Source organism: Nerophis lumbriciformis, linkage group LG23, assembly GCF_033978685.3.
Source record: "Nerophis lumbriciformis linkage group LG23, RoL_Nlum_v2.1, whole genome shotgun sequence".
Classification (NCBI taxonomy): Eukaryota; Metazoa; Chordata; class Actinopteri; order Syngnathiformes; family Syngnathidae; genus Nerophis; species Nerophis lumbriciformis.
The window spans coordinates 2,955,032-3,099,210 of record NC_084570.2 but is presented as its reverse complement, the minus strand read 5'-3'; the positions used below and the strand labels follow the sequence as shown (position 1 = coordinate 3,099,210).

The window sequence follows — 144,179 nt, the reverse complement described above, 5'->3', positions numbered from 1 at the left end:
TACTATCAGCCCGTAGGCTGTTAGGTATAACCGACTAACCTGTTTGACGAGGATGAGCTGCATTATTAATTAAGGCAACAAGAAATATATTTATCTAGTGATTGTGGTACACGTTATAGTCACTACACTGCAAAAAGTCAGTGTTCAAAAACAAGAAAAAAAAATACAGAAATGAGGGGTATTTTATTGGAACTAAGCAAAATTATCTGCCAATAGAACAAGAAAATTTGGCTTGTCAAGACTTTCCAAAACAAGTAAAATTAGCTAACCTCAATGGACCCAAAAATACCTTAAAATAAGTATATTCTCACTAATAACAAGTGCACTTTTCTTGGTAGAAAAAAAAAAAAGACGTTTTTTGTCAATATGTTGAAAAATATTCTTAAATTAAGTAAACGCTAGTGCCATTTTCTTGACATAATGATATGCACTCGGCATTACATTTCTTGACACCAGTAAACTTATACTAAAAACTAATTTATTGCTCTTAATGGAAAGGCAACAAGGCAACCGCGTGTTACTCTCGGGGTCTACTAGCCGCTCAGGCAAATCATCCATCCATCCATTTTCTACCGCTTATTCCCTTTTTTTTGGGGTCGCGGGGGGCGCTGGAGCCTATCTCAGCTACAATCGGACGGAAGGCGGGGTACACCCTGGACAAGTCGCCACCTCATCGCAGGGCCAACACAGATAGACAGACAACATTCACACTCACATTCACACACTAGGGCCAATTTAGTGTTGCCAATCAACTTATCCCCAGGTGCATGTCTTTGGAGGTGGGAGGAAGCCGGAGTACCCGGAGGGAACCCACGCAGTCACGGGGAGAACATGCAAACTCCACACAGAAAGATCCCGAGCCCGGGATTGAACCCAAGACTACTCAGGACCTTCGTATTGTGAGGCAGATGCACTAACCCCTCTGCCACCGTGAAGCCTCAGGCAAATCATATGGTCTAAAAATGCATTTTTCCATGGATAACATGACATCATCGCGTCAAGTGCGTGCTCTTTCAGTCAATTAGTGCGCATATATACAGCCCGGCCCCCGGACAATTTTTTTAAATTGTAATTTTGAAGAATTTACCTGAATGTGCATGAACTAACAAAATTGTTATAAATGTCACATGTTAAATGTTTAAATATTAACTGTCAGTTTACTGTACTGTGCCAACAGTACTACTTTATGAGTACGTATTTTCTATTGTTTCATTGAAAATAAAACAGTAAAGTCCATCCGTTTTAATTATGAGACAAAATTGTGTCAAAGTCATGATTTTTTTTTTTTTCATGCTTGAAATAAGAAATTATTACTTTAAAAAAGTAGTTTTATACTTGTGAGTGTTGATGACACAGCTTTGCAACAGTTGATATTCTAGTTTCAAGCATGTTTTACTCAATATAGGTCATCAAATCTTAGCAACAAGATGTAATATCTTACTGCGATAATGTAGGACCAAAACCCTTAAGACAAGTAAAACACTCTCACATAAAATCTGCTTAGTGAGAAGAATTATTTTTATCAGACAGAAAATAAGCAAATATCACCCTTATTTGAGATATTTCATCTTACTTAGGTTTCAGTTTTTGCAGTGCACAAGGTCCAAATTGAAACCATTAAGGCTATGGAGGGGTCCAAGAAGGTCCCAAAAGAACCCAAGTGGTCCCTTCGATAAATAGCAGTGGTGGGCTGTCAGGTCCAGCAGAAAAGGCCTTGCTGGCCCCCTAACATAACCAGAAATCATTATAATAAATAAAGATAAAAGTAATTTTGGAAACACTTTAGTATGGGGAACATATTCACCATTAATTAGTTGCTTATTAACATGCAAATTAGTAACATAATGGATCTTAATTAGTCATTATTAAGTACTTATTAATGCCTTATTCTGCATGGCCTTATTATGCAACCAGTAAGCCATTAACTAAGAGTATTCCCTCAATACATAATCATAATACAAACCGTACCAGGGCGTCTAGTGAGGGGCATTTTGTACTCCCTCATCTCAGGAAGAATGCTTTGCGGAAATCTTTTATTTATAGATCTGTATCGCTCTGGAATAACCTGCCTCGAATTCCCACCTGCATTGAAAGTAAACAGGTTTTTAAAAAGAAAGTAATATTTTATCTGAGTCTTTAAATTAGTCTGCTTGTTGATGGTTTTGTTTGGTTTTGTATTGTGTAGTTATATTTGTGTAGTTATATTTATATGGTAATTATTATTCCGTGACTGATAATTGTTTGCTTGTTTTCTTATTTATGCTTGTATTTCTTTCTGTATTGTGTAGTTATAATTATATGCTTTTACTTGTATTTGTATTGAGTTTGTGGACCCCAGGAAGACTAGTGGGTTGTTGTGGCAACAAGCTAATGGGGATCCTTAATAAAACATTAAATCAAATAACCTCAGAATTATTGCTTATTAGTAACCCTAACCCTTATATGTTCCCCTAGTGTCCAAATAACTCTAAATGAAGTCTTTGTTACTTTAATAAGCAACCAATTAATGGTGAATATGTTCCCCATACTAAAGTGTTACAGTCATTTTTTATTTACTTTCCCTAAATATCTAAAAGTATTCATATACTCTTAATGTAATATTATGCTCCTTCCAATGCTGTTGGAGTTTTTTATCCAATCAGAATTCAGCTAGTTTATGTTGCCATGCTGTGCCAAAATCTGCCCGGGGCCTTCAGAATCAACAATGCGGGCGTTCGTGCAAGCCTATTTGTTTTATGCAATTCTTTTCATTTTGACAGTGCCGCGTAAGATATGTTTTAATTGCTGATGCGGGTTTATTGAATGTTAAATGTGCCGAAAAAAAGACCCTTTTGTACACTGTTGAGGGTGTTCACTGCGCAGTAGAGTGCAAATGTGTTTCTGTATCGTATCTCCAGTCGTGTCTATGTGGTGACATAAATTACGGTATTTTGAGAGGTGAAGTCGGACTAAGTAGGACATCACTGAAGGCCTAGGTGAGAAGCGCATTGCCCGCCACTGATAAATGGGGTTCCCCAAAAAGGACTGCACCCGTACTCTTGCAACATTTTTAGGTACTTTGTGACTGTGAGTATTTACAGGGGGAATGGGGTACTTTTTTGGGGTACTTTGGGACCTTCCGGTCTGTTCGTCCTTTCCTGAGTCCATTGACTTTTTCCCAGTAAAAGCTGTATAGTCTCCAATTTCTTTTCAGTTCCAGTTTCAGTTTATTTGGAACATGCATACAATACAGTGTAATGCATCACACATTTCCAGTTGTTCCAGCACGTCCGAAAAGGAGTAGAAAGAAGCTGATCTTTTTAAATCCTACCCATTTTCATACCATCGCAATTTCATCCCATTTCTTTCTTCTTTGTAACAGAACAGTGAGTAAATAAATAAAAAATAAATACTATACCATAGTAAGTAAACAAATATTAAATACATAAATAATATGTATCTAAAAAACAAACAAAACAAAAAAAATAAAAATAAAAAAAGGGGTCAAGATGTTCATTATAATTCTTGTTCTGTGTAATTTGTGAACACTTGTAATTTGAACAGTCTCTTTAAGTGAATCATATTGTTGGATTTCTTCGGTTAATTTGTTCCGTAATTTAATTCCACATGCGGATGTGCTAAAGGTTTTAAGTGTTGTACGAGCATACAGATGTTTTAAACTAGATTTTCCTCTCAGGTTATATTTCTCCTATTTTGTTGAGAATAATTGTTGTACATTCTTGGGTAGCAGGTTAAAGTTTGCTTTGTACATCATTTTAGCTGTTTGCAAATGCTTAAATTAAAACGAAAATGTTCAGATTTGCAATTAAAACAAATCTCCTGTTATTTGGGTGCAATCTACGTACGCTCATCAACACCCGTAGTAAATACTTTGAAATACAGTAAATTGTCTTTCTTTGCCTCTGACCATTTCACCCTCATTCCTCTAATTGCAGCTATAATCCTGTGGGATTAGGGGGCTGCACTGGGGCCCGTGTGGGGTCTGTGTGACAGGTTCACATTCCATTCCCTTTATTCAAGTTTGAGACCGTCAACAACCCAGACCCCATTTACTGCACGTTTAATACTCAGATAAGGAATATAATGCTGCGACACAAAGGGCATAATCTATAAAAATGTGCGTGTAAACTGGAAAACAAAGACAACGTAATTTATTTAGTGTGTTTGCACATTTGCCTTATGAAGATGCCATGTAATCATTTAGCGTCGACAATGTGATTTAGTGTTTTGCGTCTATATTAGATTAGGAACGTCCAAACTGGCACAGTCGCGCACAAACGGCAGCGGCATTGGGGCGAGAAGAACGATTGCATTTTTTGTGTGTCTTAGGCTGTCTACACTAAGATGGATAACCCCTTAAAGGGGAACATTATCACAATTTCAGAAGGGTTAAAACCATTAAAAATCAGTTCCCAGTGGCTTATTTTATTTTTCGAAGTTTTTTTTCAAAATTTTCAAAATTTCAAGAATATATGTAGCTTTATTCAGTATTCAAGTACAAAACCCAAAACCAGTGAAGTTGGCATGTTGTGTTAATGGTCAATAAAAACAGAATACAATGATTTGCAAATCCTTTTCAACTTATATTCAATTGAATAGACTGCAAAGACAAGATATTTAATGTTCAAACTGACTTTGTGCATTCACGCACAGCATAAAACGTTTGGTGGACAAAATGAGACTTAAAGGGGAACATTATCACAATTTCAGAAGGGTTAAAATTATTACAAATGAGCTCCCAGTGGCTTATTTTATTTTTCGAAGTTTTTTTTCAAAATTTTACCCATCACGCAATATCCCTAAAAAAAGCTTCAAAGTGCCTGATTTTAACCATCGTTATATACACCCGTCCATTTTCCTGTGACGTCACATAGTGATGCCAACACAAACAAACATGGCGGATAGAACAGCAAGGTATAACGACATTAGCTCGGATTCAGACTCGGATTTCAGCGGCTTAAGCGATTCAACAGATTACGAATGTATTGAAACGGATGGTTGTAGTGTGGAGGCAGGTAGCGAAAACGAAATTGAAGAAGAAACTGAAGCTATTGAGCCATATCGGTTTGAACCGTATGCAAGCGAAACCGACGAAAATGACACTACAGCCAGCGACACGGGAGAAAGCGAGGACGAATTCGGCGATCGCCTTCTAACCAACGATTGGTATGTGTTTGTTTGGCATTAAAGGAAACTAACAACTATGAACTAGGTTTACAGCATATGAAATACATTTGGCAACAACATGCACTTTGAGAGTGCAGACAGCCCAATTTTCATCAATTAATATATTCTGTAGACATACCCTCATCCGCTCTCTTTTCCTGAAAGCTGATCTGTCCAGTTTTGGAGTTGATGTCAGCAGGCCAGGGAAGCTAGGGTCGATATTCTTCTCTTGATCATCTTCGGTGGCATAAGGGACGGTGTGAGCCAAGACATCCAGGGGGTTTAGCTCGCTCGTCTGCGGGAACAAACTGCCGCCATTGCTTGCCGTGCTACCGAGGTCCTTTGTCCCTGAATTGCTCACACACTCCGGCAGATTCAATGGGGGTCTGGCGGCAGAATTCTTTGACTTTATCGTTGGAAATGCATCTGCTTTGAGTGTCGCAGGATATCCACACATTCTTGCCATCTCTGTCGTAGCATAGCTTTCGTCGGTAAAGTGTGCGGAACAAACGTCCAATTTCTTGCCACTTTGGCATCTTTGGGCCACTGGTGCAACTTGAATCCGTCCCTGTTCGTGTTGTTACACCCTCCGACAACACACCGACGAGGCATGATGTCTCCAAGGTACGGAAAACAGTCGAAAAAACGGAAAATAACAAAGCTGATTTGACTCGGTGTTTGAGAAAATGGCGGATTGCTTCCCGTTGTGACGTCATCGCTCCGAGAGCGAATAATAGAAAGGCGTTTAATTCGCCAAAATTCCCCCATTTAGAGTTCGGAAATCGGTTAAAAAAAAAAAAGGTCTTTTTTCTGCAACATCAAGGTATATATTGACGCTTACATAGGTCTGGTGATAATGTTCCCCTTTAAACGAATAAATATTTAGCCTAAACCCCGTTTCAGCCACACTAAACTATTGTTTAGGTTCCCCTCCTCTGACAATTTGTTTACACGGGTAAGTGCGCCGTCTATTTCTTGAATCTCCGGCTCTTAGCTTTGTATGGATTAATTGATCGTTTACAAACTTGAGTTCAGAGAGGAAGTGATGCCAGAAAGACCACGCCTCACACAGGAAGTGACATCAGAAAGAAGGTGCCACAGCCAGCTTCATAATAAAGCGGTTTCGTAGCTCGGAGCTAACCACTGGAAATATGGAGGCGAGTCATCCAGACATGACCGTGTTTCTCCTTCTTCTACATGTACAGACGCTTGTGGAAATCACACATGAATACCTTAAGAGAAAGTGATTGCAGCTATTCGGGATACAACACATCTCAGACGGCAAGAGAACTTTCCAATGTCCAGGTCAGCTTTGATTCTAGACTGTATCAGTTATTGTCCGCCATGTATGTCGCGGACTCAACGTCTAGGTCCAGAGTATATAAAGTAACCAATAAGGAATGGACAATGAAGGTGAAGGCAAAAGAGTGAGGAGTGTCCTGACCAGATATCTAGATCCCTAGATTGATTGATGTAAAATGTTCTTTATCACATTGTTTATGTGTCTAATAAAGATTTGATTAATTTATGATGGCTCAGGTCGAACCTTGGATTCAGGAGGAACAGTGTGGTTTTCGTCCTGGTCGTGGGACTGTGGACCAGCTCTATACTCTCGGCAGGGTCCTTGAGGGTGCATGGGAGTTTGCCCAACCAGTCTACATGTGCTTTGTGGACTTGGAGAAGGCATTCGACCGTGTACCCCGGGAAGTCCTGTGGGGAGTGCTCAGAGAGTATGGGGTAACGGACTGTCTTATTGTGGCAGTTCGCTCCCTGTATGATCAATGTCAGAGCTTGGTCCGCATTGCCGGCAGTAAGTCGGACCCGTTTCCTGTGAGGGTTGGTCTCCGCCAGGGCTGCCCTTTGTCACCGATTCTGTTCATAACCTTTATGGACAGAATTTCTAGGCGCAGTCAGGGCTTTGAGGGTATCTGGTTTTGGTGGCTGCAGGATTAGGTCTCTGCTTTTTGCAGATGATGTGGTCCTGATGGCTTCATCTGGCCAAGATCTTCAGCTCTCACTGGATCGGTTCGCAGCCGAGTGTGAAGTGACTGGGATGGGAATCAGCACCTCCAAGTCCGAATCCATGGTTCTCGCCCGGAAAAGGGTGGAGTGCCATCTCCGGGTTGGGGAGGAGATCTTGCCCCAAGTGGAGGAGTTCAAGTACCTCGGTGTCTTGTTCACGAGTGAGGGAAGAGTGGATGGTGAGATCGACAGGCGGATCGGTGCGGCGTCTTCAGTAATGCGGACGCTGTATCGATCCGTTGTGGTAAAGAAGGAGCTGAGCTGGAAGGCAAAGCTTTCGATTTACCGGTCGATCTACGTTCCCATCCTCACCTATGGTCATGAGTTTTGGGTCATGACCGAAAGGACAAGATCACGGGTACAAGCGGCCGAAAATGAGTTTCCTCCGCCGGGTGGCGGGGCTCTCCCTTAGAGATAGGGTGAGAAGCTCTGTCATCCGGGGGGAGCTCAAAGTAAAGCCGCTGCTCTTCCACATCGAGAGGAGCCAGATGAGGTGGTTCGGGCATCTGGTCAGGATGTCACCCGAACGCCTCCCTAGGGAGGTGTTTAGGGCACGTCCGACCGGTAGGAGGCCACGGGGAAGACCCAGGACACATTGGGAAGACTATATATCCCGGCTGGCCTGGGAACGCCTCGGGATCCCCCGGGAAGAGCTGGACGAAGTGGCTGGGGAGAGGGAAGTCTGGGCTTCCCTGCTTAGGCTGCTGCCCCCGCGACCCGACCTCGGATAAGCGGAAGAAGATGGATGGATGGATGGATGGATGATGGCTCAGGTGTGATTCACTACAATAGGGCCCCACAGCACACTGGATTCCAGTTAATTGAAATACCACAACACTGGATATTGTTCAGATAAGTTACATTTAATTTAAGAACTTGCACACAAAGCAACACCGGAGGGGACTATGACATGCGTATTTTCCGCGCATGCATACTAGGTCGCGTTGCACCGGCGGACAGAGGGGGGGGGGCGGGGTCTTAAACGACCATTGCGTGTGTGTGGACAAGGATAAGGTTAGGTGGTATTTACCCTGGATAACCTTAGCCGACATAGTGTAGAAGGGGGCCTAAATTATCGCAGCACACCATTGCTCCCAGAGCGACGAGTGCTTCTAAAGCCCGGAAAAAAGGTCCCGCAGAATATAGTTGAGTGCTGCTGCATGTTCAGCAACATAGCAAAATGCCACAAGTTGGAGAATGATGTCATGGATGCACAGTTATTGAGTTTCTCTATGTTGAAGGCTGTGTAATACACGCAAAATCCACATTCAAAGAGTGCGGTCTAACACCACAGTGTGTGTTGTACAGTTCATATACATGTTTACATTCAGAATAATGGATGTGAAGCTTCGCTTAGTTTTTAGATCGGTATCAACGCCAGATAATTCTATTATTTGATATGATTCATCCTTTTTCATTTGCACTTTTCCAGAATAAAATTGACCTTTCCCCAGGTCTGCTCCGACGATCTCAGTTTTGAGTCTACGTCTGGACTTTTGACCGTGACACCGTTACATGCATTACAGTTCTCCTTGCACTTTTCTATTTGATGCAAAAAAAACTGCCCAAAACCCTGCAATTTCCTAATTGATTCAACTGCCGTGCCAAAACATTTACAACTCTGATGCAGCCTTCAGCCAAATACACATTCCGTTATTGCTCAGCCCCACACAAACACACTGTTCGGGAATTTAGAGCAGACATGCGAGAATATCTTTTGAAAGGAATTTTTGGCCACAAGATGGTTCTCACATAGACTACGTTTACACTGCAGGCCGTATATATATATATATATATATATATATATATATATATATATATATATATATATATATATATATATATATATATATATGTATGTGTGGGAAAAAAATCACAAGACTATTTCATCTCTACAGGCCTGTTTCATGAGGGGGGGTACCCTCAATCGTCAGGAGATTTTAATGGGAGCATTCGCATACCATGGTTTATATAGGGCACAGAGTGGGTGGGTACAGGCTGGCCTAGGGGCGTGGTGATTGGCTCATGTGTTACCTAGGAGGTGTTTCCGTCTATGGCGGCATGTTGTTACAATTTCGCTGCGCTTGTTGAGGGATGACAGGTCTGGACGGTAAATAATAAACAGTTTCTCTTTCAAGCATAGGTTGCATCTTTTATTACCACTATTGTAAGGTGTGCTGGATGCAAGAATTTGCCATGTTATTGAATATTCAACATTATTGTCTTTGAGGTCCCAAATGTGTTTGCTGAGTTCTGTGGTATTTCGCAGGTTTTTGTTCCTGAAAGTCTTAATAAGGTTATCCAAAAAATAGTGCTCGATACCGTAGTAGAGCGCAATATATGTATGTGTGGGAAAAAAAATCACACGACTACTTCATCTCTACAGGCCTGTTTCATGAGGGGTTGCCTCAATCATCAGGAGATTTTAATGGGAGCATTCACATACCATGGTTTATATGGGGCACAGAGTGGGTGGGTACACCCTAAGAAAAGTATTCAACAAGAACAACATTAAATTGAGCTACAGCTGTATGAACAATATACGACAAATTATCTCAAACCACAACAAAACAATTGCAAATGAGCCGTCGGCCCCCGGACAGAGCGACCCCAAAACCAACAAAGGCTGCAACTGCCGCAAGAAACCTGATTGCCCTCTCAACGGTGGGTGCTTACAAACATCAGTTGTTTACCAATCTAAGGTAACACGCAAGGACATTAACACATCCGACATATGTAGGATTAACCGAGGGAGAGTTTAAAACCAGATGGAACAATCACAAGGCTTCTTTCAGGAACCAAAACCTGCGGAACACCACAGAACTCAGCAAACACATTTGGGACCTCAAAGACAATAATGTTGAATATTCAATAACATGGCAAATTCTTGCATCCAGCACACCTTACAATAGTGGTAATAAAAGATGCAACCTATGCTTGAAAGAGAAACTGTTTATTATTTATCGTCCAGACCTGTCATCCCTCAACAAGCGCAGCGAAATTGTATCAGCATGCCGCCACAGACGGAAACACCTCCTAGGTAACACATGAGCCAATCACCACGCCCCTACGCCAGCCTGTACCCACCCACTCTGTGCCCTATATAAACCATGGTATGTGAATGCTCCCATTAAAATCTCCTGATGATTGAGGCAACCCCTCATGAAACAGGCCTGTAGAGATGAAGTAGTCTTGTGATTTTTTCCCCCACACATACATATATATATATATATATATATATATATATATATATATATATATATATATATATATATATATATATAAAATAAAATAAATATATATATATATAGCTAGAATTCACTGAAATTCAAGTATTTCTTTTATTTATATGTATATATATATATATATATATATATATAAAATAAATATATATATATATAGCTAGAATTCACTGAAAGTCAAGTATTTCTTATATATATATATATATATATATATATATATATAAATATATATATACATATATGAAATACTTGACTTTCAGTGAAGTCAAGTATTTCTTATATGTGTATATATATATATATATATATATATATATATATATATATATATATATATATATATATATATATATATATATATATATATATATATATATAATATATATATACATATATGAAATACTTGACTTGGTGAATTCTAGCTGTAAATATACTCCTCCCCTCTTGGCCACGCCTCCAACCACGCCTCCGCCCTCAAGGTTGGCAAGTATGCAATATGTTGAAAAATATTCTTAAATGAAGTAAATGCTAGTGCCATTATCTTGACATAATGATATGCGCTCGGCATCATGATTTTGTTTGTCATGCTTGAAGTATCAAAATTATTACTTTAAAAAAGTAGTTTTATACTTGCGAGTGTTGCTGACACAGCTTTGCAACAGTTGATATTCTAGTTTCAAGCATGTTTTTACTCAATATAGGTCATCAAATCTCAGCAACAAGCTGTAATATCTGACTGAGATCATTAAGACCAAAACCCTTAAAACAAGTAAAACACTCTAACATAAAATCTGCTTAGTGAGAAGAATGATCTTATCAGACAGAAAATAAGCAAATATCACCCTTATTTCAGATATTTAATTGTACTTAGATTTCAGTTTTTGCAGTGTAATTGTAACACAATGGAAGTGCCTTTGTATTCAGAACAAAGGCCCCGCCTGTTCGTAAGAACCACGCATTACAGCAACATTGTGATTTTGATTGAGAGTCTCGAGTGTACTATGCAAAATCGTTGACAATATTTCCCGGAGGAGGAGGTACAATTGCCGTTGTTATTTCAGCTCATGAGGCAAAGTTTTGCAGTTGCACTGAAAACTTCAAACGCCATTCCATTGTGTGCCATGTAACTGTGTAACAGTGGGGCTAATCTGGTATGATCACACACTTATAGTCAATCAGTGTCCAGGCTCTATCACATAGTTGTAAAACAAAGTAACCACGGTTTGAATATTAAACGTTCTAAAAAGGCCCACAGCTTTACTCGGTCCAAAGTTGAAAAGAGTTCTGCAGCAGAACGAAACCTTTTTCACTTCCACGATTCCCATCATTTACAACAAATAAACTTGCAAAGGGCACATTTCACATGGTAGCTGGCATGGAACCTCTGCGTGGAAGTCTTTTGTTTGGGGTTAAACAAGCGCCACATCCGTTAGTTTCCTCCCAGCGTCATCAGCCCAGTGAAAAAAAAACTAAGCAAAGCCAAAAAAATGATTTTGCTTATTGGAGTGAGAGGGAAAACTAAGTGTAAGAAGCCTGCAACAACAGACTTTTGGTTAGCATCCCAAAAAGCGCTTTGAGAGTTTTTTTTAAACGACACCACAAACCACGGTCAGCACTAAGTTCTATTGTTTTGCAATGAGATGCTGTTAGACCAGGGGTGTCAAAACCTACGGACAGGTTTTATCCGGCCTGTGTGATGAGTTTGCCAAATATAAAAATTAGCTGTTTTTGAACGAAAGAAACTGCTGTTCCAAATGTGTCCACTGGATGTCACAATAGCAATTCTGTTAGGCAAGCAAACGGTTTATACTGGGGGCCAAGCATTGATTGATTGATTGATTGATTGATTGATTGAAGCTTTTATTAGTAGATTGCGTACATATTCCGTACAATTGACCACTAAATGGTAACACCCGAAGAAGTTTTTCAACTTGTTTAAGTCGGTGTCCACGTAATCAATTCATGGTACACAGTAAAGGGTGACTCTGGCTCCTTCTCCTTGAACCACATGAAACTTAAAACCTGCCGTTTTATGGGTTCTGCTTCGAACTCATCGTCATTTGGCACCGTGTTTGCCCCAAAATCCATCCATCCATCCATCCATTTTCTACCGCTTATTTCCTTCGGGGTAGCAGGTGGCGCTGGAGCCTATCTCAGCTACAATTGGGCGGAAGGCAGGGGTACACCCTGGACAAGTCCCCACCTCATCGCAGGGCCAACACAGATAGATAGACAACATTCACACTCTAGGGCCAATTTAGTGTTGCCAATCAACCTATCCCCAGGTGCATGTCTTTGGAGGTGGAAGGAAGCCGGAGTATCCGGAGGGAACCCACGCAGTCATGGGGAGGACATGCAAACTCCACACAGAAAGATCCCGAGCGCAGGATCGAACCCAGGACCTTCATATGTCTCTTGTCAAACACGAGAAAACGTAACCCTTTTGAATAGTTTTTACCTCTGTTTCTTACGGTTCAATGAGTTAGCACCGGATTGATACGTGGACATGACCAAGGAGGTATTTGATACCTAGAAGAGTTTACATGTTGTGTTTTTTGGTCAATCCCAGAAAGACTGTGACTTAAAGCTTAATACTGGCTTTGTTGATAGACTGAGACCAAGTCTAAACTCATTGTTAAACCTTTTGAATAGTTTTTAACCTGTGTTTCTTACGGTTGTTGAGTTAGCACCGGATTGATACAAGGACATGACCAAGGAGGTATTTGATACCTAGAAGAGTTTACATGTTGTGTTTTTTGGTCAATCCCAGAAAGGCTGTGATTTAAAGTTTAATCCTGGCTTTGTAGATGGACTGAGACCAAGTCTAAACTCATAGTTAAACCCTTTTGAATAGTTTTTACCTCTGTGTCTTACGGTTTGTTGAGTTAGCACCGGATTGATACGTGGACATGACCAAGGAGGTATTCGATACCGAGAAGAGTTTACATGTTGTACTTTTTGTTCAGTCCCAGAAAGACTGTGATTTAAAGTTTAATCCTGGCTTTGTAGACAGACTGAGACCAAGTCTAAACTCATTGTTAACCCTTTTGAATAGTTTTTAACCTCTGTTTCCTACGGTTTGTTGAGTTAGCACCGGATTGATACGTGGACATGACCAAGGAGGTATTTGATACCTAGAAGAGTTTACATGTTGTGTTTTTTGGTCAATCTCAGAAAGACTGTTATTTAAAGTTTAATCCTGGCTTTGTAGATAGACTGAGACCAAGTCTAAACTCATTGTTAAACCTTTTGAATAGTTTTTACCTCTGTTTCTTATGGTTCGTTGAGTTAGCACCGGATTGATACGCGGACATGACCAAGGAGGTTTTTGATACCGAGAAGAGTTTACATATTGTACTTTTTGTCCAATCCCAGAAAGACTGTGATTTTAAGTTTAATCCTAGCTTTGTAGATAGACTGAGACCAAGTCTAAACTCATTGTTAAACCCTTTTGAATAGTTTTTACCTCTGTTTCTTACGGTTTGTTGAGTTAGCACCGGATTGATACGTGGACATGACCAAGGAGGTATTTGATACCTAGAAGAGTTTACATGTTGTGTTTTTTGATCAATCCCAGAAAGACTGTGATTTAAAGTTTAATCCTGGCTTTGTAGACAGACTGAGACCAAGACAAACTGATTGTGTTTTAGAAGCTGCATCAATTTCCTCAGAATTTTCAACAAACTTGAAGTTGTCGTGTCCAGAGGATTATTTGTGATTCGTACGTTTTCAGAATGTGGCCAAAGTAAAACAAAGAAAACGACCTGGAGTTGTCTGTTTTTCAGTTATCATGCCATGATTTTACCGTTCCGACCCACTAGATTTTCCTTCATGCGGCCCCTGAGCTAAAATGACTTTGACACCCCTCTGTTAGACGATTTAGAGCTTAGATTTAGCGAAAATGACTCTAGCCGTCCTGGAAACGGAGGTGCCTCTCTGAGGGATTGTTCCCCGTATCATTTACCTACATGGCCTTTTTGGTGCATTTGTGTCGTTCTAGAGCACAGAAGGTACAACTCAGCATACCCTAAAGGCTTTAACTCGTTGTACAGCAAAAACTGTGAGGCCCCTCCACTCACACGCCCTGCATAGTCTGGTGACTGTAAACAGTTAGAAGTTTACTACAAACACATCCAGCTACCAACCTCCCCCCCCCCCCCGACACCCGACATGCTGACAGCCAACAAGGGCAACCCTTCCTCCTCCGCTTGTTTCGCCCAACAGGAAGAGAGCTTCTCGGTTTCATAAAGGACTCCAGGGTCACTTCTACCTTCCCGCTAAGATGACTGAGGCTCACACAGCCACCTTTGTTTGCATGGCTTAACAATCCGCATCCACCTGTGTGTGTGTAAGTTCTTGTATTTCTATCCTTCTTGAGACATCAACAAGGAAAAGTACCTTGGGGACGACGTGGCGCAGTTGGGAGAGTGGCCGTTCCAGCGACCTGATGGTTCCCGGTTCGATCCCCAGCTTCTACCAACCTCGTCACGTCCGTCGTGTCCTTGAGTAAGACACTTCACCATTGATCCTGATGGGTCGTGGTTAGGGCCCCGCATGGCAGCTCCCGCCATCAGTGTGTGAATGGGTGAATGTGGAAATAGTGTCAAAGCGCTTTGAGTACCTTGAAGGTAGAGAAGCGCTATACAAGTATAACCCATTTACCATTTACCTTCCGTGTGAAGACCGGTGAACAAGTTAGGAGCGAAATCATGGTCCCAATGAGGGTCTCATTTGCACCCCTGGTGGTGAAATCTATCAAAAAAAAGGATTTTTCAAATTGACTGTGTGTCGGTTTTAAAAGTGCTCCCCCTCTGGTCAACATATGAAATAACAAGTGTGTGTAAGAAATTTAAATGTGCCCCCTTTGGCCAAAATTAATTAAAAAAAATAAATAAATATGTATATAGAGACATACTGTAATAACTTGAAGTAAATAATGAAGATTAAAAACCAATTGCAAACAAAAAAATAAATAACTAAAAGCAGTCTTTTTCTCACAATGTGTCGACTTCTTTCTTATAAAATTGGGAACAATTTCTCATATTCTTTCTGTTTTTGTAATATTGCAATATTTTCTCCTAAAATTATTACTTTTTTATGTAAAATTATTATTTTTAATGCAAAATGGTGACAATTGTCATACAAAATTCTGACTTATCACAATATTGCCAATTTTTTTGTTGTTCTTGTAAAATAGTGAAATTTTTTGAGTAAAATTATGACTTTTGTCATAGTTTTGCCAAGTAAAATTCCGATTATTATTTATAATATTGCCAAAATGTTAAAAGTTTTCTTATAAAATTGTGACTTTTGTCGAGTAAAATGACTTTTTTCATAAAATTGCCAACATTTTAAGCTTTTCTTGTAAAATTGCGACTGTTATTGAGTACAATTCCAACTTTTAATAATATTGCACAAATAGTTAGTTTTTCTTGTGACATTTTGACTTGCGTTGAGTAAAATGACAACTTTAATATAATACTGCCAAAATTCTAAGTTCTTCTTTTGAAATTCCAACTAATTTTTCACAACAACATTTTTTATATTTGCATCGTATGTATATATTATTAATGTTGTAAATACAAATCTTTATATATCTAGAAAGGGTGGTCCTAAAGATGTAGGCATTATTCGGAGGTCTCAAGAAGGTAACACATACAAGAATGTGTTTGTGTGTGTGTGTCTGTTCTTGTATTTCATACCGTCTTGAGACATCAACAAGGAAAAGTACCTTCCATATGAGGACCGGTGAATAAGTTAGGTCCGAAATCATGGTCCTAATACGGAAAACCATTGCATCTAATAGCCAAATACTAGAGTCCGTGAACATTGCTCCAAAGTCAGGATTTTTTGTTTATTTAATGTGCATACAAAAGTAAACATTGACATGTGCAAAGGCAAAGACTGCATCTAAAGAAGGACTTCCCTTATCATCCCCGAAAAAACCCGCCAAGTGAACAGCTGATTTTACGACTTCGGGTGCTGACGGAAGACAACCCGCATCCCATATGTGACCATAGTATAAACAAATACACTACGGTACTAAGACCATAGTCTAACAGTTAGCTTCTACAGCTGGGTTGCCCAAAGTGTGGTCCGTGACTCGTTTGTCATCGGCCTTAATTAAGCACATTACAAAAAACAACAAATAGAGATCTCATTTGCACCCCTGGTGGTGAAATCTATCAAAATTAGGGTGGTCCCAAAAAGGAGGGTTTTTTTCAAATGTGTCGGTTTTAAATGTGCTCCCCTCTCTGGTCAACATATGAAATAACAAGTGTGTGTAAGAAATTTAAATGTGCCCCCTTTGGCCAAAATTAATTTAAAAAAATAAATAAATATGTATATAGAGACATACTGTAATAACTTGAAGTAAATAATGAAGATTAAAAACCAATTGCAAACAAAAAAATAAATAACTAAAAGCAGTCTTTTTCTCACAATGTGTCGACTTCTTTCTTATAAAATTGGGAACGATTTCTCATATTCTTTCTGTTTCTGTAATATTGCAATATTTTCTCCTAAAATTATTACTTTTTTATGTAAAATTATTATTTTTAATGCAAAATGGTGACAATTGTCATACAAAATTCTGACTTATCACAATATTGCCAATTTTGTTGTTGTTCTTGTAAAATAGTGACATTTTTTGAGTAAAATTATGACTTTTGTCATAGTTTTGCCAAGTAAAATTCCGATTATTATTTATAATATTGCCAAAATGTTAAAAGTTTTCTTATAAAATTGTGACTTTTGTCGAGTAAAATGACTTTTTTCATAAAATTGCCAACATTTTAAGCTTTTCTTGTAAAATTGCGACTGTTATTGAGTAAAATTCCAACTTTTAATAATATTGCACAAATAGTTAGTTTTTCTTGTGAAATTTTGACTTGCGTTGAGTAAAATGACAACTTTAATATAATACTGCCAAAATTCTAAGTTCTTCTTTTGAAATTCCAACTAATTTTTCACAACAACATTTTTTATATTTGCATCGTATGTATATATTATTAATGTTGTAAATACAAATCTTTATATATCTAGAAAGGGTGGTCCTAAAGATGTAGGCATTATTCGGAGGTCTCAAGAAGGTAACACATACAAGAATGTGTTTGTGTGTGTGTGTGTGTTCTTGTATTTCTTACCGTCTTGAGACATCAACAAGGAAAAGTACCTTCCATATGAGGACCGGTGAATAAGTTAGGTCCGAAATCATGGTCCTAATACGGAAAACCATTGCATCTAATAGCCAAATACTAGAGTCTGTGAACATTGCTCCAAAGTCAGGATTTTTTGTTTATTTAATGTGCATACAAAAGTAAACATTGACATGTGCAAAGGCAAAGACTGCATCTAAAGAAGGACTTCCCTTATCATCCCCGAAAAAACCCGCCAAGTGAACAGCTGATTTTACGACTTCCGGTGCTGACGTAAGACAACCCGCATCCCATATGTGACCATAGTATAAACAAATACACTACGGTACTAAGACCATAGTCTAACAGTTAGCTTCTACAGCTGGGTTGCCCAAAGTGTGGTCCGTGACTCGTTTGTCATCGGCCTTAATTAAGCACATTACAAAAAACAACAAATAGAGATCTCATTTGCACCCCTGGTGGTGAAATCTATCAAAATTAGGGTGGTCCCAAAAAGGAGGGTTTTTTCAAATGTGTCGGTTTTAAATGTGCTCCCCTCTCTGGTCAACATATGAAATAACAAGTGTGTTTGAAAATGTTAAGTACTCCCCCTCTGTTCAACATATGAAATAACAAGTGTGTTTGAAAATGTTAAGTACTCCCCCTCTGGTCAACATATGTAATAACAAGTGTGTGTAAGAAATTCAAATGTGCCCCCTTTGGCCAAAATTATAAAAAAAAAAATACATATGTATATGGAGACATACTGTAATAATTTGAAGTAAATGATGAAGATTAAAAACCAATTACAAACAAAAAATTTAAAAAAAATTACTAAAAGCTTACCTCTTTATGTTTGCATAGTATGTATATATTATTAATGTTGTAAATACAAATTTTTATATACCTAGAAAGTGTGGTCCTAAAGAGGTAGGCATTTTTCGGAGGTCTCAAGAAGGAAACAAATACAATAATTTGTGTGTGTGTGTGTGTGTGTGGACAGCACTTTCAAGGACGTTTCCAGGGCACAGCGTGGCTCAGTCATTCATTAAAGCGCTCTCTGTAGCTTTATGGCTTCCTGCTTGCCGAAACCCTCCACTTCCTGTACAAACTTCCTGCTCGAGCAACAGCTGAACTTTAGGTACAAACACAGATCTCAAGACTAAACCTGATCTCTACTTACTACGATGAGAACAAACTGTGAGATATCATTGGGGGAGAGGAAGTCCAAGGTTCTCCACATCCTCCAGCTAATCTATCACAATCACTACTAGAGATATTCTAGCAATTTGCCTTTTTCTGAATCTGGTATTTACAAAGGTCACACAAGCTCGGCCTTCAACGCATTATCTTAGCTTGGGAATGACACTTCAGTCTGACCTCTGACACCTGAGATCAGAGAGTGAAAGTGGTCTTCAACCAACTTTGTCATTGCGGTGCTTTAGTTCAACAGACTTTTACCTTCTCCCAACTTTGTCCGCCCAAATTTTGGTGTTTAACTTCAGGGCAGAACGAGGCCCAACTTATCGAACCGTAGACTTAAGGAGCAAGCGAAGGGCAAGTTTCTCTTCCGCAGGCCGCCATTAAGTCCCCACCCCCGTTGCTACCCCTCACCTGTTGGGTTTCAACATTTACAACCGACCCCGCGACGCACTCGCTCCACCCTTCAAACTCCTCCGCCTCTCCCTGCAGGTGGGTATAAAGGTATGCTAATGTGAGACGGCCTATCTTCTCTGCTCTGGCAAGAGAGTAAGGACGTAGGGCTCGCAGAGCAAGAGAGAGAGAGAGTGGGTGAGAGAGAGAGCAAGAGGCGGAGTAGGAAGGTTGAAGTTAAAAGACAATTGGATTGACTGTTCTCAGACTTGCGTTGCAACCATGGGGCTGGGAGTAAGTAGTGGAACTTGTTGCTCACTCACTTTCAATGCTTAATTTTGATTAAGATTAAGTTTTGCCTGCTTGCTTTCCGTGCGGTAGTTGTGGTGCGGGTCTGTCAAAAAAGTGTTTCCTGACTTCATTCCTGGCAATAATTAACTCCGTCTGACAGCACGTTCGAGTAGCAAAGAGGAAGCGGCTTCTCACATGTGTCTCAACGTCTCCTCCTTATCTCTTCGATCCAGAGAGGGAAAAATGAGTACGAGCTGGCGCCAACGACCGATGGCGACAGCAAGAAAAGCAAGAAGGCCAAGGAGAAAAAGAACATGGACGATCTGAAGAAAGAAGTGGATCTGGTGAGTACTTGGCAGGGGAAGGCGTGAAATACGGCGACCTTACTTAAACCGGCGTGATGACCGTTTTCTGCCATTGGTCGCCGTCATGACCCCGACAAACACTTCGCCTTGACCTCACGGCGTGGTCACATGAATGGAGGCTGTTGTGTACACCCTCTCTTTCACAAGAGCTTTTTAAACCGATGCAAGCACTTTCACGTGTTAATAGTTCCAGGCTGTTAAGTATTTCAGATCTTTTGAAGGGAGCGGAAATAGCCATTAGCAGAGGCTTTCAACTCACACATGTCTAATTTGCAGCGTAGACATAGTTTATCTGTCGGCTTTCAAAATGAAGTTCGCGTTCAGCTATTCAGTGTCGCACGAAAGTATTTTGAAATGTCTTGCGTGAAAAATTAGTCACAGCCCTTTGCAATTTCTGTTGGTGTCAGCGTTTTTTTTTTGTGGCAGACCGTGGTCATTTGTCAAGGTCACGAGACAGAAGCTCACCATCAGGAAAACAAACGTAAATATAACCATTTTCCAATTTGCACCATACCAAAAAGGAGGCGCTGGCCAAGGTTACGTGTTTGTGGGGAAATAAAAGGCAAGTTTGAACTTTTTCCCCGGATACTTCAATGTCCTTGACAAGGTCAGGTCACGATGTTCGGGAAAGACAGCAACTTAGTTCAAGACTAAAATTCTTGGTAACACTTTAGTACGGGGAACATATTCGCCATTAATTAGTTGCTTATTAAAGTAACAAAGACTTAATTTAGAGTTATTTGGACACTAGGGCGGGGGTCGGCAACCCGCGGCTCCGGAGCCGCATGCAGCTCTTTGATCACTCTGATGCGGCTCAGCAGTTTACTTGCTGAACCCCCCAATTTTCCCGAGAGACTTCCGGATTTCAGTGCCTCTCGCAGAAAACTCCCGGGATTAGCATTCACCGGCTTTCACTCTTACAGTTATAATAAGGGCGTGCCATGAAGGTACAACATTTGGCGCCCTCTACAATATGTATTAACAGAGTGCCAGCCCAACACTTGTTATACAATATACATCTTCTGCTTGCACACATACGTGACAGCAAGGCATACTTGGTCAACAGCCACACAGGCTACACTGACGGTGCTCATATAAAACAACTTTAACACTCTTACTAATAATGCGCCACACTTTGAACCAAAATCAAAGAAGAATGACAAACACATTTCGGGAGAACATCCGCACCTTAACACAACATAAACACAACAGAACAAACACCCAGAATCCCATGCAGCCCTGACTCTTTCGGGCTACATTATACACCCCTGCTACCACCAACCCCCCCCCTGTGCGTCGGTTGAGGTGGGCGGGGTTTGGTAGCGGGGGTGTATAATGTATCCCGGAAGAGTTAGGGCTGCATGGGATTCTGGGTATTTGTCCTGTTGTGTTTATGTTGTGTTACGGTGCAGATGTTCTCCCGAAATTTGTTTGTCATTCTTGTTTGGTGTGGGTTCACAGTGTGGCGCATTATTAGTAAGAGTGTTAAAAGTTTTTGTTTTTTTTATACCACCACCGTCAGTGTGAGCTGTGTGGTTGTTGACCAAGTATGCCTTGCTGTCACCTACGTGAGCAAAGCGGAAGCCCCATACAATGTGTGGCTGATCAGGCACGCTGACTGTAGTGGGTGCTATATGCTGTACCATCACGGCACGCACCAGCTTTCAAATTCCACATAAAGGTGTGGGCAGCGTGTCTGAGACCCCTGATTATACATAGCAAAAATAAAACTTCTAATGCAGTGTTACTTCATTTAATATTTCAAAAACTTTTTGCGGCTCCCATTGTTTTCTATAATTTGTGAAACTGGTCAAAATGGCTCTTTGACTGGTAAAAGTTGCCGACCCCTGCACTAGGGGAACATAAAAGGGTTAGGGTTACTAATAAGCAATAATTCTGAGGTTATTGAGGGAAGATTCTTAGTTAATGGCTTACTGGTTGTATAATAAGGCCATGCAGAATAAGGCATTAATACATACTTATTGTTAATATGTTACTAATTTGCATGTTAATTAATGGTGAATATGTGTTCCCCATACTAAAGTGTTACCAAATTCTTTAATGAAAAAATATTCTTTAGTGACAAGTCACACAGATAAATACTGGTAGCAAAATATTATTATTATTTGTTTAATTAGGTTGTTATTTCTTCGGTCAGTGGTCAACGAAATAAACAAACAGTTTTACACAAACAAACAGTTGTACATTCATAAATTAAAAATGTTGTAGACCGAAAGGGTTTTGGCTGAAGTTGAACACTCATTGCGCCGAACACTATAAACAATGTCAAATACAAGATGAGCTTCCAAAAATACACAACATATTATAAATACACTTTGTACACAACATAAACACTGTTCAATTATATATGTGAAATATCCTTGTACACGTGTTAAACCTTTGCACCAATTATATACTATATACCAGGGGTCGGCAACCCGCGGCTCTAGAGCCGCATGCGGCTCTTTAGCGCCGCCCTAGTGGCTCTCTGGAGCTTTTTCAAAAATGTATGAAAAATGGAAAAAGTTTAGGGGAAAAAAATATATTTTTTGTTTTAATATGGTTTCTGTAGGAGGACAAACATGACACAAACCTCCCTAATTGTTATAAAGCACACTGTTTATATTAAACATGCTTCACTGATTCGAGTATTTGGCGAGCGCCGTTTTGTCCTACTAATTTTGGCAGTCCTTGAACTCACCTTAGTTTGTGTACATGTATATCTTTCTGCGACTTTCTAGGACGTGTTTTATGCCACTTCTTTTTCTGTCTCATGTTGTCCACCAAACTTTTAACGTTGTGCATGAATCCACAAAGGTGAGTTTTGTTGATTTTATTAACTTGTGTGGAGTGCTAATCAGACATATTTGGTCAGTGCATGACTGCGAGCTAATCGATGCTAACATGCTATTTAGGCTAGCTATATGTACATATTGCATCATTATGCCTCATTTGTAGCTATATTTCAGCTCATTTAGTTTCCTTTAAGTCATATTAATTCAATTTATATCTCATGACACACTATCCGTATGTAATATGGCTTTTAATTTTTTGGGGCTCGAACATTTGTTTTTGTATTTTTGGTCCAATAAGGCTCTTTCAACATTTTGGGTTGCCGACCCCTGCTATATACAAACACTTCCATTATTATTTATATCCCACATTTAGTTTGTAATTCACATTGATCATAGTATTAACTACTGTGTCGATTCAAGAGTGATATATTTCTTCAAGACATTGGTCTTAAAGTGTTTTTTTAAATGTGTGAATGGAACTGGAACATTTTAAGGAATAATACTTGAGGATGTTTCAAAACTTCCCATGTCAGAGGGTCTGCCTCAATAGTGGCACGGAAGGTTGACAAATGTGGGTGAAATATTAATGATTATGAGACAAAGTGTGTCTTAACTCGAACTCAAAGTCCTATCGCCACTGAAGGACGTAGCCGTAGCATAACAGTCATACTGGAAACACCTTGATTCCTTACTATTAGTTACTAAAGCCCCTGTAGGTCGGAATGGTTAAGTAATAAACCCTGCAACGATATACTATTGAGAACAGTGAGAATTTGATTTGTAGAACAAGAAAAACTTACAGTCGACATTCTCTTTTCAAAAGCTGGTCTATGAAAGTTTAATGTTGCTTCACGAAGAGGCAAAGAAACGATAGCCGAATTAGTCAAACAGTAGTCGCTCTGTTAATAATTATTTCATCATCTCATGAACTACATCTTGAAGTGTCAAAGTCCTGCTGGGGAAAATCAAGATGGTTTCTGTGGCGACAAGAATATTTCCTTCACCAGGTTGAGGCATAATGCTTATCAATGTTTGAATAAAATAGTTTTTTAAAAGTCCTTAATCTTTTGTTGCTTATCTGGAACGAAAAGTTTGTTATTTCCCGTCCCGCATGGCCTCGTTTACATGTGGCTCACTTTTTATTCCAAACTCATTGTCAGTCATTGGTTATGTTTATTTAGCTAAACAAATACCTGAAGCAGCAGAGCGACAACGTTGGCTTGCCTCTTGGTAAAAGTCAAGCAAACGAGCTGTCTTTCAGCACAGGAAACAGTCTTTGGGGGGGCCGCCGATTCGCTCGGGCAGCCGATAGCATTTTCTGGCACCCGTAGACCACGTCGCTTACAGTCTCGCCCACGCGTTACACTTTTTAATCAGCAGCAGACACTCTTACTCAAAAGTCTGCTTGGACTAATCTTTTGTATTGCATTGTGTATATCCATAATTCCCTCAACACACGACATTATTTTGCCCTGTCATCGAGTTCCCTCTGAAGGACATTAGAGGATGTTTTTTTTTTAATCTCCCAAATAGATCATGAATACAAAAAAATAATCCCTCCTGTCTTTTCATCTATAGGATGATCACAAGCTCACCTTGGATGAACTTCACAGGAAGTACGGAACCGACCTCACTAGGGTGAGTACAGTGAAATGTCTGCTTTTGCAAAGGCAACAATGTTCCTTTTTGACTGACACTTTTAGTGAGGCATTCATTTAACAATGTTTATTATTGTGCTTGTAGTTTGCAGCGGTACAGAACTCAAACTGAGATATTTCTAATCAGGCCGATTAATGTTCAGTCGCGAAATAAAGTAATAAACAAAGTGTGTTTCGGGTATGGCATGAATCAGTAATGCAACAGTCCGTGTCCATTCCAACTAAGAAAAATTGTTGATTAGTAAGATGTGCCTAATGTTGTGGTAAGTGATACATGGAGCAAAATTTGCGGACGATACCGTGCTCCTAAGCCTTCTACACAAGGATACGGACCCCTCTGTGTACCAAGACGAGATAGACCTATTTATTAGGTGGTGTGATACCAACCATCTTATTCTAAATGTGACCAAGACACAGGAAATGGTTTTGGATCCGAGGAAAGTGACTGACCATGAGCCAGTGGTCATCAAAAATCAGGAAATCACCCAGGTATCCTCATATAAATATTTAGGGGTTCATATTGATAATCTTCTCTGCTGGAAGACACATATTGACAAAGTGTGCAATAGACTGCAACAGAGGCTATATTTTTTGCGAAGATTAAGATTGTACGGCGTAAGCAGCCACATCATGATGATTTTCTACCGTGCCATTGTAGAGAGCATCATTAGATACGGGATCACCTCATGGTTTGGCAACCTAACCGTTAAGCTAAAAAGCAAACTGGCCGGCATGCATAAAACGGCAATGAAAATCGTAGGGAGGAAAGAATATGAGGCTATACAGAGCATCTATGAGCAGGCAGTTAGGAAAAAAGCTAAAAAAATTATTTCCAACTCACAACACCCACTCTTCCCTGAATATGGAACCATGCCATCAGGGAGAAGACTCCGGGTCCCACTATGCAAATCTAACCGCCTTAAATTATCATTTGTCCCAGCCTCCATTAAGCTGACCAACAATGTGCAATAGAATGTTAATACATAGGTTAGCACTTTTTTAGCACATAGTACTTTAGCACATAGCATTTTAGAACTAAGCACTTTAGCACACAGCACTTTATCCATGAGCTCTAGTGCAATGCACACTGGTACTTTATCTTTATCTCCATACTGTAGATGTTATGCCTACATCAAAGTGCCACCTATGTCTATCAAGCTCCATGTTCTGATGTTTAAATGTTAGTTGTATGGTTGTGGTTGTGTCTGTGCTTGTGTTTTTGTTCTGTTGTTTTTGGGTATGTTAAGAAAGCAATGATGCACTGTGCCCACGACAAATTTCCCCGCGGGGACAATAAAGTTGAACCTTGAACCTTGATTGTGGTCGTGATAGATTTCATACGATATCGACTTGTAAAATCAAAGCTATTTGCACAGTTTGTCACTTCTGTCATTCATATATCATTTAGATCCTTTGATTAATGTTTTCAACTGATCAGTTTATGTATGATGGCGAAGACATCCTCAGTATGAGGGCGACCCGGCTGAGGACACATGAGATCGAGTTACAATGCACAATACAGCCTCACACACATGGAGAGCTCGACTGATGCTGATTATCTTCCGAAACCTGATCTGCCTTAGTTTGGCCCTAAACAAAGTCTTCATTCTCATTGACTGTGTCAACTCCTGTAGTTTTTTTTACTCCGTGAGAATGTGTGACCTTGACTTTGTTCGAGTACATAGTGTTCACTGAAAACTCAGATACAAAGTCTTCTTTGCCTTTATCGCACATTTTATTTTGCAGCCACAGCAACTTATCATTTTTAATTTCAATCAACTTTGAATCATCCAGGTCTTAAAGAGCTGCTTCTCTCCAAAGTACTCACCCGTGTATTTCATTCCTGTGTAGGGTCTGACCGCCACCAGAGCAAAGGAGGTGCTGGCCCGTGATGGCCCGAATGCTCTCACCCCTCCACCCACTACACCTGAGTGGGTCAAGTTCTGCAGACAGGTAAACTTGATTTCCATTGCATTCAATAATGAAATAATGAATAATGTTCATTTTGAGGCCTAAATGTCTCCTTTCCAGCTTTTTGGCGGTTTCTCCATGCTTCTCTGGATTGGCGCCGTCCTCTGCTTCATCGCATACGGGATCCAGGCTTCCTATGAAGACGAACCCGCTAATGATAATGTAAGGCAGCATTTGCGAGTGTGTAATGGGCAGTGATGTTCAACACGTGTGTTAATCAGTCTTGTTCTTTTAGTTGTACCTTGGCGTTGTGCTCTCTGCTGTTGTCATCATCACTGGTTGCTTCTCCTATTACCAAGAGGCCAAGAGCTCCAAAATCATGGAGTCATTCAAAAACCTGGTCCCACAGGTAAGCTTCTGCAAAACCAAGCATGCAATGAGGCAACAAAGACTCTAAATATTATGTATGTCACTCATTATTCTATAGCAAGCTTTGGTTATTCGTGACGGAGAGAAGAACAGCATTAACGCTGAGGACGTGGTGGCTGGAGACCTGGTGGAGGTGAAAGGTGGTGACAGGATCCCTGCTGATCTGCGAATCATCTCCGCCCATGGGTGCAAGGTCATTTCCTCAGAAATCATCTCATTAAAACAAGCATATGTTTGGACTACTAATTTTCCTTCTTTGTATTGTTTGTGTTTTCGTGGTTTTCACCTTGCAGGTGGACAACTCCTCTTTGACGGGTGAATCCGAGCCACAGACCCGTACTCCAGATTTCTCCAATGACAACCCACTGGAGACCAGGAATATTGCTTTCTTCTCTACCAACTGTGTTGAAGGTATTCATTTAAAAAAAAAAAAAATCAATTATTACCTTCTTAATTTATAATCACAAGTGAAAAACTTTTCTAGGCACAGCCAGAGGAATCGTCATCAACACCGGAGACCGCACTGTCATGGGTCGCATCGCCACACTGGCTTCCAGTTTGGAAGGCGGAAAAACTCCCATTGCCGTTGAGATTGAGCACTTTATCCACATCATCACTGGTGTGGCTGTATTCCTTGGCGTGTCTTTCTTCATTCTCTCCCTTATACTTGGGTATGGGTGGCTTGAGGCAGTCATCTTCCTTATTGGAATCATTGTTGCCAACGTTCCAGAGGGTCTACTGGCAACCGTCACTGTGAGCTTTGCTGTTCAGTTCTTAATTAAAAACACTCTCTTGATTGCCACCATAACACTGGATGTCTCCAGGTGTGTCTGACTCTGACTGCCAAGCGTATGGCCAAGAAGAACTGTTTAGTAAAGAACCTGGAAGCCGTTGAGACGCTGGGGTCCACATCCACCATCTGTTCAGATAAGACCGGCACCTTGACCCAAAATAGGATGACAGTGGCGCACATGTGGTTCGACAACCAGATTCACGAGGCTGACACCACTGAGAACCAGAGCGGCACATCCTTTGACAGGAGCTCTGATACCTGGTCTGCCCTATCCAGAATTGCTGGACTCTGTAACCGAGCTGTCTTCCTGGCCGAGCAAGGCAACATTCCTATTCTGAAGGTAACAACTTCTAAAGAAATCTTGAGATGATCAGGCACTGAACGTTTTTATCTATTTCTCATCTATTTAACTGCAACAAAAGTCTGTGAATAATTGACCACTGGTACAAGATAGCAACACGCTTTGTTGTATGTCATGTGTTATTCATAGAGTGAAAAGGCGTATGTCCCTGACCCATTCATAATTCAGTAACATTAAGAGGTGCAATGACTTTCTTTGGAAGTAAAAGAGTAAAAATAATTAAAATGGAGAACTCAATCAACAAACATTTATGAAAGGCTCTCTATATCAACAATTTTTAGATCCTCTACAGCCTCTATTTCTTGGCAGATAATGTGGACCAATGAGCAAACTATATCCCTGAGGCGTTCTTAAGTGAGTACACTGATTTCCTGACTTCCAATTGACAGAGGGACGTAGCCGGTGATGCTTCTGAGGCTGCCCTGCTCAAATGTATCGAGTTGTGCTGTGGATCTGTCAAGGGCATACGAGAAAAATATTCCAAGCTTGCTGAAATACCCTTCAACTCTACTAACAAGTACCAGGTAAACAGCAAAAACACTCAAAGACAAACTGCTCACTTATGCTCTCTTGTGTTCAAATTATTCATAACTCCACAATTGGGCATATTTCTTATTTTGCCGGCCAATAATGCCCATCAACAAGGCAAAGGAGACTCGATAATTTCTAAACACCGCAGTAGTAGAGATTAATTTGCCTGACTTCAACAAGCATGTGTTTTGTTGTCAGCTTTCCGTCCATAAAAACTCAACCCCAGGAGAGACCAAGCATCTGCTGGTCATGAAAGGTGCTCCTGAGAGGATTTTGGACCGCTGCTCCACCATCATGTTGCAGGGCAAAGAACAGCCGCTGGATGAGGAACTGAAAGATGCTTTTCAAAACGCCTATGTTGAGCTTGGAGGACTTGGAGAGAGAGTTCTGGGTAAGCACTTGTTAAATCCTCATTTGTTGTCTGGGAATGACTGTAGACATAAGCTCAGTTACCCTCTGCTTACTGTATCATCAAGTGGTGACAACATTCTCAGTAAAGTTATTGTAAGTGCTATGAAACAAGGGCTGTATAGCTCTTGAAACTAAGTGAGCCCCTGACCTCACTTAAAACCCACGGCTCGGTGAAATGTTCTGTTTTTAACCAAATACTGACAAGATGGCAGCACAAAGACTAAAGAAGCACATAAATAATACTTTGTGTGGAGATTGTATGTTCTCATGAATGTTCAATAAATAATTTTAATGTAGGAGCATACCTGAGCTCTGTGATTGATTGCCTGGATGAATAGGAAATGTCTAAATGATTAGCACTTCTGTAGGTTTCTGCCATTTCAACCTGCCCGATGACCAGTTCCCAGAGGGCTTTGCATTCGACACCGAAGAGGTGAACTTTCCCACAGAGAAGTTGTGCTTCGTCGGCCTCATGTCCATGATTGATCCTCCTCGTGCGGCCGTGCCAGATGCTGTTGGCAAATGCAGAAGCGCTGGAATCAAGGTCAAATTAAACCTGAGACTTCATAAGTAAAATATGTCTATTTTCAGTCAGTCTGTAATTGTTTTCCCTTGTTCTCTTTTCATAGGTTATTATGGTAACTGGTGATCATCCAATCACAGCCAAGGCAATCGCCAAGGGTGTAGGCATCATCTCAGAGGGCAACGAGACAGTTGAAGACATTGCGGCTCGCCTGAATGTTCCAGTGTCAGAGGTCAATCCTAGGTTTGTACAAACCTCAAACCTTGTGGCTGAGGTGTTGGCTTTAAATACTAATAAAATAGCTTTGAATTACACAGTCAGTCAAAAACCCAATCAGCTAAAAGGCGACAACCCCCTGATTCAGCCCAGACAAATACATCTAAACTGTCATAAACACGTTCATCACTCGGCTGTGCCTCCAGAATTTATGACTAGATTGTGTGCAAAATATTATGTGATCCTACAGTATTGCAAGATAAAACATTGCAACTTCCTCTGAAAGGTCTGCTAAGTGACAAATTGCCAGCATTTAAAAGATTGCTCCTATATACATCAGTCAGTCAGTCAGCTGTATGTGGCATAGACTAGTTCCTCTTCTTATTTTCATATTTTACACAATGTTGATTATCATTGTTGGACAAAAACAGTGTTTTGTGGTTTTCCCATTCGCCATAGTGCTGAAAGGTTCCATAATATCTATTTTAACTTCAAACCATGGTGATTTTAAATTGTGCTTGTTTTCTTCTTTCCGTTATTATTTGTTTTGATTCCACTGACAACATTGAGAGGATATGTTTTTTATTGACCGTCCAGCTTTGCACTACACCAAAAAAAATACAGCACAGTTGAGATTGAACGAATGGCCGCTCTGCAGTCTCACCCTCAGTCTGCTATGCTTTCCTCTTCAGGGACGCAAAGGCCTGTGTGGTCCACGGTGGCGAGCTGAAGGAGATGACCACCGAGCATCTTGACGATATTCTGAAGTACCACACTGAAATTGTCTTCGCCAGAACCTCGCCGCAGCAGAAACTAATCATTGTGGAGGGCTGCCAGCGACAGGTATGAAATTCTGAGTTTTGCACCACACATCGCTTCTCTTCCAGATATACTGCGAGCTCAACATTTTGCTGACTCTTAAAAGGGAGCCATTGTTGCTGTGACTGGTGATGGCGTCAACGACTCTCCAGCTCTGAAGAAAGCTGACATTGGTGTCGCCATGGGAATTGCTGGATCTGATGTCTCTAAGCAAGCGGCGGACATGATTCTGCTGGATGACAACTTTGCTTCCATTGTTACAGGAGTGGAAGAAGGTAACTTAAAGCTTTTAAACTGCACATTTGATTTGACTTGTCCCTGATTAATATATTTACATGTATAACATTGTGTAGGTCGTCTGATCTTTGACAACTTGAAGAAGTCCATCGCTTACACTCTGACCAGTAACATCCCTGAGATTTCACCCTTCCTCCTCTTCATCATCGCCAACATCCCCCTGCCCCTGGGAACCGTCACCATCCTCTGTATCGACCTGGGAACTGACATGGTGGGTTGATGATATTATGTCCACTTTAATGGCATTTTTTAATGCCTCGAGATCTGCGCACAAATAAGTGCCCATGGCCTTGTGGTTAGAGTGTTCGCCCTGAGATGGGTAGGTTGTGAGTTCAAACCCCGGCCGAGTCATACCAAAGACTATAAAAATGAGACCCATTACCTCCCTGCTTGGTACTCAGCATCAAGGGTTGGAATTGGGGGTTAAATCACCAAAATTATTCCAGAGCACGGCCACCGCAGACATAGTCTTCCCAACGTGTCCTGGGTCTTCCCCGTGGCCTCCTACCGGTGGGACGTGCCCTAAACACCTCCCTAGGGAGGCGTTAGTGTGGCATCCTAACCAGATGCCCGAACCACCTCATCTGGCTCCTCTCGATGTGGAGGAGCAGCGGCTTTACTTTGAGCTCCTCCTGGATGGCAGAGCTTCTCACCCTATCTCTAAGGGAGAGTCCCGCCACCCGACGGAGGAAACTCATTTCGGCCGCTTGTACCCGTGATCTTGTCCTTTCAGTCATAACCCAAAGCTCATGAGCATGGGTGAGGAGGAGATCGACCGGTAAATTAAGAGCTTTGCCCTCCGGCTCAGCTCCTTCTTCACCACAACGGATCGATACAGTGTGTGACTATCAGTGGTACTTTAAAGGGGAACATTATCACCAGACCTATGTAAGCGTCAATATATACCTTGATGTTGCAAAAAAAAAAAAACATATATTTTTTTAACCGATTTCATAGCTCTAAATGGGTGAATTTTGGCGAATTAAACGCCTTTCTAATATTCGCTCTCGGGTTGTGACGTCACATCAGGAAGCAATCCGCCATTTTCTCAAACACCGAGTCAAATCAGCTCTGTTATTTTCCGTTTTTTCGACTGTTTTCCGTACCTTGGAGACATCATGCCTCGTCGGTGTGTTGTCGGAGGGTGTAACAACACGAACAGGGACGGATTCAAGTTGCACCAGTGGCCCAAAGATGCGAAAGTGGCAAGAAATTGGACGTTTGTTCCGCACACTTTACCGACGAAAGCTATGCTACGACAGAGATGGCAAGAATGTGTGGATATCCTGCGACACTCAAAGCAGATGCATTTCCAACGATAAAGTCTTAAAGAAATCTGCCGCCAGACCACCATTGAATCTGCCGGAGTGTGTGAGCAATTCAGGGACAAAGGACCTCGGTAGCACGGCAAGCAATGGCGGCAGTTTGTTCCCGCAGACGAGCGAGCTAAACACCCCTGGATGTCTTGGCTCACACCGTCCCGAAGATGATCAAGAGAAGAATATCGACCCTAGCTTCCCTGGCCTGCACTCTCAAAGTGCATGTTGTTGCCAAATGTATTTCATATGCTGTAAACCTAGTTCATAGTTGTTAGTTTCCTTTAATGCCAAACAAACACATACCAATCGTTGGTCAGAAGGCGATCGCCGAATTTGTCCTCGCTTTCTCCCGTGTCGCTGGCTGTCGTGTCGTTTTCGTCGGTTTCACTTGCATACGGTTCAAACCGATATGGCTCAATAGCTTCAGTTTCTTCTTCAATTTCGTTTTTGCTACCTGCCTCCACACTACAACCATCCGTTTCAATACATGTGTAATCTGTTGAATCGCTTAAGCCGCTGAAATACGAGTCTGAATCCGAGCTAATGTCGCTATAGCTTGCTGTTCTATGCGCCATGTTTGTTTGTGTTGGCTTCACTATGTGATGTCACAGGAAAATGGACGGATGGTTAAAATCAGGCACTTTTAAGCTTTTTTTAGGGATATTGCGTGATGGGTAAAATTTTTGGGCTTCACGGTGGCAGAGGGGTTAGTGCATCTGCCTCACAATACGAAGGTCCTGAGTAGTCTTGGGTTCAATCCCGGGCTCGGGATCTTTCTGTGTGGAGTTTGCATGTTCTCCCCGTGACTGCGTGGGTTCCCTCCGGGTACTCCGGCTTCCTCCCACCTCCAAAGACATGCACCTGGGGATAAGTTGATTGGCAACACTAAATTGGCCCTAGTGTGTGAATGTGAGTGTGAATGTTGTCTGTCTATCTGTGTTGGCCCTGCGATGAGGTGGCGACTTGTCCAGGGTGTACCCCGCCTTCCGCCCGATTGTAGCTGAGATAGGCTCCAGCGCCCCCCGCGACCCCAAAGGGAATAAGCGGTAGAAAATGGATGGATGGATGGGTAAAATTTTGAAAAAAACTTCAAAAAATATAATAAGCCACTGGGAACTGATTTTTAATGGTTTTAACCCTTCTGAAATTGTGATAATGTTCCCCTTTAACTAACTTTGTTTGGGATCTCCCAGGTCCCTGCCATTTCCCTGGCTTACGAAGCTGCTGAAAGTGACATCATGAAGAGACAGCCCAGAAACCCCAAAACGGACAAGCTGGTGAACGAAAGGCTTATCAGCATCGCCTATGGGCAGATTGGTAACTTTACTTCAGAACATAAACTCAAATCTTTCCACTTCCTGATGGCTTTTCAGTGTTTTCTTTTGTGTTCCAAACTTCTTTGCTTTGATCCTCCTCCTCAGGTATGATGCAGGCCACAGCGGGCTTCTTTGCATACTTTGTAATACTGGCAGAAAACGGCTTTCTGCCCATGGACCTGATCGGAATTCGAGTGCACTGGGATGACAGACATGTGAATGACCTGGAGGACAGCTATGGGCAGCAGTGGGTCAGTAATTCTCACAAGCATTGAATCCAGAGCATGAAATTGCAGATGTGGTAGGGAAAGTGTAAAGACCATTGTGTTTTTTTTTTTTTTTAACAATTCAGACATACGAACGCAGAAAAATTGTTGAGTTCACCTGCCACACAGCCTTCTTTGCCAGTATTGTCATCGTGCAGTGGGCTGATCTGATCATCTGCAAGACAAGGAGGAACTCCATCCTGCAGCAGGGAATGAGGTATGATCATTTTTTCTTTTTTCAAAGAGACTCTATTATGCAAAACCAATTTTTTTTAACCTGATGGTAACTGCTTATGCGTATGTAGGTTCTGCATAAATCCCGAATATTTGAAATCAAACCGTGGAGGCATTGCAGGCATACTTGCCAACCCTCCCGATTTTCCCGGGAGACTCCCGAATTTCAGTGCCCTTCCCGAAAATCTCCAGGGGCAACCATTCCCCCGAATTTCCCCCGATTTCCACCCGGGCAACAGTACAATAGTTTAACACATTATTATGCCTAATTTTGTTGGATGCATTAAACAATGTAACAAGGTTTTCCAAAATAAATCAACTCAAGTTATGGAAAAAAATTGCCAACATGGCACTGCCATATTTATTATTGAAGTCACAAAGTGCATTATTTTTTTGTAACATGCCTCAAAACAGCAGCTTGGAATTTGGGACATGCTCTCCCTGAGAGAGCATGAGGAGGTTAAGGTGGGCGGGGTTTTTGGGTAGGGGGTATATTGTAGCGTCCTGGAAGAGTTAGTGCTGCAAGGGATTCTGGGTATTTGTTCTGTTGTGTTTATGTTGTGTTACGGTGCGGATGTTCTCCCGAAACGTGTTTGTCATTCTTGTTTGGTGTGGGTTCACAATGTGGCGCATATTTGTAACAGTGTTAAAGTTGTTTATACGACCACCCTCAGTGTGACCTGTATGGCTGTTGACCAAGTATGCTTGCATTCACTTGTGTGTGTGAAAAGCCGTAGATATTATGTGATTGGGCCGGCACGTAAAGGCAGTGCCTTTAAGGTTTATTGGCGCTCTGTACTTCTCCCTACGTCCGTGTACCACAGCCGCGTTTTAAAAAGTCATACATTTTTACTTCTTGAAACCGATACCGATAATTTTGAAACAGATACCGATAATTTCCGATATTACATTTTAAAGCATTTATCGGCCGATATTATCGGACATCCCTAATAATAACCAATGTAAATTTTGACCAAAGAACAACCATTACATGTTATGTAGACCACAAGGAAGTGTAGAAAGAAAAAAAATGATAATGTGACCCCTACAATGTCCAAATAAAGTGTTTCCACCTCGCTGTGATGTCACAACGTCGCCAGAATATAAAAGCCTTGCGAGCAGACATCCAAACCTGTGTGCAAGCTGACGCCCAAATGCATGAACATCATGATTTGATTCTTTTAAATTGTTTAACACCAGTAGCCAACAGTATAACAACATTTAGGAGTCAGAAAAGACAGACATCATCATAGATCCCCTTTAAAAAATATCACAAGCATTAGTTGATTTTATTAAAATAAATCATTTTACGATTGAATTGACTCTAAATAACAACTTTAGAGCTAACCATGTTCATCGTTTTCCTCCACAGAAACCGCATCCTTATCTTTGGACTCTTTGAGGAGACCGCCCTGGCTGCCTTCCTGTCATACTGCCCTGGCATGGACGTCGCCCTCAGAATGTACCCCCTCAAGTGAGTAAATACACACACTTAAGCTCAATGTACCAATATCACGCTGCAAAAACTGACATCGAAGTAAGATTAAATATCTCAAATAAGGGTGATATTTGCTTATTTTCTGTCTGATAAGATAATTCTTCTCACTAAGCAGCTTTTATGTTAGAGTGTTTTACTTGTTTTAAGGGTTTTGGTCCTAAATGATCTCAGTAAGATATTACAGCTTGTTGCTGAGATTTGATGACCTATATTGAGTAAAACATGCTTGAAACTAGAATATCAACTGTTGCAAAGCTGTGTCATCAACACTCACAAGTATAAAACTACTTTTTTAAAGTAATCATTTCTTATTTCAAGCATGAAAAAAAAATGAATAATTTGACACAATTGTGTCTCATAATTAAAACAGATGACAGCCAAATGGACTTTGCAGTTTTATTGTCAATGAAACAATAGAAAATACGTACTCATATAGTAGTACAGTTGGCACAGTACAATAAACTGACAGTTAATATTTAAACGTTTAACAATTCAAACAATTTTGAACAGAAATACTTCATGCACATTCAGATGAATTCTTCAAAATTACAATAAAAAAATTTTTCGGCCGGGGGCCGGGCTGTATACCGTATATGCGCTAGAGATGCGCGGTTTGCGGACACAACCGCGGAGTCCGCGGATTATCCGCGGATCGGGCGGATGAAATTAAAAACAATAAGATTTTATCCGCTCGCGGGTCGGGTCGGGCGGATTAATTAGATTTTTTTTTTATTTTTATTTTTTTTTTGCGGGTGGCAGTTAAACCAATTCGGAAATATATATACATAGTTAAATGTTGTTACCCACATACGAAAAACGAGCAGGCACCTGCTGCATATGCCACAACAGAAGAAAAAAAAAGAAAAGAGATGGACACTTTTACGGAGCGGAGAAGGGACGCCTCGCCGGGGTCCGGGACCGAGGCCCCTTCCCCCGAGAGGGCCCCACCGGGAGCCGTAGCTGAGGCGATCCGCGAGAAGGGCCCGACGCACGTCCAGGGTCACTACCGCGCCCACCGCACCGACACCCCGCCTCGTCCGCTTTCGCAGTGCGCTCACGAAAGGGGTGGGGCTCACCCTGGTTGATATAGAGAGCAGGACGGTGGCCATGGAATTTCATTTAAGGTTTGTGATAAACCATCAAACTCATTCGTTAAAAGGACTCTATAGTAATATAAAGCAAATTTTTCTGGACATTATCATGCAAGAAAAGTTTATTTTTGGGATCGCGATCACCGCGTAATGATTTTTAAAGGTTGCATTACATTATTAACTGTCCCATGTGATCAGCCAGTGCGATTGGAAGTCCATGCTCAATTATTGCCTCCGTAAATAAAACTTCGGCATTTATCACATCCAAAGAATCTGTTTGGGCGACGAAAAACGTTGAAAGTTTTCCACTTGTATCGCTAGCAACGGCATTAGACTTGTGTTTTTTTGTCCCAACGTGGTCTTTTACATCGCTAATTCCTCCGTGTCCGATCGAAAAATCTTGTCTGCACAAGGTGCAATTCGCGTAGTTTTCACCCTTTTTTTTTTTTTTTTAATTAATATTAGATATATAACAACGGGCGGATGGCGGGCGGGTGCAGTTCTGATCAAACGTTACATCGGGTGGATGGCGGATGGTTGACGACTTTCTGACGCGGTTGCGGATGAAATAAATTGCCTATCCGCGCATCTCTAATATGCGCGCTAAATGACTGAAAGAGCACGAACTTGGCGCGATGATGTCATGTTATCCATGGAAAAATGCATTTTTAGACCATTGACTGAGCGGCTAGGAGACCCCGAGAGTACACTGCAAAAAGTCAAAAACAAGAAAAAAAGAATACAAAAATAAGAGGTATTTTATTTGAACTAAGCAAAATTATCTGCCAATAGAACAAGAAAATTTGGCTTATCAAGACTTTCCAAAACAAGTAAAATTAGCTAACTTCATTGAACCCAAAAATACCTTAAAATAAGTATATTCTCACTAATAACAAGTGCACTTTTCTTGGTAGAAAAAAAAAATTAGACCTTTTTGCTCAATTTGTTGAAAAATATTCTTAAATTAAGTAAACGCCAGTGCCATTATCTTGACATAATGATATGCGCTCGGCATTACATTTCTTGAAACCAGCAAACTTATACTAAAAACTAATTTATTGTTCTTAATGGAAAGGCAACAAGGCAACCGCTTGTTACTCTCGGGGTCTCTTAGCCACTCAGGCAAATCATATTGTCTAAAAATGCATTTTTCCATGGATAACATGACATCATCGCGCCAAGTGCGTGCTCTTTCAGTCAATTAGTGCGCATATATACAGCCCGGCCAAAAAAATGTTTTATTGTAATTTTGAATAATTTATCTGAATGTGCATGAACTATTTCTGTTCAAAATTGTTTGAAATGTTAAATGTTTAAATATTAACTGTCCGTTTACTGTGCTGTGCCAACTGTACTACTACGTGTACGTGTTTTCTATTGTTTCATTGAAAATAAAACTGCAAAGTCCATTTGGCTGTCATCTGTTTTAATTATGAGACACAATTGTGTCAAAGTCATGATTTTTTTTTTTTCATGCTTGAAGTAAGAAATGATTACTTTAAAAAAGTAGTTTTATACTTGTGAGTGTTGATGACACAGCTTTGCAACAGTTGATATTCTAGTTTCAAGCATGTTTTACTCAATATAGGTCATCAAATCTCAGCAACAAGCTGTAATATCTTACTGAGATCATTTAGGACCAAAACCCTTAAAACAAGTAAAACACTCTAACATAAAATCTGCTTAGTGAGAAGAATTATGATATCAGACAGAAAATAAGCAAATATCACCCTTATTTGAGATATTTCATCTTACTTAGATTTCAGTTTTTGCAGTGTGCACATTCAGATAAATTCTTCAAAATTACAATAAAAAAAACATTTGGCCGGGGGCCGGGCTGTATATATTAGTTAAGTTAAGGCACACTAATTGACTGAAAGAGCACGCACTTGGCGCGATGATGTCATGTTATCGATGGAAAAATGCATCTTTAGACAATATGATTTGCCTGAGCGGCTAGGAGACCCCGAGAGTAACAATCGGTTGCCTTGTTGCCTTTCCATTAAGAACAATAAATTAGTTTTTAGTATAAGTTTGCTGGTTTCAAGAAATGTAATGCCGAGCGCATATCATTATGTCAAGATAATGGCACTAGCATTTACTTCATTTAAGAATATTTTTCAACATATTGAGCAGAAAGGTCTCATTTTTTTTTCTACCAAGAAAAGTACACTTGTTATTAGTGAGAATATACTTATTTTAAGGCACTGGTTCTTAATCTGGGTTCGATCGAACCCTAGGGGTTCGGCGAGGCGGCCTCAGGGGTTCGACGGAGCCTCCGCCGCGGAGGTCAAGACATACCCGACTCATCGTGTAAATAAAAACTTCTATCGCCGTATTATGGATACCCCAAAACAATGTTCCCTCTATAATCAAATGACAGCAGTCATTTCCATGAAGATTATTTTCTAATATAAGAGTTTTGGCCCACTTAGAATGACAACAACAAAATATATTGTTTTTCATGAGCTGTGTACTAGGTGGGGGATCCTGCTTTGGAAATAATTTGTACCCCTTTTAGATATCGCATTTAGTTCCCACTAAAACATTCACATGTTGCACAATGAGATGTAAACATGGGATCATGTGTACATTCCTTTAACTTTCTCTTTGTAAAATATATCTTTATTAGTCCATCCATCCATTTTCTACCGCTTGTCCCTTTTGGGGTCACGGGGGGGTGCTGGAGCCTATCTCAGCTGCATTCGGGCGGAAGGCGGAGTACACCCTGGATAAGGCGCCACCTCATCACATAACTTTATTAGTATTTATTTAATATAATAACATCATTTCATGATTAATATTTACAAATTAAGATTAAATTAAGAAAAAACGTTTTATTTTTCACTAAAGAAGGGTTCGGTGAATGTGCATATGAAACTGGTGGGGTTCGGTACCTCCAACAAGGTTAAGAACCACAGTTTTAAGGTATTTTTGAGTTCATTGAGGTTAGCTAATTTTACTTGTTTTGGAAAGTCTTGACAAGCCGAAATTTCTTGTTCTATTGGCAGATCATTTTGCTTAGTTCAAATAAAATATCCCTAATTTTTATTATTTTTTTTCTTGTTTTTGAACACTGACTTTTTGCGGTGTTCATCGTATTGTCGGGTCTTGTTCACGGGAGAGGATGGTGTAGTTGACAGATTGGTACAGAGTTCGTCCGTTTATTTATGTGTTTCCGACCTTCCACTGAATTTAAAGTAGAGGTACATATTGATGTTTTCCTTTTCCAGGACCACAAGGTACATGTGCAATATGCTAGTGTGGAGTTTGCATGTGTTTTGTTATTTTTACGGACACTCTCGGCTTCCTTCCACGTTCCAAAATATCCAATTTCGATTAATTGAAGACTCTCCATTTTAATTGGTGTGGATGTGAGTGTGAATGGTTGTTTGTCCTGGCTGACGACCAGTCTCAGGTATACCCAACCTCTCAGAGGCCCGAAGGCATAGAACATGATTAGAAATGGGTCAGCTTTCTTGTGATATGATATGTGATATTTCCACATCCGAGAGAAAGTGAGAAGTACAAAACCCAAAACCAGTGAAGTTGTCACGTTGTGTAAATCGTAGATAAAAAGAGAATACAATGATTTGCAAATCCTTTTCAACCTATATTCAATTGAATAGACTGCAAAGACAAAATACTTAACGTTCGAACTGGAAAAAGTTATTTTTTTCAAATGTTAGCTCATTTGGAATTTCATGCTTGCAACGAGTTTCAAAAAAGCTGGCACAAGTGGCATAAAAGACTGATAAAGTTGAGGAATGCTCATCAAACACTTATTTGGAACATCCCACAGGTGAACATGCTAATTGGGAACAGGTGGGTGCCATGATTGGGTATAAAAGCAGCTTCCATGAAATGCTCAGTCATTCACAAACAAGGATGGGGGCGAGGATCACCACTTTTGTGAACAAATTGTTGAACACTTTAAGAACAACATTTCTCAACGAGCTATTGCAAGGAATTTAGAGATTTCACCATCTACAATTTGTAATATCATCAAAAAGTTCAGAGAATGTGGAGAAATCACTGCACGTAAGCGATGATATTACAGACCTTCGATCCCTGAGGTGGTACTGCCATCAAAATGTGACATCAGTGTGTAAAGGATATCACCACAAGGGCTTTGGAACACTTTAGAATACCTCTGTCAGTAACTACAGTTGGTCGCTACATCTGTAAGTGCAAGTTAAAACTCTACGACGCAAAGCGAAAGCCATTTATCAACAACACCCAGAAACGCCGCCGGCTCCGCTGGGCCCGAGCTCATCTAAGATGGACTGATGCAAAGTGTAAAATTGTTCTGTGGTCTGACGAGTCCACATTTCCAAATTGTTTTTGGAAACTGTGGACGTTGTGTCCTCCGGAACAAAGAGGAAAATAATTGTTAAAGGCGCAAAGTTCAAAAGCAAGCATCTATTTTTTGATTGATTGAAACTTTTATTAGTAGATTGCACAGTACAGTACATATTCCGTACAATTGACCACTAAATGGTAACACCCGAATAAGTTTTTCAACTTGTTTTAAGTTGGGGTCCACGTTAATCAATTCATGGTAAAATGCTAAGTTCCCTGACCGGGAATCGAACCCGGGCCACGGCGGTGAGAGCGCCAAAACCTAACCACTAGACCACCAGGTGATGGTATGGAGGTGTACTAGTGCCCAAGGCATGGGTAACTTACACATCTGTGAAGGCACCATTAATGCTGAAAGGTACATACGGTTTTTGGAGCAATCCAAGCAACGTTATCATGGACGCCCCTGCTTATTTCAGCAAGACAATGCCAAGCCACGTGTTGCATCAACGTGGCTTCAGAGTAAAAGAGTGCGGGTACTAGACTGGCCTGCCTGTAGTCAGACCTGTCTCCCATTGAAAATGTGGAGCCTAAAATACCACAACGGAGACCCCCGGACTGTTGAACAACTTAAGCTGTACATCAAGCAAGAATTTGAAATAATTCTACCTGAGAAGCTTAAAAAATTGGTGTCCTTAGTTCCTAAATGTTTGTTGTTAAAAGGAAAGGCCATGTAACACAGTGGTAAAAATGCCCCTGTGCCAATTTTTTTTGCAATGTGTTGCTGCCATTAAATTCTAAGTTAATGATTATTTGCAAAACAAAAAACAAGTTTCTCAGTTCGAACATTAAATATCTTGTCTTTGCGGTCTATTCAATTGAATATGAGTTGAAAAGGATGTGCAAATCATTGTATTATGTTTTTATTTACAAATTACACAACGTGCCAACTTAACCGGTTTGGGGTTTCGTAGAAGACCATTTCCTAAGACCATTTCAGAAAAGCACCTAACTCCTGTGTTTGTGTCCGTCCCTTCAGACCATACTGGTGGTTATGTGCCTTCCCATACTCACTGCTCATCTTCCTCTACGACGAGGCCAGAAGATACATCCTCAGACGCAACCCAGGCGGTAAGACACTTTTCCCATGTGCTTTTTTCCCCCATGTACCATCACAGTTCAATGACGCCAATGCAAGGAAATCAGCTCGCAGGCTGGCAGCGAGATCTTTAGACGTTTGTTTAATGCCACAGAACATGCTGGTGTGGTCCATTTAGGTATATGTGGAACGCTTGCTTGCAATACTGTGCAGCTTCTAACTATCGTGGGATCACACTCCTCAGCCTTCCCGGTAAGGTCTATTCAGGTGTACTGGAGAGGAGGCTACGCCGGATAGTCGAACCTCGGATTCAGGAGGAACAGTGTGGTTTTCGTCCTGGTCGTGGAACTGTGGACCAGCTCTATACTCTCGGCAGGGTCCTTGAGGGTGCATGGGAGTTTGCCCAACCAGTCTACATGTGCTTTGCGGACTTGGAGAAGGCATTCGACCGTGTCCCTCGTGAAGTCCTGTGGGGAGTGCTCAGAGAGTATGGGGTATCGGACTGTCTGATTGTGGCGGTCCGCTCCCTGTATGATCAGTGTCAGAGCTTGCTCCGCATTACGGGCAGTAAGTCGGACCCGTTTCCAGTGAGGGTTGGACTCCGCCAAGGCTGCCCTTTGTCACCGATTCTGTTCATAACTTTTATGGACAGAATTTCTAGGCGCAGTCAAGGCGTTGAGGGGATCCGGTTTGGTGGCTGCAGGATTAGGTCTCTGCTTTTTGCAGATGATGTGGTCCTGATGGCTTCATCTGGCAAGGATCTTCAGCTCTCATTGGATCGGTTCGCAGCCGAGTGTGAAGCGACTGGGATGAGAATCAGCACCTCCACGTCCGAGTCCATGGTTCTCGTCCGGAAAAGGGTGGAGTGCCATCTCCGGGTTGCGGAGGAGACCCTGCCCCAAGTGGAGGAGTTCAAGTACCTCGGAGTCTTGTTCACGAGTGAGGGAAGAGTGGATCGTGAGATCGACAGGCGGATCGGTGCGGCGTCTTCAGTAATGCGGACGCTGTAACGATCTATTGTGGTGAAGAAGGAGCTGAGCCGGAAGGCAAAGCTCTCAATTTACCGGTCGATCTACGTTCCCATCCTCACCTATGGTCATGAGCTTTAGGTTATGACCGAAAAGACAAGATCACCAGTACAAGTGGCCGAAATGAGTTTCCTCCGCCGGGTGGCGGGGCTCTCCCTTAGAGATAGGGTGAGAAGCTCTGCCATCCGGGGGGAGCTCAAAGTAGAGCCGCTGCTCCTCCACATGGACATGAGCCAGATGAGGTGGTTCGGGCATCTGGTCAGGATGCCACCCGAACGCCTCCCTAGGGAGGTATTTAGGGCACGTCCGACCGGCAGGAGGCCACGGGGAAGACCCAGGACACGTTGGGAAGACTATGTCTCCCGGCTGGCCTGGGAACGCCTCGGGATCCCCCGGGAAGAGCTGGACGAAGTGGCTGGGGAGAGGGAAATCCAGGCTTCCCTGCTTAGGCTGCTGCCCCCGCGACCCCACTTCGGATAGGCGGAGGAAGATGGATGGATGGACTGTGCAGCTTTGTGCACTTCCTCTTGGCTGGAGTTACATCATCCAAGCTTCATAGTAAAAAAGACAGGCAGGCTTCGGTTTGAAACATTAAGAGGATGTGCACAACGTTTTACCGCTCAGTGCCACGGTTCGGATCAGCCAGCTGTGGGCAGATGGTGTGGCCTTGTGGGATTTGAACTCTCAACTCTGCTATTGTTATTGTTTAATTCCACCGACATCACTCCGCTTGATTATGCAGCTTCGTTTCCACTGTGAATTTAGTTTAGATTAATTGATGGGTAAATGATATCACACAGTTAGGGATGGCCCGATACAACTTTTTTTCTGGATTGATGCTGATACTGTAACAGTCTATCAAACAATACTGATTATCCAATTATACCAACATTTTTTTTACTCAATCAATCAATCAATCAATGTTTCTTTATATAGCCCTAAATCACAAGTGTCTCAAAGGGCTGCACAAGCCACAACGACATCATTTTCCTTGCCCACATAAGGGCAAGGAAAAACTCACAACCCCAATGGGACGTCGATGTGATGTGTGCTCGGGATGGTCTCCTGCTGGCCCCACTATGGACTGGACTCTCACTATTATGTTAGATCCACTATGGACTGGACTCTCACTATTATGTTAGATCCACTATGGACTGGACTCTCACTATTATGTTAGATCCACTATGGACTGGACTTTCACAATATTATGTCAGACCCACTCGACGTCCATTGCATCCGGTCTCCCCTAGAGGGGGTGGGGGGTCACCCACATATGCGGTCCTCTCCATGGTTTCTCATAGTCATTCACGTCGACGTCACACTGGGTTGTGAGTTTTTCCTTGCCCTTATGTGGGCTCTGTACCGCGGACGTCGTTGTGGCTTGTGCAGCCCTTTGCGACACTTGTGATTTAGGGCTATATAAATAAACATTGATTGATTGATTGATGTGAATGACTATGAGAAACCTTGGAGAGGACCGCATATGTGGGTGACCCCCCCTCTAGGGGAGACCAGATGCAATGGACGTCGAGTGGGTATGACATAATATTGTGAAAGTCCAGTCCATAGTGGATCTAACATAATAGTGAGAGTCCAGTCCATAGTGGATCTAACATAATAGTGAGAGTCCAGTCCATAGTGGCTCTAACATAATAGTGAGAGTCCAGTCCATAGTGGATCTAACATAATAGTGAGAGTCCAGTCCATAGTGGATCTAACATAATAGTGAGAGTCCAGTCCATAGTGGGGACAACACTACTACTGTGTATACCATCATTTTGGTACCAGTACCAAAATTATTTTGATACTTTTCAGTACTTTTCGGTACTTTCCTAAGTAAAGGGCCCCACAAAAAATTGCATTATCGACTTTATTTTAACAAACAAATCCTAAGGTACATTAAACATATGTTTCTTATTGCTAGTTTGTCCTTAAATAAAATAGTTAACATACAAGACAACTTGTCTTTTAGTAGTAAACAAACAAAGACTCCTAATTAGTCTGCTGACATATGCAGTAACATATTGTGTCATGTATCATTGTTTTGTCAAAATTATTAAGGACAAGTGGTAGAAAATAAATTATTAATCTACTTGTTCATTTACTGTTAATATCTGCTTACTTTCTCTTTTAACATGTTCTATCTACACTTCCGTTAAAGTGTATTAGTCACTTATTCTTCTGTTGTTTGGATACTTTACATTAGTTTTGGATCATACCACAAATCTGGGTATCAATCTGATACCAAGTCGTTACAGGATCATACATCGGTCATATTCAAAGTCCTCATGTGTCCAGGGACATAATTCCTGAGTTTATAAACATAATTTTTTTTTAAATCGAAAGAAGATGTTGTGATGCCAAAAAATATCGACGTAATCATAGTAGTATCGACTAGATACGCTACTGTACTTGGTATCATTACAGTGGATGTTAGGTGTAGATCCACCAATGGCGTTTGTTTACATTTTGACGCCGTTGAGCTACGGTGTGTAGGGAAGCATGTTTAGTTAGTCCTCGTCCTGCAGTGATAATGTACTTGAAAGAAACTTACTTAATTTGTCGCCATGGAGGCGGACTGGTACCTTTCAGAGGCAGTATAGTACCGAATATAATTCATTAGTATCGCAGTATGACACTAATACCGGTATACCGTACAACCCTACTCTGTACTTTGTTTCATACACTGGTACCTCGGTTTTGGTAATCTGTTCAAAATTACAAATACGGAATTATTCAGAAATCAAGCAAATCCAATTAATCCAGAACCCCAAAATATTACCACAAAACACATTTTTATAGATATATGTAGTTCTACATGCATCGCGTGGACATCGGGGGCAGTACCTCTGGATTGGCAGACCGGGGTGGTGGTTCCTCTCTTTAAAAAGGGGAACCGGAGGGTGTGTTCTAACTATCGTGGGATCACACTCCTCAGCCTTCCCGGTAAGGTCTATTCAGGTGTACTGGAGAGGAGGCTACGCCGGATAGTCGAACCTCGGATTCAGGAGAAACAGTGTGGTTTTCGTCCTGGTCGTGGAACTGTGGACCAGCTCTATACTCTCGGCAGGGTCCTTGAGGGTGCATGGGAGTTTGCCCAACCAGTCTACATGTGCTTTGTGGACTTGGAGAAGGCATTCGACCGTGTCCCTCGGGAAGTCCTGTGGGGAGTGCTCAGAGAGTATGGGGTTTCGGACTGTCTGATTGTGGCGGTCCGCTCCCTGTATGATCAGTGTCAGAGCTTGGTTCGCATTGCCGGCAGTAAGTCGGACACGTTTCCGGTGAGGGTTGGACTCCGCCAAGGCTGCCCTTTGTCACCGATTCTGTTCATAACTTTTATGGACAGAATTTCTAGGCGCAGTCAAGGCGTTGAGGGGATCCGGTTTGGTGGCTGCAGGATTAGGTCTCTGCTTTTTGCAGATGATTTGGTCCTGATGGCTTCATCTGGCCAGGATCTTCAGCTCTCACTGGATCGGTTCGCAGCTGAGTGTGAAGCGACTGGGATGAGAATCAGCACCTCCAAGTCCGAGTCCATGGTTCTCGCCCGGAAAAGGGTGGAGTGCCATCTCCGGGTTGGGGAGGAGATCTTGCCCCAAGTGGAGGAGTTCAAGTACCTCGGAGTCTTGTTCACGAGTGAGGGAAGAGTGGATCGTGAGATCGACAGGCGGATCGGTGCGGCGTCTTCAGTAATGCGGACGCTGTATCGATCCGTTGTGGTGAAGAAGGAGCTGAGCCGGAAGGCAAAGCTCTCAATTTACCGGTCGATCTACGTTCCCATCCTCACCTATGGTCATGAGCTTTGGGTTATGACCGAAAGGACAAGATCACGGGTACAAGCGGCCGAAATGAGTTTCCTCCGCCGGGTGGCGGGGCTCTCCCTTAGAGATAGGGTGAGAAGCTCTGTCATCCGGGGGGAGCTCAAAGTAAAGCCGCTGCTCCTCCACATGGAGAGGAGCCAGATGAGGTGGTTCGGGCATCTGGTCAGGATGCCACCCGAGCGCCTCCCTAAGGAGGTGTTTAGGGCATGTCCGACCGGTAGGAGGCCACGAGGAAGACCCAGGACACGTTGGGAAGACTATGTCTCCCGGCTGGCCTGGGAACGCCTCGGGATCCCCCGGGAGGAGCTGGACGAAGTGGCTGGGGAGAGGGAAGTCTGGGCTTCCCTGCTTAGGCTGCTGCCCCCGCGACCCGACCTCGGATAAGCGGAAGAAGATGGATGGATGGATGGATACATGCATAATATAAATATAAGTGACAAATAAAAAGGATAAGTGAACATTTAACATAAATTTGACCTTGATTAGTGTTAGAACCTTCGAACTTTGCTGGTTATTTCTGGAATTCAACAGTGTTTCTCACCTTCTTTATCAAAGTGGCAGGTCTTTGACCTCATGGTGGCTTATTTCACAATCATACTCCCTTAAAAAAAAAAAAACGCAAAAAGTTGATGGAAATGTTTAACCATTGGAAATGCGTGTTACATTGTATAAACAATAAAATAAAAATATGTTACAACCGGGCAGTAATAGTCTGTTCCTCTGAAGTTCTATTAAAATGTGCCATATTAACATGATTCACGTTGCACAGTAATTTAAATGCACATAGCTTTTATTAGCATTTTTGATTGATCACAATACACCTTTCAAAGTTTGAAAATAAAATTAAATGAGGGAAAACTTTGTGCACAAGGTTAAAAATCCGAGTCCTAAAACCTATAAGGCCTGTAACTCAAAGACATTTAAAAAAAATAGTGATGACTCGACATTCAAATAATAGCATATCGTCTTGAAAATGTACGATGGCATACAAACGTAATCACTTCAGCATGAGAGGCGGATTGTTTTTCAGAACGTTGATTATTTCAGCGTCAGCATTTCAGTCAGTGTGCTCACCTTTTGACGGAGAATAATGGAGGCTATGCTGAGGAGACTCTCGCTCTCTACACCTGTTGAAGTTGCACAGAGGAATCTTCCAAAACAAGCAAAGGCTGGAACCGCTTACCCTTTTTTTTTATTAGCACTCGATGTGGTGACCATAGATTATTTTTTGCATAATCTTAAACGTGACAATGTGTAAAATAATGTTGAAGTTTCCAATGCTGATGTCGACTTTTTTTTGTCTTTGCACATAAAATGCTATATATATATATATATATATATATATATATATACACGTTATGTCAGGAAAAAACACAGAGGCTATTTCATTCCTACTGTCATGTCTGTGTGATCATGTTTTGTTTTAGTAATGTTCGGTTTAAATTTTGGACTTTTTGTGCACTTTTGTTTTGTCACCATAGCAACCATTAGTTTCACCTGTCACGTCACACACCTGTTCCACGTTTGGACTCATTGTGCACTCTTGTCACCATAGCAACCATTAGTTTTCACCTGTCACGTCACGCACCTGTTTCACGTTTCGAGTCACGCACCTGCTTTCACTAATCTTGTCCATAGTATTTAAGTTCATTCATTTTCTGTTGTTCGTTCTGACGACATCTGTCATGACTCTGGCAAAAAAGTCCTTTGGTGGTGGCTGATAGACAATGTTAACAGAATTTAAAAAAAAATCTTGGTCTCTGACGTCATCACCAGTGGGTGGGGTGACGTCATGATAAGGCGGCGGCGTGATGTCGTCAGCAAAAAAGTTTTCCCGCAGATGACATCACGCCGCCGCCTTATCATGACGTCACCCCACCCACTGGTGATGACGTCAGAGACCAAGATTTTTTTTTAAATTCTGTTAACATTGTCTATCAGCCACCACCAAAGGACTTTTTTGCCAGAGTCATGACAGATGTCGTCAGAACGAACAACAAAAAATGAATGAACTTAAATACTATGGACAAGATTAGTGAAAGCAGGTGCGTGACTCGAAACGTGAAACAGGTGCGTGACGTGACAGGTGAAAACTAATGGTTGCTATGGTGACAAGAGTGCACAATGAGTCCAAACGTGGAACAGGTGCGTGACGTGACAGGTGAAACTAATGGTTGCTATGGTGACAAAACAAAAGTGCACAAAAAGTCCAAAATTTAAACCGAACATTACTAAAACAAAACATGATCACACAGACATGACACCTACAAGCCAAGCCTGTAGGGATGAAATCCCTACAGAGATCCCCTAAAGAGCAGGGAAACCTGCAAAACAGGCTTGTAGGGATGATGTGTTTTTTCCTGACATAACGTTTATTCTGCCTCGACTATATATATATATATATATATATATATATATATATATATATATATATATATATATATACAGTACAGGCCAAAAGTTAGGACACACCTTCTCATTTCAATGTGTTTTCTTTATTTTCATGACTATTTACCTTGTAGATTGTCACTAAATGCATCATTGTGTTAGATGTAAATATAAACGGAATACAATGATTTGCAAATCATTTTCAAGCCATATTCAGTTGAATATGCTACAAAGACAACATATTTGATGTTCAAACTGATAAACATTTTTTTTTTTTTTTGCAAATAATCATTAACTTTAGAATTTGATGCCAGCAACACGTGACAAAGAAGTTGGGAAAGGTGGCAATAAATACTGATAAAGTTGAGGAATGCTCATCAAACACTTATTTGGAACATCCCACAGGTGAACAGGCAAATCGGGAACAGGTGGGTGCCATGATTGGGTATAAAAGTAGATTCCATGAAATGCTCAGTTATTCACAAACAAGGATGGGGCGAGGGTCACCCCTTTGTCAACAAATGCGTGAGCAAATTGTTGAACAGTTTAAGAAAAACCTTTCTCAACCAGCTATTGCAAGGTATTTAGGGATTTCACCATCTACGGTCCGTAATATCATCAAAGGGTTCAGAGAATCTGGAGAAATCACTGCATGTAAGCAGCTAAGCCCGTGACCTTCGATCCCTCAGGCTGTACTGCGTCAACAAGCGACATCAGTGTGTAAAGGATATCATCACATGGGCTCAGGAACACTTCAGAAACCCACTGTCAGTAACTACAGTTGGTCGCTACATCTGTAAGTGCAAGTTAAAACTCTCCTATGCAAGGCGAAAACCGTTTATCAACAACACCCGGAAACGCCGTTGGCTTCGCTGGGCCTGAGCTCATCTAAGATGGACTGATACAAAGTGGAAAAGTGTTCTGTGGTCTGACGAGTCCACATTTCAAATTGTTTTTGGAAACTGTGGGCGTCGTGTCCTCCGGACCAAAGAGGAAAAGAACCATCCGGATTGTTATAGGCGCAAAGTTGAAAAGCCAGCATCTGTGATGGTATGGGGGTGTATTAGTGCCCAAGACATGGGTAACTTACACATCTGTGAAGGCGCCTTTAATGCTGAAAGGTACATACAGCTTTTGGAGCAACATATGTTGCCATCCAAGCAACGTTACCATGGACGCCCCTGCTTATTTCAGCAAGACAATGCCAAGCCACGTGTTACATCAACGTGGCTTCATAGTAAAAGAGTGCGGGTACTAGACTGGCCTGCCTGTAGTCCAGACATGTCTCCCATTGAAAATGTGTGGCGCATTATGAAGCCTAAAATACCACAACGGAGACCCCCGGACTGTTGAACAACTTAAGCTGTACATCAAGCAAGAATGGGAAATCATTCCACCTGAGAAGCTTAAAAAATGTGTCGCCTCAGTTCCCAAACGTTTACTGAGTGTTGTTAAAAGGAAAGGCCATGTAACACAGTGGTGAACATGCCCTTTCCCAACTACTCTGGCACGTGTTGCAGCCATGAAATTCGAAGTTAATTATTATTTGCAAAAAAAAAAAGAAGTTTATCAGTTTGAACATCAAATATGTTGTCTTTGTAGTGCATTCAACTGAATATGGGTTGAAAAGGATTTGCAAATCATTGTATTCCGTTTATATTTACATCTAACGCAATTTTCCAACTCATATGGAAACGGGGTTTGTAAAACAAAGTAGATGCAGGAAATATCACTCAAAGGAAGACATACAATTGCTACAGGAAAATACCAAAAAAAAAGAGAAAAAGCCACCAAAATAGGAGCGCAATACAAGAACTAAAACCCTACACAGGAAAACACCAAAAAACTCCAAATAAGTCACGGCGTGATGTGACAGGTGGTGACAGTACACCTACTTTGAGACAAGAGCTATATTGATGCATGCTTGGTTATGGTTTGAATTTATATCCAACAATTGCGACAATGACTTTTTACTATGTATTATTATGTTTTCTGCTGGTGGCGTGCGTGCCTCTGCATTTTTTCAATGAAGAAAAAAATGTTCCAAAAAGGTTGAACAACACTGGATTGGACCAAAGAAGGTTTTCCTCCCTCGACCTCTAGGATGATTTAATTACCTCAATAGCATCCACAAGACAGATGCCGCATCCTGCGCGTCACAGCAGGACTAATCTTTTAATAACTGTCACAGCAACAGTGGTCTCACTCATGCTGTGTGTTTTTTTTTGTTTTTTTAAGGGGAATCCATATAAAAGTCCCTCCGGCAAAAGTCGCTAATTGTGTCTCCTTTGATTTCCAGGTTGGGTGGAGAGAGAGACGTACTACTGAGTGGCAAATGGACATTATTTACTGCCATGTTACAAACTAGTCTGAGGCGCCACTCGGACGGCAAAATCACGGATGAATTAAACATCGTTGATATACATGTCAATAAAAGCATCACCCAACTATTATATAAAACAAGGCTGTTTGCGACTGATTTTTGTCCGCATTCCTTCATTCAATCAATCAATCAATCAATGTTTATTTATATAGCCCTAAATCACAAGTGTCTCAAAGGGCTGCACAAGCCACAACGACATCCTCGGTACAAAGCCCACATACGGGCAAGGAAAAACTCACCCCAGTGGGACGTCGATGTGAATGACTATGAGAAACCTTGGAGAGGACCGCATATGTGGGTAACCCCCCCCCCTCTAGGGGAGACCGAAAGCAATGGATGTCGAGTGGGTCTGACATAATATTGTGAGAGTCCAGTCCATAGTGGATCCAACATAATAGTAAGAGTCCAGTCCATAGTGGGGCCAGCAGGACACCATCCCGAGCGGAGACGGGTCAGCAGCGCAGAGATGTTCCCAACCGATATACAGGCGAGCGGTCCACCCCGGGTCCCGACTCTGGACAGCCAGCACTTCATCCATGGCCACCGGACCTGTGCCCCCCCCCCCCCCCCCCTCAAGGAAAAGGGGAGCAGAGGAGAAAAGAAAAGAAACGGCAGATCAACTGGTCTAACAGGGGGGCTATTTAAAGGCTAGAGTATACAAATGAGTTTTAAGATGGGACTTAAATGCTTCTACTGAGGTAGCATCTCTAATTGTTACCGGGAGGGCATTCCATAGTACTGGAGCCCGAATAGAAAACGCTCTATAGCCCGCAGACTTTTTTTGGGCTCTGGGAATCACTAATAAGCCGGAGTTCTTTGAACGCAGATTTCTTGCCGGGACATATGGTACAATGCAATCGACAAGATAGGACGGAGCTAGACCGTGTAGTATTTTATACGTAAGTAGTAAAACCTTAAAGTCACATCTTAAGTGCACAGGAAGCCAGTGCAGGTGAGCCAGTATAGGCGTAATATGATCAAACTTTCTTGTTCTTGTCAAAAGTCTAGCAGCCGCATTTTGTACCAACTGTAATTTTTTAATGCTAGACATAGGGAGACCCGAAAATAATACGTTACAGTAATCGAGACGAGACGTAACGAACGCATGAATAATGATCTCAGCGTCGCTAGTGGATAAAATAGAACGAATTTTAGCGATATTACGGAGATGAAAGAAGGCCGTTTTAGTAACACTCTTAATGTGTGACTCAAAGGAGAGAGTTGGGTGGAAGATAATACCCAGATTCTTTACTGATTCGCCTTGTGTAATTGTTTGGTTGTCAAATGTTAAGGTGGTATTATTAAATAAATGTCGGTGTTTAGCAGGACCGATAATCAGCATTTCCGTTTTCTTGGCGTTGAGTTGCAAGAAGTTAGCGGACATCCATTGTTTAATTTCATTAAGACACGCCTCCAGCTGACTACAATCCGGCGTGTTGGTCAGCTTTAGGGGCATGTAGAGTTGGCTGTCATCAGCATAACAATGAAAGCTAACACCGTATTTGCGTATGATGTCGCCTAGCGGCAGCATGTAAATACTAAAGAGTGCAGGGCCAAGAACCGAACCCTGAGGAACTCCGCACGTTACCTTAACATAGTCCGAGGTCACATTTTTATGGGAGACGCATTGCATCCTGTCAGTAAGATAAGAGTTAAACCACGACAAAGCTAAGTCTGACATACCAATACGTGTTTTGATACGCTCTAATAAAATATTATGATCGACGGTATCGAAAGCATTGTTGCTGGGGTGGAGTTTAGACTTTGAGGTGGTATTAAAGGGGAGCATTATCACAATTTCAGAAGGGTTACAACCATTAAAAATCAGTTCCCAGTGGCTTATTATATTTTTCGAAGTTTTTTTCAAAATTTTACCCATCACGCAATATCCCTAAAAAAAGCTTCGAAGTGCCTGATTTTAACCACCCGTCCATTTTCCTGTGACGTCACATAGTGAAGCCAACACAAACAAACATGGCGGAAAGAACAGCAAGCTATAGCGACATTAGCTCGGATTCAGACTCGGATTTCAGCAGTTTAAGCGATTCAACAGATTACGCATGTATTGAAACGGATGGTTGTAGTGTGGAGGCAGGTAGCGAAAACCAAATTAAAGAAGAAACTGAAGCTATTGAGCCATATCGGTTTGAACCGTATGCAAGCGAAACCGACGAAAACGACACGACAGCCAGCGACACGGGAGAAAGCGAGGACGAATTCGGCGATCGCCTTCTAACCAACGATTGGTATGTGTTTGTTTGGCATTAAAGGAAACTAACAACTATGAACTAGGTCAGGGGTCGGCAACCCAAAATGTTGAAAGAGCCATATTGGACCAAAAATACAAAAACAAATCTGTCTGGAGCCGCAAAAAAATTAAAAGCCATATTACATACAGATAGTGTGTCATGAGATATACATTGAATTAAGAGGACTTAAAGGAAACTAAATGAGTTCAAATATAGCTACAAATGAGGCATAATGATGCAATATGTACATACAGCTAGCCTAAATAGCATGTTAGCATCGATTAGCTTGCAGTCATGCAGTGACCAAATATGTCTGATTAGCACTCCACACAAGTCAATAACACCAACAAAACTCACCTTTGTGGATTCATGCACAACGTTAAGTTTGGTAGACAAAATGAGACAGAAAAAGAAGTGGCATAAAACACGTCCTAGAAAGTCGGAGAAAGTTATACATGTAAACAAACTAAGGTGAGTTCAAGGACCGCCAAAATTAGTAGGACAAAACGGCGCTCGCCAAATACCCGAATCAGTGAAGCATGTTTAATATAAACAGTGTTCTTTATAACAATTAGGAAGGTTTGTGTCCTCCTACAGAAACTATATTAACACAAAAAAATTTTTTTTTCCCCCTCAACTTTTTCCATTTTTTCATACATTTTTTGAAAAAGCTGTAGAGAGCCACTAGGGCGGCGCTAAAGAGCTTCTAGGATTGGTTTGTTTATGAAGCTTGATGTGGTTTCTGTTATTTTGGGAGAGTTCATTGACAATCATGATTTAATCAATTTAATTATAGTACTCGGTAAAAGGTTTATTTTTAAGGCCAAAAACAGATATTCACTTAGTATTACTTTCTTTAAAACATTTATTCAGTATTTTTTAACTTTAGAAAGTTACATGGTTGAAAACGATAATGATGCCAAAAAACATAAAAAAAGATGGGAAGTCCTCAAAGGGTTATGTTGAAAGTGTAATTATTTATAGATTATATGCTATCTGTTGTTGTATTCCCTAACTTTTAGTGACCTGAACATAAGCTGGACTGTAAATACTTTTTTTTGTTTTTGTTTTTAAAATGTAATTTTGTTTATAGATTATATGCAATCTGTTGTGTTCCAAAATTTTCTGTTTTTTTTTTTGTTTGTTTGTTTTCTTAGTGTACATGAATGAAGGTGTGTGTTGCTGGACCCGACTTGGACATTATCTGGACTGGACCTGGTTTAAAAAAAAAAAAAAAAAACTTTAAACAAAGCTAATTTCATTTACAGCCAGGTCTGGTGAAGATAAGGTCCTTTCTTTCTTTTTTTATTTATTTATTTTATTTTTATTTTTTTATAGATAGGATAAATAAATATTTTCTTGGATAAAGAGGAAAGTAAACAATATAAAAATAATTACATAAGGGAGAAAAGGGAAAGAAAAAATAGTAATTAAATGAAAATGTTAGTGGACCAGCAGCTGGACAAAAGTATTGGGACACTTACGACGAAAACTGGACAAAAGTATTGGGACACTTGGGACTACCACTGGACAAAAGTATTGGGACACTTAGGACGAAAACTGGACAAAAGTATTGGGACACTTATGACGAAAACTGGACAAAAGTATTGAGACACTTACACTGGACAAAAGTATTGGGACACTTAGGACTACAACTTGACAAAAGTATTGGGACACTTACGACGAAAACTGGACAAAAGTATTGGGACACTTGGGACTACAACTTGACAAAAGTATTGGGACACTTATGACTACCACTGGACCAGCAGCACAAACAATCAAGTGTGCTTCAGGGACTGTGTTGTGTCCCTTGCAGAAGTGTTGTCCATGTTGTGGGAACCAGAATATTGTTGGCAGAAAGAAACAACCCCTTTTGTGTGAGTGGGTGTGTGTGAGTGTGAATAGGGGAGGGAGGGTTTTTTTTTTTCTGGGTTGATGCACTAGTTGAAAGTGTATCGTGTGTTTTTTTCTATGTTGATTTAATAAAAAAAAAGAAAAAAAAAGAAAAGAAAAAAAGAGCTTCTAGAGCCGCGGATTGCCGACCCCTGAACTAGGTTTACAGCATATGAAATACATTTGGCAACAACATGCACTTTGAGAGTGCAGACAGCCCAATTTTCATCAATTAATATATTCTGTAGACATACCCTCATCCGCTCTCTTTTCCTGAAAGCTGATCTGTCCAGATTTGGAGTTGATGTCAGCAGGCCAGGGAAGCTAGGGTCGATATTCTTCTCTTGATCATCTTCGGTGGCATAAGGGACGGTGTGAACCAAGACATCCAGGGGGTTTAGCTCGCTCGTCTGCGGGAACAAACTGCCGCCATTGCTTGCCGTGCTACCGAGGTCCTTTGTCCCTGAATTGCTCACACACTCCGGCAGATCCAATGGGGGTCTGGCGGCAGATTTCTTTGACTTTATCGTTGGAAATGCATCTGCTTTGAGTGTCGCAGGATATCCACACATTCTTGCCATCTCTGTCGTAGCATAGCTTTCGTCGGGAAAGTGTGCGGAACAAACGTCCAATTTCTTGCCACTTTCACATCTTTGGGCCACTGGTGCAACTTGAATCCGTCCCTGTTGGTGTTGTTACACCCTCCGACAACACACCGACGAGGCATGATGTCTCCAAGGTACGGAAAACAGTCGAAAAAACGGGAAATAACAGAGCTGATTTGACTCGGTGTTTGAGAAAATGGCGGATTGCTTCCCGATGCGACGTCACATTGTGACGTCATCGCTCCGAGAGCGAATAATGGAAAGGCGTTTAATTCGCCAAAATTCACCCATTTGGAGTTCGGAAATCGGTTAAAAAAATATATGGTCTTTTTTCTGCAACATGAAGGTATACAGGTAAAAGCCAGTAAATTAGAATATTTTGAAAAACTTGATTTATTTCAGTAATTGCATTCAAAAGGTGTAACTTGTACATTATATTTATTCATTGCACACAGACTGATGCATTCAAATGTTTATTTCATTTAATTTTGATGATTTGAAGTGGCAACAAATGAAAATCCAAAATTCCGTGTGTCACAAAATTAGAATATTACTTAAGGCTAATACAAAAAAGGGATTTTTAGAAATGTTGGCCAACTGAAAAGTATGAAAATGAAAAATATGAGCATGTACAATACTCAATACTTGGTTGGAGCTTCTTTTGCCTCAATTACTGCGTTAATGCGGCGTGGCATGGAGTCGATGAGTTTCTGGCACTGCTCAGGTGTTATGAGAGCCCAGGTTGCTCTGATAGTGGCCTTCAACTCTTCTCCGTTTTTGGGTCTGGCATTCTGCATCTTCCTTTTCACAATACCCCACAGATTTTCTATGGGGCTAAGGTCAGGGGAGTTGGCGGGCCAATTTAGAACAGAAATACCATGGTCCGTAAACCAGGCACGGGTAGATTTTGCGCTGTGTGCAGGCGCCAAGTCCTGTTGGAACTTGAAATCTCCATCTCCATAGAGCAGGTCAGCAGCAGGAAGCATGAAGTGCTCTAAAACTTGCTGGTAGACGGCTGCGTTGACCCTGGATCTCAGGAAACAGAGTGGACCGACACCAGCAGATGGCATGGCACCCCAAACCATCACTGATGGTGGAAACTTTACACTAGACTTCAGGCAACGTGGATCCTGTGCCTCTCCTGTCTTCCTCCAGACTCTGGGACCTCCATTTCCAAAGGAAATGCAAAATTTGCATGGTTGGGTGATGGTTTGGGGTGCCATGTCATCTGCTGGTGTCGGTCCACTCTGTTTCCTGAGATCCAGGGTCAACGCAGCCGTCTACCAGCAAGTTTTAGAGCACTTCATGCTTCCTGCTGCTGACCTGCTCTATGGAGATGGAGATTTCAAGTTCCAACAGGACTTGGCGCCTGCACACAGCGCAAAATCTACCCGTGCCTGGTTTACGGACCATGGTATTTCTGTTCTAAATTGGCCCGCCAACTCCCCTGACCTTAGCCCCATAGAAAATCTGTGGGGTATTGTGAAAAGGAAGATGCAGAATGCCAGACCCAAAAACGCAGAAGAGTTGAAGGCCACTATCAGAGCAACCTGGGCTCTCATAACACCTGAGCAGTGCCAGAAACTCATCGACTCCATGCCACGCCGCATTAACGCAGTAATTGAGGCAAAAGGAGCTCCAACCAAGTATTGAGTATTGTACATGCTCATATTTTTCATTTTCATACTTTTCAGTTGGCCAACATTTCTAAAAATCCCTTTTTTGTATTAGCCTTAAGTAATATTCTAATTTTGTGACACACGGAATTTTGGATTTTCATTTGTTGCCACTTCAAATCATCAAAATTAAATGAAATAAACATTTGAATGCATCAGTCTGTGTGCAATGAATAAATATAATGTACAAGTTACACCTTTTGAATGCAATTACTGAAATAAATCAAGTTTTTCAAAATATTCTAATTTACTGGCTTTTACCTGTATATTGACGCTTACATAGGTCTGGTGATGATGTTCCCCTTTAAGAGTCAGCGGTTATGCACCAGTGAGTCACGTCTGGTCAACAAGCAGTGGGATTATCCGCCTCAGCTGCTCCTAAAAATTTGGTCCTGGAGTTGTGCGCTGAATGAACGGAGAGTAAAGGCTAAGTTAAGTGAGCAAAAAAAAGATCAAATGAGTCTGTTAGTGCATTAATCATCCCATCTGCTAATCGTGTCAGCGTTATCTCCAACAAGCAGAAAGACCGGGCTTTGCAGACGTGATGTGTGTGTGTCTATTATCTCAAAGGCCAGTGTTTGCAAAGGGGTTACCCTTTTAGAGCACTGACGCAAGGAGGCCCTCAGTGAAAATTAACTCTTTTGCTCTCTGCATGTTTACCTCGGTCGTCATTGAGGCCCATCACCCCTCTTTGTGGCGCTATGATAGACCAGGTTCACACTCTTATCATTGACACACCGCTACCGTGTATAAATTCACCAAACCACACTGCAAAAACTGATTAAATATCTCAAATAAGGGTGATATTTGCTTATTTTCTGTCGGATTAAGAGAATTCTTCTCACTAAGCAGATTTTATGTTAGAGTGTTTTACTTGTTTTAAGGGTTTTGGTCCTAAATGATCTCAGTAAGATATTACAGCTTGTTGTATTGGGACACTTAGGACGAAAACTGGACAAAAGTATTGGGACACTTATGACTACCACTGGACAAAAGTATTGGGACACTTACGACGAAAACTGGACAAAAGTATTGGGACACTTACGACGAAAACTGGACAAAAGTATTGGGACACTTAGGATTACCACTAGACAAAAGTATTGGGACACTTAGGACGAAAACTGGACAAAAGTATTGGGACACTTACACTGGACAAAAGTATTGAGACACTTACACTGGACAAAAGTAATGGGACACTTAAACTGGACAAAAGTATTGGGACACTTACACTGGACAAAAGTATTGGGACACTTAGGACTACAACTTGACAAAAGTATTGGGACACTTAGGACGAAAACTGGACAAAAGTATTGGAACACTTACACTGGACAAAAGTATTGAGACACTTACACTGGACAAAAGTAATGGGACACTTAAACTGGACAAAAGTATTGGGACACTTACACTGGACAAAAGTATTGGGACACTTAGGACTACAACTTGACAAAAGTATTGGGACACTTAGGACTACTACTGGACACAAGTATTGGGACACTTAGGACGAAAACTGGACAAAAGTATTGGGACACTTGGGACTACAACTTGACAAAAGTACTGGGACACTTACACTGGACAAAAGTATTGGGACACTTAGGACGAAAACTGGACAAAAGTATTGGGACACTTACGACGAAAACTGGACAAAAGTATTGGGACACTTAGGATTACCACTAGACAAAAGTATTGGGACACTTAGGACGAAAACTGGACAAAAGTATTGGGACACTTACACTGGACAAAAGTATTGAGACACTTACACTGGACAAAAGTAATGAGACACTTAAACTGGACAAAAGTATTGGGACACTTACACTGGACAAAAGTATTGGGACACTTAGGACTACAACTTGACAAAAGTATTGGGACACTTAGGACGAAAACTGGACAAAAGTATTGGGACACTTACACTGGACAAAAGTATTGAGACACTTACACTGGACAAAAGTAATGGGACACTTAAACTGGACAAAAGTATTGGGACACTTACACTGGACAAAAGTATTGGGACACTTAGGACTACAACTTGACAAAAGTATTGGGACACTTAGGACTACTACTGGACACAAGTATTGGGACACTTAGGACGAAAACTGGACAAAAGTATTGGGACACTTGGGACTACAACTTGACAAAAGTACTGGGACACTTACACTGGACAAAAGTATTGGGACACTTAGGACGAAAACTGGACAAAAGTATTGGGACACTTACACTGGACAAAAGTAATGGGACACTTAGGATTACCACTAGACAAAAGTATTGGGACACTTAGGACGAAAACTGGACAAAAGTATTGGGACACTTACACTGGACAAAAGTATTGAGACACTTACACTGGACAAAAGTAATGGGACACTTAAACTGGACAAAAGTATTGGGACACTTACACTGGACAAAAGTATTGGGACACTTAGGACTACAACTTGACAAAAGTATTGGGACACTTAGGACTACCACTGGACACAAGTATTGGGACACTTAGGACGAAAACTGGACAAAAGTATTGGGACACTTGGGACTACAACTTGACAAAAGTACTGGGACACTTACACTGGACAAAAGTATTGAGACACTTACACTGGACAAAAGTATTGGGACACTTAGGACTACAACTTGACAAAAGTATTGGGACACTTACGATGAAAACTGGACAAAAGTATTGGGACACTTGGGACTACAACTTGACAAAAGTATTGGGACACTTATGACTACCCCTGGACAAAAGTATTGGGACACTTAGGACGAAAACTGGACAAAAGTATTGGGACACTTACGACAAAAACTGGACAAAAGTATTGGGACACTTGGGACTACAACTTGAGAAAAGTATTGAGACACTTACACTGGACAAAGTATTGAGACACTTACACTGGACAAAAGTAATGGGACACTTACACTGGACAAAAGTATTGGGACACTTAGGACTACAACTTGACAAAAGTATTGGGACACTTATGACTACCACTGAACAAAAGTATTGGGACACTTCGGACTAAACGTAGACACAAGTATTGGGATACTTAGGACTTCCACTTGACAAAAGTATTGGGACACTTACACTGGACAAAAGTATTGGGACACTAAGGACTACACCTTGACAAAAGTATTGGGACACTTAGGACTAAAACTGGATACATGTTTTGGACACTTAGGACTACCACTGGACAAAAGTATTGGGACACTTACACTGGACAAAAGTATTGGGACACTTGGGACTATAACTTGACAAAAGTATTGGGACACTTCACACTAAAAGTAGACAAAAGTATTGGGACACTTAGGACTACCACTGGACAAAAGTATTGGACACTTACACTGGACAAAAGTATTGGGACACTTTGGACTACAACTGGACAAAAGTATTGGGACACTTCGGACTACCACTAGACAAAAGTATTGGGACACTTCGGACTACCACTAGACAAAAGTATTGGGACACTTAGGACTAAAACTGGACAAAAGTATTGGGACACTTAGGCCTACCACTGGACAAAAGTATTGGGACACCTACACTGGACAAAAGTATTGGGACACTTACATTGGACAAAAGTATTGAGACACTTACACTAGACAAAAGTAATGGGACACTTACACTGGACAAAAGTATTGGGACACTTAGGACTACAACTTGACAAAAGTATTGGGACACTTATGACTACCACTGAACAAAGGTATTGGGAGACTTCGGACTAAACGTAGACACAAGTATTGGGATACTTAGGACTTCCACTTGACAAAAGTATTGGGACACTTACACTGGACAAAAGTATTGGGACACTTAGGACTACACCTTGACAAAAGTATTGGGACACTTAGGACTAAAACTGGATAAAAGTTTTGGACACTTAGGACTACCACTGGACAAAAGTATTGGGACACTTAGGACTACCACTGGACAAACGTATTGGGACACTTACACTGGACAAAAGTATTGGGACACTTGGGACTATAACTTGACAAAAGTATTGGGACACTTCGCACTAAAAGTAGACAAAAGTATTGGGACACTTAGGACTACCACTGGACAAAAGTATTGGACACTTACACTGGACAAAAGTATTGGGACACTTTGGACTACAACTGGACAAAAGTATTGGGACACTTCGGACTACAACTAGACAAAAGTATTGGGACACTTCGGACTACCACTAGACAAAAGTATTGGGACACTTCGGACTACCACTAGACAAAAGTATTGGGACACTTAGGACTAAAACTGGACAAAAGTATTGGGACACTTAGGCCTACCACTGGACACGAGTATTGGGACACCTACACTGGACAAAAGTATTGGGACACTTAGGACTACAACTTGACAAAAGTATTGGGACATTTATGGCTAAAACTGGACACAAGAATTGGGACACTTAGGACTAGCACCTGCCAAATACGCGGGCCCGACCAACGCTGCTTGCAGCTTTAATTTGTTTCTTGTTTTTGAACACTGACTTTTTGCAGTGCAGGGCTCCATTCACCCCAGAGTATTATTTTATTTTCCTATGTTCAAACACAAGCGTTATCGTTTAAACCAGGGGTGTCAAACTCATTTTAGCTCAGGGGCCGCTTGGAGGATAATCTATTCCCAAGTGGGCCGGAATGGTAAAATTGTGGCATGATAACTTAAAAACTAAAGACAACTCCAGGTTGTTTTCTTTGTTTTACTTTGGCCAATAATAGAACAAGCACATTCTGAAAACGTACAAATAATCCTCTGGACAAAAACACTTGAAGTTTGTTGAAAATTCAGAGGAAATTGATGCAGCTTCTAAAACACAATGACCTTAGACTTGGTCTACAAAGCCAGGATTAAACTTTTAATCACAATCTTTCTGGGATTGACCAAGAAACACAACATGTAAAATGTGTCCTCTGCATTTGACCCATACCCTTGTTCACCCTCTGGGAGGTGAGGGGATTTAACCCCCAATTCTAACCCTTGATGCTGAGTGCCAACAGGGAGGTAATGGGTCCCATTTTTATAGTCTTTGGCATGACTCGGCCGGGGTTAGAACTCACAACCTATCGATCTCAGGGCGGACACTCTAACCACTAGGCCACTGAGTAGTCGTGGATAAATTGGACTGATATAGTGCATCGACAAGTATTTAGTTATTTTTATTGTATTGTTTTCCTTCATTTTGGACACTTATTGTGTCAGTTTGTAAATACTAAGTTGGTGAAAAACAACGCCATTGACTCTGGTGGGAGAAAAAAACGAGCAAAAATTCAGGGTCCATAGCACCAACGATCCCAGCAGGTACAAAACATTAAAACAACATTGGTCCTGACGTTGAGCAACTCAAACATAACGTTGAAACCACATGCTTTTTGACGACGTTCAACCCTTGGGTAATGTTCATATTGTTGTTACTCAGCCAGCGTTTGTGGGTCTGATGGACCCGTTGCATTTTGTGGATTTTAATGCCTCACAATCAAACACTTCTATGTTAAAATACTGAACAGATGTTTATTGGGATAAGGTAAACATCTGTTCAGTATTTTAACATAAAAGTGTTTGATTGTGAGGCATTAAAAGCCACAAAATGCAACGGGTCCATCAGACCCACAAACACTGGCTGAGTAACAACAATATGAACGTTGCACGGAAAATTTCTCTGCCAGTTTCTGCATCCCACAGGGATTCTTCTTTTGTGTTTCTGCACCTGCGGTTCCCACACAAGGTTGCAACATTGTTTGTCAACACTGTCTGCTCTCATTTTCTCGCACATTTGACCCTCTGATGTTCTGTGTACCTACACTCTGTCCTCCTCCTGTTTAGGCCTGCCGTGTGTGTGTGTGTGTGTGTGTGTGTGTGTGTGTGTGTGTGTGTGTGTGTGTGTGTGTGTGTGTGTGTGTTACACAGAACATCAATTTCCACACTTCTATTAGCCCCGAGTCCAGTACATCTTATATGTAATAGAAATGTGTAGGGGGGGGGGTGTATGGTGTGTGGTCATTAAATATGTATTCTGATATATGTTCTTCACAGAAAATGAGCCAAAGTCAGTGAGTCTCAGTTTGAAAAATGTATTAATCGTATCATTTTTCTTTTAATAAAAAATGAAAACGGGTCCCACAGACCCGAACACCACACAAGGGTTAATCAATGCTGGGTTCTGCCTAGTGTTATGATCCGCTGCCCGGATCATATTTTTGTTTACGTTTTCGATGTACTTGTGTTTTTTGTTAGTTTTGGACTCCTTGAGTGCCTGTTTGTACACCTGAGTTTGTTGCCATGGCTGCTTATTGTTTTCACCTGCCGCGTGTGTTCCCGACGCGCACCTGTTGGTCATCACTGACATTATTATTTAAGCCTGCCTTCCCTGTCATTCTGTCTTGCTTCCTAGTTTGCTTTTTGCAACAGTAGACGACTTTTGTTCTTGCTCTGTACCTGCTAGCTTCCACGCTAGGCTCTGTTACTCGCTAGCTCCCACGCTAGCCACCTTTAGTTTTTACCTTATGTGCTATGAGCACCCTTTTCTTTGTTCCTTCTGATTCATTCCGTAAATAAATCATTTTTTTACCTTCACGCTGTGTCCGAAGTCCGTTGCATCCTGAGAGACGAAAACCCCGCATCACCATGCGACCCGGTCGTCACACCTAGGGCTGCAACAACTAATCGATTAAATCGATTGAAATCGATTATAAAAATAGTTGCCGATTAATTTAATAATAATAATAATAATAATAACTGGGATTTATATAGCGCTTTTCTAAGTACCCAAAGTCGCTTTACATGTAGAACCCATCAATCATTCACACCTGGTGGTGGTAAGCTACTTTCATAGCCACAGCTGCTACGACCACCACCTATCATTCATCATTCAATTCACCGGTGTGAGTGGCACCGGGGGCAAAGGGTGAAGTGTCCCGCCCAAGGACACAACGGCAGCGATTTTTTGGATGGTAAGAGGCGGGGAGCGAACCTGCAACCCTCATTTAGTCATAGATTCGTTGGATCTATGCTATGCGCAGAGGCAACTTTTTTATTTATTTATTTATTTTTTTTGAATAAACCTTTATTTATAAACTGCAACATATACAAACAGCTGAGAAACAATAATCAAAATAATTATGGTACCAGTATGGTGCCAGTATGCTGTTTTTTTCCCAATAAAATACTGTAAAGGATAGAAATGTAGTTTGTCTCTTTTATCCGATTATTAATCGATTAATCGAAGTAATAATCGACAGAATAATCGATTATCAAATTTGTTGTTGGTTGCAGCCCTAGTTCTGCCATTGATTTGACCATTGAAATTTGGTCGTTTAACAACAAAAAACGTGGATCCAACCTTGTCTCAATTTACAAACACAGCTATTTTGCAACAGTGTTTCAAAGCCAGTTTTCAAGGACATGCATGCATGATCAACGTTGCATCAATGTCCTGCGCCTGCTTGGGACTATATCAAACTTTTGAGTGTACTTGAAGAGCCAAGTGTTTTCTGAAGTGACGCCTGGTGAAAAAGTCCGAAAACCCCTGCGATAAATAATCATTGCAATCTGAAGTCGATGTCAGACTATCCCCGGAAGCAACACTTTAGCCACCCGATATGAGACGGGGGGAAGGATGCAACAAATGGATGTGTTATTAATGGCTGCGAGCAGGGGCGTCACTAGCTTTTAAGGACAGGGGGGGGCTTTGCCCCCAGGAGATGCACAGGATGCGAGCGAATGTTACGCACGAGCACAAAACTTCACAAATGGCTAACAAAGACTTAGAAATTATTCATTATTATTATTATTTTTAAAAAATGCACGGGACGAAATGAAATGCTCCCCGGGACGATGGCTTTTAACCATATATTTTCTTTTTCTTTTTATGTATTTATTCATTTTACATTTTATATTAAATGTCTTGGTTTTTCCTCCCTCTCAAAATCCTATTAAATGTTTAACAAGCCATCCTATAATAATAAAACAGCTATTAATGTAACAATACAACAAAACAAATATATTTAATGATGTTTTTTTCATTATTTTAACAATAGGCTTATGTATATTACTTTATATAGATTCTACAAGAAACACAACACTTAAAAAATAAATGATTTACAATTGCACACACAAGGTTTCGTGCAGCTTCACTCATTGTAAAGGAAGATAATGTGCTTCTTACACCTGCAGGACCGCAAGCAAGGTCGCAGAGAAAATGCCGGCTGGAATTTGAGTGATGTGGGCATTTTCTATATGAACAAGTGGAATGGATTGGATACCGACGCACGAAAGGGGCTCTCTACCTTACGCTACGAAGTGAGGGGAAACTGAGTGAATAATAACAGGTTATATGATTATTTATTTAAACTCATATTTGGGCCACTTTATAATGAATATGTCGGCATTTATTTGTAAAAAAAAACAAAAAAACACCAAATTATTTAGGGGGGCTTAAGAATATTTTAGGGGGGATTGAGCCCCCCTAAAATAGGCCTAACAACGCCAATGGCTGCGAGTGTGTTTTCGGCTGAGAGAGAGAAGAGAAGCCAGAGAGAGAGAAGAAGGCTGACATTATCATGCCTACACCCTCCCCGTTCGCAAGCCCCTGAACGTGCCTGTTGCTATGGAAACCCACTTGAGAGCCCCCTTCGCTCTCTCGCTCTCTTTCTCTCTCTCCAACATCTAAATAAAATCTGTGCTATTTATAGAGCAAAACTGACAACACGCAAGCGACACGCGTGCTCGCCAATGCAAAACAACACATCAACGCACGTACGCACGCGGCGCATCCATCTGTGCGCCTCGTCCACCCGGGGTCGCGTTTGGTGACGCAAGGTCTTTTTCCGCGTTATCTCGGCAAACGCCTGCATTGCTCCCCGAGTCCGTGATAAGATCTATTAGCATACACTAGAGAGCAGGAGGGTCAACCTTCCCAGAACCTGTAGCAAGTTAGGGAACAACTAACCTGTCACGTGTTGCATTGGCAGCTTGCAACCTCCAGCCTTGCATCTCCGCGGGGGCGTCCGTGCTCTTTGCGTCCTGGGGTGCGGCAAAGCAACAGCTCTGCGCTATTTGAGGCACAGAAATGTTGAAGGAAAAAAAAACAATGAGCAGGGACTCCACTTTTGTGGGCCCCATAGCTAGGAGGGGCCTATTTTGTGTCATTCCACTTTTTGGACGCAAAACAGACCATTGGTCATCAATGTGTGAATTGGAATATGTCAGGCCGGGTGAGGTGTGGATGAATCGGTGTATGTGGGTGATGACTTCAAACATACACTATATTGCCAAATGTATTTGGCCACCTGCCATGACTCACATATGACGTGCCATCCCATTCCTAAGCCATAGGGTTCAATATGATGTCGGTTCACCTTTTAGCAGCTATTACAGCTTCAACTCTTCTGGGAAGGCTGTCCACAAGGTTGCGGAGTGTGTTTATAGGAATTTTCCACCACTCTTCCAAAAGGGCATTGGTGAGGCCACACACTGATGTTGGTCGAGAAGGCCTGGCTCTCAGTTTCCGTTCTAATTCATCCCAAATTCAGGTCAGGACTCTGTGCAGGCCAGTCAAGTGTATTCATTAATTCAAATTATATTCTATAAATGGTGAATGTTCATATTCACCTTGGAGAAAGCAAACCATCAGGTTTGAGTAAACAGTGGATTTTCAGTTTGAGCACACACTAAGATTAGGTCAATCAATCGATCGATGTTTATTTATATAGCCCTAAATCACGAGTGTCTCAAAGGGCTGCATAAGCCACAAACGACATCCTCGGTTCAGAGCCCACATAAGGGCAAGGAAAAACTCACAACCCAGTGGGACGTCGATGTGAATGACTATGAGAAACCTTGGAGAGGACCGCAGATGTGCCTCTAGGGGAGACCGGATGCAATGGACGTCGAGTGGGTCTGACATAATATTGTGAAAGTCCAGTCCATAGTGGATCTAACATAATAGTGAGAGTCCAGTCCATAGTGGGGCCAGCAGGAGACCATACCGAGCGGAGACGGGTCAGCAGCGCAGAGATGTCCCCAACCGATGCACAGGCGAGCGGTCCACCCCGGGTCTTGACTCTGGACAGCCAGCACTTCATCCATGGCCACCGGACCTGTGTCCCCCCCTCCACAAGGGACAGGGGGGCAGAGGAGAAAAGAAAAATGGCAGATCAACTGGTCTAAAAAGGGGGTCTATTTAAATTCTAGAGCAGGGGTCGGCGAGCCGCATGCGGCTCTTTGATCAGTCTGATGCGGCTCAGCCGCATACTTGCCGACCCCCTCGCCCGATTTTCCCGGGAGACTTCCGGATTTCAGTGCCTCCTACAGGAGATTAATATTCTCCGATTTTCACCCTTACATTAATAATAAGAGCGTGCCATGATGGTGCAGCATTTAGCGCCCTCTACAATCTGTATAAACAGCGTGCCAACCCAGCCTCTTGTTATATGCATCTTCTGCTTGCACACGTAAGTGACAGCAAGGCATACTTGGTCAACAGCCACACAGGTTACACTGACGGTGGCCATTTAAAACAACTTCAACACTCTTACTAATAAAGTGCCACACTTTGAACCAAAACCAAACAAGAATGACAAACACATTCCGGGAGAACATCTGCACCGTAACACAACATAAACACAACAGAACAAATACCCAGAATCCCATGCAGCCCTGACTCTTCCCGGCCACATTATACACCCCTGCTACCACCAAACCCCGCCCCCACCCCAACCCTGCTCCCTCACACATCAACCCCCCCCTCTGTGCGTCGTTTGAGGTGAAGAGTTAGGGCTGCATGGGATTCTGGGTATTTGTTCTGTTGTGTTTATGTTGTGTTACGGTGCGGATGTTCTCCCGAAATGTGTTTGTCATTCTTGTTTGATGTGGGTTCACAGTGTGGCGCATTATTAGTAAGAGTGTTAAAGTTTTTTATACAGCCACCGTCAGTGTAACCTGTGTGGTTGTTGAGCAAGTATGCTAATAATGTGCCACACTTTGAACCAAAACCAAACAAGAATGACAAACATATTCCAGGAGAACATCTGCACCGTAACACAACATAAACACAACAGAACAAATACCCAGAATCCCATGCAGCCCTGACTCTTCCCGGCTACATTATACACCCCTGCTACCACCAAACCCCGCTCCCACCCCAACCCTGCTCCCTCACACATCAACCCCCCCTCTGTGCGTCGGTTGAGGTGAAGAGTTAGGGCTGCATGGGATTCTGGGTATTTGTTCTGTTGTGTTTATGTTGTGTTACGGTGCGGGTGTTCTCCCGAAATGTGTTTGTCATTCTTGTTTGATGTGGGTTCACAGTGTGGCGCATTATTAGTAAGAGTGTTAAAGTTTTTTATACAGCCACCGTCAGTGTAACCTGTGTGGTTGTTGAGCAAGTATGCCTTGCTGTCACTTACGTGTGCAAGCAGAAGCCCCATACAACGTGTGGCTGGGCCGGCACGCTGATTTTAGTGGGCGCCAAATGCTGTACCATCACGGCAAGTTCGAGAGAACAGTTGCCTTGACAATCATAGTCTGCGGGAAAAATCGGGAGGGTTGACAAGTATGACGCTGTCACGCGCCATTCATATAAAACCCGCGGGCCGCACTAGCATTAAATTTTCATATTAAGGTGTGGGCCGTGTGTCTGAGACTCTTGGTTTATACATAGCACAAAGCAAGAAAAAAAACTTTGTATGCAGTGTTATTTCATTTTAAATTTCAAAATAATTTTGTGGCTCCCATTGTTTTCTTTAATTTGTGAAACTGGTCAAAATGGCTCTTTGACTGGTAAAAGTTGCCGACCCCTGGGCAGAGAGTATACAAATGAGTTTTAAGATGGGACTTAAATGCTTCTACTGAGGTAGCATCTCTAACTGTTACCGGGAGGGCATTCCATAGTACTGGAGCCCGAATAGAAAACGCTCTATAGCCCGCAGACTTTTTTTGGGCTCTGGGAATCACTAATAAGCCGGAGTTCTTTGAATGCAGATTTCTTGCCGGGACATTTGGTACAATACAATCGGCAAGATAGGACCGTGTAATATTTTATACGTAAGTAGTAAAACCTTAAAGTCACACCTTAAGTGCACAGGAAGCCAGTGCAGGTGAGTCAGTATAGGCGTAATATGACATACTTGCCAACCTTGAGACCTCCGATTTCGGGAGGTGAGGGGTGGGGGTGGGGGGGCGTGGTCGGGGTGGGGCGGGGCTAAGAGGGGAGGAGTATATTTACAGCTAGAATTCACCAAGTATTTCATACATAAGAAATACTTGACTTTCAGTGAATTCTAGCTGTATGTATATTTATTTTATTATATATATATATATATATATATATATATATATATATATATATATATATATATATATATATATATATATATATATAAATACTTGAATTTCAGTGTTCATTTATGTACACATATACACACACATAACACTCATCTACTCATTGTTGAGTTAAGGGTTGAATTGTCCATCCTTGTTCTATTCTCTGTCACTATTTTTCGAACCATGCTGAACACACTTTCACAGGTACCCAGAAAGGTTTCGAGTACCACCAAAAAAACGGAATCTCTGAACACAGTATAAAAATCTGTGTTAAAGGTGTTTGTATAATAAGCATGTTATTTTTTTACAAATGAGGGTTAAGAGTTCAGTACTAAAAAAAAAAAAAAAAGAATGTGGCTTAAGTACAGTTTTTTAATTGAGCTGCTGCATTTTTTGGTTGGGTTGTTTATTTATTTTGAGTAATTTCTATACATTTCTAAAAGGGGAATAATGTAATAGAGTTATCTATGTTTGTCTGTTGCCATCTCCTGGTGAATGTTGGCTATAGCGTACTGGGGTTACTTTTTGGTTGGCCAAACGATTTACTTGGTGTTGCGCACCTGACGTCACTCAGGTCCGCATGGAGCTGGAGGGGGCGTGGCTTCCAGCTCCGCCTGAATTTCGGGAGATTTTCGGGAAAAAATTTGTCCCGGGAGGTTTTCGGGAGAGGCGCTGAATTTCGGGAGTCTCCCGGAAAATCCGGGAGGGTTGGCAAGTATGTAATATGATCAAACTTTCTTGTTCTTGTCAAAAGTCTAAGGTCCCTTAGTTTGATATCCGCAGGTGGATTGGATCACTTCTCGTAGGAAAGAGGCCCTAATTGGGACTTCGGAATGCAAAAGTGATAACCATATCCTTGAAAGGAGACTACCTGTCTAGCTCAAAACGCCAACCTTTAAGTTTTGACTTAAAGCAGTTGTTTTCCAGACACCTACACACGAACATCTCCTTTTATGGTCAGGTGGTGCTGTTTAGACTTAGCGCACACCCAGACAGTGAAAGGAGGACTATATAAACTGATGATTTGGCTTCTCCGAGGAAGGAGTCCTCCATATTTGACCTGACCTCCTCCCAGGAACTGCAGTCCTGTGTAAATGACGCTCGCTTGTAATAAAACAACTTTTGGTTCAATGTCCGGACGAGGATGACGAGACCAGAAATACACTTCATAGGCCTGGCTCTCAGTCTTTGTTCTAATTCATCCCAAAGGTGTTCTATCGGGTTCAGGTCAGGACTCTGTGCAGGCCAGTCAAGTTCATCCGCACCCAGACTTTGTCACCCGTGTCTTTATGGACCTTGCTTTGTGCACTGGTGCACAGTCCTGTTGGAAGAGGAAGGGGCCTGCTCCAAACTGTTCCCACAAGGTTGGGAGCATGGAATTGTCCAAAAATGTTTTGGTATCCTGGAGCATTCAAAGTTCCTTTCACTGGAACAAAGGGGCCTTAGACTTAGACTTAGACATAGAAAATCTTTATTGTCCCCGAGGGGCAATTTGGTTTGCAGCAGTAGTCATTAAAAAACAAGGTTCAACAGTAAAAAGAGGTACAACAGTAAAAAACGAGGTACAACAGTAAAAACGAGGTACAACAGTAAAAAGAGGTACAACAGTAAAAAACGAGGTGCAACAGTAAAAACGAGGTACAACAGTAAAAACAAGGTACAACAGTACAACAAGGTACAAATACATAAAAACCAGACAACATACAAACCATCATGAAAGCATTGAGCTAAAAACTAAAAACATTTGTAAAACAATACAAACTAATCATCACACGTCGCTTCCCACTAAAGTGACTTCATAGCAGCTAAGCTTGTTTAAGAAGCTCATTTATAAAGGCAACAGCTGAGGGAACAAAGGATCTTATATCTGTTGTTTTTGGCCTTTCAATTAGTCGGGGCGTACCTGCATCCTGAGGGCAAGAGTCTAAACTCGCCTAGCCCAACTCCTGAGAAACAACCCCACACCATAATTCCTCCTCCACCAAATTTCACACTCGACACAATGCGGTCCTAAATGTACCGTTCTCCTGGCAACCTCCAAACCCAGACTCCTCCATGGGACGGTATAGCTCGGTTGGTAGAGTGGCCGTGCCAGCAACTTGAGGGTTCCAGGTTCGATCCCCGCTTCCGCCATCCTCGTCACTGCCGTTGTGTCCTTGGGCAAGACACTTTACCCACCTGCTCCCAGTGCCACCCACACTGGTTTAAATGCAACTTAGATATTGGGTTTCACTATGTAAAGCGCTTTTGAGTCACTGGAGAAAAAGCGCTATATAAATATAATTCACTTCTCTTCACTTCCATCAGATAGAAAAGCGTGATTCATCACTACAGAGAAGGCGTCTCCACTGCTCTAGAGTGCAGTGGCGATGTGCTTTACACCAGTGGTCCCCAACCTTTTTGTAGCTGCGGACCGGTCAACGCTTGAAAATTTGTCCCACGGACCAGGGGGGTATTTTTATTTTTTATTTTTTCATAAAGAAATACAATCAGGTGTGCTTACGGACTGTATCCCTGCAGATTGTATTGATCTATATTGATATATAATGTATATATTTTGTTTTTTATGTCGATTTAATAAAAAAGAAGAAAAAAAAAAAAAAAAAAATTATATATATATATATATATATATATATATATATTTTTTTTAATATATATATATATATATATATATATATATATATATATATTTTTTTTTTTAAGAAATTAAAAACATAAAAAAATAAAATATTATATATCTATATATATATATATATATATATATATATTTATATATATATATATATATATATATATATATAATTTTTATTTTAAATTTTTTTTTATTTCTTCTTTTTTATTAAATTGACATAAAAAACAAAATATATACATTATATATCAATATAGATTAATACAGTCTGCAGGGATACAGTCCGTAAGCACACCTGATTGTATTTCTTTATGAAAAAATAAAAATAGCCCCCTGGTCAGTGGGACAAAAAAAAAAAATTATATATATATATATATATATACTTTTTTTTTTTTTTTTTTTTTTTTTTGCAGCATATATATATATATATATATATATATATAAAATTATATATATAAAAATTATATATATATATATATATATATATATATATATATATATATATATATATACTTTTTATATATTTGTTGTAACATTATGTTTTGTCGTAATGTCTTGTTTCGTCGTAATATTTTATATATTTTTATATATTTTTATACATTTTTATAATTTTTTTATTTTTATTTTTTTTATTTCTTGTGCGGCCCGGTGGTTGGGGACTACTGCTTTACACCACTGCATCCGACGTTTTGCATTGGACTTGGTGACGTATGGCTTAGATGCAGCTGCTCGGCCATGGAAACCCGTTCCTTGGAGCTCTCTGCGTACTGTACGTGGGCTGATTGGAAGGTCACGTGAAGTTTGGAGCTCTGTAGCAACTGACTGTGCAGAAAGTCGGCGACCTCCTTGCACTTTGCCTACCACGTGGTGGCTTGAGTTGCTGTTGTTCCCGAACTCTTGCATTTTCTTATAATAAAGCCGAGAGTTGACTTTGGAATATTTATGAGCGTGGACATTTCGCGACTGGATTTGTTGCACAGGTGGCATCCTATGACAGTTGCACGCTGGAAATCACTGAGAGCGGCCCATTCCTTCACAAATGTTTGTAGAAACAGTCTCCATGCTTGATTTCAGGGCCGGCCCTTGGCATAGGCCATATAGGCAAATGCTAAGGGCGCCGTCCATCAGGGGGCGCCACGCCAGTGCCACAAATGTTGGAGAAAAAAAAAAAAAAAAAAGTTGGTAGTATTATTTCTAAATACAAAAAATAATCCCACGTTAATTAAAATGCAAAGTAAAGCCTATTTAATAGAAATATTATTATTTGTTACACCCCCCCCCCCCCCCCCCCCCCGCACGGTGCGCCCCCTCCCTTCCCGTATCATGACTCTTTTTGGACGTCACCACATCAAAAAAATCAACACAAGATGTCAAAACGGCCAAAACTGTCAGGTGCCCAGGGAAGAAAAAAGAGAAAAGAAGAGGAGGAGAAACGAGAAAAGACAGAGGTAGCAGGTAGGTAACGTTAGCCTACATGAAATTATTTGTCTGTTACAGAATGTGATAGTAACCTGGCTTTTTAGCATTAAGCTAATATTAGCTTAATGCTAAAAGCAAATGTTACATGATTCGGCAATTGCTAATCAATAAATAGCTAGTTCTGTTTTAACGTCGGGTTAATATTGTGGAGGGGGCTAAATTGTTATGGAAAATAATAATGTAACGTTAGGTAATTACAGTTGATCCCACCTTACATTCCTCAGGGACATTTGCATTAGATCTTTTAAGCAGGTGTTTTTATTTACATTGTTATTGCCTTCTGGTTAGCTAATGTTTGCCCTGCAGGTAATAGTCACTTTTCCACCCCTTTATATATTAGGTATAGTTTTAAGTTAAAAAAAAAGGTCAAAGACAAAGCTATTCGGTTTCTTGTGAGTATATACACTTCACTGCCGATGTGGGGGGGGGCGCCACCTAAAATCTTGCCTAGGGCGCCAGATTGGTTAGGGCCGGGCCTGCTTGATTTGATACACCAAGTGATTAGGACACCTGATTTTGACCATTTGGATGGGTGGCCAAATACTTTTGGCAATATAGTGTATTTGTGTGTGCAAATTAGTCATTCTTTGAATATTGTTGCCACTTCAGATGATTTCATTCCATTCCTAACGAGGTGTCTGTTCCTGTGTTGCAAAGGCAAGCCACAAAAAGACATGGGTAAAGGGGTGAGAGAGAGAGAGAGAGAGAGAGAGAGCGAGAGAGCAAATGAGAACGCCCCGCCCTCAACCGTGGGGTTGCCATGGCGACTTGCGTGACGTCACAATGGAAGGAACGCCGTCTATAAGTAATGGAGGGTCTGCCGCGGCTGGGCGAGCTCGCGTAAAGAGGGCCGACACGTGCTGAAAGCTTTTGGGGGGCAGGATTTTCTCTCAAATTCCAAAATAAAAAAATAAAAAAGTTGCGGATTTTTTTTTAGTCCATTTTTAATGTTTTTTTAATCAACTTTGATTTTTGAGGTGCACTTCTGCGTGTCAATTTCCAGAAAAAAAAACAAGCGTCGTCTCATCAGCCATGGGGAGAGGAGTGAGTACAGCATCTTACATTTCTTCCATTAAACGCGTCGGGGTAAACAAGTGGTTGATAAAAATATGTCGTCATGGAACAACCTGTTGATGTTGGCTCAAGTGCGACTAGACTTATTTTTGTTTTTCTTTTTCGTGTCAACACACTTCCGTGTTCCCAAAGCCTCGCGGCGTGTTCGCATCTTACAGTAAGTCACTCCTGTTGCATAACGGGGTGCTGCTGCATAATGCTGTCTGTGTTTATATCTTTTTATAATGGTGGCTTTTTTTTTGTGTTGCACCATTTTTGGGGGCACTTTTTTAGTGCAGCTGTGGTTCTAGGTGGGAGGGATGTGTTAAGCAGAAGTCCAACCCATTCATTGAACAACTGTAATGTCTGCACCACTTCTGAGGAGATACTTTTTTTGCAGCTGCACCTCAATGCTTTTTTTAATGACGTCACCTGATTTAAAATGCCAGTTTTGATTGAAAATCGAGCTTTTTCCTATAAATTGCAATGATATATTTCACTGGCATTCAGTGATCTCAAGACTTCAATGATTACCTCTCAAAATACCATAATTGATGTCACCCGCATGATCATTGCTGGAGAAATACTATACAGGAACACATTTACGCCCCACTGGGCATTGAAACACATCAACAGTGTACAAAACGGGTTATTTTCTGGCGTATTCCAAAAAAATCGGTAACACTAGTATGGGGAACACATCCATCCATCCATCCATTTTCTACCACTTATTCCCTTCGGGGTCGCAGGGGGCGCTGGAGCCTATCTCAGCTACAATCGGGCGGGAGGCGGGGTACACCCTGGACAAGTCGCCACCTCATCGCAGGGCCAACACAGATAGACAGACAACATTCACACTCACATTCATGTTCACCATTAATTAGTTGCTTATTAAAATGCAAATTAGTAACATCTATCCACCCATCCATCCATTTTCTACCGCTTGTCCCTTTTTTGGGGTCGGGGGGGTGTGCTGGAGCCTATCTCAGTTGCATTCGGGCGGAAGGCGGGGTCATACTTGCCAACCTTGAGACCTCCGAATTCGGGTTGAGGTGGAGGGGGAGCGGGGTTGAGATGGGGGAGGGGGGGGAGGTTTGGTGGTAGCGGGGGGTATATATTGTAGCGTCCCGGAAGAGTTACGGCTGCTGGGTATTTGTTCTGTTGTGTTTATGTTGTTATGTTCTCCCGTAATGTGTTTGTCATTCTTGTTTGGTGTGGGTTCACAGTGTGGCGCATATTTGTGACAGTGTTAAAAGTTGTTTACACGCCCACCCTCAGTGTGACCTGTATGGCTGTAGATCAAGTATGCCTTGCATTCACTTATGTGTGTGTAAAAGCCGCATATGTATCGATCAATCAATCAATCAATGTTTATTTATATAGCCCTAAATCACAAGTGTCTCAAAGGGCTGCACAAGCCGCAACGACATCCTCGGTATAGAGCCCACATAAGGGCAAGGAAAAACTCACCCCAGTGGGACGTCGATGTGAATGACTATGAGAAACCTGTTAGTATGGAGAAAAAGCGGACGTGACGACAGGTTGTAGAGGACGCTAAGGGCAGTGTCTTAAAGGCACGCCTATCTCAGTTGCATTCGGGCGGAAGGCGGGGTCATACTTGCCAACCTTGAGACCTCCGAATTCGGGTTGAGGTGGAGGGGGAGCGGGGTTGAGATGGGGGAGGGGGGGAGGTTTGGTGGTAGCGGGGGGGTCTATATTGTAGCGTCCCGGAAGAGTTACGGCTGCAAGGGGTTCTGGGTATTTGTTCTGTTGTGTTTATGTTGTTATGTTCTCCCGTAATGTGTTTGTCATTCTTGTTTGGTGTGGGTTCACAGTGTGGCGCATATTTGTGACAGTGTTAAAAGTTGTTTACACGCCCACCCTCAGTGTGACCTGTATGGCCGTAGATCAAGTATGCCTTGCATTCACTTATGTGTGTGTAAAAGCCGCATATGTATCGATCAATCAATCAATCAATGTTTATTTATATAGCCCTAAATCACAAGTGTCTCAAAGGGCTGCACAAGCCGCAACGACATCCTCGGTATAGAGCCCACACAAGGGCAAGGAAAAACTCACCCCAGTGGGACGTCGATGTGAATGACTATGAGAAACCTGTTAGTATGGAGAAAAAGCGGACGTGACGACAGGTTGTAGAGGACGCTAAGGGCAGTGTCTTAAAGGCACGCTCCCAATATTGTTGTCCGGGTGGATATCGGGAGAAATTCGGGAGAATGGTTGCCCCGGGAGATTTTCGGGAGGGGCACTGAAATTCGGGAGTCTCCCGGGAAAATCGGGAGGGTTGGCAAGTATGGGCGGAGTACACCCTGGACAAGTCGCCACCTCATCATATTGGCCCTTAATTACCGTATTTTTCGGACTATAAGTCGCAGTTTTTTTCATAGTTTTGCCGGGGGTGCGACTTATACTCAGGAGCGACTTATGTGTGAAATTATTAACACATTACCGTAAAATATCAAATATTATTTAGCTCATTCACGTAAGAGACTAGACGTATATCAGCAATCGTCACACACACGTCAACCAATAAAAATTTGACGGGGGCGGGTCATGGCAGAAGTGCATTGTGGAAAAAAAAGATGCTACCTGCTACTACTTCCGTACCTATGAAAATTGATCATTTCAACATTGGCGGTAACTTATGAAAATAATAATTGGAACTGCAACTGACGATGACGTAAGCGACGTACGGATAGAAGAGGAAGCGGCGCATTGTCTACCTTTGGAGATGGAGTTGTTTAGAAGCGACACCGAGGAAGTAGATTTCATGGGATTTAGCGATTAGGAGTGACAGATTGTTTGGTAAACGTACAGCATGTTCTATATGTTGTAGTTACCGTATTTTTCGGAGTATAAGTCGCACCGGAGTATAAGTCGCACCTGCCGAAAATGCATAATAAAGAAGGAAAAAAACATATATAAGTCGCAAACTATGAAAAAAACTGCGACTTATAGTCCGAAAAATACGGTATTTGAATGACTCTTACCATAATATTTTACGTTAACATGCCAGGCACGTTCTCAGTTGGTTATTTATGCCTCATATAACGTACACTTATTCAGCCTGTTGTTCACTATTCTTTATTTATTTCAAATTGCCTTTCAAATGTCTATTCTTGGTGTTGGATTTTATCAAATACATTTCCCCAAAAAATGCGACTTATATATGTTTTTTTCCTTCTTTATTATGGATTTTTGTCCGGTGCGACTTATACTCCGGAGCGACTTATAGTCCGAAAAATACGGTACTTATTAATGCCTTATTCTGCATGGCCTTAGTATACAACCAGTAAGCCATTAACTACGAGTTTTCCCTCAATAACCTCAGAATTATTGCTTATTAGTAACCCTAACCCTTTTATGTTCCCCTAGTGTCCAAATAACTCTAAATTGAGTCTTTGTTACTTTAATAAGCAACTAACTAATGGTGAATATGTGCCCCATACTAAAGTGTTTCCAAAAAAATCAATTGAAACGTAAATAATATCGTCAATTTTCTCTTACTTCTGGTCAATAAAGTTTGATACAAAGTCCACACTTCTCAAATATATATTTACTGCCCTGACCACATGATAGCGGCAAATATACATGTAACAATGTTAATTAAATGACATAACACACTTTTAACAACAAGAGTTTACAACTTCTAGTCCAGCTACTGTCAACATCTTGTGATCTGATTGGCTATCGCAACTGTCTTTCAACTGTACTTCTTCTCAAATTCATCCGCTAACGATCCCGGTAAGTATCCAATTACAGGACGCGTACATGTCACGTTCAACGTGACGCCATCTCGAAGGCCTTACTGACAACAACTCGTGATCTGATTGGCTATGGCATCTGTCTATCAACCGTATGTCTCCGTTCACTATTGATTCTGAAGGCGTCTGGCAGATTCGGTACAGCATGGCAACATAAGATAACTGAATTCTGATTGGATACAAACTAAAACTAAAAACACCACACTGGAACGAGATTAATATGACATGAAGAGAATATGAATACTTAATTGTATAATTGTATTTTTAATTATGATCTGGTTATGTTAGGTCAGCAGAGAAGACCTTGCTGGCCCTGATGGCACACCACTGTATATTCATGAGCCTGTCTGCTTATATTTGTCCCCAAAAACTGTTTGTGATGAAGTTGCTGAGCGAAGTGTCAGTGGCTGCCACACCCCACCATGTTGCACCACAAAACATCAATATGGATTCAGCCTACAGCCCAGGGGACATGAAGACGAAGACGTGGAGCAGTTTGGCTCTTTTGAGCCCTCCTTTTGTCTCGCTCCGCGATGCCCCTGCAAATCTGTAGTCGCTCTGCATCTCGGCCAATAGCCGCTGCTATTTTTCTTTCCTCCCATAGCTGGCGGAAAAGCATGCCCTGCCCCCATCTACGTCCCCACAGAGCTTCTTCTCTTCGCTCCTCTCAAATAGCCACACTTGGAAGTGGATGATCGCCGCCACACAGCTCTCCTGGCGTGAGAAGGCGGGTGGTCAGAGCCAGAGGATTGTTGTTTCTAGGCTCTTTCTTCATACTGGAGAAGATAATACTCTCCCTGGCCTTTTTGTCTGTTCCCCACATCTGTCTTGAGTTGCAATAAACAGGTATAAAAAGTGAGCGGAGAAGGAAAAACGGGGAGGGTGGTGATGTAAGGCGACTGCCAGTTGCCGCATTGCCGCCGCCGACCTTTCCAGCAACGTTTGGGTAGGATTGTCCTTTTAAGAACCATCAGATAGCAGCCTCTCTGAATTCTTAATCATGGAGCTCAACAGTTGATTTGGACACAAGTGTCAGAAAGGTAACAATGAATGGACAAAAATATCCCCCCACAAAATGCTTAGGAATGAGAGAACATGTCGAAAAAATATGCATGGTTAATTAATGGTAGACTATCATAGCATTCCTCAGACAGCTAAACCCCCTGGGCATGTAACCGCTACGATCCGGCGATTGAAATACCCCTTTTTTTTTCCAAAGGTAAAAAGCTGCCTTTACAAGGGTTTACTGCAATAAGACAGCATCGACTACAACTACAGGCTGTTTCTGCGTCACATTCTGTCACCTAAATGTCTCAGTGCAATTAAAATGTGCTTTTCAGTTGAGATAGTTTTAAAATCAGCAAAACAATGAGCATTGACAAGTCTCTTGCAATGAAACGTAAACAGGATTAGACATGTTTATGCTTCCAAATTTGTGGGAACCTTTTTGGGTGACAGACAAAGGCTGTAAATAAATTAAATCAGTCTGGTGTTGTAAGAACTAGGGATGTCCCGATCCGATATTTGGATCGGATCGGCCGCCGATATTTGCCATAAAATGCGTATCGGCAAGGCATGGGAAAATGCCGATCCAGATCCAGTTTAAAAAAAACTCCGGTCCGTGTTTTCCAACGCACAGATTTAAATAATACATTCCACTTTTCTGCTGCTCCCTATTTCCGTTCCGCATTTTCCAGCACACCTTCAACACATCCACAGGTCTATGGATTCTCACGCAGTTGCTTTTAGCTGCTGGCATTGCACTACAGGCTCTTCCCACTCCTTCTTCTGTCTCCTTCTCACAGACAGCAAGCACAACTTCTTACACACGTCATACGTCACATACGTATACGTCCTCTCCCAGCAGAAAGGTAGCAGCATGGCTAACGTTAGCTGTGATGCTAGCGCAGCCGCTAAGGTGCGCGCCTGCTCAAACGTCCTCTGCGCACGGCAAATCTATGCCACGCACAAAATCAAATAAAAAAATAAGCGCATAATTTTCGACACACGGACACGACAGAGAAAACAGTTTTCGTCATCATTGTTCAGTCTGTCGAGACGCTTATCTCCGTTCGGTGCCACACGCCCACACCATCAAAATGCCGAGGCAAAAATGTCCACATCAACACCATATGAAAAAAATAGTGATTTTTTTAGTTGTGATTTCCTTCTCTGCATGAAAGTTTAAAAGTAGCATATATTAATGCAGTATGAAGAAGAATGTTTTAATGTAGACATGCAAGCCTTGAAAGAACATTTTGAAAATCAAGACTACATTTCCTGCAAATGGGTGCATTTCTACCCTATATTTTAACTTTAGAAATATTCTCATATCAAACTCTTTTGGCTGTCTTTTTGACACTTACATCAGGTGCCCCCCTCCACACCCTGGATTATAAATAATTCAATGTGATTATCTTGTGTGATGACTGTATTATGATGATAGTATATATCTGATAGTATATATCTGTATCATGAATCAATTTAAGTGGACCCCGACTTAAACAAGTTGAAAAACTTATTCGGGTGTTACCATTTAGTGGTCATTTGTACGGAATATGTACTTCACTGTGCAACCTACTAATAAAAGTTTCAATCAATCAATCAAAACACATACAATAATCATACTGCTGTGAATATATGCATCAAGTGTTCATTCAAGGCTAAGGCAAAATATCGAGATATATATTGTGTATCGCAATATGGCCTTAAAATATCGCAATATTAAAAAAAGGCCATATCTCCCAGCCCTAGTTTCAATGATGCCATTTCTGTTTGTCATGTATAATTTTGTCTATTTTGTGTTTATCCTTGAATAAACAGGTCAGTTTCTTGTTACCAACCATTGTGTATTATTCAAACTCCCCTAATTCAGCTGGCTAGTTGTTATCAAGAGTACTAAAACCCTTTTCAACATGATTCTGACAACTAAGTAGGCTAAATAACTTTAAACTTTAATACATGCTCGGATAGGCCAGTATCGGTCAGTATCGGTATCGGTCAGTATCGGAATCGGATCGGAAGTGCAAAAACAATATCGGTATCGGATCGGAAGTGCAAAAACCTGGATCGGGACATCCCTAGTAAGAACCATAAAGCCCTGACTTCAAACGTGTCAAACAGAATGAAAGCGATTACAGCACAGATTGTGAGCATACTTAATTGACCCCTGACATCCAAAGCCAAAAAAAATCTTGTAGAAAGGATTTCCAGGAGAGTAAGCTATTGAACAGCCTATGTGGAAACAACACTGGCCTTGATTGATGTTTTGGTTCTGTTCTAATCATGCCGTCCCACCTTTTGGAGCTCCAGTTTGTCAAAAAAAAGTTGGATGGTAGATCTGACCAAAGCTATTTTAACATGAATATGGATTTTTTTAAAAGCGCCATATTATGCAAAACCAACTTTTCTTACTTATTGTTACCTGTTTTGTGTAGTTGGGATCTGCATAAATCCTAAAATTTGAAATCAAACCATGGAGGCATTGTAAAGATGCCTATCATCATACTTCCTCCAAACAAGCTGTTTGGAATTTGGCCAATTTGTGATTTTTTTCTCAGCTGTGACGTCAGCGGATGTATCCATATATGGTAAACATTTACCCGAAGAGCCATTGTAGCCCGATGTTGTCATTAAGTTCCTATTTTTTCTATCCTCTTGTCGTGGTGCAGACTGCCTCGCAAATGCACATGCATCCTCCGCTGTTGCTATTTCTAAGACAAAGTATCATATAGTTTGAACTTATATCTGTCCATATACTCAAACTACAACATGGCTGGCGGGGAGAAGACACAGTCAAAAGTGGAGGCATGTAAATAAGACCGCCCACAAAATGGCACATCATGAAGATGGTTATAAAGACAGTCTGTAAAACAATGCAACATTTTGACCAAAGGACCACCCTTACATGTTATGTAGACTACGAGGAAAAAAACAAAACCACATAATATATTTTTGGCCCCATAAAAATTGAGCCGTTGAAAAACTCTTGCCAAAATGGAGAGTTTCAAAAACTCCAGCTTAGCGTGTCTGTGGATGGGTAAAACTGAGCATTTTGGTTTGTTGTCTAACAACAAAACAGGAAGTAATTGACTTACGAGTGTTGGTTTAAAGGGGAACATTATCACAATTTCAGAAGGGTTAAAACCATTAAAAATCAGTTCCCAGTGGCTTATTTTATTTTTCGAAGTTTTTTTCAAAATTTTACCCATCACGCAATATCCCTAAAAAAAGCTTCAAAGTGCCTGATTTTAACCATCGTTATATACACCCGTCCATTTTCCTGTGACGTCACATAGTGAAGCCAACACAAACAAACATGGCGCATAGAACAGCAAGCTATAGCGACATTAGCTCGGATTCAGACTCGGATTTCAGCGGCTTAAGCGATTCAACAGATTACGCATGTATTGAAACGGATGGTTGTAGTGTGGAGGCAGGTAGCGAAAACGAAATTGAAGAAGAAACTGAAGCTATTGAGCCATATCGGTTTGAACCGTATGCAAGCGAAACCGACGAAACCGACGAAAACGACACGACAGCCAGCGACACGGGAGAAAGCGAGGACAAATTCGGCGATCGCCTTCTAACCAACGATTGGTATGTGTTTGTTTGGCATTAAAGGAAACTGACAACTATGAACTAGGTTTACAGCAAATGAAATACATTTGGCAACAACATGCACTTTGAGAGTGCAGACAGCCCAATTTTTATCAATTAATATATTCTGTAGACATACCCTCATCTGCGCTCTTTTCCTGAAAGCTGATCCGTCCAGTTTTGGAGTTGATGTCAGCAGGCCAGGGAAGCTAGGGTCGATATTCTTCTCTTGATCATCTTCGGTGGCATAAGGGACGGTGTGAGCCAAGACATCCAGGGGGTTTAGCTCGCTCGTCTGCGGGAACAAACTGCCGCCATTGCTTGCCGTGCTACCGAGGTCCTTTGTCCCTGAATTGCTCACACACTCCGGCAGATTCAATGGGGGTCTGGCGGCAGATTTCTTTGACTTTATCATTGGAAATGCATCTGCTTTGAGTGTCGCAGGATATCCACACATTCTTGCCATCTCTGTCGTAGCATAGCTTTCGTCGGTAAAGTGTGTGGAACAAACGTCCAATTTCTTGCCACTTTCGCATCTTTGGGCCACTGGTGCAACTTGAATCCGTCCCTGTTCGTGTTGTTACACCCTCCGACAACACACCGACGAGGCATGATGTCTCCAAGGTACGGAAAACTGTCGAAAAAACGGAAAATAACAGAGCTGATTTGACTCGGTGTTTGAGAAAATGGCGGATTGCTTCCCGATGTGACGTCACAACGTGACGTCATCGCTCCGAGAGCGAATATTAGAAAGGCGTTTAATTCGTCAAAATTCACCTATTTAGAGTTCGGAAATCGGTTAAAAAAATATATGGTCTTTTTTCTGCAACATCAAGGTATATATTGACGCTTACATAGGTCTGGTGATAATGTTCCCCTTTAATTGCATGCAGTGGTCGACAGCGGTAGGTAAAGTTGGGGATTTTTCAACAACTCACAATTCCAATTTCTGGGGTAAATAATCATTTCTTGATTCAACACAATTCTCAATTCAAATCGATTCTCGCAATAATTTTTGGTACAAAAATATAAAACGTTTTCTAAACGGTTATGGATGCTCCTCTTGGTTGCTAGTGCATGACAATTCTTAAATTATGAATCGATTTAGAATAAGAATTGCGATTCGGATGTCAATCCTTTTCTTCTTCTGAGCACCCCTATTGGATGGGGGTGCGTGTGCTTTTCAATTCGCACGGGTGTTTCAAACAACAATTGATCAGGCATGTCTGTGAACAGTCAACACTTCGATTCGGAGGAGTCTAGTTCTACTATCATCCTCGCAATCGAGTTGTCTGATATTGAGACCCTCACGACGTTTACATCTTCTATATAGTCAAATTATTTCTTCTTGCCGCTGTGCCAGAGCCAATGTCGAGCCTGGCGAGGCCGATACGAGGACCTCACTAAACTATCCAATCGCAATCTTGTTTATCTGAGTGTTTTAGCATTTTTGAGGTAGGAAAAGCGATACATTATATCTGTTTATTTCCGGATCCCAGTAGCTAACATTCATGTAGTATACATGCAATGGATCGCCGACTATGGGCAGAATCTAACAAATTGGATTCAACTCTCAGAAATAATTCTAAAGTGAAAAATGGGTAGTCAAAATTGGATCTCGAAATGATCATTCACACGTTCGTTTCGTCTCGCATTGACTATTGCAATTCTCTTTTCACTCTCTTCAACAAGTCAACGCTAATGAAACTTCAGACTGTACAAAATGCGTTTGCCAGACTTTCGACCGGTGCACCCAGAACAGCCCATATCACCCCCGTTTTATCCAGTCTTCATTGGCTTCCAGTCAAATTCCGCATTGAGTTTAAGGTTTTTAGTCCTGATTTTCTGGGCGTTGCATGGTGGGGCCCCCCAGTACATCACTGACTTGCTATGCCCCTACTCTTCAGGGGCGCAGCCTCCGGTCTTCAGACCAGGGTCTTCTCAAGATCCCCAAAATGTGTTTTAAAACCCGTGGAGACCTGGCATTCCAGGCTATAGCTCCCAGACTCTAGAACAATTTGCACCAGTCCCTCCGTGATCTTGACTGTGTTGAAACTTTTTAGAAACATTTCAAAACTTCTCTTTTTAGTAAAGCTTTTAGCTAATGCACCTTTTAACTATCATTTTGAATCCACTTTGTATCCTTTTTATGATGTTACCCCTGTTTTTTTAAATTGAATTGTTTTACTTCACCTATGTTTTGTACAGTCCTTTGTGATTTTATCTGTGAAAAGCGCTTTATAAATAAAATGTACTTACTTACTTACTTACTTCAACAATTCTATATGTAAGGTATGTTTCTTATGTTGCATGAAAGGGTGTGGTGATTATAAGGATAATGTACATGCCATTGTTTGTGTATTACAGTGTTTTTCAACCATTGTGTACCGTGAGATATTGTCTGGCGTGCCGTGGGAGATGATGTCATTTCACCTAATTGGGTGAAAAGTTTTTTTGCAAACTAGTAATTATAATCCGCAAATATTGTGCCGTTATTGAGTGTCTGTGCTGTCTAGAGCTCGGCAGAGTAACCGTGTAATACTCTTCCATATCAGTAGGTGGCAGCAGTTGCTTTGTGGATGTCAGGAACATAGTTTGTCGTGATCATAATATGCAGATGACAGCGGGAGGCAGGGTGCAGGTAAAAAGGAATCTAATGCTTAAACCAAAGATAAACAAAAGGCGAGTGTTGCTAAAGAAAAGGCATTGAAGCTTAGGGATGGCTATGAAAAATGAAACTAAAACTGAACTGGCTGCAAAGTAAACAAAAACAGAATGCTGGACGACAGCAAAGACTTACAGCGTGTGGCGCGGCAGACGGCGTCCACAAAGTACATCCCGACATGACATGACAATCAACAAAATAGGAGCGCAAGACAAGAACTAAAACACTACACACAGGAAAACATAAAAAAACTCAAAATAAGTCACGGCGTGATGTGACAGGTCGTGACAGTACACTTATTTTGAAACAAGCTGTAGTGAAGCATGGTTGGTTATGGTTTGAATTTATATCCAACAATTGCGAGAAGACTTTTGCTGCTGAGTTGAATTGTTTTATGTTTTCTGCTAGTGGTGTGCCTTGGGATTTTTTTCAATGAAACAAATGTGCCTTGGCTCAAAAAAGGTTGAAAAACACTGCTGTATTATATCGCAATATTTATAAAGAGAGCCAGTGAATTTCATACCTGCCAACTACTCCGGTTTTCCCGTAATTAGTACGGTTTTCATCAACCTATTCCGGGTTACGGTTGCAGTGATAAAAAATACGGTTTTTCATTCATTAAAAAAAGATATTTTTTAAAAAGTTTTATTCACGAAATCGCGTAACAACAATGACAATCGACACTGCTTCCCGTAACTTCCTATCGAGCCATTCCGAATGCCATGCGCGAGGCTATTTATAGCACCGCTGCCAAGCACGAGGCACCAGTTGCCATTGTTTCCAAACAAGCGAACGATCATGGAATCAGCCGGAGAAAAATCGCAAACGAGTCTTAAACCGAAAAGAAAACTGCAGTCATTCCGTGAAGAATATTCAAAAGCCTATCCGGGAATAATTATCCGTTCCAAAAAGGGTGAAAACTACGCGAATTGCACCTTGTGCAGACAAGATTTTTCGATCGGACACGGAGGAATTAGCGATGTAAAAGATCACGTTGGGACAAAAAAACACAAGTCTAATGCCGTTGCTAGCGATACAAGTGGAAAACTTTCAACGTTTTTCGGATTTTAGCCACAAAAAGGTAATGACACCAATGTTATCTATTGGAATTGATTAGTACTGTTATACTGTTAAAAGTGTTTATACTATTTATGCTTTCAAGTCCAAGTTGAAGAAATCTTGTTAAATGTTGACAGCATAACTACCAAAATACAGAAGTATGTCCTTAATATTTTTGCAGTGCTATTTCTGTTGAAAAGTTCAAATGATTACATTAGAGATGTGATGTGCCACTTTTCAAGTGTCTGATGGCTTAAATTAATTTTCATTAATTTTTCATATTTTGAATTCTTTTGAAAGGCTTACAAAAAAACTACATTTGAATTGTAATTCCATGCTATTGACAGGACTATTAATTTTAATGAAGTTAGCTTACCATGTTTACAGTATGATAATTGTGATAGAAATGTGAATTTTAGGCACAGAATATTTTTTTACAATTGAACAAGGCAGTAGATTATACAAGCTTGGACAGAAAGTTAATAATGACACCAATTTTTTTTTTTAATGGAATGGTTTAGTACTGTTTTACCATTTGTTTACTGTAAAAAGTGTTTATACTGTTTATACTTTCAATTACCGTATTTTCCGCACTATAAGGCGCACCTAAAAACCACAAATTTTCTCAAAAGCTGACAGTGCGCCTTATAACCCGGTGCGCTTTATATATGGATAAATATTAAGATTAATTTTCATAAAGTTTAGGTCTCGCAACTACGGTAAACAGCCGCCATCTTTTTTCCCCGTAGAAGAAGCGCGCGGTGCATGCTGGGATATGTGACGTTTCATTTCCATTTGTGTGTTTATGTAAAGACCCCAAAATGGCTCCTATTAAGTGTGTTGTCTGTCTAATTATAAATAATGCAGACGAGGCGTGTTAACTGAGTTCTCAACGTTTACTCACAGCGTGCTCATAACCACATTCTAACTCCCAGCATACAACAACGCTTCTCAGGGCTACCGCGCATGCTCGTAACTATCGTTGCATGCTGGGTAGTGTAGTTGTTATATTTGCTAGCTCATAACAGCACATTGAGAGACACGCTTACGCGCTTAATTCAATACTCGCCGTCATTCCGGGTGGATTGACAAAAGACCTCCAGCCGCTAGATATTGGTGTCAACAGGGCATTCGAAGCTAGACTGCTAACTGCGTGGGAACAATGGAAGACAGAAGGCGAACACACCTTCACTAAGACGAGGAGGCAGCGCCAGACGACGCCAACATCTGCCAGTGGATCGTAAATTTGCCCAACTTTTCACTTCGGACACCGAAGACGAAGGATTTACGAATGAAGAATAACTTCAGAAAGTGAGCGCTATGTTTATTTTGTGTGTTGTGACATTAACGTTCGAGCAACATTATGTTGCTATTGCTCTGCACTATTTTGAATTTTACTATGTTTGTGATTGCACATTTGCGTACATTTTGGGAGTGAACAGAGTTGTTAGAACGCTGGTTTTTAATATATTATTAAAGTTTGACTGACCTATCTGACTGTTTTTTTGACATTCCCTTTAGCGCAGCGTAGGCGCGGCTTATAGTCCGGGGCGGCTTATTGGTGGACAAAGTTATGAAATATGCCATTCATTGAAGGTGCGGCTAATAATCCGGTGCGCCTTATAGTGCGGAAAATACGGTAACAAATTGAAGTCTTGTGAAAGGTTGACAGGATAACTGGCATTAACTGTCAAAATAATTTCAAACTATTGATGTTAGCTTACAGAATAAACATGTCAATCAACCCGTATGATTTTTGCTGTAATATTTTTGTTTTGAAAAGTCACTGTGACTGATAGAAAAGTGATGGTTTTAGCAACATTTTAACCTGTCTGAATGCTAATAATCATTTTGCGTCGGGGGGCGAAGCCTGAACCCCCCACCAGGACTTTGTCCTGGACCTACCGGGGTCTGTGGCCCCTGGACCCTGGCTACGAGGTTTTTCTGATTTCAAAAGTTGGCAGGTATGGAATTTGTTTTTATGTGGGCAGACATTTTTTAACATCACTTGTGTGGGGAGAGGGTTTTTTTTTTTCCATCAACGGAGTGGGTTAAATGTTCGTTTTTGAAAATATGTGTTCGCGTGGACATGACGCAAATCCCAAGACACGATTGGGCCCTGTTTGTTGTTTTTTTCCACTGACTGAGTATGTCAGCCACGGGCCACATGTTTTCTCAGCCAAAAGGGGGACTACACCTTCACATCCATTCTTTACACTTTGTTTCCCTCTCTGTTCCTACCTGGTTCCCCTCCCACTTCTTTCCGGGGATTTTACCTTCCTTCCGCCTCGCGGGAGTTTTTGTCTGATGGTGGCCCTCATTTGTGACACGACACACTTTTTCCCCAGCCCTGCTCAGACCTGGTTTCTCTCTCAAGCAAGCTGCTGCCTCCCGTTTCAGCGCTTTACCCAAGTTAGCCCGAACCAGACCGTGATGATGCAATCCATTTGATGCCCAGAAGGTGTGGCCAAGGCTAAGAAAAGTGAAAGAGAGCGGAAGAAAGGGTCTCTTATTTATTTGCTTCATTCATTCTGACGCTGGCGTCCCGTTTCACGGTGCTGTAGAGGAAATGCCGGCTAAGAGAAAGCCGATTTTTGACCTAAAGTCCACGTGGTAGCTCCTCCTCCATTCCTCCACATGCTTTTCACATTAAGTGTCGCTGTTTTGAAGGCCCGGTTGTGTAAATCTCATTCCCATGAAGCGAGCTGCCCCTACAACAACAAAAGCCATTGATTCATTTGGCGCCTTTTGTTCTTGATTCGGAGTACTGAAAGTTGCACGGGACGTGACGCGAGTGTTAAAACTCCACACACTTTTCTTTCCCCCATTAGACAGAAACTTGATGGCTGAGGGGAAGTGGAAGAAGGGGGTGGGGGGGAGGGGTTAAAACATGTGACAGGACTGTTCATTCACATATCTCTAGAGGCGTGGCTTTGGTCGCCGATAGCAACCGGGCACAGTCCCAGGAGTGTGTGTGCGTGCCTGCATTGTCCGGCACAGCTGAATGAGCAGCTTGTATATCTGACACTAACCAGGTCTGTCCATAGGAATTTTTGCCAGTAAAGTGCTTTAAAACATGCACATGTTTGACCAAATTCTCCTTTCTGATACTTTTCTTTGTACAAAAGTATCATCAACTTTGTTTGGCATTTAAAAAAAAAACTGTTCAACTAGCTAGATTGCTCTCAACCAGCAGTGTCCAAGGTGCGGCCTTAGGGTACCGTATTTTCCGCACTATAAGGCGCACCGGATTATTAGCCGCACCTTCAATGAATTACATATTTCATAACTTTGTCCACCAATAAACCGCCCCGGATTATAAGCCGCGCCTACGCTGCGCTAAAGGGAATGTCAAAAAAACAGTCAGATAGTTCAGTCAAACTTTAATAATATATTGAAAACCAGCGTTCTAACAACTCTGTCCCAAAATGTACGCAAATGTGCAATCACAAACATAGTAAAATTCAAAATGGTGTAGAGCAATAGCAACATAATGTTGCTCGAACGTTAATGTCACAACACACAAAATAAACGTAGCGCTCACCTTCTGAAGTTATTCTTCATTCGTAAATCCTTCGAATTCTTCGTCTTCGGTGTCCGAATTGAAAAGTTGCGCAAGCGTGGGATCCAAAATGGCCGGTTCCGTCTCGTCGAAGTCATCGGAGTCAGTGTCGCTGTTGTTGTCCAGTAGTTCTGTGAATCCTGCCTTCCGGAAAGCTCGGACCACAGTTGTGACCGAAATATCTGCCCAGGCATTTACGATCCACTGGCAAATGTTGGCGTATGTCGTCCGGCGCTGTCTGCCCGTCTTAGTGAAGGTGTGTTCGCCTTCGGAGCTGTGTGAAAAAAGCCACCCGGCCTCTTCGCGTAAACTTACCTTAACCACTCGCTCATCTTTTCTTCATCCATCCATCCCTTCGAGTTAGCTTTTATGATGACGCCGGCTGGAAAGGTCTCTTTTGGCAAGGTCTTCCTTTTGAATATCATCATGGGTGGAAGTTAGCATGGCAAGCTAGAACCACAGTGAAGGATGACTTCTCATTCCCTGTGGTGCGAATATTCACCGTACGTGCTCCCGTTCCACAGTGCGGTTCACAGGAATATCAGTTGCTGTGAAATACGGTAGTAATCCGTGTGCGGATGGAGAGATTGCGTCTTTTTATGAACCGGATCCTTGTCGCTTAGTAGGAGCCATTTTGTGGTCTTTACAGATGTAAACAGGAAATGAAACGTACGGTGATATCCGCGCGTTTTTTCTTCTTCTTCCGGGGGCGGGTGGTAGCTTACAGTAGAAGAAGAAGCGCTTCCTGTTCTATGGGGGCGGGTGCTTTCCTTGGCGGTTGCTTGCGTAGAAGAAGAAGCGCTTCCTGTTCTACCGGGAAAAAAGATGGCGGCTGTTTACCGAAGTTGCGAGATCGAAACTTTATGAAAATGAATCGTAATAAAGCGCACCGGGTTATAAGGCGCACTGTCAGCTTTTGAGAAAATTTGTGGTTTTTAGGTGCGCCTTATAGTGCGGAAAATACGGTAATTTGTAGGGATGTTTCCGATAATATCGAACTGCCGATATTATCGGCCGATAAATGCTTTAAAATGTAATCTCGGAAATTATCGGTATCTGTTTCAAAATTATCGGTATTGGTTTCAAAAAGTGGCCAGGATCTTCAGCTCTCACTGGATCGGTTCGCAGCCGAGTGTGAAGCGACTGGGATGAGAATCAGCACCTCCAAGTCCGAGTCCATGGTTCTCGCCCGGAAAAGGGTGGAGTGCCATCTCCGGGTTGGGGAGGAGATCTTGCCCCAAGTGGAGGAGTTCAAGTACCTCGGAGTCTTGTTCACGAGTGAGGGAAGAGTGGATCGTGAGATCGACAGCCGGATCGGTGCGGCGTCTTCAGTAAAGCGGACGCTGTATCGATCCGTTGTGGTGAAGAAGGAGCTGAGCCGGAAGGCAAAGCTCTCAATTTACCGGTCGATCTACGTTCCCATCCTCACCTATGGTCATGAGCTTTGGGTTATGACCGAAAGGACAAGATCACGGGTACAAGAGGCCGAAATGAGTTTCCTCCGCCGGGTGGCGGGGCTCTCCCTTAGAGATAGGGTGAGAAGCTCTGCCATCCGGGGGGAGCTCAAAGTAAAGCCGCTGCTCCTCCACATCGAGAGGAGCCAGATGAGGTGGTTCGGGCATCTGGTCAGGATGCCACCCACCCGAACGCCTCCCTAGGGAGGTGTTTAGGGCACGTCCGACCGGTAGGAGGCCGCGGGGAAGACCCAGGACACGTTGGGAAGACTATGTCTCCCGGCTGGCCTGGGAACGCCTCGGGGTCCCACAGGAAGAGCTGGACGAAGTGGCTGGGGAGAGGGAAGTCTGGGCTTCCCTGCTTAGGCTGCTGCCCCCGCGACCCGACCTCGGATAAGCGGAAGAAGATGGATGGATGGATGGATGGGTTTCAAAAAGTAAAATTTATGACTTTTTAAAACGCCGCTGTGTACACGGACGTAGGAAGAAGTACAGAGCGCCAATAAACCTTGAAGGCACTGCCTTTACGTGCCGGCCCAATCACATACTATCTACGGCTCTTCACACTCACAAGCGAATGCAATGCATACTTGATCAACAGTCATACAGGTCACACAGAGGGTGGCCGTATAAACAACTTTAATACTGTTACAAATATGCACCACACTGTGAACCCACACCAAACAAGAATGACAAACACATTTCATAATAAACACAACAGAACAAATACCCAGAACCCCTTGCAGCACTAACTCTTCCGGGACGCTACAATATACACCCCCGCCACCCAAAACCCCGCCCCCCCAACCCCGCCCACCTCAACCTCTTAATGCTCTCTCAGAGAGAGCATGTCCCAAATTCCAAGCTGCGGTTTTGAGGCATGTTAAAAAAAATAATGCACTTTGTGACTTCAATAATAAATAAGGCAGTGCCATGTTGCCATTTTTTTTCCATAACTTGAGTTGAAGTTGTTCTCTTATTTTGGAGAACCTTGTTACATTGTTTAATGCATCCAGCGGGGAATCAGAACAAAATTAGGCAATGTGTTAATTCCACAACTGTATATATTTGTATCGGTTGATATCGGTATTGGTAATTAAGAGTTGGACAATATCGGGATATCGGCAAAAAAGCCATTATCGGACATCTCTAGTAATTTGTGGTCTGCAGCGTAGTTTTTTTTTCTTCTTCTTGGCCTGCGGCACACTCTAAAAAAAAAATATAGTAAACCAAGAAATGATGAAAAAATGCAAAAAAGATGAGAAAAAGTGTTGGTACTAATAACTATTAATAATGGTTTTGTCATCTATAACTAGGGCTGGGAGATATGGCTGAAAACTATCACAATATATGTTTTTCATATTGATCGATATCGATAATTATTCATACTTTTATGACTTATTTAAGCCTGGCAATAAATACAATACAACAATTTCTAACTTACCAAGGGTGCTATTTATCAGTGGAGTAGTGTCGTCCCGATAGCAATATTTTGGTACAGCTCTTGATTAGGGTTGCAACAACTAATCGATTAAAATCGATTATAAAAATAGTTGGCGATTAATTTAGTCATCGATTCGTTGGATCTATGATATGCGCATGCGCAGATGCTTTTTTTTAATTTATTTAATTTAATTTAAAAATTTTTTTAAATTTTTTATAATCCTTTATTTATAAACTGCAACATTTACAAACAGCTGAGAAACAACCAAAATAAGTATGGTGCCAGTATGCTGTTTTTCTCCAATAAAATACTGGAAAGGATAGAAATGTAGTTTGTCTCTTTTATCCGATTATTAATCGATTAATCGAAGTAATAATCGACAGATTAATCGATTATCAAATTAGTTGTTAGTTGCAGCCCTACTCTTGACACTTTTCTGTACTTTTCTAAATAAAGGGGACCATAAAAAATTGCATTATTGGCTTTATTTTAACAAAAAATCTTACGGTACATTAAACTTATGTTTCTTATTGCAAGTTTGTCCTTAAATAAAATAGTGAACATACAAGACAACTTAGCAAATAAGCAAACAAAGGCTCCTAATTTAGCTGCTGTCCAGGGACATATTTCCTGAGTTAATAAACATAATATACATTTAAAAAAAACAAAAGAAGATGTCGTGATGCCAAAAAATATCGACGTAATCATAGTAGTATCGACTAGATACGCTACTGTACTTGTTATCATTTCCGTGGATGTTAGGTGTAGATCCACCAATGGCGTTTACATTTTGACGCCGGTGAGCTACGGTGTGTAGTGAAACATGTTTAGTTATTCCTCGTCCTGCATACTTGAAAGAAACTTACTTTATTTTCCGCCATGGATGCGAGGATTAGTGGTTTGGAAGTAGCTACAACATTGCCGACTGGGGCTGGATTTTAGCCGCTAGCGAGCTAGCCATGTCTTAAAGCATCTCTTCCGGTGGGCGTTTTAGTGTTATAACTTCACCTTTATCGTTAGTTTTTAAGCCAAAATGCGTCTGTCTCCACAGTGTCTGATTGTAAGTACTCCGTGATTGTGCACTGCGGGACGTGCTCGACGTGACGACGACAGGGGCGCAGTTTGGAGTGGTGGACCGGTACTTTTCAGAGGCGGTATAGTACCGAAAATGATTTATTAGTATCGCAGCACTATCCTAATACCGGTATACCGTACAACCCTAGTGAAGAGGGTGTCTGGTAGCCAGGTAGAATGAGGGCAGGTAAGGTAATATAATAAAGTAGATTTGAAGGTAGTTGCAGATTTGAGACACTAGATGGCAGTAGTGTATGTTATTGAACACTGCACAGAATAGTTTGGGAAGCTACTCATTAAACAGACACATTGGAAGTGTCAGGATGTTGTCGCACGGTCTGCATTGAAACCGACAAAACTAAAGACGAGGTAGATATATCACGATATTACAGTTTCTTTTCTCACTCCATGCAGTGAATCCACAGCGAGACAGAAAGACGGCGCAACCAAATTTGGTAGTCGATATTGTTGTGTTTGTGTTCTGTTTCCTGTTGTCTGTGTTCCCAAAGCGCGAGTGACTTCATGAAACAAATCTTGCTTTTACAATTCCTGGTTTCTTCCGACCAAAAATTGTAAATGTGTCTAGAGTATTTTATTAAACGCATTTTGTATTGATATCGATTGTATATCGCGATATTCATTGATATCGTTTTATCGGCCCAGCCCTATCTATAATGCAAAGCTGAGATGATTTGTATCAATACCTTTACCCTCTTTACAGAGTGTTGGATTACAGGGTTTCACCAAGATTGCCAAAATGCCTGGGGCGTGGTGGGGGCATGTTCATCATGACATCAACGTATAATATGATTTTCTTTAAAAAGGCTAAATGTATACATACTATTAAAACAAATGCATTCTTAATTAGTATTAACATATGTTTTATATCGTGTTGCTTTATTTTCAATTGTTGCTGCCTTTTTTACAATGTACTTTGAGTATTTAGAGACTTTTAGTGACTTTTTCTTTCTAAAAAATGACTAGCAACAAATTTTGCATCTTTTTCTGGTGTTATTATAGATTATACTCCTGTGTGGAAACTCTTTACTTCTGTCCTTCAATGTTGGCAGTGAGCATGACGTCACACTTGCCTGCTACAATTGCACTTTCTCTCCTTAAAAGCCGCAACTGTCCTAATAATATTTACACCTTTTGTAGATAGCTGTCCGTGGGTATGTCTGGAACAAATTAAAATACGTCCATCTGCAGACATGCTGCATCTGCTCCAGACAATCCAGTGTATTTTGCTACTTCATCACAACATCCGGTTTCGGTAGCGCTGTTGCAGGGGTCAAAGTCTTTTTTTGGCCAAGTCAATAGTACACAAACATTAGGCTAAAAATCTCCAGTCATACTGTAACGACCTGCTTTGTGTTATGTCCGTGTGGTTTTGCTGTTCAGAGTTCTCATGATTGCGAACACAGCGTCCGTGCCTGGGATTGGCAGAGAATGAGGATGTGTTCTTGTGTGTCTGATGAAGCACGGAGACGGGAGGGTATTTGGGCCGGTTGGCAGCATAAGATTGGCAATAATATTTAAAAAGAGCGCCAAACTTTGACTTTTTATGGAGGTTACAATACATTATATAACTTTAATTGGAAGGGGGGGCACAGGTCCGGTGGCCATGAATGAAGTGCTGGCTGTCCAGAGTCGGGACCCGGGGTGGACCGCTCCGCTGCTGACCCGTCTCCGCTCGGGATGGTCTCCTGCTGGCCCCACTATGGACTGGACTCTCAGTATTATGTTAGATCCGCTATGGACTGGACTTTCACAATATTATGCTAGACCCACTTGACGTCCATTGCATCCGTTGTCCCCTAGGGGGGGGCACATCTACGGTCCTCTCCAAGGTAATTAATACATGTACCATTGACATCAATGTAATGATTGAGGCTAGCTGTCCGAGGTAAGATGGCTACAACGTTGCTACGCTGGAGAATGATTGATCATATGAAAAATGCTCAGAGCCAATCAGAAAGGAGGGGCCGTCTAAGCATACCCGCCCCCAAAGTGCCAAAAAGAAACATGACAGCGCGAGGAGAGATGCCAGGAGTACACAGAGAGCGCACAGACCGAGACGGCGTGCGTGCAGAAAGGCACCGCGCGCGCGCAGAAAGGCACCGCGCGCGCGGAGAAAGGCACCACGCGCGCAAGAAGGCACCGCGCGTGCGCACGAAGTGGAGAATCAGCGCGCGATAACAGTTTTTATGCGCTTGGATTTTTGGCATTAATGTGACGCCATAAATTGCGCACTGCTCAAACGTCCTCTGCGCACGGCAAATCTATGCCACGCACAAAATCAAATAAAAAAAATTAGCGCATAACAATTTTCGACACACGGACACGGCAGACAAAACAGTTTTCGTCATCATTGTTCAAATATTGTAGCGTCTGTCGAGACGCTTATCTCCATTCGGTGCCACACGTCCACACCATCAAAATGCCGAGGCAAACATTTCCAGATAAACACCGTATGAAAAAAATAGTGATTTTTTTTTTGTTGTGATTTCCTTCTCTGCATGAAAGTTTAAAAGTAGCATATATTAATGCAGTATGAAGAAGAATGTTTTAATGTAGACACATAGAATCATCATACTGCTGTGATTATATGCATCAAGTGTTCATTCAAGGCTAAGGCAAAATATGGAGATATATATCTTGTATCGCTATATGGCCTTAAAATATCGCAATATTAAAAAAAGGCCATATCGCCCAGCCCTAGTTCAATGATGCCATTTCTGTTTGTCATGTATAATTTTGTATATTTTGTGTTTATCCTTGAATAAACATGTCAGTTTCTTGTTACCAACCATTGTGTATTATTCAAACTCCCCTAATTCAGCTGGCTAGTTGTTATCAAGAGCACTAAAACCCTTTTCAACATGATTCTGACAACTAAGTAGGCTAAATAACTTTAAACTTTAATACATGCTTGGATAGGCCAGTATCGGTCAGTATCGGTATCGGATAGGAAGTGGAAAAACAATATTGGTATCGGATTGGAAGCACAAAAACCTGGATTGGGACATCCCTAATAGAGCCCCTTTTAAGACAATTACAAATGTAATTAGATTTACTGTTTTTTTTTCAGTATGTGGCCCTCGATTAGAAAAGTTTGGACAACCCTGCTATAAATTACACATTCAATCAAAGAGGCAGTATGCAACAAATTTGCAGTTTCTTTAAAGTGTGCTAACTTTCAAACGAGCTGCAAGTGTATCTCGCCGCCCTCGTTCTGCTCCAAGAATGTAATTAACACCCTTACAGTATAACATACAGTACGCTTGTGTGCATTAGTTATGTTTGTTGTCAGCTGACTTGGCAACGTTTACCCAGTATCATGGAATGGATTGCCTATCTTAACACTTCTTGATTCGGACTCTTAAGAGGCATGTTAAAAAATATACTATTCTCATATTCTCACTGAGCTGTTTTCAACTAGTATATACATATCAGTCATTTGAACTTGAATACAAATGTTATGTTTCTTTCCACAAGTACCTTTCCACAAAATGTTCATTTTATTTTTGAAAGCCTCATAACCAAACATTAAGACCAATCCTGTATCTGTATTAGAGATAGGGGTGTTTTAATCAGGGTTTTATTCCGATACGAATCATCCATTGATGAAATCTGCCAATACCGATCACATGTATTGACTGTATTTTATTTTATCTTTTTTAAATGGTGAGTGCTATATTCAGTGTGAAAATATCAACATAATATCCAAACCAGTTCCTGATTTTATTTTATTACATACAATTGTTTGTTGTTAGCAAAACAAATAACTAGTTTAAATAGTGTGTTTATATCAATACACTCACAATAGCATTCATCATAAATAAATAAGAAAAATAGTCACACTTAACACCTGTGATCGGGATTGGCGGATTTCACTCATGGATGAACGGTATCCAAATTTGCAGCATAAAACTGATCGGAACATCCGTATTTATAACAGATAAACAAGAGGATTTGTGTCCAGGGACTTATGCCCTGAATTTTTTAAACATTAACAAACACAACAACAGCAACAACAAATATTGAAAATAAAATGATTGATCACTGTACTGTGTATCATGTACTATATCAGTCAAAGTTTATTTATATAGCCCTTAATCACAAATGCCTCAAAGGGCTGCACAAACCACAATGACATCCTTGGCTCTGATCCCACATCAGGGCAGGAAAAAAACTCAACCCGGTGGGAACAATGTGCAACCTTGGAAGGGACCGCAAATGTGGGGGGTCGCTAAATGCAACAGAGCAGTCCAAGAGTTGTTAAATTATCCCATCCCTAGATTTAAATAATCTCAATTAATCTACTTGTTAATAACTGCTTACTTTTAGTTGTAACATACTTCCATCTACGCTTCTTAAACTTTACATTACTTAACATAGTTAATGACTTTGGGGAGTAGTTGCACATGGTGTATGGAGATACAGTCTAAGGCCCCTTCTACACTAAGGTTATCCAGGGTAAATCCCACTTAACCTTTTCCTTGTCCACACACACACAATGGTCGTTTAAGACCATGGTATTGTGGTATTTCAATTAACTGGAATCCAGTGTGCTGTGGGGCCCTATTGTAGTGAATCACACCTGAGTCATCATAAATTAATAAAATCTTTAATGGACACATGAAAGTAAACAATATGATAAAGAACATTTTACATCAATCAATCCAGGGATCTGGTCAGGACACTCCTCACTCTTTTGCCTTCACCTTCATTGTCCATTCATTTTTGGTGACTTTGTATACTCTGGACCTAGACTGTTGAGTCCGCGACATACATGGCGGACAATAACTGATACAGTCTGCTTTGAGACCTTAAACGATGGTTTAGTGTAGCTGACACGGTGCTTAGGCTGAATAATTATTCATTTAAGGAGTTATCCGGCTTAATGTAAACCGAGCCTAAGGCAGCTATCTTTTCCGGTCGGCGGACTGAGCATCAAAAATAGGGATCGTTTAAAAATGTGCACCGTTTCCAGAGAATCAGAATGAAAGTCCCGTTTCCCATTCATGCTCTACGCCCAACCCTATTTCTTATATTTAAAGGTTTACAAATGTTTATTTTGAACCTGAACACCGCATAGTTAACGCCAATAGTATCGAAATTAGTGAATCCCTGCTTTGCTAGCAAATAACTCTGGGAAAAACTCGCCAATATATTTTTATGCATTTGTTTGTGTTCAAGAAAGTTGTATAAAGTTGTCATGAAAACATTTACAGACTTTGTGTTTATCTGTATCAGTTCCACAAAAGGCCTGTTTTGTGTTTTTGAACCTGTTTTTCAATTAATTTTGATATCTTTTACCTTAAGATCATAAACAGTCAGAGGTGGGTAGTAACACTACATTTACTCTGTTACATTAACTTAAGTAACTTTTTGGGTAAATTGATCTTGTCAGAGTACTTTAAATGCAACATACTTTTACTTGTACTCCGTTACATTGAGTTTTGCACCTATCGTTACAATTATTTATATCATTATTTTTCATCTATTTAGAAGATGGATGGATGGATGGATGATTAAAGCTTGTGAAGAGGTATTAATTTGGCTTTTCAGTGAGTTTTCTTCGGGCAGGCACTGTCACATGACTCTGTTTCACCAATCAAACGTAGGGACTAGTGACGTTTGACTCCATTTCACTAATCAAACAAAGCCTGGCATACTACATTATTTGCAGGTGAAGAATAAACCCGGGGTAGGATGAATTGTGTTACACAAAACAAGAAAAAGTACAGGTATAGAAGCTGAATTAAGTCATTATTTTAAAAGTATATGGTAAAATAAAAACTGACTTGTTTAAAACTGTCAGAAAGTTCTCAAAGAAGACATTAATTACGTGACATGATGCCAGCACATCCCTGCTAATGGTGGAGAACCAATAGACCGAAACCTCTTAACAGAATTTTGAAACAAAAACTTTTTTTATATACACAACAGAATTAAGAGAGTAAAATACTCTATATTGCCAGAAGTATTTGGCCACCCATCCAAATGATCAGAATCAGGTGTCCTAACCACATGGCCCGGCCACAGGTGTATAAAATCAAGCTCTTAGAAATGGAGACTGTTTCTACAAACATTTGTGAAAGAATGCTCCCAGTGATTTCCAGCGTGGAACTGTCATAGGATGCCACCTGTGCAACAAATCCAGTGGTGAAATTTCCTCACTCCTAAATATTCCAAAGTCAACTGTCGGCTTTATTATAAGAAAAGTGAAGAGTTTGGTAACAACAGCAACTCAGCCTCAAAGTGGTAGGCCACGTAAACTGACAGAGAGGGGTCAGCGGAGGTATTATGGTCTGGGGTTGTTTTTCAGGAGTTGGGCTTGGCCCCTTAGTTCCAGTGAAAGGAACTTTGAATGCTCCAGGATACCAAAACATTTTGGACAATTTCATGCTCCCAACCTTGTGGGAACAGTTTGGAGCGGGCCCCTTACTCTTCCAACAAGGTCCATAAAGACATGGATGACAGAGTCTGGTGTGGATGAACTTGACTGGCTGAGTCCTGACCTGAACCAGATAGAACACCTTTGGGATGAAATAGAACGGAGACTGAGAGCCAGGCCTTCTCGACCAACATCAGTGTGTGACCTCACCAATGCACTTCTGGAAGACTGGTAAACAATTCCTATAAACACACTCCGCAACGTTGTGGACAGCCTTTCCAGAAGAGTTGAGGCTGTAATAGCTGGGTTAGGAATGGGATGGCACTTCAAGTTCATATGTGAGTCAAGACAGGTGGCCAAATACTTTTGGCAATATAGTGTATGTGCCCGGTTTGTTTTGTTATTCGTTAGTCAGTAGACAACAATGTTTAATAGCGGTAGATTACATGACTTCAAGACAACATCGATCTTATTCATTCAACACAACATTGTTATTCATACTTTATTTAAAGATATAAAAATCTAATGTTCAAGTACAACATTTCAGACAACTTCATTGAAACCAGCAATAAAACAATAATTCACTTTGTAGTTAGAATTAACAGTAAATAGTCAAATAGTTCCACCAAAAAACAATCTTTATGTGTCTGACAATCATAATAACCACACGTGTAGTTTATTTATTATAAAACATTTTTTGACATCACCAAAAAGCAGTGAAAAGTTGTAGTTATCTGTTAGAGCCGGAGCTGGACAGTTACTAGCGCTACCTTTTTAGCAAATAGCATTCTCTCCTTCTACTGTATTTACAGTACATTCCCACATAGCTAAACCAGCTGCGTATGGCCAACAGTCGCATTAGAGGTAGAGCATCGAAACTAGAATTTCGCATGTAGTTCTAAAAAAAACAATAAACTGGATTATTCGACAAATCAGACTAGGGTTGCACGATTAACAGACGTCAAATCGGCATCAGAGTTTTTATTAGTGCTATAAGGTAACGGCACGAGGCAAGTTTTTTTATTTTTTTATTTTTTTACCTGGTCACATTTGAGTGACAGACATGTTCGCCAATCTGAATGGTTGAGCCACGCGTTTCTTTCGCTCTTGCTTCAAATTGGAAGAAAGAGGTCCCACTTCATACCTGCCAACTACTCCGGTTTTCCCGTAATTAGTACGGTTTTCATCAACCTATTCCGGGTTACGGTTGCAGTGATAAAAAATACGGTTTTTCATTAATTAAAACATTTTTTTTTTTTTTAAAGTTTTATTCACGAAATCGCGTAACAACAATGACAATCGACACTGCTTCCCGTAACTTCCTATCGAGCCATTCCGAATGCCATGCGCGAGGCTATTTATAGCACCGCTGCCAAGCACGAGGCACCAGTTGCCATTGTTTCCAAACGAGCGAACGATCATGGAATCAGCCGGAGAAAAATCGCAAACGAGTCTTAAACCGAAAAGAAAACTGCAGTCATTCCGTGAAGAATATTCAAAAGCCTATCCGGGAATAATTATCCGTTCCAAAAAGGGTGAAAACTACGCGAATTGCACCTTGTGCAGACAAGATTTTTCGATCGGACACGGAGGAATTAGCGATGTAAAAGACCACGTTGGGACAAAAAAAACACAAGTCTAATGCCGTTGCTAGCGATACAAGTGGAAAACTTTCAACGTTTTTTGTCGCCCAAACAGATTCTTTGGATGTGATAAATGCCGAAGTTTTATTTACGGAGGCAATAATTGAGCATGGACTTCCAATCGCACTGTCTGATCACATGGGACAGTTATTTCGGAAAATGTTTCCCGACCAAAATACAGAAGTATGTCTTTAATATTTTTGCAGTGCTATTTCTGTTGAAAAGTTAAAATGATTACATTAGAGATGTGATGTGCCACTTTTCAAGTGTCTGATGGCTTAAATTAATTTTCATTAATTTTTCATATTTTGAATTCTTTTGAAAGGCTTACAAAAAAACTACATTTGAATTGTAATTCCATGCTATTGACAGGACTATTAATTTTAATGAAGTTAGCTTACCATGTTTACAGTATGATAATTGTGATAGAAATGTGAATTTTAGGCACAGAATATTTTTTACAATTGAACAAGGCAGTAGATTATACAAGCTTGGACAGAAAGTTAATGACACCAATTTTTTTTTAAATGGAATTGTTTAGTACTGTTTTACCATTTGTTTACTGTAAATAGTGTTTATACTGTTTATACTTTCAATTAACAAATTGAAGTCTTGTGAAAGGTTGACAGGATAACTGGCATTAACTGTCAAAATAATTTCAAACTATTGAAGTTAGCTTACAGAATAAACATGTCAATCAACCCATATGATTTTTGCTGTAATATTTTTGTTTTGAAAGGTCACTGTGACTGATAGAAAAGTGATGGTTTTAGCAACATTTTAACCTGTCTGAATGCTAATAATCATTTTGCGTCGGGGCCCCTGAACCCCCCACCAAGATTTTGTCCTGGACCTACCGGGGCCTGCGGCCCCTGGACCCTGGCTACTAGGTTTTTCTGATTTCAAAAGTTGGCAGGTATGCCACTTGATGCATAGCTCTCAGCACACACACACATACAATGCGTGGACAGAGAGCCTCACAACTTGCTGGTAGGAAGTTCCGCAAAGTAGCACAATTTACGAGGAAAAAATGTGATTATAAAGCCAAATGTCCCGTTGTGGTAATATGTCAGCTTCAAATGGGACGGGCAATATGAGTCCATCAACACGGATGAACGAGCGAGAATTCCATAATGGCAACAAACAAAAAGACAACGTTCGATCTCGTTTTTCCAACTGGGAAAAAAATGCACTTTAAAATGTTCAATGTTTATTTAGGACAGTGGTTCTTAACCTTGTTGGAGGTACCGAACCCCACCAGTTTCATATGCGCATTCACCGAACCCTTCTTTAGTGAAAAATATATTTTTTATTTTTTTCCAAATTCAAGACAAAGTTATGTTTTTGGTAACACTTTAGTATGGGGAACATATTCTAAGTAACAGACTTAATTTAGAGTTATTTGGACACTAGGGGGACATATTCTAAGTAATAAAGACTTAATTTAGAGTTATTTGGTTAGGGTCAGGGTTAGAGGGTTAGGGTTATAATAAGGCCATGCCGAATAAGGCATTAATAAGTACTTAATAATGACTAGTTAAGAGCCAATATGTTACTAATTTGCATGTTAATAAGCAACTAATTAATGGTGAATATGTTCCCCATACTAAAGTGCATAAAATGAACCATGCATGAACATCACCTTGTTTAAACAACAAAACCAACACATAAACTCACAACAAATTACACACCTGCAAACCAGTCAGCTGTTGCCGTATCCGTAATACGCCGATAGGGAGAAGTTTGTATTTACACGATGAGTCGGGTGTGTTTTGACCTCTGCCGAACCCCTGAGGCCGACTCACCGAACCCCTAGGGTTCGATCAAACCCACTGATTTTGGGTAAATGTTTGCTTTCAGAGTTGAGGTAATTTTATTTCTTTGCTTATTTAGTTAGGATAACAAGGTTATTTGTCTTCCCATTACAGTACAATGTTAAAAAATTCTACAGTGGTGACTTGCTTTAATTGTTATACATTATTACATTACATTATAATCACTGTATAGTATTTATCAATTATTTCTTCAGTTTAAGAGCAAAAGCTCTGAGTCTGTCTGCATCAAGCCAAATATCTTTTAAAGTTTATTTAAGATTATTTCATAATGTTTTAAAGTGTAACACCTTTAGACAAACTAATGTTGATTGGCAGACTAAAAGCATACTTGCCAACCTTGAGACCTCCAATTTCGGGGGGTGGGTGCTGGGGGCGTGGTTGGGGGCGTGGTTAAGAGGGGAGGAGTATATTTACAGCTAGAATTGGGTTGGGTTGTACTTGTATAGCGCTTTTCTACCTTCAAGGTACTCAAAGCGCTTTGACACTACTTCCACATTTACCCATTCACACACACATTCACACACTGATGGAGGGAGCTGCCATGCAAGGCGCTAACCAGCACCCATCAGGAGCAAGGGTGAAGTGTCTTGCTCAGGACACAACGGACATGACGAGGTTGGTACTAGGTGGGGATTGAACCAAGTCAAGTATTTTATATATATATATATATATATATATATATATAGAATACCTACCGAAATCAATAAAAGGCTATCGATGCTGTCATCTAGCAAAGCTGAATTTGACCAAGCAACCCCCCCGTACCAAAAAGCCCTTGATGAAAGCGGATACAATTTCACCCTCACCTATGAACCCACGCCAGGAAACCAGCCAAAAAAGAACAGAAAACGAAACGGCATCATCTGGTACAACCCCCCATACAGCAAAAACGTCTCAACGAACATTGGACACAAATTCCTCAACCTGATTGACAAACACTTTCCCAAAGACAACAACCTAAGAAAAGTATTCAACAAGAACAACATCAAATTGAGCTACAGCTGCATGAACAATATACGACAAATCATCTCAAACCACAACAAAACAATTGCAAATGAGCCGTCGACCCCCAGTCAGAACGACTCCAAAACCAACAAAGCATGTAACTGTCGAAAGAAACCTGATTGCCCCCTCAACGGGGGATGCTTACAAACATCAGTTGTCTACCAATCTAAGGTAATACGCAAGGACATTAACACATCCGACACATATGTAGGATTAACCGAGGGTGAATTCAAAACCAGATGGAACAACCACAAGGCTTCTTTCAGGAACAAAAACCTGCGAAATACCACAGAACTCAGCAAACACATTTGGGACCTCAAAGACAATAATGTTGAATATTCAATAACATGGCAAATTCTTGCATCCAGCACACCTTACAATAGTGGTAATAAAAGATGCAACCTATGCTTGAAAGAGAAACTGTTTATTATCTACCGTCCAGACCTGTCATCCCTCAACAAGCGCAGCGAAATTGTAACAACATGCCGCCATAGACGGAAACACCTCCTAGGTAACACATGAACCAATCACCACGCCCCTAGGCCAGCCTGTACCCACCCACTCTGTGCCCTATATAAACCATGGTATGCGAATGCTCCCATTAAAATCTCCTGACGATTGAGGGTACCCCCCTCATGAAACAGGCCTGTAGAGATGAAATAGTCTTGTGATTTTTTTTCCCCACACATACATATATATATATATATATATATATATATATATATCTATATCCCTGCGATATAAGCTATAAGCGGTAGAAAATGGATGGATATATATATATATATATATATATATATATATATATATATATATAAATAACACAGAAATAATTGACTTTCAGTGAATTCTAGCTATATATATATATATATATATATATATATATATATAAATAAATAAATAAATAAATACTTGAATTTCAGTGTTCATTTATTTACACATATACACACACATAACACTCATCTACTCATTGTTGAGTTAAGGGTTGAATTGTCCATCCTTGTTCTATTCTCTGTCACTATCTTTCTAACCATGCTGAACACCCTCTCTGATGATGCATTGCTGTGTGGCACGCACAAAAGTGCTTTCATCAAATGCACTAGATGGCAGTATTGTCCTGTTTAAGAGTGTCACAACATTGCTGTTTACGGCAGACGGACTGCTTTACTGTAGATGTTCTTTATATTGTGGGAAAGCGGACTCAGGTCCGCATGGAGCTGGAGGGGGCGTGGCCTCCAGCTCCGCCTGAATTTCGGGAGAAAATTTGTCCCGGGAGGTTTTCGGGAGAGGCACTGAATTTCGGGAGTCTCCCGGAAAATCCGGGAGGGTTGGCAAGTATGCTAAAAGTAACATATCTTTCCTCACTCATTATTTTTGCAGTTTTATGAAAATTGTTTAAAGGATATAAAAATTTAAAATCACAACAGCAATTTTGGAGGTATAAATCTAAATAGTTTTTTTCTCAAAATTGTGTGGCCCTAAATCAGACTAATTTATTGCATGGAAACTTACTGACAGTACAAAGTGACAATGTCAGACAAGGCGGCACAACTCTTTAATGTTTACTTTAAAAAAAAAAAAGGGAAATTAACATTTATATCCTGCCGTCATTTATGTCAGAAATGTTTACATTTGAGCCTACAAGAATTCCACTTCCCACTCGAGAAAACATGTTGCAGTAAATTGTAAATGTTTGTTTTACAAAACACACACATGCACACACACCAACTACAGTAGGAGTTCAAGGACCATTAATCAAATCAAATCAACTTTATTTATAAAGCACATTTAAAATTTACCACTGGGGTAGCCAAAGTGCTGTACAATGGGGAGGTTAAAAGATAATACGAGAACCGAGCAAACACAACACAAACAGAGCACGATAAAAAATAAATAACTAAAATAAATAGAACATAAAAACAGGTTCACAGCAGGTGTATTATGGGGCGCCATAGCAGGATGGATATCACTCAGTGTTAAAAGCCATGGAATAAAAGTATGTTTTTAAGAGAGATTTAAAAACAGGAAGAGAGGAGGCCTGTCTAACACTCAGAGGTAGGTCGTTCCAGAGCTTGGGAGCAGCAGGGGCGAAAGCTCTGTCACCTTTAAAAAAAAATAGCTACCGGTACTAAATTAATCCAAAGTCACTCACAAGTTACTCAATACTTGAGCTTTTTTATTTTATTTTTTTTATTTTTATTTTTTTTTATAGAATATTTGCTTATTCTTACTGAAGTCATTATTTGGACAAGTTATTTGTACTTGTACTTGAGTCACTTACTCTAAAGTAACGATACTCTTACTTAAGTACAATGTTTGGTTAGTCTACCCACCTCTGCAAACAGTGGCATACAAAACAAAGAAATTGCTGTCAGTGCAGTACAAGAATGTTTGTCATGTAAGACATTTTTAAGCAGTGCCACAGAACATCTATAATTATAATTATTAATTATTATAATTATCAATAATAACTTCATTGGTCCACCAATCTCTTATGTGAGGCTATAAAGGCTCTTATATGTCAATAGACAGGTGTCATTTGCTGCTGCTGACCCTTGCCCTGCACTTTGGACACTGCTGGTTTACAGCTTTTTATTTTATTCTATCTTTTTGAATAGAAAACTGCAAGTTCGCTTGTGGCAATTTGAACAGTGTTGTGAATTTCTATTTTGTTTTTTTGTCAATTAAAATGTTCTCTTGGCTGAAGTGCAGGATTAATAATACAGCTTGTGGTCATGTTCTTGATCCAGCACTCTGTTTCTGTCTTATTCTCCTGCATTTGTTCATTTACATATTCCACCTGAAGTACTCAGAAACCGAGACATTAACGACGAAAGAGGGTCTAGAGGCTATGGATTCACTCCCGCTAGTCAAAGGCTGGGCTGAAATATTTTTGTCCGCCTAGATCTCAGGTTTTACGCTGAATGTCTCGCCTTTGCCTACACTTTAAGGCTTGTGGAGGTGCATCACAACGTTCAATCTACACTTCCTGTCTCTCCGCCTAGATCTCAGATTGTATGCTGAATGTGTCGCCCTTGCGTACGCCTTCAGGCTTGTGGAGGTGCATCACTACGTTCAATGTACACTTCCTGTCCCTCCGCCTAGATCTGGGATTCTATGCTAAACGTCTCGCCCTTGCATACGCCCTCAGGCTTGTGGAGGTGCATCACAACGTTCAATGTACACTTCCTGTCCCTCACTATAAATGTGACCGTGTGGGATATCGGTACTTGGGTGTACTGAGGCGCTATACTGTAAAATCGTAATTAGGGATGATGTTTGATAAGAAATGATTGAGTTCGAGCCCATTATTTAATCCTCTTAACGAACCGATTCCTTATCGATTCTCTTATCGAATCCAGATAGGTTGTTGTATATGGAAAAAAACACAATATTTGGTTTAACAAAAGCTCACTTTTATTTCAGAAGAAAAAAATAAAATAAATAAATAAATATTGACTGTTATCCCCCTAGAAAAAAATAAAAAATAAATATTGACTGTTGTTACCCAAAGTATATTAAGTGGGATTTTTCAGAAAAACAAATATATACAGTAACACAAAAACAACCTGTCTCTGTGATCACTATAGGTGTATAAATAATAATATAGTGTTATATAAAATCAGTCCCTTGGGCACAAAACTGAAAATAATACAGCTCTCCAAAAAGTGCACTTCTGCTGCTATTGGAACATACTAACTACACACACAGGCAGACAGCTAACAAACAATCCAAGACATCTAATAACGTTCCAAAGCAGATTAATCCATTTAGGCTCTTTATTGTTGTTGATCTTGCTTTGTCTTTTCCTATCTTTACTTTTGTCTTGCACTGGACTGTTATTTATTTTATTTTTTTTAAACTGAAATACACACTGACAAATGTATAAGCTATGTGATTCAATTAACATACTGAAATGTAATACACAATATGTAAATATTAGCTTCACACAAATATACAGTGCTATCATCAAACAAATACTTCTGAGTATTGAAACTATTTCGATAGTGGAAATACACGACTGGCAGCCATTCTAAGTCCTCAAAACAGCCATTAAAAATCGTTTTTCAATAAACATCTTTGTATCAAATTTAACCACTTTCCACCTTAATATTGAGTTACATAAACAAGTTAAACCGTTTACTTACAGACTTATCTTTTCCAAGACTTGTAAGAGCTAACACAACTTGTATACTTCTCAATTGTCTCATGAACTGAACTGACGTCGCCAACCCGGAAGTGCCCAAACTAATGACGCGTAGTGTTTTCATATCGCCACAAGGTGTCAGTAAGTATCTACAATCAAAAGGTCATAACATTGCCGTCCCACAGGCCATTACCTGTGAGACGGGATTCGTTCCCAGGGATTCGAATAAAGAACCAATTTTTTTTCCTTTACTATAGTGGCCTCGATATCGGGAACCGGTTCTCAAAAAGGGATTCGAGTCCATGGAATCGGTTCTTTTCTTATCGAACAACCGGGAGAACCGGTTTCGAACATCATCCCTAATTGTAATACAGGTACCTGTAGTGTTACATACGTGTGTTAAAAAAAAAAAAAAGTTGATTTAGTATTTCATTAAGAATGAAAGTGAATCCTAAATTATTAAAACTTTTATAATAAACAACATTAGAACTTATCTCGGAAATCAGTCGATTTTTTTCTTAACCACCGTGGAATTATTTGTCCAAAGCCAGATGGCCTCTAAGGCCATTGAGTGTCCAGAGGCTCATATCTGCCCGCAGTGATCCAAAACCCGTGTTTTCCCAGCTTAGCTGACTGGGGGGGTCGCGCAACAATAACAACATGTGCTGGGATCACACACTCTGCTCTAGCGACTCCCTGGGAAACTTTTGAGAAACATTATTAGTTTGCATATTTCCATGACAGGGGATTGTGTGCAGTATTTGGTAGGCCTCACTCTCGGTCGTGTTGGATCTAAAATATCACCATCAAGATGGCGGCTACACAGCATATCCGTGCCGGTGTACACATGGCTCATTAATTGGCGCTTCACTGCCAACATGAACACCTCTGTTCCCTGTGCAGCTTTGTATTATGGATGAGTCTTAACTCTTAATCAATGTTTCCTTGTGCGGATATTTGCTCTGGGAAACAATCAAACAACAGATCCTGTGGTTGAACTTCTATTATTTGTCTTGTCCATGTCACCAGGTTCATTTCCAGTCTTGTTTTTTTTTCTTTTCTTTTTTTAGTTTCAGCAATATGTAGTAGGGATGTCCCGATCCAGGTTTTTGCACTTCCGATCCGATACCGATATTGTTTTTGCATTTCCGATCCGATACCGATACTGACCGATACCGATACTGACATATCCGAGCATGCATTAAAGTTTAAAATTATTTAGCCTACTTAGTTGTCAGAATCATGTTGAAAAGGGTTTTAGTACTCTTGATAACAACTAGCCAGCTGAATTAGGGGAGTTTGAATAATACACAACGGTTGGTAACAAGAAACTGACCTGTTTATTCAAGGATAAACACAAAATAGACAAAATTATACATGACAAACAGAAATGGCATCATTGAACTAGGACTGGGCGATATGGCCTTTTTTTGATATTGCGATATTTTAAGGCCATATTGCGATACACGATATATATCTCGATATTTTGCCTTAGCCTTGAATGAACACTTGATGCATATAATCACAGCAGTATGATGATTCTATGTGTTTTGATTGATTGATTGAGACTTTTATTAGTAGGTTGCACAGTGAAGTACATATTCCGTACAATTGACCACTAAATGGTAACACCCCAATAAGCTTTTCAACTTGTTTAAGTTAATCCACTTAAATTGATTCATGATACAGATATATACTATCAGATATACTATCATCATAATACAGTCATCACACAAGATAATCACATTGAATTATTTACATTATTTATAATCCAGGGTGTGGAGGGGGGCGCCTGATGTAGGGGTCAAAAAGACAGCCAAAAGAGTTTGATATGAGAATAAATCTAAAGTTAAAATATAGGGTAGAAATGCACCCATTTGCAGGAAATGTAGTCTTGATTTTCAAAATGTTCTTTCAAGGCTTACATGTCTACATTAAAACATTCTTCTTCATACTGCATTAATATATGCTACTTTTAAACTTTCATGCAGAGAAGGAAATCACAACTAAAAAAATCACTATTTTTTTCATACGGTGTTGATGTGGACATTTTTGCCTCGGCATTTTGATGGTGTGGACGTGTGGCACCGAATGGAGATAAGCGTCTCGACAGACGTCACAATATTTGAACAATGATGATGAAAACTGTTTTCTCTGTCGTGTCCGTGTGTCGAAAATTGTTATGCGCTTATTTTTTTATTTGATTTTGTGCGTGGCATAGATTTGCTATGCGCAGAGGACGCTTAAACAGTGCGCAATTGCCCAGGCGCGCACCTTAGAAGGAGCGTTGCTCGCACGGCTGCGCTAGCATCACAGCTAACGTTAGCCGTGCTGCTACCTCTCTGCTGGGAGAGGACGTATACATATGTGACGTATGACATGACAGTATGTGACGTGTGTAAGAAGGTGCGCTTGCTGTCTGTGAGAGGGAGACATAGGAAAGAGTGAGAAGAGCCTGTCGTGTAATGCCAGCAGCTAAAAGCAACTGCGTGAGAATTCACAGACCTGTGGATGTGTTGAAGGTGTGCTGGAAAATGCGGAACGGAAATTAGGAAGCAGCAGAAAAGTGGAATGTATTATTTAAATCGGTGCGTTGGAAAACACGGACCGGAGTTTTTTTTTTAAACTGGATCTGGATCTGCATTTTCCCATGCCTTGCCGATACGCAATTTTTTGGCAAATATCGGCAGCCGATCCGATCCAAATATCGGATCGGGACATCCCTAATATGTATGCAATGAAACTGGTATTGCGAGTCAGTTTACTTAAACCTTCTTATTTTTTTTTTTGTTCATTTCCAGGAAGGACGAGAACAATATGAGCTGGCGGCCACCTCTGAGCAGGGAGGCAAAAAGAAGGCGAAAGGGAAGAAGAAGGAGAAAGACATGGATGAATTAAAGAAGGAAGTGGACATGGTGAGTGTCTGGTTGTTTAGGAGGATGACTGGACAGCTTCCAATGAGCCTCCATTCTTTTTCCTGTCAAAGCTCCCCTTTGTTGTCTGTGTTGTACATCTTTTTCCATACATCCTTCCCTCCTCATTTTGTCTTGTCGTTCCTTATCCATTCACAAACTCGGATTGGCGGTGGATATAAAACCATGATGCCAATGCGTAATGTGCTGTAAATGTCGTCGATATTTGACGCTTACGTCTTGTTTTCTTTGCTTGTTTTTGCAGGATGATCACAAGCTGACCTTGGATGAGCTCAATCGGAAATATGGAACAGACCTCACCAATGTGAGATGTGTTTCTCTCCACATTTTTATATAGCTTTGCCTGCAAGATGATAGACACCTCCTGTTTGCCAACAACACAATCTGCTTCAAAGTAATTTATATGCGCGGTAAAAGTGCTGAGATTCAGCTCAAGTACAACAGCTCCTTCAAACCAAGAGGGATAATTTCAGCATTGAATAAATGAAGGATTTTTGTTGATGCCTTGTTACCAAAAAGCATTGACTTTGTTGAGACTGGGCTTGCACGATTTTAACATAAAACTAATCTTTGCGATACTGATGATATATGTAAATTTGGTCGATGATAGAGCTTTTGACATTATCGTTATAGATAATTCATGTGCACTGCTTGCTTATCTGTTTTTTATCCAGTGCTTTCATGCCTTTTTATTTCTATTTTTAGGGCCCGCAATGGCCCATTGCAAAAGGACTCCCACAGGGAGTCCTTATGCAATGGGACATAAGGACCTATTGAATTTCTAAGGTTTTATTATTATTATTATTATTATTATTATACCGGCCGCCTCTTCGAGCACTAATTTGACCCACTTAACATGCTTCAAAACTCACCAAATTTGACCCACACATCAGGACCTGCGAAAATTGTCTTTTAATAAAAAAACCAAACTGCAAAAATCAAAATTGCGCTCTAGCGCCCCCTAGGAAAAAAAAAAACTAGACTGCCTGTAACTCCCACTAGGAAGGTCGGAAAGACATGAAACAAAATCCTCTATGTAGGTCCTAACTTTCATAATGGTACATTTTCGGGCTAGAATCAACAGGTTAGTTGGCAATTCCCCCTTCAAGACAAAAAAGTACTAAAAACAGTCACTTTTGCCTCTTTGAGCTGTAATTTGACCCCCTTAACATGCTTCAAAACTCACCAAACTGAACACACACATCAGGACTGGCTAAAACTGTGCTCTAATGAAAAAACCTAACCCCAAATTTCAAAATTGTGCTCTACAGCAATTTTTTTTATTAAACGCACAAAAAACTGCTCCTCGGAAGAAAAAAATTACAAAACTGCCTGTAACTCCCACTGGGAAGGTCGGAGAGACATGAAACAAAAACCTCTCCGTAGGTCTCACTTAGACCTACATTTCATAAATTGACAACCCCCAGCAAAAATCAACAGCAAGTTTGCTATTCCCCCTTCAAAACAATTATTTTGTAAAAACCGGTCACCTTCCTTCAAAAACTATCTCCTCTGAGCGCGTTTGTCGTTTCGGCTTCAAACTAACACAGGAGAGAGATTAAACCCTTGTGCATAAATTAACAGAACAGTTTTTTTATAACTGCTCCGGTTTTGATTTTATGAGCCTTCAAAGAACCGCTGCGCTGATGCTGCTGCACTGCTGTTTTTGTAAGATGGCTGCTTAAAAGCAGGAAGCACCAACGTGCCCACACAATGCAGACAAGGTAGGTACACTAGACAAAAGTCTTGGGACACTTCAGACTAAAAGTACACAAAAGTATTGGGACACTTAGGACTAGCACCTGCCAAATACGCGGGCCCGAACAACGCTGCTTGCAGCTTTAATTATCTATGTTTCTGTTTGTGTGTCATGATTTCATTTCTATTTTAATTTTTTATTATATATTCTTACTTTCTATTTTTATTTTTATACTTTGTAGCACTTTGAGATTTTAACAAATGTAAAGTGTGTTATAAATGCAATTCATTATTATTATTATGTTAAATACACATTCTCGCTGTGTCCTGCAAATTTGACAGTTGCAAACAAACGAATGCGCCCTCTATGCACTGTATAATTTTTGCTAGCAGTTAATGTCCCTCCCTCCACAGTGCGAAGCCACTTCTAAGTCGGCAATAGTCACCTAAATGATGGCAAATAAACTAAGTTACTTACAAGAATAATTCCTAGAGGACGAGGAATAACTGAACATGTTACACTCCACAGCGTAGGAGGATTTGCCAATACAGTGCGTGATTTTCTGTTACGTCTCCCTAAGAAGAAGAAAAAAAAAAAAAGTGCCCCCTCCTGACTACAAATAGTATACCGTATTTTTCGGACTATAAGTCAAAGTTTTTTTCATAGTTTGGCCGGGGGTGCGACTTATACTCAGGAGCGACATATGTGTGAAATTATTAACACATTACCGTAAAATATCAAATAATATTATCTCATTCACATAAGAGACTAGACGTATAATATTTCATGGGATTTAGCGATTAGGAGTGACAGATTGTTTGGTAAACGTATAGCATGTTCTATATGTTATAGTTATTTGAATGACTCTTACCATAATATGTTACGTTAACAGACCAGGCACATTCTCAGTTGGTTATTTATGCCTCATATAACGTACACTTATTCAGCCTGTTGTTCACTATTCTTTATTTATTTTAAATTGCCTTTCAAATGTCTATTCTTGGTGTTGGGTTTTATCAAATAAATTTCCCCCAAAAATGCGACTTACCGTATTTTCCGCACTATAAGGCGCACCGGATTATTAGCCGCACCTTCAATGAATTACATATTTCATAACTTTGTCCACCAATAAGCCGCCCCGGATTTTAAGCCGCGCCTACGCTGCGCTAAAGGGAATGTCAAAAAAACAGTCAGATAGTTCAGTCAAACTTTAATAATATATTGAAAACCAGCGTTCTAACAACTCTGTCCCAAAATGTACGCAAATGTGCAATCACAAACATAGTAAAATTCAAAATGGTGTAGAGCAATAGCAACATAATGTTGCTCGAACGTTAATGTCACAACACACAAAATAAACATAGCGCTCACCTTCTGAAGTTATTCTTCATTCGTAAATCCTTCGAATTCTTCGTCTTCGGTGTCCGAATTGAAAAGTTGCGCAAGCGTGGGATCCAAAAATGGCCGGCTCCGTCTCGTCGAAGTCATCGGATTCAGTGTCGCTGTTGTTGTGCAGCAGTTCTGTGAATCCTGCCTTCCGGAAAGCTCGGACCACAGTTGTGACCGAAATATCTGCCCAGGCATTTACGATCCACTGGCAAATGTTGGCGTATGTCGTCCGGCGCTGTCTGCCCGTCTTAGTGAAGGTGTGTTCGCCTTCGGAGCTGTGTGAAAAAAGCCACCCGGCCTCTTCGCGTAAACTTCCCTTAACCACTCGCTCATCTTTTCTTCATCCATCCATCCCTTCGAGTTAGCTTTTATGATGACGCCGGCTGGAAAGGTCTCTTTTGGCAAGGTCTTCCTTTTGAATATCACCATGGGTGGAAGTTAGCATGGCAAGCTAGAACCACAGTGAAGGATGACTTCTCATTCCCTGTGGTGCGAATATTCACCGTACGTGCTCCCGTTCCACAGTGCGGTTCACAGGAATATCAGTTGCTGTGAAATACGGTAGTAATCCGTGTGCGGATGGAGAGATTGCGTCTTTTTATGAACCGGATCCTTGTCGCTTAGTAGGAGCCATTTTGTGGTCTTTACAGATGTAAACAGGAAATGAAACGTACGGTGATATCCGCGCGTTTTTTCTTCTTCTTCCGGGGGCGGGTGGTTGCTTACAGTAGAAGAAGAAGCGCTTCCTGTTCTATGGGGGCGGGTGCTTTCCTTGGCGGTTGCTTGCGTAGAAGAAGAAGCGCTTCCTGTTCTACCGGGAAAAAAGATGGCGGCTGTTTACCGAAGTTGCGAGATCGAAACTTTATGAAAATGAATCGTAATAAAGCGCACCGGGTTATAAGGCGCACTGTCAGCTTTTGAGAAAAATTGTGGTTTTTAGGTGCGCCTTATAGTGCGGAAAATACGGTATATATGTTTTTTTCCTTCTTTATTATGCATTTTTGGCCGGTGCGACTTATACTCCGGAGCGACTTATACTCCGGAAAATACGGTGTATCGTTATCGCAGGACGCTGCAATATATATCACGATACTAGATTTTAGGCCATCACAACTTCGAAGATATTTTAGATTTTACACCTCCTGAAGTTAACATCCTGACGAGCCTCTATTCATGCAAATTTGCTTCTGGGCATGCAATGAAGATCAAGGAGAATAGATAATCAGTGTCTTTATACATGGGGTCTCCTAGAACTGCACATGCATGTGTCCCTGCACATGCAGTGGCAAAGTGAATAATTTATCAGCCGCAAAAGCCCCATTCTGTCCTGATTTTTTTCAACGACACTACTTTATCTTCTCCCTTCACCTCCTCTCTGTGCTGATTAAGGAGGGGGTGACCCTTTTTTTTCTGTTGCTATGCAAATAGTAGCACCTTTGGTCCCCCTGAACATTAATATGTGCCAGTGCATTGGCATGTTCACAATGAGCTGCACAATAACTGAAGTTCTTTATGGTTAATTGATTGATCTGTGGGTGAAAATGGTGAGAAGATGGAAAACTCTAGAGCTTACTCTCTCCTTAGGGTTTGACTAGTGCTAAGGCAGCTGAGAATCTGGCCCGAGATGGGCCCAACGCCCTCACTCCTCCCCCAACCACCCCAGAGTGGGTCAAGTTTTGCAAACAGGTAACCCCTTTCTCCAAACTATCGTATGCTTTGTTATATTTTTGTCTGAGAAATGCATGCAAGTTCTGAGGCTGTCTTTGCTTTATGTAGATGTTTGGAGGTTTCTCCATGCTCCTGTGGACTGGGGCGATCCTCTGTTTCTTGGCCTACGGTATCCAGGCAGCCATGGAGGATGAACCCGCCAATGATAACGTATGAACTGTTCTACAAAAGGCGAAATGAAGCAGCTGGTTATTAAAAAGGTGATCAAGGTCTAAATGTTGTTTATTTGCAGTTGTACTTGGGTGTTGTGCTTTCTGCTGTTGTCATCATCACTGGTTGCTTCTCCTACTACCAAGAGGCCAAAAGTTCCAAGATCATGGACTCCTTTAAAAACCTAGTCCCACAGGTGCCCGTTTATTTTCTTTTACTGTCTATTTGCATCTTATTTGTACTACAACACATTTTTAAATGGGAACCGCACTTATTTTTAATTTTGCCCATCATCCACAACACATGTTTTAATAGTAAAAACTGCTAGGAAAAGGCGGCTTGCAATTAAAGTAATATGGATATGATTTATTCCATCTATAAAGCCCTATAAAACTGTCCAACACAGTTTTATATACAGGTACTTGCTGTAAGTATGTGTGTGTGTATATATATATATATATATATATTATATTATATGTATGTATGTGTGTATGTGTGTATATATATATATATATATATATATATATATATGTATGTGTGGGAAAAAAATCACAAGACTATTTCATCTCTACAGGCCTGTTTCATGAGGGGGGGTACCCTCAATCATCAGGAGATTTTAATGGGAGCATTCGCATACCATGGTTTATATAGGGCACAGAGTGGGTGGGTACAGGCTGGCCTAGGGGCGTGGTGATTGGCTCATGTGTTACCTAGGAGGTGTTTCCGTCTATGGCGGCATGTTGTTACAATTTCGCTGCGCTTGTTGAGGGATGACAGGTCTGGACGGTAAATAATAAACAGTTTCTCTTTCAAGCATAGGTTGCATCTTTTATTACCACTATTGTAAGGTGTGCTGGATGCAAGAATTTGCCATGTTATTGAATATTCAACATTATTGTCTTTGAGACAATATGTTGTCTTTAAGACAACATTATTGTCTTAATGTTGAATATTCAATAACATGGCAAATTCTTGCATCCAGCACACCTTACAATAGTGGTAATAAAAGATGCAACCTATGCTTGAAAGAGAAACTGTTTATTATTTACCGTCCAGACCTGTCATCCCTCAACAAGCGCAGCGAAATTGTAACAACATGCCGCCATAGACGGAAACACCTCCTAGGTAACACATGAGCCAATCACCACGCCCCTAGGCCAGCCTGTACCCACCCACTCTGTGCCCTATATAAACCATGGTATGCGAATGCTCCCATTAAAATCACATTGAGGGTACCCCCCCTCATGAAACAGGCCTGTAGAGATGAAATAGTCTTGTGATTTTTTTCCCACACATACATATATTGCGCTCTACTACGGTATCGAGCACTATTTTTTGGATAACCTTATTAAGATATATATATATATATATATATATATATATATATATATATATATATATATATATATATATATATATATATATATATATATATATATATATACACATATACTCTAGAAAGAGGTTCCGCAGCCTCCGAAGCAGAACCTCCGGGTTCTGTAACAGCTTCTTCCCTCAGGCCGTAAGACTCTTGAACGCATCATAATTAAATTATCCCCTCAACTCCCCCCAAAATGGATTAACTCGCTGGAATAAAAAAGACAATATAACATACATCCATAAAGGTGGACGCATGTGAAAAAGTGCAATATATCTATCTGTACAGTAATCTATTTATTTATTTATATATATTTATATCTATTTATTTATTTTATATATATATTATATTTATTATTTATATATATTTATTTATTTATTTATATATGCACCTTATTGCTTTTTTTATCCTGCACTACCATGAGCTTATGTAACGAAATTTCGTTCTTATCTGTGCTGTAAAGTTCAAATTTGAATGACAATAAAAAGGAAGTCTAAGTCTAAGTCTATAATGTAGTAACAGGCACATTCATGATAAGACTGTAATACTTACAGTATTTTGGTAATTTTAAGCATTACCATATATTATTTCCTGGGTATATTGATTTCATAGAGCGCACACAGCATTGGTAGTGTTTGTTACTACGCGCACTGTGAAAGCAATGTCAACAAAAATATAGAGAGCACTTTCTGGTTTTGCTACTACTAATTGCAGACTTTGTGAGAGCCTAGGAGCATTATCATGTAGCACTATTGCTAAATCTTTAAAATAAGAACGTAAAATGGTGACTTAGAATGTTTACTGAAATGCCGACTGATGGGATGGTTGTATCTTTCAGCACAAGACTTGTGCTCTCCATGAGCTGGTAAAGTCAGAATAATCCTCTCTCCTCAGATAAAACAAATAATTCCTAGCATTGTTGCAATGGTTGAGAGCCATATAGTTTCAAGTTGGTAGCATGTGGATTTTCAAACTTCCAGTCTTTCTACTACAGGTAAGAGTCATGATTTATAAACTAGCATTAACTTTTCCTAACTGAAAGGCAATAGAAAAGAAGCAGTTTAAGCTCATTTTTCATTTTATGACGGATCGGAACCAACGTTATTGGCACCTCAAGCTAGTAGCTAGCTTCTTGCTAGTGGTTGGAGAAGCAGTGAAAGCAATGAAGAGTTCCTCTGTTTTGGCTCTTACAATCACAATGTTGCTATAGCTTGCTTAATATGAAGGACATGGCATGTAAAAGGAGTGTTGTTTGCCGTTGTTGGATGTTTTTTAAGAGCACTTTATAGACCAGGGGTCGGCAACCCGCGGCTCCGGAGCCGCATGCGGCTCTTTGATCACTCTGATGCGGCTCAGCAGCTTACTTGCTGAACCCCCCAATTTTCCCGTGAGACTTCCGGATTTCAGTGCCTCTCACAGAAAACTCACGGGATTAATATTCACCGATTTTCACCCTTACGGCTATAATAAGGGCGTGCCATGAAGGTACAACATTTGGCGCCCTCTACAATCTGTATTAACAGCGTGCCAGCCCAACATTTGTTATATAATATACATCTTCTGCTTGCACACGTACGTAACAGCAAGGCATACTTGGTCAACAGCCACACAGGTTACACTGACGGTGACCATATAAAACAACTTTATCACTCTTACTAATAATGCGCCACACTTTGAACCAAAACCAAACAAGAATGACAAACACATTTCAGGAGAACATCTGCACCTTAACACAACATAAACACAACAGAACAAATACCCAGAATCCCATGCAGCCCTGACTCTTCCGGGCTACATTATACACCCCTGCTACCACCAAACCCCGCCCCCACCCCAAGCCTGCTCCCTCACACATCAACCTCCCCCCCCCCCCCTCTCTCTCTCTGTGCGTCGGTTGAGGTGTGCGGGGTTTGGTAGCGGGGGTGTATAATGTATCCCGGAAGAGTTAGGGCTGCATGGGATTCTGGGTATTTGTGCTGTTGTGTTACGGTGCAGATGTTCTCCCGAAATGTGTTTGTCATTCTTGTTTGGTGTGGGTTCACAGTGTGGCGCATTATTAGTAAGAGTGTTAAAGTTGTTTTTATACCGCCACCGTCAGTGTAACCTGTGTGGTTGTTGACCAAGTATGCCTTGCTGTCACCTACGTGAGCAAGCGGAAGCTACATTCAACATGTGGCTGATCAGGCACGCTGGTTGTAGTGGGCGCTATATGCTGTACCATCACGGCACGCATGACGCTGACAAGCGCTATTCATTTAAACCCGCGTGCCGCACCAGCTTAAAAATTCCATAAAAAGGTGTGGGCAGCGTGTCTGAGACCCCTGGTTTATACATCGCACAAAGCAAAAAAAACAACTTTGTATGCAGTGTTATTTCATTTAAAATTTAAAATTTTTTTGCGGCTCCCATTGTTTTCTATAATTTGTGAAACTGGTCAAAATGGCTCTTTGACTGGTAAAGGTTGCCGACCCCTATTATAGACAAAGTAGATGGATTCCATTACTTGCATTGTCTGCTGCCTCATACCAGGAGTAGTCTTTAATTTTTGGTAGGCAGAAAGACATGTGTTCTTGTCTCGCATAAAAATTTTGGATTTTGGGCAAAATACGAAAAAAGTGCAATTCCCCTTTAATGTTTCATAATTTACAGATAAAACCGATTCTTAAGTGTCTGTGTCCATCGTGCCTGTCTCATAGCAAGCACTGGTTGTCCGTGATGGTGAAAAGATGAGCATCAATGCCGAGGTGGTAGTGGTTGGAGATTTAGTGGAGGTTAAAGGTGGAGACAGGATCCCTGCCGATCTAAGGATTATTTCTGCTCATGGCTGCAAGGTAAAAAGACTGGGGAAAAAAAGGTAATTTTTTCTGTTGTGTTTGTGCTATAATTCACAATGTGATTATTCCTAGGTGGACAACTCCTCCCTGACGGGTGAATCGGAGCCTCAGACCCGAACTCCAGATTTCTCCAATGAGAACCCTCTGGAGACCAGGAACATTGCCTTCTTTTCCACCAATTGTGTAGAAGGTAGCAACCAAGCTTCTGTCGAGCAAACAGAAGTTAAGAGTGTTCAAAGAAGAGCAATACACCCATGAAAATGTGAATCTTTTCGACCTTTCCAACAGGAACTGCCCGAGGTATCGTGATCAGCACTGGTGATCGAACAGTCATGGGTCGTATTGCCACGCTTGCCTCCGGACTTGAAGTTGGGCGCACCCCCATTTCCATCGAGATTGAGCACTTCATCCATATCATCACTGGTGTTGCTGTCTTCCTGGGCGTGTCCTTCTTTGTCCTCTCTCTCATCCTTGGGTATTCTTGGTTGGAGGCTGTCATCTTTCTCATTGGCATCATTGTAGCCAACGTGCCAGAGGGTCTCCTGGCTACCGTTACTGTGAGTTCTTGCATTACACTTATAAACCTTCTCTGGCCTCCAGGTCTCTAAACAGGTCTCTCTTCTCCAGGTTTGTCTGACACTGACTGCCAAGCGTATGGCCAAGAAGAACTGCTTGGTAAAGAACCTGGAAGCTGTGGAGACCCTGGGGTCCACCTCTACCATCTGCTCGGACAAGACCGGCACCTTGACCCAGAATAGGATGACAGTGGCTCACATGTGGTTTGACAACCAGATCCATGAGGCTGACACCACTGAGAACCAGAGCGGGACTTCCTTCGACCGAAGCTCCGCCACATGGGCTGCTCTAGCCAGAATTGCTGGCCTCTGTAACCGTGCTGTTTTCCTGGCAGAGCAGAGCAGTGTTCCAATCCTGAAGGTAGGATTGTTGTTTTCATATTCTTTCCGCTTTGAAATTGACAACAAAGCCATATTCCGCAGGGACATAATTAACTTGTGTAACAAAAATCCCGAATGTTATTTTCCAATAATAGTAAGAGTGGTGTTGGATGTTAATTCCAATGTTTGTTGGCCTCACTCCTGTTTTATAACAGCAAATATAAACAGTGCCACTAATAACCTTAGTGCTTTTTATCCTCTCTAGTTTTCATGAAAAATAGTTGGATATTTCCTTCCTTACATTTCTACCACTCTTTATCGTTCCCATCTGCAAGGCTTGCACTTTGTGTTAATGGCAGGTGGTTAATGTTTTCTTCTCCAGAGAGATGTGGCTGGTGATGCATCCGAGTCCGCCCTCCTCAAATGTATTGAGCTGTGCTGTGGATCAGTCCAAGAAATTAGGGAGAAAAATACCAAAATATCAGAAATCCCTTTCAACTCCACCAACAAGTACCAGGTAGATGGAGAGGCCAGTTTAGAATGAGAAAGTGTCTGAATGCTCCAACTAATGCTCCAACTGTTCCCAGCTGTCTATACACAAAAATTCCGCGGCTGAAAGCGAGTCCAACCATCTGCTGGTCATGAAAGGTGCCCCTGAGAGGATATTAGACCGCTGCTCCTCCATCATGATGCAGGGTAAAGAACAGCCTTTGGATGATGAGATGAAAGACGCCTTCCAGAACGCCTACCTGGAACTGGGAGGTTTGGGCGAGAGAGTGCTGGGTAAGGACAAGTGGAATTGTGAAACTCATTATTCATGCAGCAAAAAGACTGATGAGCTATTATTTTTTTAAGGTTTCTGCCATTTCAACCTGCCGGATGACCAGTTCCCAGAGGGCTTTGCTTTCGACACCGAAGAGGTGAACTTCCCTACGGAGAACCTGTGCTTCATCGGCCTCATGTCCATGATCGACCCTCCTCGAGCCGCCGTACCTGATGCTGTCGGCAAATGCAGGAGCGCTGGAATCAAGGTATGCTTTTGGTACTCCACTATTTTAGTCAATAAAGCTTTGCTGTTTTACAAGATTTGACACTTCTTTTTTTAGGTGATCATGGTAACCGGTGATCATCCAATCACAGCAAAGGCCATCGCTAAGGGTGTGGGTATAATTTCTGAAGGCAACGAGACCGTTGAGGACATCGCTGCACGCCTCAACATCCCAATTAATGAGGTCAACCCCAGGTACTGGTTGAAGGAAACCCAGATACATACCATCTTTATGTCTCATCCAGAGTACATCAACCCCCACGTAATTAAAATATCATATATAATTCCACACATACTATCTTTCAGTGCATGCAGAACTTTGAATAAGTGAATAAGTGACCTAAAGTTTGCTATAGGGACGCGAAGGCCTGTGTTGTCCACGGTGGGGACCTGAAGGATCTGAGCCCTGAGCAGCTTGATGACATCCTCAAGTACCACACTGAGATTGTCTTTGCCAGAACCTCACCACAGCAGAAACTGATCATTGTGGAGGGCTGCCAGCGACAGGTGCAAAATTCAGTAGTCTCTGTGCGACATTAACACCCAAGAATCTGTTCCGCAAAATCTCTATTGGTCTTTGCTCCTTCCTCACCCTGCAGGGAGCCATTGTTGCCGTGACTGGTGATGGCGTCAATGACTCTCCAGCTCTGAAGAAGGCCGATATCGGGGTCGCCATGGGGATTGCTGGATCTGATGTCTCCAAGCAAGCTGCTGACATGATCCTGCTGGATGACAACTTTGCTTCCATTGTGACAGGAGTGGAAGAAGGTGACTTGTCGCCCCCAAGCTGACTAAGCTAAACATATATTTATTAATGAACATTTGTCTTCTAATGATCAGGTCGTTTGATCTTTGACAACTTGAAGAAGTCTATCGCTTACACTCTGACCAGTAACATCCCTGAGATCACCCCGTTCCTCCTCTTCATCTGTGCCAGCATCCCCCTCCCTCTGGGAACTGTCACCATCCTCTGTATCGACCTGGGAACTGACATGGTGGGTGTCTTCTTGAGTTGCTGTTGTAGGTTTGAGTTGTGTCTGTGCATAGCTAAGGTCTGTAATTTGTGGCCCAGGTTCCCGCTATCTCATTGGCTTACGAAGCAGCCGAGAGCGACATTATGAAGAGGCAGCCCAGAAACCCCAAAACAGACAAACTGGTGAACGAGAGGCTCATCAGCATCGCCTATGGACAGATTGGTAATGTTTATAATCCAAACTAATAATTCTGTATATTTTGCGAGATTCTTCTGGCGGCTATTTATCAAAGTCCTAGATAACTAGAAGAGCAGCACACACCAGAAATAGGCCAATGCTGATAGAGAGCTGTGTGTTTGGAAATGATCACCTCTTTGGTCGCGAAGACACAAATAGGTTGGAGTCGAGCTATACCTTTTTATAAATAAAATACAATCAGGCAACAGGCATATACTGAACATAAGCTGTATTATTCCTTTATTTTTTTAACATAATTTAGTGCACGGGATCCTCCATTTACTAACTTAAGTGGTTCTTGAACATGGTTTGTAAATAGAAAAGTGCGTATATGAAAGCAATTTTCTTCATAAGAAACCATGTAAACGTGAAGAATGGGTTCCAGCCAATGTTCCCTCTAATTTTTATGTGTAAGCAGTGAGCAACACTGTGGCCACAAAAGCAGCACACCTGTCCCAAACCTGACTAAATAACAAGTTAAATGTTTTATTATTATAAACAAAGGACAGCAGTAAAATTCCATTACATTATTTTCTAATACAAGTGTTTTGACCCACTTACAATGACGATAACGAAAAATATTGTTTTTCATGAGCTGTGTACTAGTATTGTACTTCTGGGTGGAGGTCCTGCTTTGGAAATAATTTGTACCCCTTTCAGATATCGCATTTAGTTCCCATTAAAACATTCACATTTTGCACAATGAGACGTAAGCTTGCGATCATGTGTACATTAATTTCTGTTTGTAAAATATATATTTTTATTAGTATTTCTTTAATGTAAAACACCATTTCATGATTAATATTTGTAAATTGAGATTCTTAATAAATGACACTAGAATAAGCACATTTTATTGGTAAATCATAATGTAACGACCTAGAATTACACATTATGTGTGGTGGAGTTGTCTTTTTGTGTGGCTGCAAATGCATCACTGGCTAAGTGCCATATGTGCATGTGTTGGCGCAAGTGAGAAAGAGCAAGCGGCTGCTGTTTATATGACGGATGACAAAGTTGGTTTTGGTCGGGTTTGTGTGGCAGAAAAAGACCAGTTTTGCTAGATGGAAATGTTTTACCAATGTCTTTGGTCATGTGTTTATGGCCGACAATTAAGAGTTTTGTTCAATAAAGTGATCGATGGATGTCATGTCCTCCTTAAAGCGTCTCAACAGACAATAATTGAACAGTGATGACGAAAACTGTTTTCTCTGTTGTGGCCGCTTGTCAGTTACATTGAAAATTGTTATGCGCTTATTTTTTAATTTGATTTTGTGCGTGGCATAGATTCGCCGTGTGCAGAGAACGCGTGAGCAATGCGCAGTTGCAAAGGCGCACACCTTAGAGGGAATGTTGGTTCCAGCATCGACAAAAGTCCATATTTTTGTGAAAGTTGTACACTTTGAACACAATATAAAGTGTTAAACAGTACTGCTGGGTTCGCCAACCCGTCGTTCGCGATAGACAAGTCGATATTTGGGACCCTACCGGTCGATCGTAAAAGTATTAGAAAAAAATATGTTTTAATATGACATCAGTGATACCCCACGAAAGTGACAAACAGACACACCAACAGTTAGCTTCTACAGTTGTTGTGCCCAAAGTGCAGCACAGGGGCCTGTCACTTGTTTGTCATTGGCCCTATAGGCACATTACCAAAAAAACACCAATAAAAATTGTGAAAACAGCAAAAAGCACAATGAAAAAAACCCGAAATATATATATATATTTTACTACTCAATATGAGTCCAAACAAAGCAAAGATATATATATATATATATATATATACAGGTAAAAGCCAGTAAATTAGAATATTTTGAAAAACTTGATTTATTTCAGTAATTGCATTCAAAAGGTGTAACTTGTACATTATATTTATTCATTGCACACAGACTGATGCATTCAAATGTTTATTTCATTTAATTTTGATGATTTGAAGTGGCAACAAATGAAAATCCAAAATTCCGTGTGTCACAAAATTAGAATATTACTTAAGGCTAATACAAAAAAGGGATTTTTAGAAATGTTGGCCAACTGAAAAGTATGAAAATGAAAAATATGAGCATGTACAATACTCAATACTTGGTTGGAGCTCCTTTTGCCTCAATTACTGCGTTAATGCGGCGTGGCATGGAGTCGATGAGTTTCTGGCACTGCTCAGGTGTTATGAGAGCCCAGGTTGCTCTGATAGTGGCCTTCAACTCTTCTACGTTTTTGGGTCTGGCATTCTGCATCTTCCTTTTCACAATACCCCACAGATTTTCTATGGGGCTAAGGTCAGGGGAGTTGGCGGGCCAATTTAGAACAGAAATACCATGGTCCGTAAACCAGGCACGGGTAGATTTTGCGCTGTGTGCAGGCGCCAAGTCCTGTTGAACTTGAAATCTCCATCTCCATAGAGCAGGTCAGCAGCAGGAAGCATGAAGTGCTCTAAAACTTGCTGGTAGACGGCTGCGTTGACCCTGGATCTCAGGAAACAGAGTGGACCGACACCAGCAGATGACATGGCACCCCAAACCATCACCCAACCATGCAAATTTTGCATTTCCTTTGGAAATCGAGGTCCCAGAGTCTGGAGGAAGACAGGAGAGGCACAGGATCCACATTGCCTGAAGTCTAGTGTAAAGTTTCCACCATCAGTGATGGTTTGGGGTGCCATGTCATCTGCTGGTGTCGGTCCACTCTGTTTCCTGAGATCCAGGGTCAACGCAGCCGTCTACCAGCAAGTTTTAGAGCACTTCATGCTTCCTGCTGCTGACCTGCTCTATGGAGATGGAGATTTCAAGTTCCAACAGGACTTGGCGCCTGCACACAGCGCAAAATCTACCCGTGCCTGGTTTACGGACCATGGTATTTCTGTTCTAAATTGGCCCGCCAACTCCCCTGACCTTAGCCCCATAGAAAATCTGTGGGGTATTGTGAAAAGGAAGATGCAGAATGCCAGACCCAAAAACGCAGAAGAGTTGAAGGCCACTATCAGAGCAACCTGGGCTCTCATAACACCTGAGCAGTGCCAGAAACTCATCGACTCCATGCCACGCCGCATTAACGCAGTAATTGAGGCAAAAGGAGCTCCAACCAAGTATTGAGTATTGTACATGCTCATATTTTTCAATTTCATACTTTTCAGTTGGCCAACATTTCTAAAAATCCCTTTTTTGTATTAGCCTTAAGTAATATTCTAATTTTGTGACACACGGAATTTTGGATTTTTATTTGTTGCCACTTCAAATCATCAAAATTAAATGAAATAAACATTTGAATGCATCAGTCTGTGTGCAATGAATAAATATAATGTACAAGTTACACCTTTTGAATGCAATTACTGAAATAAATCAAGTTTTTCAAAATATTCTAATTTACTGGCTTTTACCTGTGTATATATATATCAGAATAGTTTTATTGCCATTGTTTGAGAACAGGTTCACAAACTAGGAATTTTTCTTGGTGCAATCGCGCAACATAAAACACATAACACAGATTTGGTAATAACAAGAGCTGTAACTGAGCTATCAGATCTTGTTATAGACTTAGAAGGAATTCAAAGGAGCTACTGTTAGGAGTTATTGTTTATGTGCCTGATGGCCGAGGGGAAAAAACTGTTCAGGTGGCGGGAGGTGTGGGTCTGGATGGACCGTAGTCTCCTGCCTGAGGGGAGAGGGGAGAATAGTGTGTGTCCAGGGTGAGAAGAGTCAGCTGTGATCCGACCCACACGCCTCCTGGTCCTGGAGGAGAGCAAGTCCTGGAGGGATGGGAGCTTGCAGCCAATCACCTTCTCAGCAGCACGTACGAGGCGCTGCAGTCGATGCTTATCCTGGACTGTGGCGCCGGGGAACCACACGGTGATGGAGGAGGTCAGGATGTACTCGATGATGGCTGAGTAAAACTGCACCAGCATCTCGGTCGGCACCTTAAGTTTCCTCAGCTGCCGCAGGAAGTACATCCTCTGCTGGGCCTTCTTGATGAGGGAGCTGATGAGGTCTTGGGTGATGGTGGTGCCCAAGAAACGGAAGGAGTCCACAATGGAGACCGGGGTGGGAGAGTCATATATATATATATATATATATATATATATATATATATATATAATATATATATATATATATATATATATGTATGTGTGGGAAAAAAATCACAAGACTATTTCATCTCTACAGGCCTGTTTCATGAGGGGGGGTACCCTCAATCATCAGGAGATTTTAATGGGAGCATTCGCATACCATGGTTTATATAGGGCACAGAGTGGGTGGGTACAGGCTGGCCTAGGGGCGTGGTGATTGGCTCATGTGTTGCCTAGGAGGTGTTTCCGTCTATGGCGGCATGTTGTTACAATTTCGCTGCGCTTGTTGAGGGATGACAGGTCTGGACGGTAAATAATAAACAGTTTTTCTTTCAAGCATAGGTTGCATCTTTTATTACCACTATTGTAAGGTGTGCTGGATGCAAGAATTTGCCATGTTATTGAATATTCAACATTATTGTCTTTGAGGTCCCAAATGTGTTTGCTGAGTTCTGTGGTATTTCGCAGGTTTTTGTTCCTGAAAGAAGCCTTGTGATTGTTCCATCTGGTTTTGAATTCACCCTCGGTTAATCCTACATATGTGTCGGATGTGTTAATGTCCTTGCGTATTACCTTAGATTGGTAGACAACTGCTGTTTTTAAGCACCCCCCGTTGAGGGGGCAATCAGGTTATATATATATATATATATATATATATATATATACGTATGTGTATATATGAGGAGGCAGTGTTGACAACGCTGTGGATACCTCTTGAATGTTTCAAACCATACATTGCTTTGTTTGGACTCATATTGAGTAGTAAAATGCTGTAAAAAAGGCAAAAAAAAAATACATAAAATCAAAAAGTAGCACAATTGCTAAGAGCAGCACTGAATAAGCACAGAGATCCCATAATCAATAGATGGATGAAACGTTCGTACACGGAGACTAGATTCAAACACCGAAGCATATTTTTATTTGGTCTGTGATTTGTAAATCTATAAGTTCACACAATGAAGGGTAAAACAAGTTTTTACTGTAAAACAAGTTTTTACTGTAATTTGAACAAAAGGCCTTCAAAGGGTAAAAAAAACAAAAATGTTACTATTATTGTTTAGGGCTGAAGTCGATTGAGATGTTTGAGCTAAGAAAGGGAAAATAAAGAGTCTAAATTGTTGGAATGTTTAAAAAATGAAGGACTTGTATGCATACTTGCCAACCCTCCCGATTTTCCCGGGAGAGCCCGAATTTCAGTGCCCCTCCCGAAAATATCCCCGGGGCAACCATTCTCCCAAATTTCTCCCGATTTCCACCCGGACAACAATATTGCGTGCCTTAAAGGCACTGCCTTTAGCGTCCTCTACAACCTGTCGTCACGTCCGCTTTTCCTCCATACAAACAGCGTCACATAATATATGCGGCTTTTACACACACATAAGTGAATGCAAGGCATACTTGATCAACAGCCATACAGGTCACACTGAGGGTGGCCGTATAAACAACTTTAACACTGTTACAAATATGCGCCACACTGTGAACCCACAACAAACAAGAAATGACAAACACATTTCGGGAGAACATCGGCACAATATAAACACAACAGAACAAATACCCAGAATCCCTTGCAGCACTAACTCTTCCGGGACGCTACAATATACACTCCCGCTACCACCAAACTCCGCCCACCTCAACCCCCCCTCAAGGTTGGCAAGTATGCTTGTATGTCCTCTGGTTCTCCTGCAGATGCCCTCCCACCTCGCCTGTTTAAGGAGGTACTTGCTACTATTGGATCAAGTGTCCTTAACATTATCAATAGTAGCCTCTCTTCTGGAATAGTTCCAGTAGAGTTTAAACATGCAGTGGTACGACCTCTGCTTAAAAAACCCAGCCTCGACCCCTCTCTCCTCTCTAACTTCAGACCTATCTCTAATCTTCCATACATTTCCAAAATATTAGAGAAGGTTGTCTACAGTCAGTTGTTGCCCTTCTTAGAGGATAATGCTATCACTGAGCTGTTCCAGTCCGGTTTTAAAGCCCTCCACAGCACAGAGTCAGCGCTTCTACAAGTTTTTAACGATATCCTCCTGTCCACTGATTCTGGTAAATATGTTGTCCTGGTGCTTGTAGATCTGTCTGCTGCGTTCAACACCGTCGACCACGCCACCTTAATCACTCGTCTTGAGAACTGTGTGGGCATTAAGGGCGCCGCCCTCAACTGGTTCCGGTCGTACCTAACCGACAGGAGTTTTTGTGTAAAAGTAGACAGTTTTATGTCGTCCACAGCTCCTTTACCACATGGGGTCCCCCAGGGCTCAATCCTTGCCCCAATTTTATTTGCGCTTTACCTTCTCCCCCTTGGTTCTATTTTTAGGAAGTACCAGTATTGCATTTCATTTTTATGCCGATGATTGCCAGATTTATTTTCCCATGGCACAAAATAACACGGTTCAACGTCTTATTGACTGCCTGCACGACATCAAAGTCTGGCTTTCAGCTAACTTCCTGAGCCTAAATGAAGATAAAACAGAAGTTATGTTGTTCGGTCCAAGTCGCTCTCCCTCCCCCAACGTTGACCTCGGCACTCTGACCCCGTATCTCAGCGACACTGTCACAAACCTGGGGGTAAAGTTTGACTCAGATTTTAAATTCGAAAAACAAATCAGCAGCGTCGTTCAAAAAAGCTTTTATCAATTACGCCAAATAGCGAAAGTGAAACCGCTTCTATCAAGACATGATCTTGAGAAATTAATCCACGCTTTTATCTCGACTCGTCTTGATTATTGTAATGCCCTGTATGTTGGCATTAGCCAGGCCTCCCTCGCCCGCCTGCAGCTCGTGCAGAACTCTGCTGCTCGTCTGCTAACACAGACCCGCAGACGTGAGCACATCACCCCTATTTTAGCGTCCCTTCACTGGCTCCCTGTGCGTTACCGAATACATTTTAAGCTCCTTTTATTTGTTTTTAAATGTCTAAACAACCTCGCGCCAACCTATCTCTCCGACCTCCTTCAGCCTTACTGCCCCACCCGATCCTTAAGATCAGCCGATCAGCTGCTGTTGACGGTCCCTGACACAAGGCTGAAGCTTAGAGGTGACAGAGCTTTCGCCGTTGCTGCTCCCAAGCTCTGGAACGACCTACCCCTGAGTGTTAGACAAGCCTCCTCTCTTCCTGTTTTTAAATCTCTCTTAAAAACATACTTTTATTCCATGGCTTTTAACACTGAGTGATATCCATCCTGCAATGGCGCCCCATAATACACCTGCTGTGATCCTGTTTTTATGTTTTTATGTTTTTATTAATTCTATTTTAATTATTTATTTTTTATCGTGTTCTGTTTGTGTTGTGTTGTGTTTGCTCGGTACTCGTTTTATCTTTTAACCTGCTCATTGTACAGCACTTTGGCTACCCCTGTGGTAAATTTTAAATGTGCTCTATAAATAAAGTTGATTTGATTTGATTTGATTTGTTTGGCCTTGAAGTATTCTGTACCACTGTTTCATTGGCATTATTAAATATAACATGACAAAACCTTCTTAGGAAAAATAATGTATACTAGAGTACATTATGGCCAAAATTACAGTAAGAATTTACTCAAAGGGCAAACGAGTCTGCCTTTGTCCCCTGAGGGTTAAAAACCAAACTGTCCTATTATTCATCTTACAGGACTCTTATAATTCCTTGTACTGGAAGACTGATAAATGTTCCCACTCTAATTTGACTCATTGACTATATGACAAATGGTCTTAATTTGCCCCAAAGACCACCAACCAGACTAATTGGCTAACTTTATCACGTATTGATCTCGCATTCAGTTTCAGGATACGCCGTTTATCAGAAGTTTTCTACATCATTAATTGTCCTTCTGCCAATTGTTGTGATGTGTTTTCTGCCTCCAATGATGTCACCGCTGGCAGGCATGATCCAGGCGCTCGCAGGCTTCTTCACCTACTTTGTGATCCTGGCTGAGAACGGCTTCCTGCCTATGACGCTGCTCGGGATCCGCGTTTCCTGGGACAACAAGTACTGCAACGACCTGGAAGACAGCTATGGGCAGCAGTGGGTCAGTCCAACAGGACATCTTGTTTTAGTCACGATAGCAGGTCTTCATTTTCCTGTCCTTACAGACCTACGAGCAGAGGAAGATCGTGGAGTTCACCTGCCACACGGCCTTCTTCGCCAGCATTGTGGTGGTACAGTGGGCCGATCTGATCATCTGCAAGACCAGGAGGAACTCTGTCTTCCAGCAGGGCATGAAGTCAGTAAAATAGGATGTTTTAACACTTGAAGCTTGGTCGGTCTTTCTGACTGTATTGATGCCACCATGATGTTTACATCACTCAGGAACAAGATCTTGATCTTTGGTCTGTTTGCGGAGACTGCCCTGGCGGCCTTCCTCTCCTACTGCCCCGGCATGGACGTCGCCCTCAGAATGTATCCTCTCAAGTGAGTGGGACGCCATAAAGTCATGTGATCGGCACACAGGGTCTAAATACGTCGTGTGTACGTACGCGTCTTTTCCCAGGCCCAACTGGTGGTTCTGCGCCTTCCCGTACTCCCTGCTCATCTTTATCTATGATGAAATCCGCAAGCTGATCATTAGACGCAGCCCAGGAGGTGAGCTCATGAACTTATTATTCTGATAGGACAAAAAGTGCATGACAGCAGGTGTATGTGTTTGTGTCGACATAGACACTTTTGACACTACACTTGTGTGGACGGTAGGGGGGTAACGGTACACAAAAATGTTGGTTCGGTACGTACCTCGGTTTAGAGCATACTTGCCAACCCTCCCGGATTTTCCGGGAGACTCCCGCAATTCAGCGCCTCTCCAGAAAACCTCCCGGGACAAATTTTCTCCCAAAAATCTCCCGAAATTCAGCATATAAACAGCATACCTGCCCAATCACATTATAACTGTAGAATGATGGAGGGCGAGTTCTTGGTTTCTTATGTGGGTTTATTGTTAGACAGTTTCATTAACGTCCTCCCACAACAGCAGTCACGTTTTGGTATACCGTAAAGCAGTTCGTCTGCCGTAAACAGCAATGTTGTGACACTCTTAAACAGGACAATACTGCCATCTAGTGCATTTGATGAAAGCACTTTTGTGCGTGCCACACAGCAATGCATCATCAGAGAGGGTGTTCAGCATGGTTAGAAAAATAGTGACAGAGAATAGAACAAGGATGGACAATTCAACCCTTAACTCAACAACGAGTAGATGAGTGTTATGTGTGTGTATATGTGTAAATAAATGAACACTGAAAATATATATAATAAAATAAATATATGTATATATATTTATATATATGTATATGGCTAGAATTCACTGAACGTTAAGTATTTCTTATATATATATATATATATATATACATTTATATATATATATATGTATATATATATATATATATATATAATAAAATAAATATATATATATATTTATATATATGTATGTATATATATATATATATATATATATATATATATATATATATATATATATATAGCTAGAATTCACTGAACGTCAAGTATTTCTTATATATATATATATATATATATATATATATATATATATATATATATATATATATATGAAATACTTGGACTTGGTGAATTCTAGCTGTAAATATACTCCTCCCCTTTTAGCCACGCCCCCAACCACGCCCCCGTCCCACCCCGACCACGCCCACTCCCCTCCCCCCACCTCCCGAAATCGGAGGTCTCAAGGTTGGCAAGTATGGTTTAGAGGTCACGGTTCGGTTCATTTTCGGTACAGTAAGAAAACAACAAAATATACATTTTGGGGTTATTTATTTACCAAATTTGTCAACAATGGCTTTATCCTTTTAACATTGGGAACACTATAATAATTCTGCCCACGTTAATCAACATTAAACTGCCTCAAGTTGTTGCTCAGATTAAATAAAATGACAAAACTTTTCTTCTACATATAAAAAGTGCAACATTAAACGGTTTCAAGTCAACTCATCATGCTTCATTTATTACAGCATTTGGGAAGCCTGTAGTTGATTTTTATTATGTAAATGTTATATTTCTATTAACATGTGATAACACTAAATTGGCCCTAGTGTGTGAATGTGAGTGTAAATGTTGTCTGGCTATCTGTGTTGGCCCTGTGATGAGGTGGCGACTTGTCCAGGGTGTACCCCGCCTTCTGCCCGATTGTAGCTGAGATAGGCTCCAGCGCCCACCGCGACCCCAAAGGGAATAAGCGGTAGAAAATGGATGGATGGATGTGATAGCAGGGACCCTGCCATTCAAAACTAGGCTGCTCCATTACTAATGATTAATGTAACTATAGCTGACAAAATAGTACAATAGCAATAGGAGATACTATTCATCCCTGAACACCATCGAGTTCATGTAGGCTTAATGATGCAGTTACATTATTATATCAACTATCACTGGGACGGCGTGGCGAAGTTGGTAGAGTAGCCGTGCCAGCAATCGGAGGGTTGCTGGTTACTGGGGTTCAATCCCCACCTTCTACCATCCTAGTCACGTCCGTTGTGTCCTTGGGCAAGACACTTCACCCCTTGCTCCTGATGGCTGCTGGTTAGCGCCTTGCATGGCAGCTCCCTCCATCAGTGTGTGAATGGGTGAATGTGGAAATACTGTCAAAGCGCTTTGAGTACCTTGAAGGTAGAAAAGCGCTATAAAGTATAACCCATTTATCATTTATTTATCATCAGAGACAGAAACTCTTCATTTAACACAATGTCCTTTTTTGCTGCTTCAACACAGCTCAATCAACACAGAAAAAGGTAAAGTGAAATAACAGACAGACAGGGCTTTGCTGTCCGTAACACACACACACACCGCAAAATGAGCTAACGTTACGCTAAAAGCGAATTAGCCTTCACCTCAAGGCAGGACTGCGAGCGAGCCGAGCTGCCTTTTATATTTCTAGAAGGTCAACGGGCTCATAGTGATGTTACTAGTAGTTGACTGGGAGGTGTTTATTATAATTTGGGGAGAGTCCGCTGCCTGATGATTACCCGCTAAACGCTAAGCACTGACTACATGCGCTCTGAATACGCACTGCTGATTGGCTGTTACCGCTCTGTTTGTAACCAATCAGATGGTTGTGTGGGTGGGACAATGCTGGGTGCTGTGTAGAGGACTGACAGAGACCGAGACAGAAGGAAGTGAAGGCGGCTACTTAATATGTTCGTGTGGAAACTCGTTCGGTACACCTCCGAACCGAACCGAAACTGTTCAATACAAATACACATACCATTACACCCCTAGTGGACGGAGATCGTTTTAACCCCAAATGCGTGCGGACACGACCTCAGTCCGATGTGTGTTTTCTGCTCTCGTCTGTAGGTTGGGTGGAGCGAGAGACCTACTACTAAAGACTCATCAGCCTGTCAGCTTGCATCTACTCCCGTCGTTGCATGAATATTGTCTTGCTGCTCGGAATAAAATGTTAACCTCTGTGGGAATTAAAAAAAAAAAAACCCCAGTCGGAACGTGTTTTTATATTAGCGAATGCTTGATACTACTATTAGGTAAAAACTGAGATGGAACGTGCTGATATATGATAATGCTAATAATGACATGAACACTGAATATTGACTTTGACTATGCGTGCCTTGTTTCTGAAACAGGACCAATTTTATACATGTTTTTAACAGTTATAAACGTTCAATAAAATGCGCTTGAGTCAGGTCCCACATGTTTGCTGTGTCTTTATTGCTGGTGTTTTTTTTGTTTCTTTTTTTGGGGGGGGGGCGGGTTCAGTTAGTTACACTGCAAAAAGTCAGTGTGAACTAAGCAAAATTATCTGCCAATAGAACAAATGGCTTGTCAAGATTGTCCTGAACAAGTAAAATTAGCTAACCTCAATGAACCCAAAAATACCTTAAAATAAGTATATTCTCACTAATAACAAGTGCACTTTTCTTGGTAGAAAAAAAAAAAGAGACATTTTTGCTCTATGTTGAAAAATATTCTTATATTAAGTAAATGCTAGTGCCATTATCTTGACTTAATGATATGCGCTCGGCATTACTTTTCTTGAAACCAGCAAACTTATACTAAAAACTAATTTATTGTTCTTAATGGAAAGGCAACAAGGCAACCGCTTGTTACTCTCGGGGTCTCCTAGCCGCTCAGGCAAATCATATTGTCTAAAAATGCATTTTTCCATGGATAACATGACATCATCGCGCCAAGTGCGTGCTCTTTCAGTCAATTAGTGCGCATATATACAGCCCGGCCCCCGGCCAACATTTTTTAATTGTAATTTTGAAGAATTCATCTGAATCTATTTCTGTTCAAAATAGTTAGAAATGTCACATGTTAAATGTTTAAATATTAACTGTCAGTTTACTGTACTGTGCCAACTGTACTACTATATGAGTACGTGTTCTCTATTGTTTCATTGAAAATAAAACAGCAAAGTCCATTTGGCTGTCATCTGTTTTAATTATGAGACACAATTGTGTCAAAGTCATGATTTTTTTTATTTCATGCTTGAAATAAGAAATTATTACTTTAAAAAAAGTAGTTTTATATTTGTGAGTGTTGATGACACAGCTTTGCAACAGTTGATATTCTAGTTTCAAGCATGTTTTACTCAATATAGCAGAGGTGTGGACTCGAGTCACATGACTTGGACTCGAGTCAGACTCGAGTCATGAATTTGATGACTTTAGACTCGACTTGACAAAATGTAAAAAGACTTGCAACTCGACTTAGACTTTAACATCAATGACTTGTGACTTCACTTGGACTTGAGCCTTTTGAATTGACATGACTTGACACGACTTGCTACTTTCCCCAAAACCCAAAGATGAAAAAGTTATTCGGGAGCGCTCCGTATTTTTCATTGTGTACTTGTCTATCAGCGTTGCGTGTGTCAGCTGGTGTGCTCTCAGTACAACAGCCAATCAAATTAGATCTACTTTGTTTTCATCACACAGCATTCATCCAATCAAATTGCAGGACAACCAACGAAGAAGACATGTCCAAACCACACGCCAGTGAACAAAAAATGATACCTAAAATAATTTCGTTTGGGTATAAAAAATTACGAGGTGGTCAACACAAAACGATTTGCAGTATGCAACACATGCGGTTCGAAAATGACTGATGGAGAGGCAACAACTTCCAACTTCGTCCGGCATTTGAAGTTGCACAAAGAACGGTAAGTTTTGAATGTAAGATAACGTTTATTGGCTGAGTAACGTGACTTTTATTTGCTGTGTAGTTAAATCAGTGAGGCTGTAAACTCACTGCTAACGTTATAACATTATTGCAAACACGGGAATCTGTTGCAGTTCACTACCTTATTCATACTTTTTGTTCAGTGATTTTTTTAAGCAGGGTTACGTTAGTCAATATATCACACGTAACGTTAGACGGCGGTCAGCAGCACCGCGTATTTTAGCCACCTAAAAAAAGACAAAAATAGTAAAATAAAGGTCAGTTAAAATGTATACTATATTATGAATATGTGTACCGTTTTAGCTAGCTTTCTGACATACTGTTGGTTGTTTACCTCAGTGGTCCCCAACCACCGGGCCGCGGCCCACTACTGGTCCGTGGATCGATTGGTATCGGGCCGCACAAGAATTTTTTTTATTTAAAAAAAAAAATTAAATCAACATAAAAAACACAAGATACACTTACAAGTAGTGCACCAACCCAAAAAAACTCTCTCCCCCTTTTGTTCTGGGCATTGAACATGAAGACTCTTCCTTCACTGTTCCGAGTGGCCATGAGAGTCTTGGCAGTGCCTGCCTCCAGTGCTCCAGTGGAGCGAGTTTTCAGCCATGGTGGCATCATACTACGCCCCCATCGTGCACAAATGACTGACAGACTCTTGGCTAATTTGGTCTTTTGCAAATGCAATGCAGCATAGGGCCCTGACATATAAAAAGTACAACTTTTTTGTTATGTTCACGTATATGTCATGTTTTTTCAATGTTAACACTTTTGTACAAATAAGTACATTTGCACTTTATTTTTCAATGTGTTTGTTCTGTAAAGGAATGAGTTAATGTTTAAAATGACTGGTTAATAGTGCTATTATAAAGTGCAATGTCAGCACAATTTTCTTTCCTGCAATTTAAAATGCACTTGTTTTAATAAATAAATACAGCATTTGAAAAGCATACACAATCTGTGTTAATATATTAGTCTGTGGTTAAAAGGACTTGAAAGGACTCGAAACTCAAAATGCAGGACTTAGGACTTGACTTGAGACTTTCCAGTCTTGACTTTGGACTTGACTCGGGGCTTGCCTGTCTTGACTCGGGACTTGACTCGGACTTGAGGGCAAAGACTTGAGACTTACTTGTGACTTGCAAAACAATGACTTGGTCCCACCTCTGCAATATAGGTCATAAAATCTCAGCAACAAGCTGTAATATCTTACTGAGATCATTTAGGACCAAAACCCTTAAAACAAGTAAAACACTCTAACATCAAATCTGCTTAGTGAGAAGAATTATCTTATCAGACAGAAAATAAGCAAATATCACCCTTATTTGAGATATTTAATCTTACTTAGATTTCAGTTTTTGCATTGTAGTTCGCAACATGAGTCAAAAAAACGTTCAGGAAATGGGATAAAGGACAATTTGATTGTGGGGGTGGTCTGGATAATTCATACTATGTCACTTTACAGTGCAACTCTGCAACTTTACATGCCAGCGGTCCCACCTCCACCCACAGAGACAAAGCGAGTGGATGACTGACAAGAGAGTTCACTTCATTTATTTGAATCTCGCTATAGACGTGTTTAGTTGCTGAGACGGATGCAAGGAGTTAGCCCTTTTTGCAGCCTGTTCGGAAGTGATGAAATGACCAGGCACAGGGATTTGTTTGTTAGTAACAATGATTTTCTTTTGACAGACAATATAAATCAGGGGTCTTAAACTCGCATCCCGCAGGCCTATATTGTGTGGCCCTTTATTAACTTTACAGTTTAGTGCAGGGGTGTCAAACTCGTTTTCATTGAGGGCCACATTGCAATCAGAGGGCCGCTTGTAACAGCCAATGACGTATGCATTTAATTATCAGATGCATATTTTTATGTACACTAAGAATAACATCTGTGAATTTTACTGTAAAAACTTGCAACTCACCAGAGTTTTAATGTAAATTATGCAGTATTTTTTCACAATATATTACGGTAAATGGAAAAACAATACCCCTGTTTTTTTTTCCAGACAAATGGCAGCTTAGTCACCAGAATTTTGCTATAAATTTTTTTTTGAATGGAAATGGAAAAGCAATACCACTGTAATGTATTTTTTATTTTTTTTTAATTCTTCATTGTAATGAAATGTACCTTTTTTGTGTTTACCCCAATACACAAAAACAACCGTAGATTATTTGATTAAAAAAAACAACTGGCAGCGAGATAGAATGTTGCTGTAAAAAAAACAAAACCGGTAGAGTTTTTTCAATCTACAGTAATATGCTGCAAAAAAAACAAACATACATTTTACCATAAAACCCGTATTTTCCGCACTATTAGCCGCACCTAAAAACCACAAATTTACTCAAAAGCTGACAGTGCGGCTTATAACCCGGTGCGCTTTATATATGGATTAATATTAAGATTCATTTTCATAAAGTTTCGGTCTCGCAACTACGGTAAACAGCCGCCATCTTTTTTCCCCGTAGAAGAGGAAGTGCTTCTTCTTCTACACAAGCAACCGCCAAGGTAAGCACCCGCCCCCATAGAACAGGAAGCGCTTCTTCTTCTACTGTAAGCAACCACCCGCCCGCGTAGAAGAAGAAGAAGCGCGCGGATATTACGTTTCATTTCCTTTGTGTGTTTACATCTGTAAAGACCACAAAATGGCGACAGGTTTCCGGTTCATGAAAAGACGCAATCTCTCCATCCGCACACGGACTACTATTTCACAGCAACTGCCTAAAGACTTTCAAGAAAAGCTGGCTACTTTCCGTGCATATTGTAAAAACAAGATAGCTGAAAAAAAGATCCGGCCAGAGAACATTATCAACATGGACGAGGTTCCACTGACTTTTGATATTCCTGTGAACCGCACTGTGGATACAACGGGAGCACGTACGGTGAATATTCGCACCACAGGGAATGAGAAGTCATCCTTCACTGTGGTTCTAGCTTGCCATGCTAATGGCCAGAAACTTCCACCCATGGTGATATTCAAAAGGAAGACCTTGCCAAAAGAGACCTTTCCAGCCGGCGTCATCATAAAAGCTAACTCGAAGGGATGGCTGGATGAAGAAAAGATGAGCGAGTGGTTAAGGTAAGTTTATGCGAAGAGGCCGGGTGGCTTTTTTCACGCAGCTCCGTCCATGTTGATATACGACTCCATGCGCGCCCACATCACGCTGGTTTTTAATATATTATTAAAGTTTGACTGACCTATCTGACTGTTTTTTTGACATTCCTTTAGCGCAGTTAGATGCGGCTTACAACACGGGGCGGCTTATAGGTGGACAAAGTTTTGAAATATGCCGTTCATTGAAGGCGCGGCTTATAACCCAGGGCGCCTTATGGTGCGGAAAATACGGTAGTCATTTTTACCGTGTACAATTTGACGAAAAACTTGAAATAGGTAATTATTTATATTTTAACCAAATAAATTATTGGAAAGTATTTTTAATATAATATTTATACTATATATATCGGATGCTATTAAAGTTTAAAAGGTATGCAATTTCATTTTGTGCATATATTTTTTTTTTCTGTCAAAGATAGATTTGGAAGAAAAGATAAGATACTTTACTGACCACACGGTCTCAGACCATAAAAATAATGTGGCGAGCCACATCTGACCCTTGGGCCTTGACTTTGACTAATCGTTAAATTTATTATGGCACTCTTGACAAGCGGTAAAAAAAATGGATGCATGGATGAAAAACAACAAATTGACTAAATATTGCTCAACAACGGTGCAAACTCAAAAATGACAGCACAACAAACACACATTGCTGTTAGCAAGAGGAACCTGACAGTGTCAAAAATATACAATATTTGCCACCTAATCAACGTTTTGCTCTGCTTCTTTGTTGGTTAAAAAAAAGTGAATACCGCTGATTTCTCCGCTGGCCGGGTATGGCTCCGGTGCCGCTTTCTGCTTTCGTAAATCACAACTTATGAGTGGATACTCGGGAGTGACAAGTGAGTATCCAATCACAGTCACATTCAACACCGCTCGTAGTTGGTTGATTCAAGTGGAAGTGGCGGGCAAACCATTTCACCGCCAGGACAGCTAAACTCGTTTCCGGGGTCGGCCGACCTCGTTTCACAAGCTCTAGTTTCTCTTTAAATATCCTTCTTCAAAATGCCCTTGCAAATTTATATTTGCCACCTAATCAACGTTTTGCTCTGCTTCTTTGTTGGTTAAAAAAAAGTGAATACCGCTGATTTCTCCGCTGGCCGGGTATGGCTCCGGTGCCGCTTTCTGATTTCGTAAATCACAACTTGTGAGTGGATACTTGGGAGTGACAAGTATCCAATCACAGTCATGTTCAACGTGAGGCTACTGGGCATTGAATCACCTCAATTTGTCACTACAAAACGGGAATTTTTTGGCACATTTAAAAATCAATAAACCCGCATCGGACGTGGTACTGTCAAAACTAAAATAATTGTAAAAAACATATTGAATGTGAAAAAATATATTTGAACTCTCAATTTGTAAAGCCATTGGTACCGCTCGTCGTTGGTTGATACGAGTGGAAGTGGCGGGCAAACCATTTCACCGCCAGGACAGCTAAACTTGTTTCCGGGCTCGGCCGACCTCGTTTCACAAGATCTAGTTTCTCTTTAAATATCCTTCTTGAAAATGCCCTTGCAAATATATATTTGCCACCTAATTCACGTTTTGCTCTGCTTCTTTGTTGGTTCTTGCAAATATATATTTGCCACCTAATCAACGTTTTGCTCTGCTTCTTTGTTGGTTAAAAAAAAGTGAATACCGCTGATTTCTCCGCTGGCCGGGTATGGCTCCGGTGCCACTTTCTGCTTTTGTAAATCACAACTTATGAGTGGATACTCGGGAGTGACAAGTGAGTATCCAATCACAGTCACATTCAACACCGCTCGTAGTTGGTTGATTCAAGTGGAAGTGGCGGGCAAACCATTTCACCACCAGGACAGCTAAACTCGTTTCCGGGGTCGGCCGACCTCGTTTCACAAGCTCTAGTTTCTCTTTAAATATCCTTCTTCAAAATGCCCTTGCAAATTTATATTTGCCACCTAATCAACGTTTTGCTCTGCTTCTTTGTTGGTTAAAAAAAAGTGAATACCGCTGATTTCTCCGCTGGCCGGGTATGGCTCCGGTGCCGCTTTCTGATTTTGTAAATCACAACTTATGAGTGGATACTCGGGAGTGACAAGTGAGTATCCAATCACAGTCACATTCAACACCGCTCATAGTTGGTTGATTCAAGTGGAAGTGGCGGGCAAACCATTTCACCACCAGGACAGCTAAACTCGTTTCCGGCGTCGGCCGACCTCGTTTCACAAGCTCTAGTTTCTCTTTAAATATCCTTCTTCAAAATGCCCTTGCAAATTTATATTTGCCACCTAATCAACGTTTTGCTCTGCTTCTTTGTTGGTTAAAAAAAAGTGAATACCGCTGATTTCTCCGCTGGCCGGGTATGGCTCCGGTGCCGCTTTCTGGTTTTGTAAATCACAACTTATGAGTGGATACTCGGGAGTGACAAGTGAGTATCCAATCACAGTCACATTCAACACCGCTCGCAGTTGGTTGATTCAAGTGGAAGTGGCGGGCAAACCATTTCACCGCCAGGACAGCTAAACTCGTTTCCGGGGTCGGCCGACCTCGTTTCACAAGCTCTAGTTTCTCTTTAAATATCCTTCTTCAAAATGCCCTTGCAAATTTATATTTGCCACCTAATCAACGTTTTGCTCTGCTTCTTTGTTGGTTAAAAAAAAGTGAATACCGCTGATTTCTCCGCTGGCCGGGTATGGCTCCGGTGCCGCTTTCTGCTTTCGTAAATCACAACTTATGAGTGGATACTCGGGAGTGACAAGTGAGTATCCAATCACAGTCACATTCAACACCGCTCGTAGTTGGTTGATTC

The 144,179-nt window shown here is 41.1% G+C and overlaps 2 protein-coding genes and 1 non-coding gene across 3 annotated transcripts; 2 read left to right on the top strand and 1 right to left on the bottom strand.

Annotated features, from left to right (window-relative positions):
• Positions 1 to 19,283: 19,283 nt before the first annotated feature.
• On the top strand, positions 19,284 to 51,378 carry LOC133622515 (sodium/potassium-transporting ATPase subunit alpha-1). Its single transcript, XM_061985331.2, has 23 exons — positions 19,284 to 19,450; positions 19,681 to 19,791; positions 24,186 to 24,245; positions 26,117 to 26,218; positions 26,297 to 26,398; positions 26,472 to 26,585; positions 26,664 to 26,798; positions 26,899 to 27,016; positions 27,090 to 27,358; positions 27,430 to 27,738; positions 28,149 to 28,283; positions 28,489 to 28,681; positions 29,070 to 29,245; positions 29,331 to 29,467; positions 30,133 to 30,283; positions 30,366 to 30,534; positions 30,613 to 30,767; positions 33,069 to 33,192; positions 33,297 to 33,442; positions 33,544 to 33,674; positions 35,064 to 35,165; positions 41,622 to 41,713; positions 51,215 to 51,378. The coding sequence occupies exons 1-23, from the start codon at positions 19,439 to 19,441 to the stop codon at positions 51,241 to 51,243; spliced, it is 3,072 nt and encodes a 1,023-aa protein (XP_061841315.1). The 5' UTR covers positions 19,284 to 19,438; the 3' UTR covers positions 51,244 to 51,378.
• Positions 40,855 to 40,927, bottom strand: trnae-cuc (transfer RNA glutamic acid (anticodon CUC)). The gene has a single exon. It is a non-coding gene; the product is annotated as a tRNA-Glu (tRNA).
• Positions 51,379 to 74,916: 23,538 nt separating the features above from the next.
• LOC133622517 (sodium/potassium-transporting ATPase subunit alpha-1) lies at positions 74,917 to 136,793 on the top strand. Its single transcript, XM_061985332.2, has 23 exons — positions 74,917 to 75,150; positions 112,630 to 112,743; positions 113,006 to 113,065; positions 117,434 to 117,535; positions 117,626 to 117,727; positions 117,810 to 117,923; positions 121,802 to 121,936; positions 122,012 to 122,129; positions 122,228 to 122,496; positions 122,567 to 122,875; positions 123,218 to 123,352; positions 123,423 to 123,618; positions 123,691 to 123,866; positions 123,942 to 124,078; positions 124,240 to 124,390; positions 124,483 to 124,651; positions 124,724 to 124,878; positions 124,956 to 125,079; positions 133,010 to 133,155; positions 133,220 to 133,350; positions 133,437 to 133,538; positions 133,618 to 133,709; positions 136,446 to 136,793. The coding sequence occupies exons 1-23, from the start codon at positions 75,139 to 75,141 to the stop codon at positions 136,472 to 136,474; spliced, it is 3,078 nt and encodes a 1,025-aa protein (XP_061841316.1). The 5' UTR covers positions 74,917 to 75,138; the 3' UTR covers positions 136,475 to 136,793.
• The last annotated feature ends 7,386 nt before the right edge of the window (positions 136,794 to 144,179 follow it).

Excerpts from the sequence above, each read along its gene's own strand:
- LOC133622517 (XM_061985332.2), top strand. Across the intron at positions 122,497-122,566 it reads GTCTCCTGGCTACCGTTACT|GTTTGTCTGACACTGACTGC; the intron begins GTGAGTTCTTGC and ends TCTCTTCTCCAG. Across the intron at positions 133,156-133,219 it reads ACAGCTATGGGCAGCAGTGG|ACCTACGAGCAGAGGAAGAT; the intron begins GTCAGTCCAACA and ends CTGTCCTTACAG.
- LOC133622515 (XM_061985331.2), top strand. Across the intron at positions 30,535-30,612 it reads TGTTACAGGAGTGGAAGAAG|GTCGTCTGATCTTTGACAAC; the intron begins GTAACTTAAAGC and ends AACATTGTGTAG. Across the intron at positions 33,443-33,543 it reads ACAGCTATGGGCAGCAGTGG|ACATACGAACGCAGAAAAAT; the intron begins GTCAGTAATTCT and ends TTAACAATTCAG.